The sequence below is a fragment of the Mesoplodon mirus genome, assembly GCF_964341445.2.
Source record: "Mesoplodon mirus genome assembly, chromosome: 7".
NCBI classification, from domain to species: Eukaryota; Metazoa; Chordata; class Mammalia; order Artiodactyla; family Ziphiidae; genus Mesoplodon; species Mesoplodon mirus.
In genome coordinates this window covers 131,854,033-131,971,494 of record NC_138983.1, presented here as the reverse complement: position 1 = coordinate 131,971,494, position 117,462 = coordinate 131,854,033, and the positions used below count along the sequence as shown (strand labels likewise).

Below are 117,462 nucleotides of genomic sequence, written 5' to 3'. Positions count from 1 at the left end.
CATTAAAAAAAAAAAAAAAGTGCCTACTTTGTCTTGGGAACCCATCAGCCACTCCTGAGTTCACACTAGGTCTTCAGAGTCTGGTCCTCCCAAGTGAGGTTGGCAGGTTTAGCCTTTGACAAGGCTCGTTATTTGAAAGGAGGCTAAATAAATGGGTGCTTGTTCCATTGAGGAATGAGGGGACTTTGTGATGTGTGTCGAGGAACGGCTTTGTTTGGTCTGTCTTCGTCATCTTCTTCCTGGCAGCACAGCCTGGAATAGGTGACCAAGGAGAGAGAAGACATTTTTACTTCTTAAGAAAGACACGGTGGGGGCAGGTTTGGGGTGTGGGTGTCAGAGAGGTGAACTGGACCAGAGTAAGATTCCACTTGTGAAGGACCTGGGTGGTAGATTCAACTCCATTTCTCTCGGGTCTTTGTGCCTTTGCACGGGCTGTTCCATCTGATCAGTGTGGTCATCCCATGGTGGACTTTCAATCCCTCTTCAAGAGTCAGCTCCATGACACCGTTCCTGGTGTCTCTGTCTCTGCTTTACCACCACAGCTGCCTCAGGAAACTGGGTGCAATTTTTTTAATATTAATTTAATTTTATCCAATACCTATTATTTGAGAGACAGCATAGTATCTTTTTTTTTTTTAAAGACACCAATTGTACTTGAACACTTGTTAGGTTTTTTTTAAAATTTATTTATTTACTTTTGGCTGTGTTGGGTCTTCGTTTCTGTGCGAGGGCTTTCTCTAGTTGTGGCAAGCGGGGGCCACTCTTCATCGTGGTGCGCGGGCCTCTCACTATCGCGGCCTCTCTTGTTGCGGAGCACAGGCTCCAGACCCGCAGGCTCAGTAGCTGTGGCTCACGGGCCTAGTTTCTCCGCGGCATGTGGGATCTTCCGGACCGGGGCACGAACCCATGTCCCCTGCATCGCCAGACAGATTCTCAACCACTGCGCCACCAGGGAAGCCCGGGATGAACCAATTTTAAAAGGTGTTAATGGGCCTCTATGGTGAGCAAAATATTCTAGAGGTAATAAGGGGATTAAAAAATAAAAATTGCGGGCTTCCCTGGTGGCGCAGTGGTTGAGAGTCCGCCTGCCGATGCAGGGGACACGGGTTCGTGCCCCGGTCCGGGAAGATCCCACATGCCGCGGAGTGGCTGGGCCCGTGAGCCATGGCTGCTGAGCCTGTGCGTCCGGAGCCTGTGCTCCGCAACGGGAGAGGCCACAGCGGTGAGAGGCCCACATACCGCAAAAAAAAAAAAAAATAAATAAATAAATAAAATAAAAATTGCGTGGACACTGGCTTCTAGGAGTCCATAGTCTAGTGGGGGAGACAGAAGAACAGATTACTGATCAAAAGCAAAGGTAATGGTGATACTATGCAGGTATTTTTAGAACAGGGAGGGAGAGATTAGTAGAAGGGAGAGGGATCTGGGAAGGTAACACTGATTTGTGTGAAGCCTTAAGGAAAAATCAAGCCTCCATCTTTAGGGCAGTGGCTGGGAGAGAAGGGGCAAGAAAGAGGAGAAGACATAATCTTTGGAGATCAGGTGTTTTGGCAGGGTTGGAGAATTCCTTTGGGAATCTAGAAGTGTTTCTATTTGTTTGTTTGTTGTAACATGGGGAAACTATGCTCTCTGTATGTTAGGTTGAGTACAAGGCTCGACATTTTTTCTGGAAGGAAACTGTGTTTTGTTCTTGTATAGCTTGAAAGTGCTTGTGAAGGTGTTGGGACTGGGAGATGGTGCTGTTCAGGGAGAGGAGGTGAGAGGCCAGGGTGGGGCTGGGGGCTGGGATGGGTGCCACCTTGGTCTGAGTGTTTTGCAGGCCTTTGGGAAGGAGATCCCATGCTAGGTCCCTCCCTCATCCTTCCTTTTTCTGTCTTTCTTAAAATACCTTGTGTTTCTGCAGCAGTGCGGCTGCTAATCTAAAATAAAAACAGCAGGAAATGCAAATGGTCAGGTTCTCCTAGCAACAGGAGCCAGCCCACGCAGGGCGTGTGGAGCAGAGAAAACTGTCCCGAGGCTGAGAGGCGTGTGGCTGAGGCGAGGAACAAGTCTCCTCTTAGAGCCTCGCTCCTCTAACTGCAGAGAGGGGCTGTCTGGTGGGCAGCCACCTGCTGTGCAAAGAAACCCTCCATGAACTGGACTGAGGCAAAGGATCGTGTACTGGGGAGATGGTGTGAGGGTAGGGAGACAGCGGGAGCTGTGGTTTATTTAAGATGTTGCCTGACGGCAGCGGCTGAAATGGCATCTCAGAACCTGGCTTTAGGGGGTCTAACTAGGTGCGTGATTGGGAAAGGTCTTGATCTGTGGGCATGTTTCCATGTGTCCATTTGAATCAACCCACAAGCCTTGCCATTCCTAAGGTTATGAAATAAAAGGAAGTAGAAGATGCCTCAGATGTGTAGGTAAGGGGACCAAAATCAGGAAACTGCAAAGACTCTTAGAGATACCTGGTTTAATCCCCTTCCGTTACAAATGCAGAAACTGAGGTCCAGAGAGGTAAATGACTTTCCTGGGACATGGATCTAATTAGTGGCAGAGGCAGAACTAGAAGACAGGTAACCAGGCCGAGATTCATTCTATTTTAAGTTGAAGCTGCTGTTGGCCCTCCTCTGCACACAGCTAGACAATTAGAAGCCATGATAACCTTGCTGGGCCCCTGGAGAAGAAATCCAGTCCTCTTAGGCACATCAAATAACTCTAGAGACATTTGAGAGACAAATGAGGACCGCAACCCCCATGGAGTGCCACGGAAGAGTGAGCCCCTGAAGATGAGGGAGGCATCGGCTGGGTGCCACCCAGCGCCTGGTGGCCACCATGCACAGGCATTCTGTGGGGGCGTCACAGTGGGAAAGGGGAGGAAGAGCACCACCTCAGAGTGACGTGGGAGGAAACTGGAGAAGTTAGGGGTGACTTGCTCAAGGGGTCAGATCCAAGAGTGGTAGAACTTGGAACAGAATGCTGGACTCCTGGCTCCCGGGCTCCTGGAGAGGCCCATGTGTCCTAGACAGTGTAGTTTCCTTTTACATAGCTACTCCTTTATTACTCACGCCCCTGGCTTCCTCCTGCAAGTCTCCTGTAGCCTCTCCCCCAGAAAACGCAGTGCAAGCAAAGTGTTCTTATTTCTAGCCAAGTCTTGGCTACTTGAGTACATGGTCAATCATGAGGTTTCCAGGATAGGTAACAGGGTGGACAAGAGCAACAAGCCATGTGGGGGAAATGGCTGGTGTACTCAGAACTTGAACTCAGAGCCATCATCTAGGAATGACCTGTGCATCCGCATACTTCACTTCTCCGTGACCCTGGGGCACCCCTTTCAAAAGCTCAGTCCTCACGTTTCCAAGCTGTCCCACCCTTCTGGGCCAAAGCCCAAACTGAGGCAGTCAGTTGATGAACAGAAGAAAGAATATGGGCTTTGGTGTCTGCATCCTGAGCTAAATTCTAGCTTAGTCACTAACTGTATGACCTTAAGCAACTTACTTAGCTTCTGAGAATTGGATTCTTTCTCTGTAAAATGAGAGCAACTGTGTCTGTCTCACAGGGTCATATGAAATGGGTTTTTACCGATAGATCTGGGAACATAACATCTATGTCGGTTTTTCACCACTGTTTCCCCAGCACCTGGTACTCAATAAACAATTGTTGACTGAATGAACCAAGGTGTTGTTTATGTGAGAAAAAGCATTTTAAATTCAAGATAGACAGCGTACAAAAGAATATTTGAAGCGTAAGGAGTTCATAGCTTTGGTCTGCTTACAGAATCTCTTTGAGGCCAGGCCCAGAGAAGACAGGTCAGGGTCCAGGCAGGGGGACCTGATCTGCTAGTGGGTTTACCAAGCCATGACCTGTAGCCCAGCTCCGGACAGTTTCCTAGCTCAGACAAGACAGCAAACTGCAGTCATTCATATAAATGGTTTATGAGGGGGCGGGTCTTCCCAGGAGATCCCTGATGGGCAGTTGGGGTCAGTAAAGTGGATCGTCAGCCTTGGCCTTGGCTACTCCATCTTCCATCCTCCTCTTCCAGCAGATGAGGGGCATATGCAGCTGAGATCTCCTCCAAGGAGGGGTTTTCTCTTCCCTCTTAGTTGTAAACATCTCTCCCACCCCACACCACTGTCTCAGTCCCTCTGTCTCTCTCCCTCTTTGTTTTTTTCCTCTCTTTTCTCTCTCTCTCTCTCTCTCTCACACACACACACACACACAAGTTTGGATATTGATTCTACCATTTTGACTCCAAATTCTGTTTTTCAAATGTAGATAGTGTCAGCTTATTCATTATTCTCTTGTTGCTGGAGTTGTCATAAAAATCAATTTCCCATCGCCGAGATAGTAGCTCCTTGTGTCTCTTAGGGGATCAACAGGAAACAAGACCCCCCCATTGGACCTCTGGGAAGAGGTCCTCTAACAGAGGCTGTTAGAGCTGTGGGCTCAGCATGTGAGGCCCCGAGGGGATTATCACCCACTCCTCCTGGGAAGTGTGGACCCCCTGAGCTTATCTGCAATCGCCTTAAATTGCAGACTCATAGGAGTGTTCAGATTCTCTTCCTTTTTGCTTCTTCTATCGAACACATTATAGACCTGCAAGAGGACAGAATCCCTAAGTGAGAGACAAAGTCTTTAGCCTCAGCTTTTTTCTTTCTAAAATAAGGGTCTTTGCTCCCAAGAACCAGACCACCTGATATCATTATCCATGAAACTGGTGGAAAGTAAGAAAATCGTCTTTCTCTTCATGAGTAGGAAATCAGGTCATCCTCCCCAAAGGTACAGAATACTCCCCCAGGCTGTGGAAAGCAGGTTCTGGTTTCTACCCAGAAAAGCTATAGACGAAAACTGTGGCTGCCTACTACTGAGTATCAGGGGGAAAAACAGAGATATTTTTAACATATGGAATATCAGTGAACAGAATGCTAAGGAACTAGAAAACTTATTCCAATAAATATGAAGCATATGCTCTGCCTAAAGCAAACCCAGCTTCTGCTATATACAAATTTCATGAAGGAAAAAAAAAAGTTGGAAATTGCAGAAATGTCTGGCCCAGAGTGGGCTACAACCACTTGCTGCAGGAGACCTGGAAGGCTGCAGAGGTGACCTGGGAACAGTGACTGGGCAGCTGGGGGTTCGTGGGGTCCTTGGCCATCTTGTCATGCAGGTTGGGGATTGTCCAGAGCCCCCTGGAGTCCCGGGAGCCCAGCTCCAGACGGACAGCCCTACACACACAACCTCAGTTTGTAATGTCAGGGTGTGCGTCACCAACGATCGGAACATCGGCTCTGCTACCCTGAATCCTCAAACAAGGAAAATGCCTGTCTCAGTGGCAGAGATTCCTGAGATAAAATGACCTTTTGGATTTTATGCGACCGGTTCTTCCTCTTGCAACCAGGAAAGGCAATCTGCATTCATCTCATTAGCGAGGTTCTGGTAACTGGGGATATTAATTTCATTGCTAAACCTGACAAATATTTTACTCTCTCCTTAGTGGGTAATTGCATCCCAACAGTCTCTTCTTTTGTGCTGCCAGATGGAAAGGACGAGTGTTTGCCATTCTCATTGATACAGCTAGTACCTTAGCATTGCGCCTGTCCCCTCCCTAGCCGCACACTTCCCGGGCTGGGGATGCGGAGGGGAGACCGAGCAGAAGGCCCCCGGGTCCTGGGTGGGCTGTGGGAGGGGATGGCGGGAGAGCCCTGGGCACGGTGGAGGGAGGCGAGGCGCCGCCGAGGGCTAAACCACGACAATAAAAACACCGCCGCTAAAACAGTGTGGTGGAGGAGAGACAAATCATTCTGCCGCCTGAAACTCCCCCTGCAGCCTCTCAGCCCCAGAACAGCTCCCCGCACCGAGGGCGCCGCTGCCCGCCCCCCGCGGCCCGACTGCTGACACGCTGCAGCCACTCCCGCCCCGGTCGTCCCCACGCCCGGCGCTGTTGCTCCTGCAGGGCGGCGGCCCCACTGCGAGATGCTGGGAGCGCCGTCAGGGAAGGGGGAGAGCTGACTCTCTGCAGGCAGGTAGCTGAAAGCCTTTCTTTTCCTGGGGAGGAGGAGCAAGAATCGTGCTCAGCTCGCCTGGGCATTCATGTCACTCCCTCCATTCCCCCTTCCCAAGGTTGCTAACTTTGCCAAATCCTCACTACGCTCTCGGCCCCGCCTCCTCAGTCCCCGCTGGACCCTGACTGGCAGACACTGGCTTCTGATACAGTTTCTCTCCTGGAGAGATGGGGGCCAGGGCAGGCGCGGTGCGCGCGGGAGGTACTCCAGCCTGTAGCTCAGGATTCCTTTCTGTACTCACAAATGAGACCCATGACACACTGACCGTTCGCTGGTCTCCTTTGCCCAGCTGTCGGGGAGATGGGTGCAGGATGCCACTAATTTCCAACCTCGCCTAAGTCAAAGGGAAGGCAAAACTAGGCAGGGTACCCTTTGCCACTCTCCCCCTCCCTCTGGCCTCTGAGTGTGGATTTGGGGACCCTTAGGCAAGAGTCCCAGAGGGACACCACCTCAAGGACAACCATGCTCCTAAGAAGGAACCTGTCCTTCAAGGGACTGTGTTTGTTATAGAATGAAAACAATTAGAAAAAATAAATCATCCTTGGATATAGCAGATAAGAGTGGCCATAGCACAACACTGTGCAGATTTGCCCAGGGGTACCACATTCTTTTACCCCATCTTGGATCACCTCCCAATATCATTTTAGCCAGCTATGGCATTGGTGGCAAAGACTATTACATTGGGGTTTGGAGTGGAAGGACCTGGGTAGAAGCAAGCCCATGGTCCCTAATCCCGGTTGTGTCACCATAGGACCCGAAGCTCTGAGCTTCATGTGATCTCTCTAATAAGACTGATACTTCTTCCTGAGCCTGGGGTTTTTGAAACAAAGCTGAATGGAAACGCATGAGTCTTTTAGCGGTTTTCCCTGACTGGAAGGGACTTGTCTTTCCTTTCCAACATATGATCCCATACCTCTTCTTCCAAGAAGCTTTCCTTGACCTGTTATTTTCCTGTGTGAAATAATTCTTATGGAGAATGCACTACCTGACCCACTCACCGTTGATCTGACAGCCTTGTTATGAGTTTCCTGATACACCGGTAGGAGCAACACACTCATATGTGGTATATGTTGCCTCTAAAATCCAAAGAGTCTTGCCAAGCATTGTGCCTCTTTTTTGTTGATAGATGGAACCAACTGTCTTTTACTTTGGAGAGTATATCCTGACATGAACTAGACCACTAGGTCCTTAGGAATGTCACTGATGTGGCAAGTCCTTGAGTTTTCTATCATGATACCAATGTAATGGACTAGTATGATGTTCTTAGTGTATCAAGACAATCAAGGTCTCTCCAGACCATGTTATGACAAAGAGCAGGAGATTTAACAGTGAAGGATACTGTTGTCCCTGCCACCTGAAGTCAAATTGCTTCTGATTATCTTTGGCGACAGGAATGGGGAGTGGGGGGGGGAGAATTTGTTAGGCTAATATCCACATACCAGCTTCCAAGGGCTCTGTTATTTTGCTCCAGCAAAGTTATCACATCCAGAATCAGCTGCAAATGGCATCACTGATTAAGTGTGTGATAATCTACAGCCATTCTCCAAGACCATCTGGTTTTTGAAAGAGCCAGAAAAGGAAGTTAAATGGGGATGTGTTTGGAATCACACCTCTGCCTCTTTCAAGTTTTTAATGGTGACACTAACTGTGATTCTTCTGGGATGGTTTCTAGCTTGCTTTTGGGTTACTAGCTCAGCAGAGGGGACTGGGTTGGGGTAGGGCAGTTCTAGGGCCTTCTACTTGGCCCTCCTTTCTGTCCATAATAGACCTCACTCTGTGGGTCAGGGAATCAATACGAAGATTTTTTCTGTTACTAAGTGTATCTGTTCCAAATATATTTTTCTGAGACTGGGAACCATGAAATAGATCCATGGTCCCACTGAGTGTGAATGGAAGCTTCATCTTTTACCTGACTTCCATAAGCACACTCTGGCTAGTGAACCAAGGTGGGATTTCAGGTTTTAGGATTAGGGTCAGTTCAATTCATTTCTTAATGCCCTGAAGAATGGAGCATCCTCTGGGAACTCTTTTTTTTTTTTTTTGCGGTACGCGGGCCTCTCACTGTTGTGGCCTCTCCCGTTGCGGAGCACAGGCTCCGGATGCGCAGGCTCAGCGGCCATGGCTCACGGGCCCAGCCGCTCCGCGGCATATGGGATCCTCCCGGACCGGGGCACGAACCCGTATCCCCTGCATCGGCAGGCGGACTCTCAACCACTGCGCCACCAGGGAGGCCCCCCTCTGGGAACTCTTGAGGGAATACGGCTGCTGGGTGGTTGAGCAGGCTGCATATAATAGATCCTTTTTAGCATTTTCATGTTCTTTAGCATTTAGACAGATTCCTCTATATCTATAGAATGCCAGGGAAGTCCTGACATTTCAATCTTACTGGCTATAGCCTACTGTCGAGATTGGCCAACCTAGTTGACCCTTAATGCCTCTTCCCAAGTGCTCAAACCATGACGTTAAATCCCAGTTTCCAGTTGCGCACCCATTTCAGAAGATTTTAGCTTATCAAGCCTTAGGTTATGTTCTCCTTTGTCTAACAACCTTAGAATCTAGTTAAATACATGTTCCCCAGACTCCTGTTGGTGTAAGTTAATGAAGTCCTGAAATTGTTTTGGCAAATAGTCTATTTCCTCCAGGCCCAGGTCTTGTACTTTACAATCGGAACTATGCTGCCATTTAACCCTCCTTGAGGATCTGGAAGCAGTGAGCATAATGGATGTGGATCCTGGAGAAAATCAAATTTTCTTGGCGTGGTCCTTGAAAGGTTTTAATTCAACCTTCGGGAAATGGGGTTGCAGGATACTCCGGGAGGTTTAGGAGGATTTGAGCATTCAAGGTCTCAGTCTCATCTGTGTCTGCACAAATGTCTCCATCCCATATCTTAGGGTCTCACTTCTTTCCCATCAGTACCCTCAGCTTACTGTAAGAGACTTAAACTGAAGTGTTTGAGTATTTAATTGGGTTTGCAACTCTGCAACATTAAAATCATTTTCTAGGCTTTATCCTCATCCATATGGTCCAGGGACTACAGGAGGAGGAGTCTTTAGGACAATTCCCAATTTTCCACCTGGCTCTGAGTTGGATATTCAAGGCTCTTTTCCCTGTTAACTCTCTTTGGAGCCATCAGAAGCAGCCAGATGACTCTACGGTCTTTATAATAACTATTGTCACCATGGTGACTAAGTACCACAGTCACTTTGTTTCTATTGCCCACCACCTGAACTTCATTCCTTGTAACCCACTAATGATAAATTGTCACTGTGATGCCACTGAATGCCATGCATTACCAGTATCCCATTTTCTCTTGGGCAGGAGGTTAGCTGTGTGCTTCTTAAATATGAGAGCAATAGAATATTAGAATCCCATTTTAGGGGACTGTTTTCTTGGGCCCTTTCTGATAGCTATTCTTACCTCAGTCTAGAGCCTGGAAGCCAACACATAGCACACTCAAATAATGTAATTGAGGTGGATTTAATAAAGGGGCTATTTATAAACATGAAGATAGTGCTGGCAGATTGAATAACAGACTTCAGTTCTTCAACCCTACCTTTATCCATATCCTTACATGTTCTTGTTATGGGTGGAGTGTACTTCCTTGTCTCACTTCTTTGGGCTTAGTCCTATGACTTTTTGGCCAATGGCATGTGGGTAGAAGTGAGACCACACCAGTTCCAAGCTTAGGCCTTCAGAGTAATCACATGTTTTTGTTTGCTCTTTTGAGGCTCTGCCACGACCATGAAAGAAACATACCTACTGGTCCAAAGAGGGTGAGAGGCATGTGGAGCAGAGTTTCTCCTTCTACGCCATAGACCTCCAGTGAGACGCATAGCTGCTCTAGCTACCAAAGCATGAAGTAAAGATGCCCAACTGAGCCCAGCCTACGTCACCCAAGTTCTAGCTGACCTGCAGATCTGTCAGAACAAATGGTTGCTTTCAGACATTGGACTTTGGAGGAAATGCAGCACTGGTGTAGTAAGAGCTAGCGGATACTTGAGAATAAGTAAAAACAGTAAGAGATGGGGCAGACCCCCAGAGATGCTGATGGTAGGCTTAAAGGATCGAGGGGGGGAAGAAGTTACTGGAACCTAACGAGGGTAGCTGAAGGGGAAAATGTTTGACGAGAGCCGTGGCCTTTGATAGAGGGATGTAGACAACCCATAGAAGCCAAGCAAGGGGCATAAATTTTACCCCTTCACGTTCCTCCTGTCTTCTGACCTCCTGCTGCTGTCTCTTATTACCAAAACTAGAAGGGAAGGGAGCCCACTGGTGCAGGCCATTAAAAATTTTTTCTTAGTGCATAAAGCAGGATGAAGTCCTGGAAGGGACAATGGAAAATATCCAACATACTTTGTATGCCTGAAAACGTCTTTGTTTACCCTCATACTTGTATGATAGTTTGGTGGGTGGAGTATAGAATTCTAGGTTTGAAATGATCTCCTCTAGAAGTTTGAAGAAATTTCCAATGTAGTGTAGCTATTGAGAGGTTTGAAATTCTTCTGATCTCTTATCCTATAAGTGTGACCTGTTGCTTCTCTCTCTCTTGAAATGAGCAGAATCCTCTTGTTGTCCCAAATATTTGCAAATTGTCTCCATGTGCCTTGCAGTGGATTTACTTTCAGTCATTGTTCTAGACACTTATAGGGTCCTTTCAATCTGGAAACCTATGTCCTTCAGTTCTGGAAGTGTTTCTAGAATTATTTCATTGATAATTTGCCCTATTCTGTTTTCTTGCTCTCTCTAAATTTCTAATTTTCTCTCTCCTATTTTCCATCTTTTTCTTTTTACTCTCCTTTCTGGGAGATCTCCTCAACTTTTCCCTTCAATTCTACTCAGGTTTATTTTAATAACATTTTAAAATTGAGATATGCCTCATATAACATACAACTTTAAAGTGTACACTTCAGTGGTTTTGTCTATTCACTGTGTTGTGCAACCATCATCTCTATTAAATTCCAAAACATTTCTAACATCCCCATAAGAAGCTCTGTACCTATTAGCATTTAATCCCAATTCCCTCCACTCCCATCCCTAGAAAGCACTAATCTATTTTCTGTCTCTATGGATTCACATATTCTGGACATTTCATAAAAATGGAATTATACAATATGTGGACTTTTGTGTCTGGCTTCTTTCACTTGACATAGTGTTTTTTTTTTTAATTAATTAATTTATTTATTTTTGGCTGCGTTGGGTCTTCGTTGCTGCATGTGTGCTTTCTCTAGTTGTGGCGAGCAGGGGCCACTCTTTGTTGTGGTGCGCGGGCTTCTCATTGCAGTGGCTTCTCTTGTTGTGGAGCACGGGCTCTAGGAGCACGGGCTTCAGTAGTTGTGGCTCGTGGGCTCTAGAGCTCACGCTCAGGAGTTGTGGCTCACAGGCTTAGTTGCTTTGCGGCAGGTGGGATCTTCCCAGACCAGGGATCGAACCCATGTCCCCTGCATTGGCAGGCGGAGTCTTAACCACTGCACCAGCAGGGAAGTTCTGGCATAGTGTTTTAAAGGTTCATCATGTTCTAGCATTTAACAATATTTCATTCCTTTTTACGGCAGAATAATATTCTGTTGTACACTTGTCCCTCGCCGTCTGTGGGGGATTGGTTCCAGAGGTCCCTGTGTATACCAAAATCCACAAATGTTCAAGTCCCTTATATAAAATGGTGTAGAATACAGTCGACCCTCCATATCTGAAGATGCAAACCCCACAAATACGAAGGGCTGACTGTGTATTTATTGAAAAAGAATCCAGGTGTAAGTGAACCCCTACAATTCAGTCCTCTGGTGTTCAAAGGTCAACTGTATAGGTATACCACATCTTTTTTACCCATTCATCAGTTGATGAACATTTGGGTTATTTCCACATTTTGGCCATTATGAATAATGCTGCTATGAACATTCATGTACCAACTTTGTGTAAACATATGTTTTCAGTTCTCTTGGGTGTACACCTAGAAGTGGAATCGCTGGGTCATATGGCAATTCTATGTTTAACTTTTTGAGGAACTGCCAAACTCCATTGAGTTTTAAAATTCGGCCACCAATTTTGACGTTTCTCAGAGCTCTTCTTTTCATTTCCTGAGTGTTTATCCTTTTAAAAAATTGAATGTAATATCTCTCTGAGGATATCAATGAAATTTTTAAAAAAGATTTCTTCTCTCTGTATAGTCTGTCTCATGAAGCTAATTTAATTTACTTTTAAAAAATCTCTGTTGGGCTTCCCTGGTGGCGCAGTGGTTAAGAATCCACCTGCCAATGTGGGGGACACGGGTTTGAGCCCTGGTCCAGGAAGATCCCTCATGCTTTGAGCAACTGAGCCTGTGTGCCACAACTACTGAAGCCCGTGTGCCTAGAGCCCGTGCTCCACAACAAGAGAAGCCACTGCAATGAGAAGCCCGCGCACCACAACAAAGAGTGGCCCCTGATCACTGCAACTAGGGAAAGCCGTGCACAGCAACAAAGAAACAAAGCAGCCAAAAATAAATAAATAAAATAAATAAATTTATTTTTTTAAAAAAGCTGATAAAAATCTCTGTTTTCATGCAAACATTCATGACACTAAATAAATATCCAGTGTTTTAGATAGCTTCCTTTTGCCCTTACAACTCCATTCCTCACCTGGCTCAGTGCTCCCAGAGGATGATGTGTATGGTCTCCATCATAGGCTTCCTAGCCCTCTGGCTTCCACTTGGGTTCTACCGTTTGGCTAGAGATGAGAGATAGAACAAAGTCTGGGTGTTTATTCTCCCAGCAACCTCTCTGTGAATGTGACCTGATTTGGAAATAGGGTCTTAGCAGATGTAATCAAGTTAAGATGAGGTCATACTGGATGAGGGTGGACCCTTATCTAATGATTGGTGTCCTTATAAGAAGAGGGAGGTTTGGACACAGACACAGGGAAAAGGCCATGTGATGATGCAGTAATGTGTCTACAAGCCAAAGAATGCCAGGGATTGCCAGCAACCACCAGAAGGAGAGCCATATGGAACAGATTCTCCCTCAGAGCCTCCAGAAGGAACCAACCCTGCCAACACCTTGATTTTGGACTTCTAGCCTCCAGAGCTGTGAGAGAATAAATTTCTGTTGTTTTAAACTAAAAAAAAAAAAAATCTCTGTTTTCTATGTTAAAGGCTTTGCCCAAATGTTTATGTCTCAAAATCCTTGACCTATCAAGAGCAATTTTATTCAAGAATAAAGAACCAGAAAACTGATTGGATCACGCTCACTCTCATGTGGGTAGTCTTGTTGACTTTGAGTTTCAAAGTGAGTTGATGGGCTGTTTGTTGAGAACCCCTAATGTCAGTTATTTAGGTCAGATTCTTCAGAGAAGGGCCTTCCAATCTTTCATCTGGAAGGTTAGGATCCTTCTACCTGTGCTCTGGGAGATGAATGGGAAAGAGGGCTGGATGTCTCTGGACTCACGATTCAGTGGCACATGGTCACGTCACATTCTTCTTTGGGCACGGTGGTTCTGTCCTCAAGTGGGCCTGTATCTCTCAGTCTAGGGGCTATTCTATTCTCTCTGGAATGTAAACCTCCAGATTTCTGCTAGGGTGTGGGGCGCAGATTCCCAGTGGCATGGACTGGGAAAAGGAATCTAAGGACCTAACTGCTGTTCAAGCAGCTTTTACCCCATTTTCTTTTATGTCGCCTCCCCCTTTTCACTAACTGGTACTGCCTATTCCTGCCAATGCTACAGTGCAAATTGTGTTGATTCTCAGCCTTCCTCGCATGGGCTTGGGATTTGGCTTTCTCTGTTCAGCTGAATCTAGTTTCCAGCTTCCAAAACTTGTTGATTTTACCTCATTTCGTGTTTGCATGTTAAAAAAAAATCCATTTGCTGTTGTTTTCATGGGGTTTCTGGAGGATACAGAATTAGATGCCTGTGTTCAGTCTTCCCTCTTCATCCAGCAGTCTGCACTCCACCCTTCTAAGTGAAAAAAAATCTGATATTTTGATTCCCATCTGAATTAGACACCATGTAATCAGACAACAAAACCCTCTATAGTTATCTTAATAGATAGAGTATAACATAAAGAATTGTTAATCAGGTGTAAAAATTGTTAACACAGTGACTGAAAAATCTAACAGAGGAATCTCAGCTGTTATGGAGATGGAAATTGCAGGAAGCAGCTACCACCCCTAGGCCTGGAGGAACAAAGAGAAGAAATTGGAGTTATTAGAACTTAGAAACATAGTGAAAGGGCCTCACACAGCTGTAACTCAGACCTCTGAGGAGCAGCACCGCTTGCCTGGGGCTGGTGTCTCCAAGCGTGGCTGAGGCCGGCTGTGGCTGCTGGAAAGCTGGACTCAGCTGCTTTTGGACTGGACACTGCTCTGGGGTGAGGAAGACGCAATGTGACACCGACAGGCAGAGGAAGCCAACAAGAAGTGGAGAGAAATGAGCACATGCCATCCTCCTCCTCCAGCCTGGAAGTGTCTCCCTAATGGCCTATGGTCAATGCCTAAAGGAGGTCCAGCTTGCAAAGGAGAGGTGTGGTGTGCGGTGCCCAATCCCAGCATCACGAAGCCAACCGGAAGGCTGGCTTGAAGCTGAGGGACCTTAGCTTAGTAACTAGTATGATCTATTCTTTCGGGTACTTGGGGATGTATGCATCCCACTAAGCCTACCTGAGCGTGCCTAAAATGACAAAATCCACTCTGTGCTTCCACCTTCTCACAAAAGCATTCTCTCTCTCACTAAATGAGGAGACACGAAGTCCAAATAGCAACTGTATGCATATGTGGGAGATGGTCTCACTATCTATTCCTGAGCTGAATTAATTACTGATCGAATTCAGTCATAGTCCCATCCAAATATTCTGTTTCTAAACACTGTCTTTTTTTTTTTTGGCATATAGTTGCTTTACAATGTTGTGTTAGTTTCAACTGTACTGCATAGTGAACCAGCTATATGTATACATATACCCTCTTTTTTTGGATTTCCTTCCCAGTTAGGTCACCACAGCACATTGAGTAGAGTTCCCTGTGCCATACAGTAGGTTCTCATTAGTTATCTATTTTATACATAGTATCAATAGTGTATGTATGTCAAACCCAATCTCCCAATTCATCCCACCACCACCCCTTTCCCCCTTGGTATCCATACATTTGTTCTCTATGTCGGTGTCTCTATTTCTGCTTTGTAAATAAGATCGTCTATACCATTTTTTTTTCAGATTCCACATATGTGCATTAATGTACGATATTTGTTTTTCTCTTTCTGACTTACCTCACTCTGTATAAACAAGACGAAAAGACAACCCACAGAACGGGAGAATATATTTGCAGATGAAGCAACGGAAAAAGGATTAATCTCCAAAATATACAAAGAGCTCATGCAGCTCAATACCAAAAAAACAAACAACCCAAGCAAAAACTGGGCAGAAGATCTAAATAGACATTTCTCCAAAGAAGACATACAGATGGCCAACAAACACATAAAAAGATGCTCAACATCACTAATTATTAGAGAAATGCAAATCAAAACTACAATGAGGTATCACCCCACATCAGTCAGAATAACCATCATCAAAAAATAAACACTATCTGGGCTTCCCTGGTGGTGCAGTGGTTGAGAGTCCGCCTGCCGATGCAGGGGACACGGGTTCGTGCCCCGGTCCGGGAAGATCCCACATGCCGCCGAACGGCTGGGCCCGTGAGCCATGGCCGCTGAGCCTGTGCGTCCGGAGTCTGTGCTCCGCAACGGGAGAGGCCACAACAGTGAGAGCCCTGCGTACCGAAAAAAATAAAATATAAAAAAAATAAACACTATCTTTTGATCCCAGTTTTCCTCCTTACTTTCCCTCAGTTGGTTCAGAATTTGGGGTGGGAAGAGACAGGTATTATATACTGATCTTCTTAAACACTAATAGGTATGCTTATTGTCAACAAATCTATCAGGTACTGTGGCAATTTACATGCATTCCCAAGAGCAGTATAAGTGAGTTCCAGCTGTTCCACATCATCTGCTTAGTACTGTCAGACTTAAATTTTGCCAATTTATGAATGAGAAATTGTATCTCATTATTGTTTAATTTACATTTTCCTTACTGGGGAGGCTGAACATGTTTTTGCTGTTTGCTTATTGGACTTGGGTTTCCTCTTCTGCTCTTATTTTTTGTCTATTTGTCTAATTTTTTCCTCTTAATGATTTGCAGGAATTCATAAAACTTTTTTGGTAAAACATATTTGAAACACACAAATAAGAATAGAGGATAATATTTAAAAATTCATGTTTCCATCACCCAGCTTCATTAAATTGTCTCATTTGTTTTCATTCATTGCCTTATTTGCTTCAGATTAAAAAAAAGAAAAAGAAACAGAGAAACATCCACAATGGGCACTCTGTATCCATGGGGGAGTCCTGTAACCAACCCCCCATGGATCCCGAGGGACAACAGTATACACTTGAGATCCTTTTGGTTCCCTTCTCCAATCCTACTCCCCTCCATTGCTCCCACAGTAATCACTATCATGAATTTAGTGTTTACCATTCTCATACCTAGTTTTTATACTGAGTAGGAGTTATATTCTGGATACTAATCTTTGTTAATTTTATGCATTTTGAACTACAAATATCTCCTCTCGTTCTGTGCTGTGTTTTTCACTTTGCTTATGTGTTTTTTTTGATATTTGAAAGTTTAAAATTTTAATGTGATCATGTTTATCAGATGTTTCCTTTATGGTTTGTGCTTTTTGTGTTATGTTTTAAAAATTCTTTCTCCATCTTTCCTGTATTCTTTTTGTGGATGTATGTTTTATCTCCTTGATGAATGTCTATGGTCCCTTGAGGAAAGAAAGACTCATGATTTATGTACTTCTTTCATCCTCTACGTTGTTAATTCCAGTAACTCTCAACTGGTAGGTCAGAAACACCTGATTGGTGGACAGTATCTTGTCTTTCTCTGCAGATCAGGCTGTAGCTGCTGCCCTCTTTAGTCACTATCTTGGGTCCTTTCCTTTCTTTTCCTTTTTTTTTTTCATATCTACATTTCTCATTCTCATTCTTTTACACAGGACTCACAAGTTTAGAAAAATATCAGTTTTAGCTGAAAACTATTAAAAATAAAGGGGATTAATTGGCTCATACAAGTGGAAAGTCCTTGGACTTCAGCTTTGATTCAGCAGGTCCTTGACATGATCACTAAAGGAACAGATATGATGTCTTTCCTTTTGCCCTACTTCCTACCAGGTCAGCTTTATTCTAAAGCTTGTTCTCCCTCGCAGGCACATGACATTTTTATGCCTAATTTTGGAGGTGGGGATCTGTCCTGAGCGTTGAGGATGGTAAGACGCATCCCTGGGCTCCACCCATTCGATACGAATAGCATTCCTCCTCCCCACCCTGAGTTGTGACAAGCAAATGGCTCCAGGCATTGTCAGATGTCTCCTGGGGGTGAAATCACCCCTGGTTGAGAGCTTCTACCCTAATTAGATAAGCTTAAATCGCATGTCTGGTCTTGGAATAATGAGAGCCGGCTGAGGGATGAAGGTGCTAATTGGCTTAAGCCGACCTGGATTTATTTCTAGAGCTGGCTCAACTTTCGGTCTGTGTTCATGAAGGGCAGAAACTAAAGGGAAAATCTAGGTACTAGTAGAAAGGGGGACGGTGGAAGTGATACTGGATTGTCAAAAAATGGCCACCCCCAGAAAAATCTGATATGAAGCCCAAAGTGATAGCTAAGTGACCCTTGCGACTCTTTCCCATTTTAATATTCGATAGTCAATCAAAGCTAAGCTCTCACCATTAGCTCTTCCATTATTATAGAAAGGGAAGGAGGGAGGGAGGGAGAGAGCGAGAGAGAGAGATCTGATGGTTTTTTTCATAAGAGCACTAATTTCATCATAAGGAAACCCCCCCATTTCCTCATCTAAACATAATTATCTCCCAAAGGCCCCAAATAAATCACATGGGGGGTTAGGGCCTCAACATATGAATTTTGGAGGGGATGCAGTTCAGTACATAGTATTACTATTTGGAATTTTGGTAATTAGAATTCATTTAGAGAATAAATAGAAATGTATATTCGTCTGTTATAGATTAGCCCCTGATCAGCAGGTATGCCCATCATTGAATTTTTATGCAGGTGACATTAGATGAAGAAAAGAGTTTTTAGTGACTTCTCTGGTAGTCCAGTGGTTAAGACTTTGCCTTCCAATGCAGCAGACAAAGGTTCAATCCCTGATGGGAGACCTAAGATCCCACATGCCTCGTGGCCAAAAAACCAAAACAGAAAACAGAAGCAATATTGTAGCAAATTCAGCAAAGACTTTATAAATGGTCCACATCAAAAAAAAAATCTTTAAAAATGATTAGTGTTAAATTTTTTTTTTAAATAGAAAAAAAAAAAAGACTTTTTAAATGTGCAGATACCTCAGAGATTTTCACCTTACCTATCATAGGTTGGGTCCCCTGGGAATGTTTTTTTGGACCAACAGTTTAGAGAGTTTGAGTAGAAGTGATTGATAGGAGAGTATATTCAGGACCAACACCTGTAGGGATGGTAGGGAAGCAGGACTGGATAGGGGACCAAGCTGAAATGTGATAAAGTTGCAACACAGCCTCAGCCAGTACTATGGCTGGCTGAGAGCTGGGCTGGCCCTTCAGGGTTGCCTCAGTTTGAGGCAAAGAGCCCAGCCCTTGTACCACTGCAGTGGCTAGTCATTAGATGCAAGCTGCCTCTAGGGAGGGTGCAGTCTAGGCTGAAGCAGCTCCCAAACGCTGAAGGCAATTCCTAGAAAGGAAGTAGCCTTCAGTCCTGAAAAAGTGGGGTGGGGTGGAGGCGGGTCTGGGCAGCACACCATAGGCTTACGTTAGCCAAGCAATCTGAAAGCAAGTGACTCTAAACTCATCGTCAGGATTGCACTGTAGTGATCATGTTTCTCTACCAATCGCATGTTAGGTCTTCAGCCAAGCATGCTTTCTATTGTTTCAAAAACAGATTTTTCTGATAGCTTCCAACATCGGTTTAATGCCTGGTTTATCAAACTGAGCCCTACTTCATAGTAATATAATTTCACTGGAATAAAATGCCTTGGTTCTTGGTCAGAAGCCTCTGAGACAGGTGTCTTCAGGGAGAGAATGATGGCCAGTGTTCACACCTTCTACATTATATCTGACCCCCTTGGGGTAGTGTGTTTATATAGTTCCTCTGGTGATTTCTTGGTCTTGGAGTGTTGACCATCCTCTGCCACGGTGTTTGATAATGAGTGTGGTGGCTCTTGAGATTTTAGTCACAGTGACATCATCACCTGGCAGGGGTTTGCCTTTTTGCTCTACACACAGAGACTGGTTACTCCCAAGCACATTTCATTCACGAAAATAATTTCACATTGTGAAATATTGTATTCTGCATGTTCAGTCTCTTCTGAGAGCCTCACAGGCATAAATAACTGTCAATCCCAGTAGCTCTATTTGTCTAAAGCACTTCAGATTGGAAATGAGTTTATTAACATCATAAATTGACACAAAATGGGTTGTCATTATACGCTCCTTAGAGACAGATGGGAGAGGGAAAAGAGGACTAAAAATGAAGAGCCAAAGTGCTAGTCCTATGTTTGTAACCTGCACTTTAGAAATATCCTCAGGCCAAGAGAGCTGCTTATGGGAAATTAGTACCTGGCTCCTGTATAATCTCCCCTCCTTCCCATGAAATAAGATCATGGGAAGAATTTCATAGGAGAAAACTCGCAGTTGAAGAAAATATGGTACCTGCTGAAATGTTTTCAAATGTTAGGAAACTCAAACTCAAGTTGTTTTGAGGTATAGAGAGGAAGTACTAGGTTAATTTTGTTGAGAAATTAGGGAAGTCAGTGTTTCGTTTGCTTTAGAACAACAACAAAAGTGAATGATATTATTAAGTATGGAAAATTATTAAACATTGAAAGAAATGTTTGCTTAATTAGCAAATTTTGACATTGACCCATGTTCTAAAATATTTTTTTAAATGCAGTTCTTTAAGATGAAGATTATTTTAAAATAAACTGTTACGGGGACTTCCTTGATGGTCCAGTGGTTAAGATTCCGTGCTTCCACCACAGGGGTCATGGGTTCGATCCCTGGTTGGGGAACTAAGATCCGACCTGCTGCATGGCAGGGCCAAAAAAAAAAAAAAAAAATTAAAAAAAATTAAAAAAAAATAAAGTGTTCTGGACTAGAATAAATGTATGAAAAGGTAAACATATTTTGTTAAAGAAAATCTACTCTGATTTAAAAAAGAAGTGAATGATATGTGTTTAGAGGTGGAATGACAGCAACAATCAGATACTTATCTGGGCCTCATCTCTCATGCACAGAGACACGGATCGAGCTCCATACACAGTGCAACAGAGAGCATGTCCCTCCAGATTATACTGGACTTATATTTATTAAAGAAGACTGATTGATGATCTTGATAGAAGGTTGCTATCCTCTAGGTACAGTGTTCATATGAACGTTTTATGAAAAATTCATGTTCACGAACTCTCACACGTGGCTGCTCACAGAGCAACATTTTGCATGTATTTTAAAAACGGTTTCCATGTTTTCTCTCTCACACGATTTTCATATTCTCCTAGACTCCAAAGCTCTTTCTTTTGGGAGATTCCCCTGTTTGCATTACACAGCTCCAAGGAACACCGTTCACATTGCAATTTCTATGGCAGGCGACTTAAATCTCTACATGCCTGTGTTTGTTAACCCCTCCTTCACTGTTTTAAATATTTCCTTTTTTCTCGATGCTTCCCTAGCCTTTGGTTTTGACAAAAAAATTAATAAATGGTGCAGTGTAGTGAGAAGCCATGTGGATTAAAGTACTGTGATGGGTATTTGTTGTTTGCTGCCCAGCATCCATTATCCCTTCCTCCTGACATTACTCTGTTTCCTACAAGGAACTTCAAATTGCCTTGACTTTTACCCAGGTGACCCCTTACTCCAGGGATGGGACCTGACGGTGATTGGTGTACTCCAATTAGCATATTCTTTTCCCCAGACCTCAATGATCCATTCAGGGATGGATGTATAACCCAATCAAAGGTAATTTGACAGAAGGGATATTTGTTAGGACTTCTCCCACTTCTGTTTAAGCCACCAGAAATAATTCACCCTTTCTGGCTGCATGTTAAAAAGGCTGTGAACAAAGTAGCAAATCCCTATCCTCCAAGAGCATACGTTCCAGCAGCAGGAAACAGGCAGTAAACAGGTTGGATGGAATGGTCTTCAGAAACAAGGAGAAAAATTAAAAAGATAAGGAAAAGTGGTTAGAGGGGTAATGGGAGTCAAGATCTGCATAGAACTCTGTAGACCGTTATCAAGACTTTAGCTTCCACTCGGAGTGAGATGAGAAACCACTGGGGGGTTTAGGAAGAGCAGTCACATGATATGACGTAAACTATAACAGGACATTCTGGCCTCTGTGTTGAAAGGGGAAAAGAATGGAGGCGGGGAGATCAGTTATGACAGCTACGAGGCTGTAGTTTATTGAAATATTGGTTCCAATTCTTCACTCCTCAATAGAATTAAATCTAGAGAGAGAGGGAAGCATATCTATAAAGAAATTGTGAGTGCAGCTTTTGACACATGGAACTGACTAGAGTCAAACACACAGAAAAGTTTCTTGGAAAAGTTTGTTGGCAAAGCATTGCCAACAACTAAAAGAGAATGAGGGTGTGCAAGATGTAAACATCTTTGTACTCTCAGTTTTCTACAGACAGGAATCAGGTTGAGACATATCCACCCAAAAGGGTAATTTTCCAATGCCCTTTCCAAGGAAAGATGTATGGAAGATGATGGAAAAAGAATGATTGCCTAGATTGTAGAAATAAGAGCTATGGAGACTAGACTGGACAGTCATTCTTAGGGAGCAGAACCAGCGCTTAATCATGAAACATTATCTCCCCTCCCCAAATAGAGGAACCTGAGGACCTTTGCTCAGTGGGATTTTATAATTGATTTGGACCAGTGACTGCTATTTGCTTCCATTATTCTCCTTTATAAATGAGAGTACTTTTTAGTGGTTATGTAATCCCTGTCCATTATTTGTGGTATGTTGGGCGTATGAGAAGACACTTGCTTTTTTTTCTTTTTTTGGCCATGCCACACAGCTTGTAGGATCTTAGTTTCCTGACCAGGGATCGAACCCATGCCGTCGGCAGTGAAACCACTGGACTGCCAGAGAATTCCCAAGACACTTGCTCTTTTAATTCATAGGTCTCTACATCAAGAAGAGCCGTATCAGGACCTGATGTAGATCCTGGACTTCAAGGATTTGATGGATCTTTTAGGGGCCGTGGGATAGGAATGAATGTATTTTGCATGTCAAAAGGATATGAATATTTATAACCAAGAGTGCAGACTGTGGTAGATTGAGTTATTGGTTCCTCACAACTCTTCACTACCTCTTCATATGTACTATGCATACACAAGGCCTTTGCCACGGTTGCATGGTAAGCAGTGTATTTCCTCACCTCTTGACTTTGGGCTCAGTCACATGACTTTGTTTGGTCAATGGGATGTTAGTGGAAATGTTAGGAGCAAAAGCTTGAAATATTCTCCTATGTTGGCTTTTCCTGCTGTGACCACCATGAAAAGAGCACGCCCCGGGTAGCATTTTCAGCGTGGGCTCTGAATAGGACACATGAAGCAAAGGGACTGCAATTGACTCTTGGGCTCACAGCTTGAAGCAGACCTTCCCCAACTAACCCACAGACCCTTAGCTTAGAGCAGACCTGAATCTACTCTCAAGCTTGAAGTCGAGCGCAGCTCAGCTAAAGTCTACATGGATCTACAGGTCCATGCGAAAAAATAATTGTTTTAAATCATTGAATTTGGAATGGGTTGTGCAGCATTAGTGTGGCAATGACCAATATAGAGGTAATTGCAGTAATTCATGAGAGAGATGATGGAAACTAGGACCAGGGTGATAACAATAGAAGCGGTCAGATTCTGGGTATATTTTAGCGACAGAGTCCACAGGTTTTGCTAATAGATTGTAAACGGGATGTGAGAGAAAGAGACGAGTTGGGGATGAATTCTAGGTTTTTGGCTTGAGCAAGCAGAAGACTGGAATAGCCATTTTTCAGAGATGGGAAAAACTGAGAGAATGAAGATTTGAGGGGTATTATCAGGAGCACAAACATGCTACTGGACATGTTGTTTGAGTTGCATATAAACATCCAAATAGGGATGTGCAGTAGGCAGTTGATTATACAAGTTTGGAGCTGGAGTGGAGAAAGGTCCAATATATGCAGGTACACATCTGGGAGTGATCAGTATGTAGGTAGCTTTTAAAGCTGAGACTGGATGAGATTCACAGGTAAGTATGATCACTTGAAAAGGGGTCCAAGGACTGAGCCTCAGGGCATTTTAGTATTTGGTGGTTGAGGAGTTGAAGAATTAGCAGCAAAGGAGATTGAGAAGGAGCAGCCAGAGAGATAAGAGGAAAATCAGACACATGCAAATAAAGTATTAATTCATATGTATGGTCCTAACACACCACACACATTCCTCTTCTACCTTCTCCTCTTTCTTTTCCTCCTTCACCAAAAATATCACCATCCCTAGATTTGTGTGTGTGTGTGTGTGTGTGTGTGTGTATACTGACTATATGGAAGGTACAGTTTTAATCACTTCACATGTATATTAGAATTATTGAAAAAGTTAACTGGTATCTTTTTTTGCCCCACTATATATTCACTGGGAAAGAAACTTTTTCTCTTCTGGTCTTCTCTCCAGGACAGGGAAGTCAAGTCTTTGCCTAATTTGGAGTTCCCTTGATAATCTCCCAAGCAGGATGACTTTGTTTGGGGTGGAAAGGGGTTGGATTGGAATAGGTGCTTTGAATGGAATGAGGGAATGAACAGCTGGAATCCTGGAAGCCAGTTGATTTTTTTCTCTCTAAGCCTGGGAGAAGGGGGTTAAGGATGGGTGGAAGGGGTCCATTGGGTATTAGAGACTTGTGTTTAGCTAGCACATAGCTCTCTATTGGCAGTAAGACCTTGGAAGAGGGATGGCTGCCTGGAGGCGAGTGGAGATCAGAGGATGAATGTCACAACCTGGAAATCATTGGCATAAGTCGTCTGTTTTTGGGTGAAGAAGATCACTTGGGTGAACTTCTGTTGTACAGCCTAATAAAAGCTCTGATAGGAAAGGGCAATCGGGTAACTCAAATGGGGTACCTTTCTGCTTTGCAAGAAGAGAATGTCTGAGCTTAAGACAAGGATCTCAGTGTATGCAGTTGATGTGCATAACATATGGCTGTTTTTAGAAGCTCTTCAAGTCTGAGCCACCCAAGCATGTTACTGAGCTTTGGGGAATAATGGCTGTGTGACTGTGAACTAAGAGAGGTGTCACCCTAGAACCAAAGCCTGGGACATCCATTGTGGTGCAGACAGGAATATAAACCAGCCAGGACATTACCTCAGTCTGTTGCTCGTAGATGGCAACAACATTAATTAAATGTTAAGACTCCACTTTCTCTCCATTTTGTTTTGGGAAGGGAACTGCATCTTTTGGTCTAAGACATGAACCCTGCAGTTTCTTGGATATTCTAGGGTGGGGAAGCCTCAAAAAGGGAAAACTGAACTTTCTAAAAATAAGGCACTGGCAGCTTGAATGGTTCACTGAAAAAAAAAAAAAAAAGACATAGGCTCCTGAGTTTGTGAAATAGGTATTATCATTTACACATTAAAGAAACTTGGGAAGTTTTAGCTAAAGAAGAGAGCATTTATGATGTTATGATAACTTTTGTTTTTTGCAAATGTTATGCATTAGTCTTATTCTGTGTGGTTCTGGAGAGCAAGACAATAAAAAAAAGAAAACTGTCAGCTGCATGAGTGTAAGAGCAGATATTTACTACTAAATCCCAGCACATGAATTGTGCGCAATACATTTTTTTCAATAAAAGATTGCATACATGACAAATGAAAACCAATGGGTGAAACTTACAGGGAGACAGATTTTTGACTCAACTTATCTTCTAATAATTTGAGTTATTCAAAAACTAAATGGACTATCCTTGAAAAGCAGTGGAATTCTCTACTACTGGGAGTGAAAGAGGAGCCAAAGGACTATTTTTCAGGGATGTGATAGAGAGGAGTTATTCATGAGATAATGGTTAAATCACACAGCCTCTGAGATCTCTGAAAACTCAGATACTCCAGCTTTGTAATTCTAAATCCAAGGGTCTCTAGACGTGGACTTGGGAGAAGTATAAATAAGACTCATGATCTCAGAGAAGTCTTCAAGAGGCATGTGTTCAATGGCACGTTTATTAAACAAATGCTCACGACAGGTTTTCACAACAGCAACAAATGTTATTTCACTACATCAAATCTCACTTATTAAGAAAAAAAAGACAGTCACAACAAGGTTGATGGATTTGGATTTTTTCGTGTTTTCTGGGGGTAAAGCCAGTCTCCTCACTCATTTTCCTCTGTTTTTTCTTGAAGATCACTCGATTTCATTTTCTTTACCTCCTTTCTGGCTAAGTGTCCCCGGAAGGCTGCTTGGATTTTGAGAGCAGCATTTTCCTCCACGTCCTTGTCTTCTTCAGAAGATTCATTCTCAGAAAGGAGAAAAAGTAAGAGGGTTCTTAAGCATCTCGTATTTTGATGCTATAAAAATAAGTGCATAAACTTAATCAACTTAGGGATGTAACAATCGAGATGGGTTGATTCCTGAAGGAATTTTATATATCATCACGTTGTATATGTACCAAATAGTGAATGCCAAAATATCAGACATCTTGCTTTGTCACTCTTTGATATGTCTCTGCAATAAAGGATCGTTGCCAACTTCTTCCCTGCAAAACAGCTACTATTCAACAGCTTCCTATTTAACATTTTTTGGGGGAAATAAGTAAGAATCCTTGAAGCAGGGTAAAAATGCCAAGAAGAATAGTAAATGTGCTGTTTCAAAATAATCATGATTACACAAAATGGATTATTTTTAATTTCTCAATGATTAGCTAATTAAAATCATACATTTAAAGTGAAATGCCAAAGCGGAATCCATTTAGTCCAATAAAATCAGTTTTAACATGGTTGGTTGAATTTTTGTACACAGCTTCCTTTTTAAAAAAAATTTAGGTATAATTTACAGATAGTGAAATGCACAGATCTTAAGTGTACAGGTCAATAGATATATAGCTTTTAATATATTTTTTTAATTATGAAAGTGATACATATACATTTAAAAACTTAAATACCACTGGTAGTGAAAGCTTTCTCCATCTTCCCAAATCCTATACCTAAAAGGTAACCCATCATTATGCATTGAGTATATATATCCTTCTAAAATTTCTCTATATACAAATGTATTCATATGGGTATATATTTGCCTTTTTATTAAAAAAATGAGATCATGCTAATCACAATGTTCTGCAGCTACTTTTCCCATGTAATAATGTATCTTGGTTCCCTTTTTCCCTTTTTCTATGTTATTCAGTATATAATTCTGCCCATTCCTATTTTTTTTATGATACCATTGTAGTCCATTGTACTGATATACTTTGATTTATTTACTCATTCTCCTACTAATGGACCTTTGGATTGTTCAAACCCCCCCTCCCCCCATGACAAAGAGGCAAATCTAGCTCTTAAACTTTAATATGCAAACAGATTGGTATAAAATCCTCTGAGATGATGCCCTAATGTGGGCAAATGAATTATGCTGAAGTTGGAAATCAATGGGCTCTCAATTCAAAGTCATAAAAACCTGTGTAAGGGCACCTATTAAAGATGTAAGGAAATGACACTACCTTCCTTCTTTCCTGACCTCCCACTGTATCTTATGCTAATGTTAGGCTGACTGAATTGCACTGATATAATTCTGAGATGACTTATAAAGGTTATAAGGTAAACTTATGACCCACTGGGTAGGAAGTAAGGTATTCCTGTAGGGGGATTTCCCATTTTGGGTGTCAATTATTGGGTAACTAACTGGGACATTAATACATGAAAAGAAACTCAGAAGTTTGGCCTTCAACACCGTAGACTGTGAGTTCTTCTTTCTCACTAGGCTTGGTCCTCTTGAATCTGGACTATGAAGCATATAGGCAGTGACATGCTGGTAAATGTTTAACAACTGGCTCTCCAGAAAAAAAAATTGGTCCTGATTTGTAGTATTTATCATGATCTTAATACTCCCACTGTGGCTGATTTCAAGCTATCAAAGTGATATTATTGAACATGGGGTTGTGTACATATGTGCACGATTGTCTCTTAAGAGCTGGCTTTAGCACACCACTGAATAGAGGCATCTTTGATAGTGGACTGAGCCTAACCCATTGTTGCTTGGATGTAGGCTGTCAGGCAGGAAGTCATTTTTGTAGAGCGAAATGCATGGAAGATGAGTAGGACTCATTGTGTAAAGCCATTTTATTTGGCTGTACGCAATTCCCCATGAGCTTCCTTTTGTTATATCTGAACCTTTACCACTGTGTGGTGATGACAGCATCAATTAGTGAAAAGTTCCTGAAGTGGAAGGTGAATCCGAAGGGTCAAGACTGAGGCTGTATACCCTGAGAAAACCATAATTCAAAAAGACACATGCACCCCCAATGTTCACTGCAGCACTATTTACAATAGCCAGGACATGGAAGCAACCTAACTGTCCATCGACAGATGAATGGATAAAGAAGATGTGGCACATATATACAATGGAATATTGCTCAGCCATAAAAAGGAACAAAATTGGGTCATTTGTAGAGACATGGATGTACCTAGAGATTGTCATACAGACTGAAGTAAGACAGAAAGAGAAAAACCAATATCGTATATTAACACATATGTGTGGAATGAAGAAAAATGGTACAGATGAACCTATTTGCAAAGCAGAAATAGAGACACAGACGTGGAGAATGAATGTATGGACACCAGTGGGGGGAAGGGGTGGGATGAATTGGGAGATTGGGATTGACATATATACACCACTGTGTATAAAATAGATAACTAATGAGAACCTGCTGTATAGCACAGGGAACTCTACTCCGTGCTCTGTGGTGACCTAAATGGGATGGAAATCCAAAAAAGAGGGGATATATGTATACATATAGCTGATTCACTTCACTGTACAGCAGAAACTAACACAACATTATAAAGCAACTATGCCTCAATAAAAAAATTTTTAAAAAAGACTGAGGCTGTGATTTTTGTCTGTTCTTCCCCTTGGGGAGATTTTCCCATCCATAATCTTCTTCCATAATCTTGGAAAATAAGATTTTATTTTTAAGGGGAAGAATGAGTTTTCCTTTATAAGAGGCATGGCTAAAACTCATCCACCAGTTAGTATATCACTGATGCTAGTTATCTAAAAAGCAAAATCATGATTTTAGCAATATGGATAACAGACTGGATTCATATTTGGAGGATAATTTTAAATTGAGGGATGTCATTCTTTGTAGGAATCCAATAGTACATGGAAAATATAACTTACTAAGGCTATCACCTCTTTCATAGATGTCTGAGACTTTTCTTTTCCAGGCTCACATTTCTCCAGTGGTTCTTGCTCCTAGAGGGGAGAGGGCCAAATAGACAATGTTTCCAAAACAGTAAAGTCTTGGATCAAACTGCTTAAAGGTAATTAAATATTACTTTAAGTTATTGATAAGTGGTGGGAATTAAACACATATTTTTTAACAAGGAGTGTAGGTTGCGAAAAGGGATAAAAGAAAACTCTCAAGGGAATATGCATAAACAAATATTAAAGACTAAGGAATTGGTTAAAAAAAGTTTGATCTTTTGCTTTTGGAATGTGTATAATATTGTTTTATATTAAAAACAAACCATTGTCTTATACTAAAAGTTTATATGATGCTGTAATGAATCCTGAACAAGGAATAAAAAAGAGGTGCCAATAGTTTCTCAAACAGGAATGAAATAAATGCTATTGTGTTCCATAGTATGAGGTCAAGTTGACTTTTTAATGATGTTTGTAGATTAAAAACTGAGTCAAAGAAGTAAGTTTTGCTGTAGGGAGGGATTTAAATAGAAAAAAGGGAAACCAGCTCCATCTATTTTGACATGGTTACTGAAATATTACTCCAGAATAGAAGCATGGTTAACTCACAACCTTATGGGAAGAGCTTCTTTAATTCATAAAACGTAAATTTAAGGACATATAAGCTAATCAAATAAAGCCTTTAGAATTCAAAAGAGAAGAAAAACCACTCTAAAATTGCTATGTGAATAAGATTTAAAATTTTTCAACATTATTCCTTTTATTTCAATAAAACATGAACACAGAGAATCTAGTTAAATGGAAATAAACAGAACACCCCCATATCTGGCAGGCACAGATGGATGGAACTTCACTTGAATTCATGGAATAAGTGACAGGGGGATTTCCTCAGGAAATCCCCCAAATCTACTGTGCAACACCATCAAAATTTGACCTTTGTTAACTCCTTTTAATTCTAATATCTGCTGCTGCTTCATGGCTAGAGTACTGCTTCTCAGACTTTAATGTACCTACAAGTTACTTTGTGGATCTTGTTAAAATTTAACCTCTGATTTGTAGACCTGGGGTAGAGCCGGAGATTGAATTTCCACCAAGTTGCCAGTTGGAGGCAATGACGCTGGATCACACACAGCCTTTCTCAACCGGTGTTCCTCATTGGGATCATAGAACACAGAATTCTTGAAGTGATTATTTTTCTCAATTTTCCAAAGGATGGTACATAAATAGAATCATTCTAGATACAAAGAAGAGATATTGATTCCTTACGTGCAATGGATGCCTTTGGCTTAGGGCTTAATTATTTTGAGATGTCTTGGTTGAGAAAGATTGGCTCTGAGAATGCTGCTAAAGAGAAGATGGATGTTTTCTCTGAACAGATTGGCTTAATAGAGAAGACTCTACACCATTATCATCTTTAATTCTAATCAGTCTTTTGTAAGACGTCAATGATAATGAACTAATTGGACAAACAGCGTTTTATTTTATGAAATATCATTCATTAATTCAACCAATATTTATTGTGTATCTGCTATTGATAAGCACTGTGATACTCAATAACATTGGAACAACAAATGAAAGTAATTATACTATCACTTTCAAGTACATACTTCCTGTTGATCATCTTTAAATTTAAGCTAAGTACTGTACACGATTCAGATACCTTAGAAAAGAATTTCTTGCCAGAAAGAACAGCACAATCAAAAAGGTTTCATAAGATATTTGTGATGCCTCTCACAATATTCATGATTTTGGGAGATCCCAATAATCTCTGTATTGGAGACAAGGAGAAGAATTAACCAAATCCAATAGCTTCACGGGACTATACCTTGAATGCATGGTTGTTATAGAAGCGGTCATCTACCTTAGTCCCCCATTCTGCTGGATCAAAGTTGGTTTCTAAATAACAAAAATATAATAATTTCAGACTTACTTTGAGTTCATTAAAGTAAATGTAGACTAGTAATGTAAAATGTTTTCTTTTTCAAATTATAGGTCCTTTACTGCCAGTCGAAAATTTTATTGACGTTGTACACAGCCTACTGCTGTAGATATAACCAGTGATTATTAAATATATGATGATGAATTAAACATTAGATGAACCCTTGAGGATATTTATAAAGGCAGTTAAAAAACCTAATTGCTGCTTTCAGAGTTTACAGTAAAATGGGAGAGACAGAGAACAAATGTTAATACTTAAATATAAGTATAGAAATTTATCATTATATAATTATGGAAACTTATTATGTATTAGCAAACATGGGGGAAAATGTAAAAAAAATAAATGTTAAACAGTAAGGAAGTTTGGAAAAGTGAAGGATGGGAGAAGTTTTAAAAAATTAGGTATATTATGCAGTCAGTTGACATAGAAGTATTTAAGCAGAATTTTTCTTTAACTTTTCATTATGAAGAATTTCAGACTTAGAAAGGAGAATAATAACAAATTTCCATGAGCACATTACTCAGATTCAACAATTATAATCTCATGATTGATCTTATTTTATTTGTAACTTCACTCACTTTCCTGCCCTTTCTTCTGATTATTTTCAAGCCAATCCCAGGCATCCTACTATCTTATCTACAAATACTTGCTTCAGTATGCGTCTCTAAGATATAAAGCCACAATACGATTATCACACCTAAAACTACTAACAATAATTCCTTAATATCATCAACTATCCAAATTTCTCCCATTGTCTAATATATTTTTGTTTATTTTTTTACTGCTGATTTGTTCAAACCAGGACCCAAACAATGGGCACACACAGCCTTTTGTTATGTCTTTTAAATCTCTTATAATTGAAACCTCCCTACCTCCCACCCCACATTTTTTTCCTTGCAATTTATTTGTTGAGGAAATTGAGTCATTTTTCCTTTGGAGCTTTCCACAGTTTAGATATTTCTGATTTCATTCCCACTATGATTTTTTTTACCAAGTTCCTCTGCCTTTGAATTTCCTGTAGATTGCTAGTTAGATCTATAGGTCTTATCTGATTCAGGTTTGAGGTTTTTTTTCTTCAAGAATACTTCATAAGTAGTGCGGTATAATTCTGCCAGGAGATATATAATATCTGGTTGTTTCTCTTTATACAATTTTTATGGGCCCATTGATGATGACTGCTTAGATCATTTCTTTAGGGTTGCAAAATGGCAATGTTCTAATTTGATCATTACTTCTTTATTTCTGGAGTACTCAATAAAAAATACTTTCCCTGTTTGGTTACCCTGAAATACAGTTCTTACATAAAAGGCAGGTTAAAGGTGTGATTCTTTTCCTTTATTTACCAGTTTTCAGATTAATCAGTTGGTTCCTTAGGATCCTCTCAATGAGATTTCTTGGTTTTTTTTTTTTTAGTAAATAATTATGAACTAATGAATATTTAACAAATTGAATGAATTTCAATCCACTGCATTTATTAATCTTCTTGATGCTCTAATTGTCCAAAATTGGCCAGTAGGAGCTTATTCAGGTGCTCAGATGTTCCTGAGTCCTTTGGAAGCAACTCATAATCTTTGATAGTTTTCTTATTTTCTGGTATGGCAAGGTGTTGAGGCTCAGTTTGTGTATTTCCTGCTCAGTTTATGGGATTGGTTAGTTCTCCAAGAAGCTCTGGTTCCTGGAAGATGGTAGCTGGAGGCCAAAGGCTAGGGACTAGGTGCTCACTGGTACTGGGTTGGTCATTGTTTTGAGGCCTTTAAAAAATACAGAGAGCTAGAAAATATACTTTCACTTTTCAAAGAGAAAATATATTATGAAGTCTGATGATATTTTTCAATTCAAATTTAGAATGATGGGATTTTATTAACTTCTTTCATTTTTATATTTGTATGTCATTTTTCTTACACTAAAAATCCTATTCCTAATAACAGTAGGATAGTTACTTATTTGCTATGTTCTACAATATATAAAAAATTACAGAAAAACTGCACTATAATATTATTAAATGTTATTATTTTCAGTGATAACTGAAAACAATTTAAGATTTTTTTTAAAACTTCATTTTGTTTTTAGGCTATATCCACCAGGAATGCACAAAGTACTGTGTTATAAAGTCTCTTGAAATAATTCTTTTTTGTGCGGTTATGTTACCCATTTAATACTAGTTAGGTTCATTTGTTTCACTTTGCTTCTAAATTTAGAAATTGCTTAACAATTTAAAATTTTAATTCTATTTTATAACTATGTGAAACATATATGATTTTGAATTTAAGATGTATTCAGACAAGTCTAGCTTCTATCCTGTTCCCTCTGCTCTCTGTTCCTTCTTCTGCTAGAGGTAAATGTTTTTTTGCTTTTTTTTTTTAGAGGTAAATGTTAATTTTTTAAAGATTTATTCTTCCATTTAAAAAATATAAATGAACGGTTATGTATTCATATCAACACCTCTTTGTTAGATAATTGGTAGTATACTAAAAACATTTTTTTCCACCTTACTTTTTTCACTTAATATATCTTGAGGGTCACTGCATAACATCATAGAGATCTTCCTTGTTCCAGTTTTGTTTGTTTACAGCTATACATTAATCAGTAGTGTAGATGTACTCAAGTTTATTCAAAAAATCCTCTATGATGAATATTTGGGTTGCTTCCTCAAGTAACAATAAATTGTAAAATGATTAAAAATGGAATGTTTATTTGCTTGTGACTATTTCTAGTCAACTTTACTACTCTGTTGAAATACTGTAATCAAAAGTAATGATGACAGCTTAAACAAAATGGTTGTTCTAGTCAGGGTTTTTAAGAGAAACTTATAGCTGTAATAATTCTCATTTTGACCAGTGGGTCAGGTCTTGATTGTCATGAACCTTCAAGGCTGGGAATTTGGAAATTTTATTTATGGAAGTGAAGAAACTCTGCTTTGGCTCTCAACCAAAGAGTCACTGTTGGCAGGAATCTTAGTCTCTGGACAGGATGGGACCTTGGAAATATAGAAAAAGAATATAAATTACCTTCCCAAGCTGGAAGTTCACTTTTCAAAGCAGTTTTTCTCTGTACCTTTATTGAGGAACAGTTTCATATACCCCTGTGAATACCAACTTATTGAATCTAAGGAGTATAGAATTATTTTTTTACAACACTTAATAATACTTTCAAGTAAAAAGAGTCAAAATGTAAAGAAAACCATAAACTCTCCTCCCAGGAAGAATAGACAGTCAACTGCCTGTGAGGCATAGGAACAGCATGCTGGAAAACAGACAGCTAGAGTGGGTGCTCTCCTGAGGTCCCCTTCCACCCCACGTGTCCCTGAGAAATACAAAGAAGAAGGTCTGAGTGATAAACAGTAATCTTCAATAATGTGAATTAAGAGAGCCTGTCAAAAAGGCACATGCTGTTTCAAATAGCAAGAACTGTTAGTTGAAGATACCTGCCCCATAAAGGCTTTCTGTGGAATAGAAATGGTCTTAAGCAGGTCTCACCATAATCAAATGCTTAGTCTCTTATTTTTTAAAAAAATGCCGATTTTAAAAAAGCTTACTCTCTCTTTTCTCTAGAAGATTATCAAAATATGCTGCTGCAAAAGCTGGTATATTGTCTGGTTGCTCCCTCAGAATCTCGCGTGTGAGCCCTTCAAGAAGATTCCGAAATCCTTGTGGAATTCGGTAGTGGGTGCTGGAGAATGGAATCGACATCTCCTTGGGAAGAACTGCCTATTGTACCTAGAGATTCATTAAAGAATACTGTCTTTAAATTTGTCTGATTTTACTTATATAATCACAACTATGACAACAAATTACTTCTGAGACTCCAAATTTCTGGACTTCAGTCCTTTTTTTCCCTAACACAGCCCAAGTCCATCCATTTCTTCCCAAGAGTTTTGAATTTTTCCATTATTAGAATATTAAAAATATTTAATAGGTGAAATTATTTTTTAAAAATTACAAAAATCAGAGATTTTCACTGTAATACAAAGTACTTTTTCCTCTCCCTCCCTCTTTGTCTTTAAAATGGCAATTTTTCCTATCCCACAGGAATTTAGAGAGAATGATTGTTAAAAATTCATCTTAAATTGCCAAAAAGACCCTGTTTAAGGCCTAAAATTAAAAAAAGAGAGAAAAAAAACTAGTCCTTGTTATAGAAATTAATTTGTCGAGTGAATAAGTTTCACACTTAGTCGTTCCCTTAGCTTCCACTTCTGAAGCATGACCTACAATGCCTCTTTGAAGCATCTATATACTCTGGAAGGGGCAGTGGGGGCAGAGCGGCTGGGGGCAAGGTCATGATTCTGCAGTTCCAGCCTGCAAAGTTTGGGGATGCTTACATTTTCTGGTTTTGTCTTGACCTGGTCTTCTCTTCCTGTCTTGGAATACAAGGGTCAGATAAGGATAGCTGCTAAGCAGCGGGTTGGGCTACTGAGTCTGCAAACAACACTCAGGGACCTGGCCTGTTTGTGAGTGTCAATGCCGAATAAGGCCGGAAGCCGTGGTAGGGGTCTAGGTGGGGGACTAGTCGGTTTAATGAGGCCGAATCTATAGAGTTTTTCCTTCTTTTTTTGAGGGAACAGGAAATGAGGCATTGAGTCATTCTAGGGTTGTGAAAAGGAAAAGACTCTGAACTAACGTGGGGAGTGAAGGGCGGTCGGAGGGGGAACACAGGTCTAGTCGGGGGCGGCACGGCGAGGATCTGGGATTTCGGACTCGCTGCTAGGCTCCCAGTCTGCCGAAGGCTTCCCGAAATGCGGCGGGGATCCTGAGAGAATACGAGAGGCGAAGGGAAAAGGCGAGGTCTCGATTTCGGAAAGGAAATGGGGTAAACCGCCTCACCTCTTAGGTCTCTCAGAGCTGGAGCCGATGGTTCAGGTTGTGTTTTCTTGTTGCCGGGAAACCGTGTTTTGTTCGTTTTTTTCCATTCAACTACGGCGGCCGAGGAGAGGCACGAGCCCTCCCGAAGGCCGCGGACAGCTTCGCGGACTGAACCGCCTGGGAAGGGCGGAGTCAGGCCTTTCCCGCCCTGAGCAGGCCCCGCCCCCACGGCCCCGTCCATGATGGCGGCCCCGTCCCTGACGGCGTCCCCGCCCCGAGGCCTGCGCTAGGCTGAGGGCTCCTCACAAACATGGTCGCGCCGGGATTTCTGTTTGGGCTCGTGCTGCCGTTACTCCTGCGGGCCGACGCAAGTGCAGGTGAGGCGGCCGGGCTCGGCCCGACCCCTGCCCGTCCGTCAGCCTGCGCGGGCTCCGAGATCCCGTGTCCTCCGCAGGACCGCCCCCCCGCGCCCTTCTCTCTAGCTCCGGGAAGGAACCCCGGGTAGGAGCCGGGTTCCACCACCCAGGCCTCTGTTGCGGGTGTCCGCTGGGCAGGGGCCCCGGCATGTCCGCTTCCTCCACTCCCTTCCACCGCCCCTATGATGCAGCATGTGGGGCAGCGGGAGAGTTGGGTTTATCTAAGGAGGGGAGGCCCAAATGTGCCCAGACCGAGGCCCTCAGTGTCTGAATAATTGCAGGGGAGCTCGAAGGGGAGGGGGCGAAGCTAGTTAGATAATATTTGGAAACTGGTGACTGAGTCATCCAAAACATTTCAGTGCTGCCCCCTCAGTGGTGCCCCTGGGGAGGGTTTGCTTCAGGCTGGGTTGCTTGGGGGAATTAAATTTTCCTAGTTTAAGTGGTGGTTAGGGCTAAGACATACAAGCCCCTCACTAGCTCAGAGTATGTAAGACTCAGCTTTGATTCCTGCTGCAGCTCGCAGACACTGGTGGTGGGATAATATGCATGGCACTGGGGAGGAGGATGACCCACTTTGACTATTGTCCAGGTCATATCGTTTCTTTTGAATACCCCAGACTGGATGCTGGGTCACAGAAAAGAAATGAAAGTTGAGGTGGGAGAACAGAGTGCAGAAAAATGACTGCACTACCTAAGAACCTGCAAAGTACCCAGATGCAGACAAACTGCAGCCCTTAAGTGGTTTTTCAGGGTTTAACAAAAGTGTAAACTAGCAGCTCTTTATGTCAGTTCCTGACTCATCCCCACTCAGTGACCTTTGAGTCCAGTATATGAGGTGGGGAGAAGGGAAAGAGGAGAATAGGGCCCTTATTCTATTAATTTTTCCGTTAAAGGCTGTTAACTTTAACATCACTATTTTATCTTTGCCTTTGGGTCACACTGTTACATCACCTTCATTAACAATGACTTAATTTTTTAATTTATTTATTTATTTATTTATTTTTTTTTTTTTTTTTTTTGCCTTCCGCCCCTGCGCTGTCGCGTCGTCGCCCGCCCTTCCCTCCATTTTTTAATTTATTAATGCTCTAAATTTTCTTCCCTTATTTGCTTGCATATCCTGACTTCTTTCCTTCAAATCATTTCCCCTGTGCTCATGTTTATCACGTAATAGTTGAAATGTGCAAACATGTATGTAGCAATGATAAAATGAACACTCAGAGGCGCTTCACCCAACTTAAGAACTAGAACGTTGCCAGTTTTATTGAGATTCCGTGGATATTCCTCCCTAGTGCATCCACCAGTTCCTCACCAGAGGTAACCACTGTCCTAATTTTGTCAGTCTACTTTTAACTTCCCAGAACACTAATTCCTGTTTTTCTACTCCAACACCCAAAGAAAACATTGAAGACCTAAAAAAAATATCAAATGTTGTGTCTTTTATTTGACAAAAACAATTACCAGGCCCACCTCATTTCTTGTTCTCCTGTTTGGTCCATTGCTCAATTCCTTGGTAATGTTCCACTGTCTATTCTTATCAGCTTGGAATGTGAGCTTTATAAGAACAGGGAATATGACTTGTCTTTGATTTACCACCAGTATCTAACTGTGGCAGAGTGGAAATTGCAGTGACCTTGGAATCAGGTGGCTTGATTTCTTGTCCTGTCTTAAACTACCTATGTGATTTGAGGCCAAAGAAGTTTAACATCTGTACTGTGTTTAGCTTTCTGCCCGACACAGTTACTCTTCCCAGTAGAATGTAAGCTCCCTGCTGGCAAGGATTTTTGCCTGCTTTTTTTTTTTCTTTCTTTCCCTGTTACATCCTCAATGCTTAAAATCGTGCCTGGCACACAGTAGGCATCTTTAAGTATTTGTTGAATGAATTAATGTGCAAACTATTTTAAAAAATTACCTAATCTACTTGGGTCTCAGTTTGTTGATCAGTAAATAACGGGATTATACCCCAGGGTGTAAAAGATTCTTTCCACCGCTAAAATTCTTTAACTCAGAATAGGGCCATGCACAAAGAGGTTCAGTGAATGTGTGTTGTTGAAAACAGAGTGACTGGGAAAAGTATTTTCCCCAACATTTGAGAAGGTGGCTGCACACCTCCAGAGCCCCTTATTCGCCTGGGCTCATGCCTGTGGCAGCCAGTTTTCTTCAATCCCTTCCTCACCCCATGCTCTTTCTGCTCAGCTCTTAGGCCTTTGGTTTTCAGGTTTTGTTCCATATAAAACTCTTACCCAAGACAGGGCCTTCCCACACATGCGCCTCTTCCCTTCCCTCCAACGTGCTTATGCAATTCTGGGCTGTTGTAGTCTCTTCTTAGAGCGTTTTGCTCCTGGTAGCTGTGCATCTCCAGCCCAGTGGGTCTTCTGGATGATCTTTGGTTGTCATGTAGGTTTTATGATGGAACAAACTCCTAAGAGAGAGCTGAGGATGTCTAGGGACTGGGTTGTTATTCGAAGTGCAGGAAAAATAGGCCACCAAGTCTGTGTAGGAGACCCCATTAGCTGTGCTGCCCTGTTAAGTATAGCCTAAGGGGCTGTCATCATTGTAGCTTCCAGGGGGGAAAATGTCAACTTTGTTAGTTCTGATTCTCTTTCCTGCCAATCATTTTTGTTTAAAACCCTTTTTAAAAATCTTTTTTGTTAATTATTTTCTTCTAGGGAGTTTTGTCTGTTTTGTTCAGACAAATTGGGATGTAACTTAAAAAAGTTTTTTTTCCCCCTTACGAAGTTTTGATGAGGAACCCACTGAGATAATTTGGATAGATGCTTGTTATTAATAAAATACTTCGATATAGGCTGGATGTTAAAAATAGGAATGATATCGTTAAAGTGAATTCTTATTCAGTCTTGTTAGTGACTGTCTAGAATAGAATCCACAGTTTCAAGTGCTCGTTCTCTTTGTATAATTTAGCTTGTGAAATGGGCGAATTGCAACAAAAGACCTTTTGTTCAGACACTTTGACCTTCTGTCTCTCACTGACCTTATTTTTTGCATCTGAATTTACCTTAGAAGGAAGCAGACTTGTTGCAGATATTCATAAATGTTTATTTAGAATTTTCAGTGGGTTGTCAAAAAACACGATAAGGAGAATTATTGAGGGAAATTGACACTGAGAGGATGGAAAGGGGGAGAGAGTGGGGAAAAAGTTTAGAAAAGGCTGTGTTGAAGAGAGGCAGCCTTCTTTATTCCCAGCTATGAGGAGCGGGAGTGGTAATGGGAAGGAGGGAAAGGAAGTGGTTTATTTTTCTCATAAATACCATCTGTGAGGTGCATAAAAAGAGCATTTTGGTGATTTTCGGAGGAGGGAGTCAAGCGTTTGGGCCAAGACTGAGAGCAAAGGAAGATGAAGAGCTTTGAAGGGGAGGAGGCTTGTGGTAAATGGGTTGCCCTAGGCTTTTTGAATTTTCCTTATTGGTCATCTTGTACTGTGATGCATATTGCTGGAAACTGTTCTTGTTATGTTGCTTAGCTAATTAGGAGGAATAAGCTCTCATTTTAGAAAATTAAAAGGACTGGTTATCTTCAAATTCTCATGTATTAAGACTGTATGTTCCTTGCCATTTAACCAGATTCAATCTGGTGATGAATCTCTCCAACGATGCTCTCCTAAGTGTTTGCTAAATTTTTTAGATGTTGGTTTTCGCTTTGCCTCCTACATCGATAATTACATGGTGCTGCAGAAGGAGCCTGCAGGGGCAGTGATTTGGGGCTATGGAGTATCCGGAGCCACAGTGACAGTGACTCTGTGCCGAGATCAGGAAACCATCATGAAGAAAGTGACCAGTGTGAAAGGTAAGACAGGCCATCCTCCGCTCAGCTTTTGTCTTCTTCTGCCACCTGCTGGATGATCTGAAAATGAATGCTAATAGTCCAGCTCAGGTTATCCATCCATCATCCATCGATCCATCGATCCATCCATCCATAAAAGTTCTTTGAGTATTTACCATGTACACTCAGGATACAAAGAAAAATAAGACCAAGTCAAAGCCCCTGTCCTCAAGGAGCTCATGGAATAATGGGAATAGACACCAAGCCATGTAGTGCAGTGTGATAGGTGCTCTGGTGGAGGTGGATATGGGGTATCATGGGATACAGAAGAGAAACATCTAACTCAGATTGAATGGTAAGGGAAGGTTTCCACTGAAGGTGACATTTGAACTGAATCATATATAAAAGAGCGGTAGTATTGAGGAGGGGTTAAGAACCTAGGCTCTGGAACTCACCATCCCCATTCAGACCCTGACTCTGTCGCTTAATGGCTATATAACCTTGGACATGTAATTTAACGTCTCTGTGTCACAATTTCTTTATTTGTATAGCAGTGATAATATTTAGGATTATTGTGAGGGTTAAATGAATTAACATATCTAACGTGCTTAAAACGGTGCCTGGCACACAAAAAGTACTGACGAAGGGTTAGCTGTTGTTAGTTTTGTTACTATTATTATTATAGTATTTAGTCAGTCACTCAAATATTTACTGAGTGCCTACTAAGTGCCAGATACCGTGCCAGGTACTGGTCATGCAGTGATGAGCAAAACAGATGTGGTCTCTCCCCTAATGAAGCTTATGGACTTGGGGAGAGGCAGAAAAATAAGAAGCAATTACAGTTAAGTGTAGTACGTGCCACAGTTGGGAAGTATAGAGTGCTATGGGAGTGCTTAAGAGGGAAAATTAACTTAGTCTAAGGCTTATTTTGAAAGGTGAGCAGGGCAAGCCAGGTAGAGGGAATAGCCTGGGCAAAGGCATGGAGGCGTGAGTGAGCCTGGGTCACTGGAGGAATGACAGGCAGGTTGGTTTGTCTGGACCACTGGGGTGTGTGACCGGTGGTGGATGGCAGGAGATAAGGTTGGAAACGTAGGGAGGCTAGTTTGTCGTTGCTATGGAGCGTACACTGTACTTTGGATAGATGGATTTTAAGCAGCAAAATAACACAGTCCAATCTGTGTTTTAGAAAGATTACTCTGGCACCGCTGTGGAAGAAGGATTGGAGATGCATGAGACTAGAGGCGGTGGGACCTGTTAGCAGGCTGCTATGATATTTAGGCAATAGACATTGAAGGCTTGACCCCAAATAGTGGCTAATTCTCAAATAGGTGAGAATTAGCAATTAGCAGGCTTCACCGAGCAGAGACGTCCTAAAAGGAGTCTCTGTCTAGAAGAGATAAAGATGTAAAAAAAAAAAAAAAAAAAAAAAAGAGATGTATAAGAGAGCGTGGGGAGGAGTTCAGAGTTACTGGATGCAGGAAGGTGTGTTCAGGGCTGGGTCAAGTGGAGACCTGGTTGTGTCTTAGTTAGAGGTAACTAGGGAGCTATGGGATGTTGAGGTGAGAGTCAGGTGAGGAGGTTTCTCTGGGGGGGTGGAGTTAATGTGGAGGCTGGTGGTTTGACAGGGACTTGAATATATATGTGACAGCGAAGCTTGTGGAAATTTTACTGGCCCCTGAAAACAAGGATTGCCTGATTCGTTTTGTCAATATACGGGACTGATACCCGATCCAGAGCGATCCAGATGCTGGTGCAGACTTTTAATAATTCATTTCCATTCAGCAAACATTAAGAACTACTAAGTACCAGGCATAGATGCAAGGTAAGTGCTTCTAGTTCTTGGGTTTTAAGACTTTTTAAGGTAAGAAGCTTATTGGGTGAAATGCAGAGACCTGAAAGGGAAGCTTAAGCTGATTGAGAAGTTGTTCTCTGTTAGATTTAAATGCTATTGGCGACTTGTAGGAGGCACCAAAAATGAAGAATTCAGGAGACTGGCAGTGCTTCCTTTCTGTGTTGTGTCCATCTCAGAAATGAGCAGTACGGAGTACAGGCAGTGGTGCTCTCAGTAAAAAGACATTGATTTAGAGATCTAAATAATTGATGTAATTGTTTAAAAACAATCAATAGGATTTCCTTAGCGCTAAAAAATAGCATTACCAGCAAATATTTAGGAGACAGAGACTGTATAGTGTCGTAGAAATAGAGAAAGCACATAATACATAGCATTTCAGTTTTTAAAAATTTCTTATGCATTATTTTTAGTTTATTCCCTTTCATGGCTGTTGCAGGGCCAATAGTTGGAGTGTCCAGAGACGAGACAAGAGGGTAGGTGGTGACGAGAAGGAATAAAAGGTAATAATTAGGGGACGAGCCCCTCTTATTTTGAGTTCAATTCTATAAACATCAACCGGAGGCTTATTATGTATAAAACACTGAGCTAGCAAGCCTAGAAAATACAAGGGAGAATGTGCCCACCCTCCAAGAACTCACTGTCTCATGCTGTCCTTTCACATTTAGCAATTTAGGTTCAAGTAATGCTTCAGTTGCTTCACTGCAAAGTGATGCTTCGTTTGGAGTTAAAATATCCAGCAGCAACTTAAGGGAGCCAAGTGATTCGTGGACTCTTGAGGTAATTTTACAGGAAAAGAGATTGTTATTGGTGGGGTGGCGGGTAGATCTATTTGTTAGGCTCTCCACACTGGCTTGGGAGAGAAGAAAGGCACTGTGGTTTATACAGATCCACAAACCTACTTCAGTGGACAGCATGCTCTGTCCTGCCCATGAAGCAAAATGGTTAAAATGTTATTTGGAATAAAAGAGATAGACATGTAGGAAATTTCACAGGACAGCAAAGAAAATGTTTCTCAAAGGAGATACTATAGGGCATATTGAAGGGTTGACTTCTCTTTAAATTTTGATGATGACTCTGGGACTTTCAGCCAGACTCTCTATCTCTGTTAATATTTAACTTATTACCTATAATCCCCTAGGTGCCCACAGCAAAGTGGAATTTAACAATGTAAAGGTTTTAGTCCAGCAGACTGACACTTAAGCATTGGGAAAATTAAAACCTGAGGGATGACTTGGAATATGGTCAGGTTCTGGGCCTGTTCAAGCCATGTTGTCAAGTGATGCATGATGATTCTCTCAGACACAAGGAGTAAAATTGGGGCAAATAGTCTATATCCTCTCACTTTGACACACATGGGGGATGCATATGTAGGTGATAAACTGAAGGTGTATCTGTCTGAATTTGTCACGATTGAGGTAAATAGAAGATACAAAAGGCCTAAACCTCTTACCAAATTAAAAATCTCCTGGTTGCAGTGTTAACGCACGTGCCAGTTTTCTATGCCACATAATAAGTTACCACAAACATAGGTGCTTAAAACAACACACTTTTACTATCTCACAATTTCTGTAGATCTGAAGCCTGGCCATCATTTATCTGGGTTCTCTACTCAGAGTTCCAGAAGGCTGAAATCAAGGTGTTGGCTGGGCTACATTCTCATCCAGAGGCTCGACTAGGGAATGATTCGCTTCCAAGCGCCCTTAGGTTGCTTGCAGATTCATTTCCTTGTGCCTGTAGAATTCATAGCATCATTTCTGCTGCTTCAAATCTCTGACTGCTAGACCCTATTTAAAGGGCTCACCTTATTTAGGTCGGGCCCACCCAGGATAATCTCCCTTTGGATTAATTTAAAGTCAACTGATTAGGGATTTTAATTATACCTGCAAGACCCCTTCATCTTTTCCATGTAATGTAACTTAATCATGAGAATGGCATCTTATCCCGTTTGCCATTTTCTGTTGATTGGAAGCAAATCATATATTCTGCCTGCACTTGAGGGGAGGGACTATACAAGGGTGTGACTAACTGGGGGTCACCTTAGGGTGTGTCTGCCATAGCAAGCTATAGTTTAAGTAACTTGCATCAACAGTTTTATTGATAGAAAAATAGTTAAGCTTTTTTTTCTTTTACATTCATATTTGGTGGTGGTGGAGTTGAACTTTATACAGAATAATGCAGGTCAGGCAGGGGCGGTTTGGGCAGTAAGGCCTTCTTTAGCTCCAGGTCACTTCCACAAACCAGTGGACCCGTTTGCAGCTGGTGAAGTGCCAGGCTTCTGTGGGGGAAGAGGTGATTAGGGCTGCTTCTAGCTCTAGGTTTTCCCTCTTGGGAAGGGAAAGGTTGTGGGATAATTTTCCTTTTTCTCTTCTTGGTTTCTGAGATTTGGCACAATAATCTGAAAAACAATTAACATCTGATGTGAATAGCAAAGAGAAAAAAATAGCAAGATGCAGATCGTGACTAATCATGTCTTTAGACAAATTCTTTTAATTTTTTGGCTTTGATTGTTTATTATTCCCATTTTGAGGTGGGGTTGGTCAGGGAGATGGAGAGAACATGGAGAGAGTTCTTTACTTATGCTCTTGGCTGGAAGAGGAAGAGAAGAGGGACAGTGAGAAATAGGCCACTAAATACGCTAACCATTGGGCCGGAAAACACAAAGCCCCAGTCAATTTGCGTGGCTTTCTTGTCAGTATAACCCAGGAGGACTGGGGTTTACTCTCTGCCATGTACTTGATGGAGTGCCTGGCACTTGGTAAACGCTCTCAGTAGCTGTACAATGAAGGAAGGGCATGAATCTTCCTAGATACAAGAAGAAAGAACGGGAGGAAGCAGAGGTTTGAATGCAACCAAAATGAGCATTTACAGAAACCTGAGCCCGGATTGGTAAGAGATGTCACAAGATAGCAAGTGATTGGGGCCCAGAGGAAGGAACCAGAGCAACTGTTGCTCAGAAGGCCCATCAAGCTCAGCAAAAGCCAGCTGGATGGTGAACTTTAACTCTTTGTGGTTTGTCACTCAATTTTTTAAAAAATATTTATTTATTTATTTATCTATGTATGTATGTATGTCTGGCTGCATTGGGTCTTTGTTGCTGCACGCGGGCTTTCTCTAGTTGTGGTGAGCGGGGGCTACTCTTTGTTGCGGTGCACAGGCTTCTCATTGCGGTGGCTTTTCTTGTTGTGGAGCACGGGCTCTAGGCACACACGCTTCAGTAGTTGTAGCACGCAGGCTCAGTAGTTGTGGCTCGAGGGCTCTAGAGCGTAGGCTCAGTAGTTGTGGTGCACAGGCTTAGTTGCTCCGCGGCATGTGGGATCTTCCTGGACCAGGGCTCGAACCCGTGTCCCCTGCATGGGCAGGCGGATTCTTAACCACTGCGCCACCAGGGAAGCCCCGTCACTCAATTTTATTGCTTGGACTCAACCTAATGGACTTGGTGGGTCAACACAGTTTCTGAAATCTATAACTGGACTTCACTGGCCTGTGGTCAGCTCCACTTTCACCAGCCGGTCCTTAACGGACAGGCCAAGGCCTAATCAGTTCTCCTTGTGAAATGTCCCACCCTTGCCTTGAGTCTAAGAAAACAGTCTTCACAAGGGCCGCTCTCCTTTGTATATATCGATACTTACATGGCAGTAAATCCACACTGTTTTATACAAATCATTTCTGAGTTAATTTGACCATTAATAACCCCTCTGTAGTGGAGCTGGTTTCCCCTGCCTTGCGTGGCAGTTAACTTTACTTAACACTCATTCTTGTGTCAGAGTTTTTCTCTTATGAAGTGGGAGAGGAAAAGAGCTAGAAACTAAAAGAACTCGAGGACTAGAACAGAAGGAAGTTCTCCAAGGTCTTTGTGGAAGTCGAGCCGTTTCCTGTGGGGGAGCAGTCCTGGGGAACAAGGCTCAGATCTCGATGCCTAGTTCTCTTCAGACGCTTTAGTCTCTAGAGGGAGCTCATCCTCCGGGTGTAGGATGGTGTTGCCCTGTTTTGCCCCAACATCCCCCCACCCCCTCCTTCTTTGTCTTTTTATTGCTGGGCAGCAAAGCTTTTCAGAAGCTCTGGTGAAGGCGCTTTTCCACACCAGCCATATTGCCTGGATGGAGACTAAATGTAAATACCTAATTAACAGCAGTGACTAGGAATAGCTTGCACCGTAGTAGAAGGCTCAAAAATAGTCCTGTCCTGGGTTTTCTAGGGATTGACCTCATCATCACAAATGAGTAATGTTGGTGGCAGGAGGACAGAGCTCCAGTAAGCAGCGTCAGTGCAAGAAGTCTGGAAAGACATTGGCAAGGCTGCGGTTGGGACAGATTGGAGAGTCTGCCTGCTCAGACGAGAGAGCCATACGGAGCCCATCACACCTGTGCGACACAATCTGTACTAGCTGCCCACTGTTTCCAAAACAGTGATTTTTCTGCTTTAGGTGAATTCTGCATTTAATATGTTGACGTCTGTGACTATTGGTGGTGTTAAAAGCAGTAGCGAACGTTTAGTCCTGGGCTTACTTGACCTCGCAGGGGTGGGAGTAGCAGGCTCAGTCAGTTGTGCTTCTGAGAGGAGCGACCTGTGCCCTTTCACTGATGCCTGAGGGTTTTGGATGTTTCCCACAGGACTCTGAGCAATCCTTTATGGTTTGAGCCTTTAGCAATCTCCTGCCGTGAGGCTGGACTTCTCTTCTTAGCTGTTACTGATTAAGAGGAATTTAGCACAGTGTCTGGCACGAGTAGGCACTTGGCTAGTTTTTTTATAATTAATTTTTTCCGGTTGGTGTAATAACCTTAGGATGCCTCGTTTCCAGCTCTTGCGATTCTTTCCCTTTGAATTTACATTGATCCGATGGACACAAATTATAAGTCAGTCCATATTCTTCAGCGTTATGGCAAGAATATTTATTTTTTTAATAAATCTCTTTTCTTAAACATTTATTTATTTTATTTATTTTTGGCTGCGTTGGGTCTTCGTTGCTGCGTGTGGGCTTTCTCTAGTTGTGGCGAGCAGGGGCTACTCTTCGTTGCGGTGCGTGGGCTTCTCATTGTGGTGGCTTCTTGTTGTGGAGCACGGGCTCTAGGGCGCATGGGCTTCAGTAGTTGTGGCTTGCAGGCTCAGCAGTTGTGGCTCGCAGGCTCTAGAGCGCAGGCTCAGTAGTTGTGGCGCACGGGCTTAGTTGCTCCGCAGCATGTGTTACCTTCCCGGACCAGGGCTCGAACCCGTGTTTCCTGCATTGGCAGGCGGATTCTTAACCACTGCGCCACCAGGGAAGTCCAAGAATATTTATTTTAAAACAATCATCTCTCTATTTTGTCTATTTTCTCCCTCTCGTTTCTTCAACTTTGTTCCTGTTGTTTGGTTCTCCTAGGCATAATTTTGCCACTTGGAAGATATTTTTCTTAAGTTTCCGAGTATGATGTTGGCAGCGGTGGTGGTGTGCGTGGGTGAGAGGTGGGAAGGTGGTAGGGGGGTGGTTCCTAAGGAATATGCCATGAATTTCTGAAATAGGGTCTTGGATAGCTTTTCATCTCCCAAACTGCGTTCACAAACCTTAAATCTGGTAGATAACTCTGTGAAAATAATTAATTGGGCAAGTCTTAATATCTTCTTCAAAGAGAGATTAATTTATGTGCCTCCTACTACTTCTTTATGTGTCACCTGTTTAACTGTTGATAGGAGAGCCCAGAACCACTGGTGGTATTTATCCCTGAGAGCAACAGGGGGAGGAGTTGGGGGGTTGATGACAAGGATGATACCATCAAGTCAGTTTCAGATGATAAGTGATTTTCTCTAACCTGTGCTCACATTTGATTGGATACTTACAAGTTAGTTTGGGGCACTGGGTAAATCTGTTAGATTAGGATTATGTTAATATTGATAGTTGGATGGTACAGGAAGAATTTCTATTTTATGTTTTTGTATTAAACTCCCTTGAATTTTAATCTCTGTGTATTTTTGTCTGTCCTCGCTTAGGATTATAACTGGGTGATTTATTTTTCTTGTAAATGCTTTGATTAAAAGTAAGGAGGGATTGGTACAGATTAAAGATAGCTACGCTGCTGCTTTTGTTATTTCTGTTGACCTGTCTGAAATTTGGCCAATCTTCAGAGCTTTGAATCCAGTTCATCACAGAAGCTGGGAATTGCCACAGATGAGTCTGATGCATGATAGGACTGGGTTTTAATTTCACTTTAGTTGATTGATTGATTAATTCTTGGAGCCTTATTATTATTTCAGCACACTCTAATAGCTGGATGGTGGTACTGGATCCTGTGAAGCCTGGTGGACCTTATGAATTGATGGCACAGCAGATTCTTGGGAGGAAGAACTTCACCCTGAGAATTCATGATGTCTTATTTGGAGATGTCTGGCTTTGCAGTGGGCAAAGTAACATGCAAATGACTGTTTCACAGGTAATTTGCAGAGTCTCAGTGTTAATAATGTTGATACGAAGAAGAGAAAGGAGGAAGAGGAAAGGGGCAAGGAGGAGAAGGAGGTAGAAGCCTTCTTTTTCTACCATGTGCCAAGATCTGTTCTAAGTGCTTTCTTTGCATATGTTAATTAATTTGATTAACAACTTTATGCGGTAAGTACTTATATGATATTCCTGTCTCACAGATGAGGAAACTGGCCCATCTGAGGTTAAGCTTCCTGCCTAAGGTCACAGTGTAATTGTGGAGCCAGGATATGAATGCGACCCCAGAGCCTGCTTTCTTAGTCACGGCTAGTGTGTCAGTGTGTGGGGCACTATTTTCTCACCTTCCTGGGCTAAAGGCAGAAGCTAGAGAGTATCTGATGGTAATGATTTCATATCAAATTGAAGGCAAAGTAGATTACTCTTCTTTTTGATTGGTCTTAGAAGATGAGCTTCTGGAGAGAGCCTAGGGAATCAAAACAATTAGATTTTGTTTGGATGCTGGGCAGCTAACATACTCTGTCTTTTGTTGTCATGGAGATTTAAAAATTGAGAGTGAATGTTGGCTTTGCCTCTTACTAGTTGTATGGCTTGGAGCAAATCACTTGGTGTTTGTGAAACTTTGTAAAACATGCTTTTAAAAAATTGTGGTTAAAATGAATATAACATAATATGTATCATTGTTGGTAAGTGTACAGTTCAGTGGCATTAAATATATTCACAGTGCTGTGTGTACCCATCACCACTAGCTATCCTCAGAACTTTTTCATCATCCCCAATGTATACTCTGTACCCATTAAACAATAAATCCCCCCTTCCCCTTCCTCCTGCCTCCTGGTAACCTCTATTCTGCTTTCTCTCTATGAATTTGCCTCTTCTAGGTACCTCATATAAGTGGAACCCTACAATACGTGTTCTTCCTTGTCTGACTTATCTTGCTAAGGATCATGCTTTCAAGGTCCATCCATGTAGCATATATCAAACTTTTATCCCTTTTTATGGTTGAATTGTATTCCATTGTATATGCCACATTTTGCTTATCCATTCATTTATTGATGAACACCTGGGTTGTTTCCACCTTTTGGCTATTGTGCGTAATGCTGCTATGAACATTGATGTACAGATATCTGTTCCAGTTCCTGCTTTCAGTTCTTTTGGATATATGCCTGTGAGTGGAATTGCTGGGTTAGTTCTATATTTAACTTTTGAGGAACCACCAAACCATTTCCACAATGGCTGTACCATTTTGCATTCCTACCGGCACTATACAAAGTTTCTAACTTCACTGTATTCTAACACGTGTTACTTTCCGTTTTCTTGATTATAGCCACACAAGTAGGTGTGCAGTGGTATCTTAATGTGGTTTTGATTTGCATTCTCTAATGACTAGTGAGGTTGAGTATTATCTCATGTATTTATTGGCCATTTGTATGTCTTATTTGGAAAATGGTTTACTTAGGCCCTTTGCCCATTTTTGAATTGGGTTGCTTGTTGTTAAATTGTAGGACTTATTTGTATCTTCTAGGTATTAATCCCTTGTCAGATACATGATCTGTAAATATTTTGTCTCATTCTTAGTTTGTCATTTCACTTTTTTGAGAGTGTCCCTTGATACATAAAAGTTTTTAATTTTTATGAAGTTCAGTTTATCTGTTTTTTCTTTTGTTGTCTATGCTTTTAGTATCATCTTCTTGAAACTGTTGCCAAGTCCAATGACATGAAGATTTTCCCAATGTTTCTTCTAAGAGTTTTTTGGTTTTATCTCTTAAGTTTAGGTCTTTGATTCGTTTTAATCACTTTTTTGTATATAGTGTAAGGTGAGGGTCTAACTTCATTCTTTTGCATGTGGATATCCAGTTCTCCCAGCATCAATTGTTGAAAACACTGTCCTCCCTCTATTGAATGGTTTTGGCACTTTTTTCAAAAATCCATTGGCCATATATATGAGGGTTTATTTCTCAGCTTTCTAGTCTATTCCATTGGTCTGTATGTCTCTTCTTATGGCAGTACCATACTGTTTTAATTACTGTAGCTTTGTAGTAAGTTTCAAAGTTGAGACATGTGAGTGCTCCAACTTTATTCTTCTTTTTCAGGATTGTTTTGGCTATTCAAGATCCCTTGTAATTCCACATAAATGTGAGGATATGATTTTCCATTTCCGCAAAAAAGGTTGTTGAAATTTTGATAGGTATTGTGTTGAATTTGTAGATTGCTTTGGGTAGTACTGACATTTTAACAATGTTAAGTCTTCCTATCCATGAACATAGAACGTCTTTCCATTAGTTTAGATCTTCCTTATTTTTTTTTCAGTAATATTTTATAGTTTTTCAGTGTACAAGTCTTTTACCTACTTGGGTAGATTTATTCTGAAGTATTTTTCTTTTACATACTATTATAAATAGAACTTTCTTAATTTCCTTTTAGGATTGTTCATTGCTCATGTTTAGAAACGAATGATTTTTGCATTTTGATGTTGTACCCTGAAACTTTGCTGAATTTGTTTATTAGCTCTAGTGGCTTTCTTGTAGGTTCTTTGGGATTTTCTATGTATAGGAGCGTATTATCTGCAGTTAGAAATAGTTTTACCTTTTTTTTTTTTGCAATATGGATGCCTTTTATTTCTTTTATCTTGTCTAACAGCTCTGGCTAGAACTTCCAGTACAATGTTGAATAGCAGTGGTGAAAACAGACATCCTTGTCTTGTTCTTGGTCTTAGGGAGAAAGCTTTCAGTCTTTCTATGATGTGACCTGTGGGTTTTTCATAAACACCTTTTATCATATTGAGAAAATTTCCCTCTATTCCTACTTGTGTTAGAGTTTTTATCATGAAAGTTTGTTGAATTTTGTTAAATGTCTGAGGCTTAGTTTTAATGACTATACTACAACTATATCTGACCTAACTAACAGAGCCATTATGAAGATAAAACTATTTTGTTTGTCTCTAAAAGGCCCTTATAAATTGAAAAGTGATGTCTAAATGTAAGATGTCATTATTTTAAAAAGCTTTTTATTGTAAAAACATCAAACACACACAAAAGTTAAGAGACTTATAAAGACCTATATATCCATCACCTAGATTGACAGTTGTAAGTATTTTGCCATATTTGATTTATCTGTTTGTTGTTGTTATTGTTGAACCATCCCAAGGTAAGCCGCATGCAGACACCTTGATACTTCAGTTAGGGGTCATGTGTCAAATTGATATATATATTCATATATCAAATTAATATATATATATTTTTTACACAGAAATAAGAGCCATTGATGACTCTTTTTGCTCAACTTTTTCATAGCCTAGGATTTCTTTTGTTAGTGTCAGTTTTTTTCTCTGTTTCAGTCATGGCCTTTGAAGATTAATTGTTCTTAAATTTTGAGAACTAGCATTTTTTCTCCCTTATTGCAGCTATAGAGAGACTTCACTGGGCTCTTGTTTACCCTGATAGAATGTCGAGAGGAAGAGCACTACATGAGCTCCCAGGTAGGGGATGGGGCGTATACAGTACCCAGAGAATCAAGCGGGACAGAACACGGGGATGCCGACCTGCCAGTACGTTGTCAGTGATGAAACTCATCTTGAAGTGTGCCTGTCCCCATTGCTATTAGAGGATAGGGCCCCTCTGACACACGATGAGCGAGGTCTCTTAAGTAAAGCTGGATAAAATGGACACTGAAAGAGTTATCAAGGGAGAAAGTTTCTTAATTGTTCATTGGTATCCTAGCAAGACAACGGTGGTAGCACAAAAGCCTGGATGCTAAATGTCTTTAGCACTGAGATTTCTTTTTACAAAAACTCCACTTTCTAATTGAACACAAAACCAGTCTAGAATAAAGAGAGTGGATTTCTAGGTACTGTGTGATGGGGTTATTGCTTTTGGGCCTCAGAATTGTCATTGCTTTGTTTGTTTAGTGGAAGCTATCTGATTTAAAAATAAAAGTAAGCGAGATCATTGCTGTTTCATTTATATTAGGATCAGGGCTGGACAGTAGCAAGTTCATAGACATATTTAAAGATTATCAGCTTAAAATATTGCTGAAAGATGAGTAAATATTTTTTACTCAGTATCAGACATCCAGAGAAGTTAGTGTGAGTTAAATTCTTTGGCACATTTGAAATTGGGATTAGTTTTCTTTGCTTGTCTGTATTTTTTGATTTTTCTATAATGAGCATGAAATAACTAGAATTTTTAAGAGCAAGTTAAAAAATCAAGAAATTGATATTCACCTAACTGATATCTTAAATATCTGTCAAAGGCTCAGTTTACAGTAAAGAGGCACATTATGTAAATAAGAATCTTAGGAATAAATGATTTAATTTGCATTATTCATCAGAACTAATACATTTATATACTTTGATGTGTACTTTCATTTGTTTCCTTTAATAGGTTAAGGTCTTGAAAAGATTATCATCTTCCCTAGCTCTTTCTCTAAAACTCAATTCCTCCTCAAGTTGATTTTTATTTCCTTGCCTTTTTTCCATTATCTACTTCTCCATCTTTGAGAAATATTTAAATTTGAGATTTAAAAATCTCTACAGCTGGACCATGATCTCAATTAATCTTTTTAAAAAAATTTATAAAATTGAGTCCTTGCACATACTTATGATTTCTTGTTTTGCTTCTATAGCTTCTACCCCTTATGGGTTCTTCCTTTTTTTTTTTTTTTTTTTTTCCTTTTTTTAACCAATTAATAAATAATGCTCCTAAAAAGATTCTACTCTGGACATATCTACTTCCTTTCATTATTAGTTTTCTAATTTAAAAATCTAAATTCTTGCATTTATGTCTTCCTAACCAATATTTTACTTAGTCTTTCTTCCTGCCCTACTTAAGTATACAGAAACCTTTTGAATTTAAATGTTTATTAAACTGGACTTTAACTGGGCTCCCTTTTAACATAAGTGAATAGAAGCAAAATTGAAGTTTTATCTCTTGATAGAAAGCATGGTTTTATATAGAAGTGGGATTGCTGTTAACTCATTAAGGAAAACAGTATTTTCCTTAATGCTTTAATTACAGTTCTCTGTTTGCACAGAAAGGCATGGACCAGATCTATTTGTATCTGTACAGTCAGGTTTTCAGCCGCAGTCTGTGCCAGGGGATTTCATCCCATTTTCTGTCAAGCTTAATCAGATTTTGATTGTTAAGACAGAACACATTCTTTCTGCCTGGAATTTACTCTTAAGCATATTCTGTATTAAACTAGGGCTACAAGCTCCGAGATACAGGGAAATAGAAAAGAGATTCCATCTGAAAAAGACAAGTGCTAATTTTTTTATTTGTTTGTTTTAAATCACGCACTTAGTCTGCAAGACTGAATTTTAGGTGCTGACAGTACCGAAAGCCAAGTTTTCTAGTCTCTAAACACTCGGTAGAACTTTGTTTTTCATCAAAAGGATGCTTCACATGACTCCTCCTTGATTCCACTTGCTCCTTTCCCCCTGAAGACTCCCAGCACACATGCGCGTGTACACACATAGAGTCTCTGTCTTTCTCCTTCTCTCCCTCCTTGTGACTTTTCTGAGGAGATAAGATTTCCACTATAACCAACCACTCTTCACAGTCAAATGAGGGAAATGGCAGATTGTGTGCCCATCTTGTTGTTAGGGTAAAGTGGAATTTTAAAATCAAGTGTTATTTATAACACTGAGTGAGATGTTTATAAATGGAGGAAAGTCTAAATGTTCATCTGTCACCTCCTAAGTCAGGCTATGTCTTAAGACTGGGATATTTCTAGTTAGCTTGGAAGAAGATGGCCAACATTAGATAGAAAGCCCATTTTTCAATATCTCAGCAATCCCCACGTTCCTGCTTTACAAATAGGGGAATTAAAATCCAGAAGAGAAGGGCTGGTGCCACATTACAATACCAGATTCATAGGAGTTGTGATGACTGGCTTATTTGTAGTTATTTTCTCAACTAAATCTGCTATATTGTACTGTGGTAGAAGGTAAAGTAACATACAGGATCCAAATTCTTTAAAGTTTCCTTGTGTCCTTCCGTGCGTGCACTTGGCGCACATACACACACACATTCACACGCGTGCCTTGCTCCCCTGTGCAGACCTCATGCAAGATTCTCTGAGGAAATAGATTCTTGTCGTTTCTTCATTAATTCAAGAGTGTAGCATAAAGGTTACAAAATGAACACCAGTGAGCAGCTGCTGTGATGGTGAACTGCGGGTCCCCAGAGAGGTGGTAAGGCTCTCCCAGTCGCTGCAGCCTTAATGACTTCAAATACCTTGGTATTCATTTACATCCTCATTTCAATACTTGGTAGAAAAATAATTACACTGAGGTGTTTGATGAGATGAAATTTGATCTCAGCAGATGGAGTAAGGCTTCTCCTCTCATCAGCAGGGAAACCAAGTGTCATTTAAATGAAAATCTTCCTGAAACCTCTTTATTCCTAAGTTTGCTGCCAATATCCCCAAGGAAATCCTTCCATCAGAAAGGCTTGGTGATAAAAAGGCTTGGTGATGTTGGGACAGGGTACCAATTTCAGAAGTAATTGTCATCAGATGCAGCAAGAATTTCCCCCCACCCCCATTTTTGCTAACACTTTCTGTGGCTTTCGAGCTTTGGCTTGAAATAATACACAAATGTGAGTTTGAAAATGGAAGTTTTCCAGCCAATGCTTTGGATCCAGTTCTGTGTGCTGGTAACGATAGAGGAGGATGCCAACCACCCCCCCCGCCCCGCTCCCCCCAGTTCTGTTGGCCTTGCGGTACTCTACAGTGTTAGCAGCGGGTCGAAAAGACAAGACGCATGTTCCCTGCGCTGCCCCCCGCCCCCCCAAACTAGCGTGTCATTGCGAGGAGGCACTGGAGTTCCCAGTCGGTGCAGAAGCTGGTGTGGGTGGAGAGAAGCAGTTTCATCCCGTTTCCATGGAAGCAACATACGATCCTTAGTGCTTGGTGCAGAACTGAATTTCAAGGGAGGCGACTTTTTACAGGTACTTGCTGCTGAAAAATAACTTCCCTGCCAAAATATACTGTGAGTGCATTAGTCTCTTCTTAGTCTTTAATGTTTATTTTACATGAAACTTGCCAGGGAAGATCCTGAACAAGCAGGTCTGGATTTCCTGTGCAATTTTCCTGAGACCATGTGTGGAAGACCAGTAACCCTGACAGCCTAGAGCTGCCATTACCCAGGGAGCATTTCAGGCTGCGGCTCCCACTGGGACCAAAAGAGCCATTTCTTTTGCATCTGGCCATCTTATTGGCCACAGCAGGCTCAGCGGCAAGTCAAAAGGCGATTCAAGGGGCAGCGCATTTCAATGAAATGCTCTATGGAGGCACTCTGGCTGCTCCTACGCTGCAGCAGCGAGGCCAGCTGTATTCTCTGTGGCGGGTGGGAGGGAAAGCCAGCCAGCTGCACACTCTGTGGCCAGCAGCCAGTGGAAAGCGGCCCAGCCTCCTGTGCCTCTGGCTGTGGCAGTCCTGTCTCAGCTGGAGCTCTTGTTCCCAGAGGCCAGTGATAACTGGCCTTCTGGAGGCTCCTGTTAGGCCTTTGTTTTGGAAAGACCAGACTGTCCAGGGGGATGGAGAGAAGACCAGAAAAAACAAACACTAATTAAAAAGCAAAACAATATATTTATGATACATTCTTTTTAAAATAAAGAGAAACATAACTACTGAAAAATCAGGATTGAAGGAGATAGCACTTACATGTAAGCCCAGAGAGGAATGGTGCTTCATAGGACTAACAATGAAACCAGTCGGTGTAGCACACATTCGTGTCCAGAGGAACCCCAAGCCAGTCCTGTCACTCTCTTGGCAACTGGTGAGGTTTCATAAAGTGCTTTGGAAAAAAGTGCTGTGTCTTTGGACGGACCCTTTTCTTTGTCTGGTTTCCTGGGACTGTTGTCAGCGATCACTCTGAACACCCCCTTTCACTCTGCCAGGCCTCCCGTGCTTTTCTTGGGTGATTTTCTAGGACTGAGATGAGAAGATAAGCATCTTGAGGCTGATTTCAGGATGTTTCAGGAGTTCAAAAAATCGTTTCTCGGGTGTGTTTCTTTTGAATATACATCTCGAGTGGGCTATGGGTTACATAAACTTACCTCCCCACGGCCTTTCTGGCTCCATTTAAGAAAAAAAAGTTAATGCTATGGCTTTATGTTAACAGCTACTTTTTCTGAATAGAAGTATTTTCGTTTCAAGATATCGGCCTTCTTTAGCCTAAACCCATCCACAGCTCTTCTCATCTAACACAGACTTGTCCTTGAGATCTCAGATTTCATTGTGTTCCCACCTTCTCTGGGGACATGATTTATCATGGTCTCTGTGGATCAAGGCGATCCGGACCAGCCCATCGTTGGTTTTGATTGTTCATTTTGGTTTTGGTCTCCTGAAGGCTCAGAAGGAGCTCGGAGGCTTGGCGGTATTTACCAGCAGGCAGTAGCATCACTGACCATCCACTAGGTTGGTGTGAGAAATGACGTTCTTGCTTCTTTTCCAGATATTTAATGCCACAAACGAGCTGTCGAACACAGCTGCCTATCAGTCTGTCCACATCCTCTCCGTGTCTCTCAACCGGGCTCAGCAGGAGCTGGAGGACCTTGCCAAGGTTGATTTGCAGTGGTCCAAGCCCACCTTGGGTAAGTGATTGCCGGAACATGTGCCATCTCTTCTGTGAGGGGCTGGTGCCCTGCTTGCAATCTGTGATCGTGAATTTGGTTCTGATCTCTTTCATCCTTTTATTCATTTCTTACTGACACCTCCCCCATTCCTGATGGTACCCGTTTCATACATTTCTTCCCAAGACTCCACAGTGAATCTTGCCCCCTTGCTCTGAGGAGATGGCTCTTCCTCCATCTTCGTCGGTCCCATTGAGGCCACTCAGCACAAGCTCCGCCAGCATCTCTTCAGTGCCTGACGCTCTCTTCTCCTCTTCTCTTTCTTGCTTTGTTTCTGTGTCTGAACACAGCTGACTCTTTCCTTTCAGGCCTGCCTCTGATGCGGGCTCTTACCTTCTCCAGGGCCTTCTCTTATCCCTCAGGCTCTGTCCTTTTACCCCACTGTCCAGTCTGCACGAAATCTTTAGTTCAGGCTGCTCTGCGTCAGGCTCTGATCTAGGCCCCAAGGGTGCAGCTGTGATAGGGGCAGACACAGTCCCCGCCCTCAGAGCTCTGCTTTTCTTTTATTCTAACAAAACCAAGCGAAACAAAGTGTAACACACACCCTTCTCCTGGTACCTCACCTCTCTCCTTTGCTCTGTTAAACCTTTTTAGAACACCTTTTCATTCTTTTCATTACCTTCCAACGTGTTCACTCTTTAACCCTTTATAATCTGGCTTCTGCGTCCAGGTCAACAACCGCTTCCCCCAAGGTTACGGCTGTTCTTCTACAGTGCACTCTGGACACCCCGTAGCATCGGCCCTGCTGACTGCTGCTTTTGGAAGCTGCGCCTCCCTCTGAGCTTGCTTGGCGCTTCCTTTCCTTCCTTCTCCCTCTCTGTCCTCTCCTTGCCTGTTTCTTTGCTTGCTTCAGTCCCTTCCTCCAGACGTGGTCCCTTGTCCTCTTTCTGGTCCGTTTTCTCTTTCACCTGTACATGCTTTACCTTGGTAACCTCAATTGCTCCCACATTTTCAAGTATTAATTCATTCAGCCAATGTTTGGATGCCCACTATGAGCTAGGCGCTATTCTGAATGCTGGGGGTATAGCAGAGAATAAAGCAGGCAGGCACGCCTGGTCTCCTGGATGGAGCTTAACAGTCTAGTGAGGGAATACAGAAAATGAATAATAAAATTTGTAAATTCTATACAAAGTATTGATACTATTCAGTATCACACTGTCAGAACTTTCCCTTTAAGAACTCAGAAACTGAATAGATTTGGGTAGATTTTTAATGAATCCTTTGGTCTGTGAACTCTTAATGCATGTCATCCAAAACTCAGGAATCAATTAGATTTGGATAAGGTATTATACCTTGCTGTCGGCTCCATTTCACTCTCTGAACTCAGAGACTCAAATTTTTGAGCATCAAGGGATAGGTTAGATGGTGGTGCTTGCTGAGACAGAAATAAGTACATAAAATACATCAGGGAAGGGGGCCAGTACTGCTGGGGCTGGAATGGGGTGGTGGTTTCCCACTTAGAGTGGCCACGGAGGTCCCAGCTGAGGAAGGCAGCATTTCTGTAATAACCTGACAGAGGTGAGGCCATGCAGGTGTATGGGGAAGAGCCTAGTAGGTCAAGCCCCTCTCACATTTCCAGTCTCTGCAACCTCTTCTACTGCCCTCATATCTCTGATTGCAGCTGGGAGGGGTCTCTGATTTTAAAGACTCCCGTGATTAGCTTGGCCCTATCTGGACCAAGCTAACTGTAGAGAGGAGGCAAACTGTACCCCAACCTGTACCCTTCTCCTAACCTGTACCCTAACACTAACCCATACCCTAACCCATACCCTAACACTAACCCGTACCCTAACGCATACCCTAACCCTAACCCTTACCCTAACCCATAAAAAAACCCACAAAAAAACAAAACAAAACCTGTCCAGTTTTACGTGCCTTTGTACATACTGTTTCTTCTGCCTAGAATGCTAGCTCTACTTCCTGGACTCCTGTCTTTCAAGGCCGCCCGACCTCCCTCCCCTTCCCGCTTAACTACGTCTTCCCTCTACCTGCCCATCAGTGAGTCACCTTTATTCCAGCTGCCCACAGCTACCCAGCACCAGCCAACAAACATTCACTGACTCTGCACTGGGTGCCAGACATGGAGAATATAGAAGTCCTGATGGTTTAGTGGGGTGAGGGAAACACCAGGCACAGAGTATGCCCGGAGAACAGGGAAGGAGGTCCGCCCTCACCTGGCATTTAATGGTCTGCCTTTCATTTCATATTCTTTCTCTTGCTGTTAAAACCCCTTAACACTTGTTTATACCTCTTAAAGCACTAAACCATATTTTGCCATCTTTTGTACTCAGCTGAATATTTGTCTTATTCTGTAGAATATAAGACCTCTGAGGAGAGGTTCCATGTCTCTCCGTATCCCTTTAATTACAGTACCCCTATCATCTAGAAGCGCCTGGCACCTGGCGGGTGCTCAATCCATTTTAACTGATTTGAAACTGATTTCAATTCCTACTGTTATGCTATCCACATTTTGAGAGCCGAACTGTATTGAGTTTTGATCTTTCACGTGCCAGGCCAGTGATTTACACAAAGTGGTTCTTTAACAGCTGTTGGATTGGACTGATCCCATCAGCTGCGTGTGTTCACGTTCCCCTCTTCACCAGCCTTCTTCTAACATGGAAATTGCCTCTTCTGGTCTGTCTTGGTTACAGGGCTGTATGGATGAATGAGCTATGATGCTGAACATTTATTTATTTTAAAAAGATTTACTTATTTATTTGTTGGGTCTTAGTTGTGGCATGCGGGATCTTTCATTGTGGCATGTGGGCTTCTCTCTGGTTGTGGCGTGTGGGTTTTCTCTCTCTAGTTGTGGCACGCGGGCTCCAGGGCACGTGGGCTCCGTAGTCTGCGGCACACAGCCTCTCTAGTTGAGGCACACAAGCTCAGTAGTTGTGGCACGTGGGCTTAGTTGCCCCGCTGCATGTGGGATCTTAGTTCCCTGACCAGGGATCAAACCTCTGTCCCCTGCATTGGAAGGCAGATTCTTTACCACTGGACTACCGGGTAAGTCCTGATGCTGAACATTTAAACACTGGTTTTGGTTTCTGTTACTTTCCCTTTTGGCCAAACTCCCCATCACTTGTTTGTTCTTGTTTTCATTACCATAGCTATAAAATTGGGTATAAAACTACCCAGAAAAAATATACCTTTCTTCTCGACATTGCCCCATGCTTGCTTGTTCCCTTCCACAGAGCTAAGTGGGGATGGATGCTGGGAAAGAGGAACACGTAGGTGAGGGTGGAATGGGGGCCAGTGGCCTTTCTGCCCCTCACCTATTGCAGAGGAGTATTAATCTTCCTAGATTCTCAGGGCCCTGCACACGGTGGGGAAGCAGGGGGATGCCTGCTTGCCTGGCCAGAGAGCCTTTGGCTTTCTGCTAGCGAGGCAGCTGCCTCTCAATCTTATCCTACTCTTGGAGAGTCTCAGAAAGAAATGCAAGGCCTGACCCACACCCATTCTTCTCACCTGGACCCACCTAGGAGCTGCAGTCCCTATCCATCTGCTTTTTCCATGACTGTTTAACTGTTTCTCCGAACAGAAAACTTGGGCCATGGCAACTTCACGTACATGTCAGCAGTGTGCTGGCTCTTTGGGCGTTACCTGCATGACACTCTGCGGTATCCCGTGGGGCTGCTCTCCTCCTCGTGGGCCGGGACGCCCATTGAAGCCTGGTCATCTGGAAGGTCGCTGAAAGCCTGTGGGGTCCCGAGGCAAGGGTAAGAAAGCGTCCTCTGGTCTGGGAGAAAGCCAGCCAGGAAATTTTGTAGAGAGGAAGATCATGGTCTCCTTTGGGGAGTCAAGAATGTGTTGAATGTACAAATATGTATTAAATGTTTGTAACTTATTCAAGTATTATTTTCACTGTCATCAGCACCACAATCATCTGAGAATAGGTCAGGAAGGAATTATGACCCTTTTCCTTAATAACAGTGATAGCTAATACTTAATGGAAGCTTTCTAAATGCTGGATACTGCTGTAAGCACTTTATATATATTAACTCACTCAATACAACACTCTCTTGAAGTGGATACTATTAACATATGATGGAAAAAGGTACTAAGTCCAAGAGAGGTTTAGTGACTTGCTTGTGGACACGACTAGGAAATGATAAAGTCTGGTGTCAGTGTCTGTGCTCTTAACCACGGTGCTGTGTTGCCTGTGAGAATAAACACAGTCTAACAGTTTGGAAGAACAAGTACCCATGTAATCAGAGAAGTGTATTAGAGGACTGATGGTGAAAGCACGCTCAGGAAGGGCTGGATCACGAAGAATATTTGGAGGTGGGGGAAGGGAGAGAAGAGGCTGGTTAATAACATCTTGACACTAATGTTAAAACAGAGATGAACAATATGTGAACTGCTCTCACCGACCTTGTCTCATCAGTTCTGGGAAGAGCATGGACTTGAGCTGTTGGTATATCTTGGGTAAAGGCCTGCCTGTTGGGAAGTGAAGTTTTCCAGTTTTGGAACAGAAGGACTTGCCTTCGCTAGAGCTGGAGGACTCTAAAGCCAGGCTTCCCAGATCTCCGGGGACATGGCAGGGACAATAGCAAGGGGAAGTGGCCATTCTCATACGCAGCTGCTGCAACTGTAAATTCATACAAGCATTGCACAGAGGCAATTTAGGGACATGTTCAAAGTCTGAAGAAAATGTGCCTTTCGACCTGGCAGTCTCATTTCTGGGAAGTGATCTTAAGGAAATAATTAAGACTGTATGCAATGATTTAGCTCTAAGGAAGATAATCATGGCATTGCTTATAAAAGCAAAGAGCTTAACGCAGTCTCAAGTGTCCACCCATTGAGTACTAGTTAAATAGACGTATTGCCTGTGCAATAGACTCATTGAAACGCTCCTCCTCCCTGGTCTTAATCACTAGATGGAAACCGGGATGGCCCCGTCTGAGCTCACAGAAAGCTGACTGATGACAGTTATTCTGGGAAGAACCGGGAGTGAAATTTGGAGACTGTCCTCATGCTTTCATGGGAACAGAGTGGTTGAATTGAGCTCTGTGTTGCTTTCATCAGGAGTTTGCCCCTAGTGAAGCTGGATAGATGCCCAGCTCCGGGATCATCATGTGATCAGTCATTGGCTCTCTCTTGACACTTGTGCGTCTTACTGATTTCAGGTTCATGCCATCTGATCTTGAAACTGGTCCCAGTGACTACTCTGTTCTCTGGAATGCCATGATCCATCCGCTCCGTAATATGACTCTGAAAGGGGTGATATGGTACCAGGGTGAGTGTTCAGTTTGCTGGTTTTCCATTGTATCAGTTAGCTGTTGCTGCATAAGAAACCACCCCAGAACTTAGTGGCTTCCAGCAGTAATAATGTTAGTGAGCTCACTATTCTCTGGCTTAGCAGGGTAGTTTTTCTGTCTGAGCCGCTTTGGCTAATTTCTGCTGGGATCTCTTATGTGCCTTTGGCCACCTGGCAGGTTGTCTGGTGGCTGGATGACCTAGCCTGGCCTCTCCCTCATGTCTTTTGACTGGGGCTGTCTGTCTGCCGGGGCCTCCCGGTTCTCACGTGGCCTCTCATCCTTCAGCAAGCTAGTTCAGATATCATTTACATGGCAGTGTCAGGGTTCCAAGTGTATCAGGAGAGAACAAACCACAGAGCTGAATTGCTTTTCAAGCCTCTGCTTGCATCGTGTTTGCTGATGCCCCATTGGCCAGAGCAAGCACAAGGCCAGTCCAGGGAGACCTCAGGAAGGCCCGCTACCTAAAGGCATGCATAGAGGTTGGGGAGCAGTGTGTGGCTGCCTTTGCATCTACCCCAAACTCTTCTCACAGTTTGGACTGTTTTTAGGGGAGTCCAATGTAAACTTTAACAGGGACCTGTACAATTGTACATTCCCTGCACTCATTGAAGACTGGCGCCAAACCTTCCACGATGGCTCCCAGGGGCAGACGGAGCGCTTCTTCCCATTTGGATTTGTCCAGGTATGTGCTGAGAGGAAGAGGGTTCATGGGCTTTGGTGTGGGGAGGTGCTGTTGAGGTCTCTTCCCTGGAATCCGTCTTCCTTTTTTTTGCCCTCCTAGCTTGCCTGCTGGTCAAGAACTGAACATAACTTAATTCATCTCAGTTTACTGATGGGACAATTACATCTTAAAAAAAGTTAATAAGTAACCAATATTTCTTCTTATTGAAAAGCATTACATGTTCATTAAAGAAATATTAAAGAGAAAGGCAAAAAAAAGAAGCTAAAAACACTTATAATTCCACAATCCAGAAATAAGCAGACCTTTTCTGCTCATATATTTTTGAAATAGGATCCATACCATAATACTGTATCATATCTTGCTTTTTCTCTTAAGGTCATATTGTGAACATTCTTCATGCCAATAAATATTAATCTCCAGCACAATTTATAACAATTGGAGGGTGCTCAGAAATATGGTTGTATTGTAATTTAACTAGTCTTCCATAGATAGGCTCTTAGGTTGCTTTAAACGTTTTGCCTTTATAAGCAGTGGCATGTTTATTTTCCTTGTAGCTAAATCATTGCACACATGCTTAATTATTTCCATAAGATAAATTCCCAGAAATGAAATTACTAGGTTAAATTGCACACTTTTTAAGGCTTTGAACATGTCCTTAAATTTTTCTGTGGAAATGTATCAATTTGTATACATTTATACTCTTAGCAACCATGTGTGACAGTGTCCACCTCCCCACACCCTCCCGAACTTGCTGTTATCCCTCCCACCCCTGAGAATGAACCGCGCTCTTTCACTCACTCCCAGCCCACTGCGCATGCTCTCTGCCTGGAACAATCTTTCTCTCCCACACTTTCCTACCTAACTTTTATCATCCGTTAGCCTGGATATCAGTTAGGAAGCTTCTGCGACTACCCAGAGTCTGTCCCCATATGGGTGATTGCTTAGTACCCTTCACTTCCCCTTTTTACTTGTATGTACGTTGTGCACATGACCACATTTTCCTGGATCACATTTATAGCCCCAGTATGACCTAATTGGTTGGCACTCATTAAATATGGCCCAACACACAAATGGAAAAGTATATCAAGAGAAACCATACTTTCAGTTAGCGGTACCTCGTCAGAAAGATTCTGCTTCAGCCTTGTCTAAAAGGAATAAACATATTTTACCAAGTTCATAATTGCCTTGCCTCACCTGTTCACGTGACCCCTCCGAGACCTAGATGTCTTAGCAGGGTAGTAGTTCTGACTTGTCTAGAACATAGGAATTAAACAAGTAAGGTGTTATAAAAACAAGGCCCAGGTTCGTGCCCCGGTCTGGGAAGATCCCACATGCCGCGGAGCGGCTGGGCCCGTGAGCCATGGCCGCTGAGCCTATGCATCCAGAGCCTGTGCTCCACATCGGGAGAGGCCACAACAGTGAGAGGCCCGCGTACCGCAAAAAAAAAAAACCCAAAAAAACCCCGAGGCCCACCTCACAGCATAAACACAAAATAGGCTTTAATGTTTGAGTTGGATGCACCTACTTCGAGGCGTCCGCCTCTGAGTGTCCCCGAGATGCTTTCCTCTCACCATCCTCCTGTTCCTCTACCTCATCCCATTTCATGTACCTTTTTTTGGATAAAGATTTTTATAGACCTTCTTTCCACTTATAATTACTTCACAATCATTTTCTTTCTTCTTTCTAACATTTGTTTTGACTTTGAACAAGAATATTCTGCTCATTATTTTCAAAATAGCAACTCCTGTCACCAGTTCTGTATTACTGTTGGTGGAAACTATTTTTTTCTGTCTCTCAGCCTGTGTACGTGGTGATTTGAATGTGACTTCAACCAGTTCAAGCCAACAATATGTTTAAGTGCTTATTACATGCCACGAACTGTGTGAGGTACTAGAAATATATAGCATGAAGCAGAGGGACCTGGTCCTTGCACTTGTGCATGCGGTTTGGTGGAAGTCCCTTAGCCTTGGGTGTCAACTTTATCATCATCAACAACAGTATGTTGGTTGGTTGGTTGTGGAAAACTGGGAATATAAATGTTTAACTTCAAAGGGGAATGGCACATTCGGCAACATAATGGCTCAGAGCATGGTCTGGGGATTCGAATCCCAGCTCTGGCACTTCTTTAGCTATGTGATTTTGAACAAGATATTGAACCTTTTTGTTATTTTAAGTATTAAATGAGTTAGTCCATGTAAAGCCTGGCACAAGCTAGAAAATGTCAGTGTTTGTTTTTTTTTTTTGCTGTACGCGGGCCTCCCACTGCCGCGGCCTCTCCCGCTGCAGAGCACAGGCTCTGGACGCGCAGGCTCAGCGGCCATGGCTCACGGGCCCAGCCGCTCCACGCCATGTGGGTTCCTCCTGGACCAGGGCACGAACCCGCATCCCCTGCATCGGCAGGCGGACTTCTGAACCACTACGCCACCAGGGAAGCCCAGTGTTTATTATTATTAATGAGAGAAGTCAGAAAATCTGGAGGGACAGTTGGTGTGTAAAGGAAGATGAATTGACTTGATGGAAGGGCCGAGTGTGAAACGGTGGTGGCAGTAACTAGAGCACAGTTAGAGGCAGGACACGAACTCCGTGGAGAGAGCAGGGCTAGACGCCTGTGTCTGAGTAGAGAGGTGAGCGGAGGCCCGGGGAGAGAGTAGAAGGAGCCGGAGTTGAGGGACTGGAGACCCTAGGAGTGTGCTTTTCTTTTGCGGTACGCGGGCCTCTCACTGTTGTGGCCTCTCCCGTTGCGGAGCACAGGCTCCGGACGCGCAGGCTTAGCGGCCATGGCTCACGGGCCCAGCCGCTCCGCGGCATGTGGGATCCTCCCGGACCGGGGCACAAACCTGCGTGCCCTGCACAGGCAGGCGGACTCTCAACCACTACGCCACCAGGGAAGCCCAGGAGTGTGCTTTTTAAAAGGTTTTGGAGGAACAGTGGAACACACTGCAGACTGCAGATGCTATTGTCAAGTCCTCCAAATGTGCCCACTTTTATATTCTTTGGCTATTATATGCCTTCTTTAGCAGTGATTAGTATTTCTACTAATCACTGCAGGAGACTGAGCAAGTGTCCTGCTTTATCTCAGGAAAAACAGGAATTTCATGCGAATGTGGAGTCTGCTGGTGCCCCCATGAGGCCAGTGTGTAGTAGTGCAGCCGATGAAATAGTGGAGAATTACTGCAGGAATTCTCAGCAAACTGCCATTTTGAGACCACTTCCTAGGCTTGAGCGGCTGTTGGTAGCATTTCCCCTCAGCGCTTCAGGTTAGTAACTCACCCTAGACTTTGTTGCCATGATCCTCATCATGGCGCTGGTTGGTGAACATGGCTCCACTTTCACTCTTCTTCTGGCTGTTGTGTGGGAAGTAGTAGGGTCACTTACTGGATCTTTTTTTTTGCCATTTTCTAGTTTTCATGACATTTCATTGTGCAGCTTCAGCGCCTTTTATCATTTCGTATGTTAAAGCCAATTTGCATAAGAGATTTTAATAAGAATCAAGTGGTGGGGAAATGTACACCTTCTCTTAGTGGGAGAAACCACAGAGCCATATGGCAGGAGGGTGTGGCTCTCGGAAGGTGTGAAGAACTGCGGTCCTTGGTGCAATGTGCCGCGCGCTCAAGGGCAGATTCCTCCCTGCTTCCCCACAGGGCTTTGCCCTGTGTTGTACACAGAGTTGTCAGTGGCCGACCTACTGCTTTGTAACAAGCTACCTCAGAAGTTCGGGGCTTACCGCCTCAGCCACTGTGTTTGCCCCTGATTCCATGGGTTGGCCAGGCAGGGAGGGCTCAGCTGGGGTGGCTCATCTCTGCTCTGTAACTTCAGCCAGGCTTGCTCATGTGGCTGCAGTTTGAACCGAAGGATCTAGAATTCACATGATTGGCCCCTCAGCTGGGACGGCTGGGATATTAACACCTCTCTCCTCATGACCTTCCAGTTTCCAAGGCTGCTCTCTCCACATTTCTCCAGCAGGGTAGCTGGACTTTGGTTACATGGCCATCTCAGGGTTCCAAGAAAGTGAAATCTGAAGGCAAGGGCTCTTGAGGCAAAGCCTCAGAAGCTGCACACCATCACCTCTGCCGCATTGTTTGTCAGAGCAAATCACAGGCTTAGCCCAGGTTCAGCAAGAGGAGAAATAGACCCCACCTCTTGCTGAGAGGGGTGGCAGAGTTCCATTGCGGCGAGGGGGATGAGAGGTTCAGCCACGAGGGTGAGAGGCTCCGTAAGTACGTGTTGGATGAGCACGGGAGTCAGTGAAGCAGAAGCAGGGTCTTCTTGTGAAAGACTCTAGTGTAGGTTTCTTTTTAAAAATTTTTAATGTTTTTCCAGCTTTATTGCAGTGTAGGTTTCTGATGAAATAAAATGCTGATGCACAATGTCTACTTTCTAGTTATCTTCATATTTGTCTGGTGCAACCCCGAATGATGGACTTCCCCAGATCCGCTGGCATCAAACAGCGGACTTCGGCTATGTCCCTAACCTAAGGATGCCCAACACTTTCATGGCTGTAGCTATGGATCTCTGTGATAGGAATTCGCCTTTTGGCAGGTGGGTGCTTCTTGGGCTTTGTTTGAACAATAATACATGTTCTTTGTCTGTGGCCTTCACTCTGATGTTCACTTGTGAGGGGGCCTGGGGATTGGACATTAGAAGCATGATTTATCAGTCATTCACACTGGATGTGCTGCAGTAACCAAAAACCCTCACCATCCCAGTGCCTTGATGCCATGGAACCTTATTTCATGTTCACACTCCACGTCCAAATAAGGTCAACAGAGAGGCTTTGCTCTCATCGTCATTCACAGATCCAGAGCGACAGAGGCTCCAGGGTGATCTGTGCTTCCACATGCACCTACGGTCTCACGTTGGTAATTAAATGCTTCCACCCAAAGCAACGTAAGTCACTTCTGCTCACATTGCACTGGCCAAAGCAAATCCCATGGCCATGCCTGTCTTCAGCGAGAGCAGGAAATGGAATTCTACTGTGGACTCAGAGGGGGACTATCTGGATGACTACCCTGATGTAAACAGCCCCTATGATTACCACCCGCTAGCTGTAGGATACCAGGGGATTTCAGTGTGAAATGGAGCCCAACACAGAGTGTCTGGATTATAGCAGGAGCCTGAATGAACATTTCTTTCTTTCTTTCTAAATCTTTCTTTCTTTCTTTCAGCTGCGCTGGGTCTTTGTTGCGGCGTGCGGGCTTCTCTAGTTGTGGTGCATAGACTCTAGAGTGCGCGTGGGCTCGGTAGTTGCAGCATGCGGGCTTAGCTGCAGTATGTGAGATCTTAGTTCCCTGACCAGGGATCGAACCCGGGCCCCCTGCATTGGGAGTGTGGAGTCTTAACCACTGGACCACTAGGGATATTTATTTAGTTTTGAAAGAATGAATGTTTATTGAATGAACAAATAAAACCTAGAGGGGACCAAGTAATGAACAGCTGATTCAGATGAAACACAGGACTTTCAGTGGTTGCAGCAGTCTTACGAGAGCTCTCCTAGGTTAGTTCCAGTACCTGCCCTCCCTCCCTCCCTCTCTCCCTTTATTCCTTCCTTCCGAGTCCTCGGTTATTTCAAGGTTTCCGACCCATAGAAGGCCCAGAGCCCCATCTGTGGTTACAACTCACCATTTCTCTTAGGCTGACTCGCCACAGGTCACTGGCTATTAGATTCAGTCAACTTTATTCTCACCTTCTTAAAGGGTGCTTTGTATAAGATTTCCTTTTTTAAAAAATGTGATTATTGTTGAGCCCAAACCCAAAGTTCTCTACCTCTTCTTTATCCTGTAGCACACACCCTCGAGATAAGCAGACGGTGGCCTACAGGCTTCACTTGGGGGCCCGTGCCGTGGCCTATGGGGAGAAGTTGACCTTTCAAGGACCACTGCCTCAGAAGATAGAACTCCTGGGCGACATGGGGCTGCTCAACCTCACGTATTCCCAGCCAATCCAGGTGCAGAGGCACAACAAGATATTTGAGGTGAGAACTGCAGAAACAGTAGGGGTTCATCCTGTGGGGGGGGGGTCGGGATTTCCTCCACACCGAGGCCCACCTCTAATTATAACATGACTACGAGGCAGGTTTTGGTTGGTCAGGTGCTGAGTTTATCTCAGAGCAACAAAAAAGCAGCTACTGATTCATTCACTTAGAGGCAATTTTGATGAGACCACCAAGGAAGGGAAGACGTGCCCACATTGAAATGATACTCCTTTTGCGTTTTCCCTCCCAGAGCAGCCATCTTTGTGTGGGAAAGGGCCCGTGGCTTTATCTGTGGGCACCTATTGAAAGGACCCTCGCTCCAGAACGTTTCCTTCATCCGTAGACATCTTTTCTTTGTTGCACTATCCTAAATTCTGATTTTCTTTTGAGTTGAGTCTCTCCTTTAAGAGGTTGAAGCTTGGTGATTTGCAACTTAGTATGAATTACTGTAACGGAGCTCTGTACTTGCTTCTAATACCTGGTGAGGATCATTCCACTGTGGAACTGGGGCTATTGATTAAACAGCTTATTTAGGAGTCTTCTAAGGTCGGGGTTGGTGGTGGAGGCATTCCCAGGTGGAGCATTTAAATGTCTTTGGGAGCCCCGAAGTTGTTAGGCTGTGGTGGGCGGTGAGTGAAAAGAGGGCATTGGAGGGGGGATGAAAGAATGTAGAAGACAAACTTTAATTACACAGGAGTTTATCTAGGACTGTTCCTCCTCTGGAATCCTAACCAGAGCATCCACCTGCCTCAGGTGCTTCCTCAGCACCTACTCCACCTAGCTTCTCTGCATGCTGGGTTTTAGGTGAATCCTAGCTCCAAGGAGTCTGTGTTCTGAGTTCTCCTCTCTAGTCAACAGCTGGCAGGCTGCCCATCGTCTGGACCTGGAATCTTAGCTGGGACCAGGACAGAACTGAACCTTGGGAACTGGGTATTTCATGCTCCCTTCACCAGATGGATTGTTTTCTGACTTGAGACCAGCTCACCATCCCCAGTTCCTTTGTGCCCCTTCTTCATTCCCCAGCTCCTTTGGGAGCCAGAGAGCAGCACAGCGGTGGCTCACTTCACCCAAATTCCTGCCTGCTTTGCTGTTTGGCTGGAGGATCACAGGAAGGTTGTTCAGGGGAGCTTTCCCTGAATGTTTCATGGCTATGCTGCCTTGTCTCCCTCAGTAATTTCATGTTTTACTTATTGATTTAAGCTATTTATTTTAGCACGTGAACTTTTATTATGGATCTGTGGCTGTGCTGGCCAGACCCAACCTGGACTCAGGTTTGTTCTGGTCACTGTAGGAAATGTGTCTGTGGCTGCGAGTGGCCGCTTCTCCTCTTTCAGTATGTCTGAAGAGTAGTCCCACCTCTTGGCATATCCTCCTGACTGTCCTAACTGTTCCTGTTTATGACTCTCCTGTTAGATCTCCTGTTGCAGTGACCATCAGTGCAAGTGGCTTCCAGCTCCTATGGACACTTTCTCCGCCCAGACGCTGGCCCTGAATGTCAAGTCTTGTCATGACAGCCTGGTTGCTGTTCGCTATGCATGGACCCCATGGCCTTGTGAATATAAGCAGTGTCCCCTGTACCACCCCACCAGTGCCCTGCCAGCTCCTCCCTTCACTGCTTTCATTACAAACCAGATTCCTGGGTATCGCAAGGTTGCTAAATCATTCTGTTGCAGTATGATCATATCTTAGACGTAAGTGTGGATCCTTTAGATTTGGGCATTTAGGAGTTTAAACGACAGCTATTGCTTTTTAATGGAAATGAACAGAACTGCCTCAATGACAGCGCCCGGCTAGCACATGGCTGTTTCCATATTCTGAGATGCCAGAGCTGGTAGGCAAATGAAACGCTTGTCTTTTGTCCTCCAGTTGGGCCAGGTATCCATATTAGACTAATTCCAAACTACAAACAACTTGAATCTCAATGTCATTCACTTCCCTTATTACTGAGAGTGAAATGTCTTTAACACTTTTGTCCCCTTACCTCCAGACTGTGGAAACTCAGGGTTGGAAGAGATTTTAAGGCCATGCAGGCCAGCTAGCATTTATGTTTTTTTCTATAAAATACGAGAGGTGGTTATCAAATTTCTGTATAAAGTTTCCCTTCTAAACTTCCCAACAGTTTTTCCGCATGTGGAACTGAAATGTTTCTTCCACTACACAACAATCTTTCAGAGAACTGATTTCAGCCCTATTTTGTTCCAAGCTGAAAACAATTCTGTTCCTTTAGTCTAAATAATGATAATGTGAATATTTAACAGAAAGAAACCAGAATCATGTGAAGGCATTTTGGGAGGCGCTAAGGGACGGCCTCAAGGAGGGAAGAGAAAGGCGAGGTGGAGCAGCCCATGGGGAGGCCATGTGACCGCAGAGGTCACTGAGAAGCAAACAGAGATATCAGGCTCTTTAAAGGTAAGAGGTTTAACTATGAAAAGGACAATCCAGATGGAAGAACAACGTGAGGCTGAAAGTAAAGCTACACGATAAGCATTTAGAAAAATAGATGGGGCAAATGTGAAAGAGGGCTTTTGTGTATACTATTAAGAATCATAGTGCTGTTTATTGGTTGATTAAGAACAGTTAAAGGTACTTGACAATTGTCTGTAATCTCTAAGAAGCTGGAAATAAAAGTATAATCATTAGTCACGTGTACACGTTCCTCTCTAGTCAAAACTGGGTTATGAATGGGCTTGCAAATTGTCCTCTGAAGTGGAGAAATGAGTGAGACTTATCTGTGGGTAGTTTCCATTCCCTTAATGTGAAAAATGAGAACGAAAGCATAAGCATCTCTCTCTCCATACGTGTCCCCAAGGGGCCCTGGTGTAACTGAAGAGCAGGAATGCTTCGTCAGCACCAGGATCTTCGTAAAAAGCGAAACAGCTACGCAGCTTGCGAGGAACTGTGCTCCTTCGAGGACTTCCCAGCGCACAGTTGGCTCCTAACAAACACCCAAACCTTGGCCTCTTACTCATCCGGCCTAACGGGAACCACGGACCCGGTAACAGACTCCTGCAGAAAAGCCAATCTGCTGTCCACTCCTCCTCACCACAACACTCACGCGCGTGGCGGCTGTTCTAACTTGGAAGAAGCTAGAAACAGTTAAGCGCTCCAGGCCCAGGTTCCCTTCACCCCCAGTAAGCTAGGGCACACAGTGTAAAAAGTTAGGTTTAGGTGGTGGATATCTTAATGAAAAGTCATATGAAAGTTTATTTTTAATGGTTGAATAATTTAAAACATGCTGTGGGAATTCAGTTTCTTTCCCAAATGAAAATAACTTTTTACTGTTTGAAAAAAATCGAATTCATAATCACTATAGAAGACTTGGATGCTAAAGAAAAGTATAAGTTAGTAAAAATCACCACAAAATTCATCATTTGGAGACACAACATCTTGGTGAACATCACTTGATTTGTTTAGGTCACATTTTACATACTACTACATGGTATATTATTTTTTAATCTGTGTTTTGACTTATTCTAGCAAAATAATTTTCCTATGTAAAGTGAAAACAGATTTAGTTTGTTTCAGTTTGTGGGAGCTCCATATTTTCTTTAACCAATTTGCCATTAGTGGACGCAGAGGGTTTTAAACAAATACTGTGATAACTGTTACGTGCAAACACCATACTGCACTTAATTCCTTAGGGTCCTTAATATGGAATAATGGGTTTAAGGATAAATATGTTTAACATTTTGATACCTGCAGCTTAACCCTCCCAAAGGGTTCAACAGTTTACATTTCCACCAAGGCATAGTCCCATTTTCTCCCTCATTTTCACTGACATTGGATGTTGTCAAACTTAAGAAATCTTTAACAATCTAATAGATGAAAAGATTTTTTAAGTATGCTAGCTAGGGCAGTGTTTTTCAAGTTACTTAAAATGATGATCCATAGTAAAAACATTTTACATCATTCCATGTATCCCCATGTGTATTGTGTGAATGGTAATATAAAGGCCTATATACACACTATAGTTGAAACCAGTTTCAACCTTTGACATGTGATGCATTCCAATACGTTCTAATTGTCTTCTAATTTAATTTTAAAAGATGTGGGTCTTGATTGCCTAAGTTTAACAACTAGTGTGTTGAGATTTGTAGTTTGAAAAACACTGTTCTAGGAAAGCTACAAAATGAATACTTAGTAAAGTAAACCGTGCACTAACTTACATAAATTTTTTTTAATGTCCTTCTTAGAATGACGCTTACTTTGAATCTGTGATTAACTCAGGCTATAACAGAATGGAAAGATATTGGTTATGTGATAAAAGCAGCATATACCATTTCTGTGTAAGTGCAAATGGCTTCAGGCACCTTATGCAGAGAAAAAAGAAAAACATTAACAGTTTTGAGTAATCTCCTTTCTATCCCTGATTTGCTATTATCCAAATTTTACTATTTTTTTGCACTGTAAAAGCTATACAAACTTGTAAGACTATAATTAAGAATCATAAAATTAATGTTAGTTACTTCAGTTTCTGATACTTTGCAGTGGCCAGTGTGATATGCTCTAAATGCTGCATCTGATCCCTCCCTCTGCCATCCAGATATAGTCCTGTAAGATGCTAGGCCCATTTGTTTCCTCCCCCATTAGCAGCTATGGACGGTAGCACAGTGACAATCCAGTTCTCACCACCTTCCCCATTCTTCTACTTCCGGGGTCCTTTTGTTCCTTCCCATTCCAGCCAGCCCTGGTACCGGGCTGGGTGGGCAGCAAAGCATCCCACAAGGCACCGTGGAGTTGTACTGGCTGGAATTAGGTGTTGTGGTATGCCTCTACCTGAATGCTGTAAGTAGAGTCCAAAAAATTCAGTTATACAGAATGCGGAATTACATCATTACACGACTAACGAACTGTTGGGGTGAGTCTGTTACGGAGGATGGGAACCAATCACGTTCTATCTAAATGTGTGTTATCATGTGGTTTAGCTAAAAGCACATTCTCCAATAAGGAGCCACAAAGGGAATGTAGGAAGGGTTAGAGAGGATTTTTTGATCCCCTTGTGAAATGTGAAAAAGATGAACATGGGCCTGGGACTGGACCTTGCAGCTTGGGGATAAGCAGGATTTGATTGTGGTGACGCTGACATGAAAACAAAGCAGCAGCTGGTTGCAGGGGCTGCGACTTAATATTCACTGACCTAGATCAGAATCAAGGGTGCAAGGTAGTCAGAATCTTACTACCTTCCTCATGAGTCAGCAGCCATCTCTCCCTCTGGTTTACAAAGGACTTAAGTTTACCTCAGGCAGAGCTAAGCCAAAAGATTATATCCTGATTACAAGATGAAAATAAGCAGAACTGTCAAGAAAAATTTATTACTAAAAATAAAGCAGCTGAAGCTTTTCCCAGGAAAGCTGTCACCATGGGAACCTCCGCGACAAAATGTTAATTTACTACCTTCTTCACTTGAGTCGCTGCCTTCTTCCATATAGTCTTAAGTTTTAGTTTAAGTTAAAAAATCCATCCTGATGAAAATGATGTGGTTATCGATCCCTTCTTGTTCAATCTGAAGACTGAGTTGGGCTACACTGCGATGGAGACTTCAAGTGCTGTAGGTGAGTATCTACCAAGGGTTCATGTGTCAGCAACATGCGTTGATAAGAAGACACAAAGGCTGTAGGCTGAAGCTCTGGGAGGTCCAAGGATCCTGGAGAAAAAAAATTCCTTAAGTTCCACTGCTGCCTGGGAATCTCAGGAGACTGGCTTGATCAGACACATACATGTCCTTTTAATTCTTTCAACTCTTTTGCATCTGTCAGCCCAGTTCTGCCCTTGTTTGGTAAGACAGGACAGATATTTACTTTTACAATGAAGAAAACTGTGGCTGAAATACAGCAAGTGGTACTGGAAAAATTGGACAGCCATATGTAAGTCAGTGAAGTTACAACACACCCTCACACCACATACAAAAATAAACTCAAAATGGCTTTAAGACTTATTATAAGACATGACACCATAAAACTCCTAGAAGAGAACATAGGCAAAACATTCTCGGACATAAATCATACCAATGTTTTCTTAGGTCAGTCTCCCAAGGCAATAGAAATGAAAGCAAAAATAAACAAATGGGACCTAATCAAACAAATTTTTGCACAGCAAAGGAAACCATAAACAAAATGAAAAGACAACCTATGGACTGGGAGAAAATATTTGCAAATGATGCGACTGACAAGGGCTTAGGTTCCGAAATATACAAACAGCTCATACAACTCAAAAACAAAAAAACAACCCAATCAAACAATGGGCCAAAGACCTAAATAGACATTTCTCCAAAGAAGACATACAGGTGGCCAAGAGGCACATGAAAAGATGCTCAACATCTCTAATCATTAGAGAAATTCAAATCAAAACTACAATGAGGTATCACCTCACACCAGTCAGAATGGATCATCAAAAAACAAACAATAAATAATGGAGAGGATATGGAAAAAAGGGAACCCTCTTGCACTGTTGGGGGAATGTAAATTGATATAGCCACTATGGAGAACAGTATGGAGGTTCCTTAAAAAACTAAAAATAGAATTATCATATGACCCAGCAATCCCACTCCTGGGCATTTACCCAGACAAAACTATAATCCGAAAAGATACATGCACCCCTATGTTCACAGCAGCACTATTTACAATAGCCAAGCCATTGACAGATGAATTAATAAAGAAGATGTGGCATATACACATACACACATGCACAGGAATATTAGCCATAAAAAAGAATGAAATAATGCCATTTGCAGCAACATGGATGGACAGAGATTATCACACTAAGCAAAGTAAGAAAGAAAGAAATACCATGTGATATCACTTATATGTGGAATATAAAATATGACACAAATGAACATATCTATGAAACAAAGACTCACGGACATAGAGAAAAGACCTGTGGTTGCCAAGGGGGAGGGAAGGATTGGGAGTTTGGGACTAGCAGATGCAAACTAGTATATACAGGATGGATGAACAACAAGGTCCTACTGTACAGCACAGGGAACTATATTCAATATCCTGTGATAAACCAGAATGAAAAAGAATATGAAAAAGTATATATGTGTATAACTGAATCGCTGCTGTACAGCAGAAATTAACACAACATTGTTAATCAGCTATACTTCAATAAAATATTAAAAAAGAAGAACAAAACTGGCTGAAATAGATCAAGTGACTTGCCTGGGGTTACACAGCATAGCAGGCAGAGACAGAGAAGTTAATTCTATCTTCTTATTTCTAGTCCAGAGCTTTTCCTATATGACTCCTATGCCGGATCCCCTGATCACTCCACTCATTTGTGGGAGGGAATCCATGGAACACAGGCAGGACCAAGGCCATGACCTGATCCCCTTTACTACATCTGAAATTTCAGTCCCACAGTAAACTTTCCCTTGTATTCTGCTTAGGTCTTATTTAGGTTAGAAAATGAGATGCCCTAGTTTCTCGGTGAGCCCCGCCTCACCATGATCTCAGCCACGCCCTGTGACTTCTGCGAGGGCTGCCCATGGCCGGAGCAGGGAAAGCTTCTATCACTCACTGCCCAGATATGGGATACTCAGCAATGAATGAAGAGGGGAGGGTTGCCTAAAAATGGCCAATTTTCAAACCAGAAGGGAAAAAATAAAAGATACCTTGTAGAATGGGATCATTATGATCTTTATGGAAGGTCTGTCTCTGAAAGGCCTCAAAGCTTGTAGCTGCATCATTCTCTAGCTGTCCTTGGGGCGGCAGACTGTCTCCAGGTTTGCACACGTCGAACTTCACCCACTGGTAACTGCAGGACCAAAGGGATCATTACTGAGTTGTCTGTTGGCCATACAACCCATTCTTCCCTCCAAAGGGATCAGGTATTTTTTTCTTTAGGTCTCTCCCATATATATCTGAAAAATGTATTAACTAACCAAAAATGAACAGCACCCAGACAGCCTTCTTTAGTGACACTTATTCTGCAGGACTTCCCAATCCATTTGCTGTCATGGTGCACACAGGTGATAACAACTTCAGTGCAGTGGGGTACTGGCTCCTGCTCGCCATCCAGGGGCCGCAGAGGACCAATACTGTGCCTTGTGCACAGAAGCAGCTCATTAAATAGATGAATGAGCAGAGCAGTGACCGCCAGCTTAGGTCCCTGGCCCACTGATCATGGGGCTTCTTTCAAGGGAATGGATTTGACCCCACTTACTTGACGCATTTTCGAGCTCCTGGACAACTCTGGATCAGGTTGTGGATGGTTGGATGAGAAAACCCAAAAAAGTCAGCTCCAGATGGATGCATGTTGGGCATTAGTTTCCCCCTAAATAGGAGAGGGAGAATTTTAGCTTGAGAGCTGAGAGGGAGATGAGAATGTGGGCATGAACACACGGAATAAGCTTTCCTCACTTGCATACTCTGAAGACTAGCTGCTAAGACATTCAAAGGACACAGGATAGCTTTCTATAAAATAAGGGATCTCTACTCATTAAAAGCAAGAGAGAAGGCCTCAGTGTACCCAAAGTGATCTTTTTAGCCTGTCTCCAAGCTGTTGGTCAACTTACATAGCAGCACTTATGGTCTTGAGCAGTTCTGCGTGACAGGCGTCTGCAGAAGAGCTGACAATGGCATTCTGGGGATCATCTTCAGGAACAATTTCAAACTGAGAAATACAAAGGAGCAATGAGGTCAGTCTTCGAGGAGAAGGTGGTAGAGAGAGCCATGCTACTCCTATTACTCTTTCTTCACTCTGGAACCTGAAGCTGAGTATATCAGGTAGGAGTATACCAGGTAGGAGGTGGGTACCATCTAGAGGGCTGTTAGAAATTCCAAGCCAAGAAAACAGAGAAAGGCTTTTGACTGTTTAATTTTATACCCTTTGCTTGACTCCTCTCCAAAGGCCAACACTTAATTTCTTATATATCTTTCCAGATGCTTTCTTATCCACTTACTTACATTTGTAAATATAAATACAAATGGTATTTTAAAAACAAATGAAATCATTCTCATATAATCTTAGATTTACTTTATAATGCCTAGGAAGAGCATAGGCCATATTGACTGCAAATCGCCATTTCACTTTACTTTTTGAGTTGTAAAATATCCTATTTATAAAAAGAAACTGTTAAATCAAAATTATACTAATACTGAGGAATTTCTGCCAAGAAAGCATTTTTGTTAACAAGTGCTATCTACCCAACTTAATTCCTTGACCAGTTTTCTATAAAGTTCACGACTTTTTGCAAAAAAAAAAAAAAAAAAAAATTCCTTTAACAGGTTCTATTTAGTCAGTTAAATTCCCTAATCAGTCTTCTATAAAGTTCAGTTAAGCAGTTTCCAGTTTTTCAATGTTTAATAAAATTATTCCACACAGAATTTATTTTCTGTATATATATATATATTTTTTTTCTTTTTCCCCCCAGTGATGTGCATTATTGGTCATTTTTTTAGAATGCAAAAGCAAACCTTACTGAGTACAGTTTCTACTGCTGTTAGTTTTCTTCTGTGGTTATTTCATTTGATTCAATCTTCCTGTGTCAATTTTAGAGCTCTTTCAATTTTGTCAATAATAAATTATCTTGAGAGTAGTTTTAGTCAATGGTTTTGTTACTTCAGTGACATGCTGCAAGTTTAACATTGTGATGGTTTATACTGATTTCTCAGCTAAATCATGAAAAAACCGTAAACAATTATCTTTAAATATTTCAGGGTTGCTCTTCTATTTGGTATTGATCATGCCAACTCCAATTTTTTATATTGTGTGTAAACTATATATTCTGTTTGAGCAAAGAGCAATTAAAAGGCCAAAATGTAGTATTTTGGTTTGGGGATCTTTCCCTACTTCATTCTTTTAACTGCCGTATAATATTACACAAGGTGGATATATCTTAATTTTTAACCATTCTCCTATTGGTGGGTATTTAGGCTACTTTTAACTTCTTGCTATTGCAAACAATGCCACAATTACATTGTTGTACATAACTCTTTTGTTCACATTTGCACATTTCTCTAAGACATACTAGAATATCTAGAAGTATTCTGGATCAAAAGAGTCACACATTAAAATTGATATTGCCCAGCTGCCTTCCAAAAAAGGAACTTTACAAATTTTCCCTCCTACTAATGCCATTTGTACTTATTTTCCTACATGCTGGCCAACATTTGCTATTATCTATCTTATATTTGCCTATGAGAAAAAATAAGATCTTTGTTTTATTTGCATCTCCCTTAACTACTAGTAAGGTCTGCTCTCATCGACCATCTGCACTGTTTCTGTGAAATGCCTGTTTTATCTGACTGCTTTTTTATCTTAGACCACAAGAGCACTTTATCTGGATATTAATCCACTGTTACATATTTTCTTGTTTGTCGCTTTTAACTTTGATTATGGTGATTTTTGTCATTCAGAAGTGTTTAAAATTTTAATAGTCAAATCTGTTACTACTTTCCATTATGGCTTCTACTTTTCACATCTTGCTAAGGAAAACCTTTTCACCTCACCCTAGGATTATAAATATATTGTTCAATTTTTTTTTTTTTTTTTTTTGCGGTACACGGGCCTCTCACTGTTGTGGCCTCTCCCGTTGCGGAGCACAGGCTCCGGACGCGCAGGCTCAGCGGCCATGGCTCACGGGCCCAGCCGCTCTGCGGCATGTGGGATCTTCCCAGACCGGGGCACGAACCCGTGTCCCCTGCATCGGCAGGCGGACTCTCAGCCACTGCGCCACCAGGGAAGCCCTGTTCAATATTTTTTAACATATTTATAGTATAAAACATTTTATAAAGCTAAATCAATTAAAAGTCATACTGGCATTTATAGACAAATAGATGAAATAGAATCGTCTGGAAACATACTCAAGTATTATATGTATTTATTATATACTAAATGTGTCACTTGATGTTAGGGGAAAAAAATTAAAGCTCACAATGTAACTGAAAATAATGTCTGGGTGGGTTAGTGGCTTAATAAAGGAAACAAAAAACCCCCCAAAGACTGTTTTGTTTTTTTTTTTTAATATTTTAGCAATTTGTCTTTCAGAGGAAATTAAGGATCAGCTTGTCAATTACCATTTACATTCTATTAGGATTTTGATTAGATCTTCCTTGAACATATAGATTTGTTATAATTATTGCTACAATATTGAGCCTGTTAGAGCACTTTCTAAAGAGAAATGCTGCATGGCCAAGGTCATCCGAACTCTCAGTGGCATCCGACAGTGTTCTAACCAGGACAGGAGTGATGCAATACTGTCCACGTGTGTCAGGCAGGCTCTCAGCTTCTGCTCAAAGGTTCCTTCCCTTGCTTCTATCTCCTTCCACCCCATTTTCTAGCGATCTGTAACATCATCAGACAGTGAATACTGGAACTCTGAAAATGGTTTATTTCCCCCCAATGATCAGAGGAGACTGGGAAAGTGAACTGTCTTGAACAACAGCACTGAGAAGGATGAACAAAGATACTTAATACGACTAGGATTCAGGTCTCCCAGGTCCTCAAGATTACGTGCAGTCAGAAACTAATATGCAGTTTCTCTGCTATCTCCATCTTGGTCCCACCCGAGTTGGCAGAGTGTCAAACTAATCTTCCCTGAATGTAGGCCTGCACTTTACAAACAAGCAGCTTGATCAGGCCTCATGTGGTCACCATATTGACATTAGCACCAGCATGGTTCAAGGGAATGGGTGTCAGTAGGACAATCATACAAATGCAGATTCACATCCCAGCTCAAATCACTTATTAGCAGAGGTGTGACGCAGGGCCAATCACTTTCTGCATCTTACACACTATCTACCTTGTAAAGTGTCTGAATAGGTAATATATATTAAGTGCGTGTCACAGAGAAGGTCCTCAAAAAAAAAAAAGAAAACCAGCAGTTATTCTTAAGAGTGGGTACCTGAGGCTGTGTGCCACCATCCTTGATCTGACAGGTGTACAGACACTCCTGGTCTGGGCTCTTCATGCTGGCATATACCCGAGTACTGCAGTAGCCCACAGGGTAGATGGCACCCTCGTCATGGAAGCCAGGTCGGTCGGTGATGATCTATAAAAAAAGATTCCCCCAACCTGCCACTGAGGTCACCAGAGAATGCAGAAGTCCAGGGTACTGTGGTAGCCTTTAGAACCACCTTGGGGCTGCAAAGAGTGACTCAAATCAGAGAGAGAAAGAGCATAGGATGTGTAGCAGACAAAACTGACCTGGTTTCCTAGGGACTGGAGATTTTCTGGGGTTGGTTTGGATCAGCACGGGGCTGCTGCTAACGGGAACAGGGAGGGAAGGCTCAACCCCACTCCCGTATTTCTGATTCTCCTCTCTCTTTATCGCTGGTCTCACTCACCTCCCCCAGGCTATATACTGTTAGACCCCCCAGTCCGATGGGGAACACAGGCCGTCCTGAGGGATCCAGGGCAATGGGCTGAACCAGCTTGCGAGCACCTGTCTCCATTTTCTTTTTCTTGGATGTTTTCTTCAGAACTGAAACGCAAATCTGGGGTCACCCACTTTAGGCCCTTCCCAGTGTTGAGGGGAAGGGAAAACTCTGCACGATGCTAAGAGCAATAAGCCAATCCTGGTTCTACACACGCCCTGAATGGGCACATGGGACTTTTCCCCAAAGCCCCGAGTATCCTTCTAACCCACCCACCTGGCAATAACCAATTTTGGTATCAGTGCTTAGCATCTAAAAGCCTTATACTTTTTAAAGCCTCTGACTTCATTTATAAGGTCAGCAATTTCCCAAGTCATCTGTGTGCTCAAAAGGCCACCAAGCCCATTTCCCTGCCTCTAGGAAAGACTGAACTGAAGGCACTCAGAGAGTCGGGTGTGTAGGAGAAGGGGGAGGCCTTGGCCTGCTCCCATCACGTTTAACCAGGTCTAACTGCAATTCCTCCACCTGGAGTGGCTTTAAGACACTTGGTTTTCAAGGGCTACCAGGGCTGCTTAAGGACCAGGTGAGAGTTTAAGTCATCTCTGTGGCCGAGTGTCTACCAGTTAGTACCAGGTCTTCGTCATTAGTCGTTGAGCCACTGGGGCAACTGATATCCTCTCCCCAAGGTACCTTCCAGTTTGTTGTTCTCTTTGCCTTTTTCTTTTTTCTCCTTCTTGGATTTCTTCCCAAATGGTTCCTCAGCTCCAGTGCTAGGCCCAGAAAGCGGCCCAGCTCCCTGGATAGTTCCCACAGAGCTGGCCACACCGTAAGTCAGGGGCAAGCTGGAGCTGTGGGAAGGAGCTGCAACCTGTGCTTCCCCTTCAGTTAGAGCCTGGAGCTGAAGGAGCTTCTTTAGCAAGTACCTGAGGTCGGGAAGGAAAGGGAGCAGAGGTATGAGCTTCTGTGTTATCACAATTCCATACTTTATTCAAGTACTGGGAAAAGCCAGAACCATATACAAAGATTATTGCATTCACAAAAATAAGGTTCGTATTGGACCCCGGGAAAAACGAAGCTCCAGAGAATAATACTTCAAGAAGCTAAGGATAAAGGATTATAGCGTATCTCTTTTGCATCTGGAGAGCTCTTCTAACTGGATGTTGGAAGGTGTTAGGCTTCTGAAGGGCACATACCATGAACTGCACATGTACATATACTCACGGAGTACTATATATGGAATAAAGATATGTAGAATGAAATGCAGTTTCTTTTATCCCTTGGCTTTTATAACTGCAGAGTTATAATAAAATTACTTATAAGATGTGGCAAGAGGGTTTTGTCAGAGAGATGAATAGAGCTGTTTCATCATCATGGTCCAACACGACCTGGGTAAACAGGAACCAATACCATAGGTTGTGACTTTCTCTGTACCAGATTAGTGGCCAGTGGGCTGTGCAAAGCACAAAAATCCCGATGGAGGAAAATTCTTAGGAGCAGAAACACCATATCAATAACCAAAAAATGTAATTCTGAACACAAAATGAACCAGCTCACCGTCTTTCTTCTTTAGCTTTAAGAAATTTTTCCTCAAGACGAGCAATTTCATCACAAATAGCAGCATTTTCCTTGAAGAAAATTTTGAATATAGTCACACAAAATGAATAAAAGATCAAAGTATTATACTAAGAAGAGGAGCTATATTCCAAACCAAAGAAGTCTGTGTTGCTGGGTGAGAAGGAAGTGCTAGTCTACCTTGCAGAGAAACTGTAAACAAACCTATAAGTAAAGGTAGGGTCAAGTTCTAATGTGGGCAGAGTAATTAGATAATTTATAGAAACTGGGGCACCTTCACATGAAAAGGGGGAGCTATTGATGATTTTGCCAGAACAATATGGCAAAGTAGGGCTGTCCTAGGCAAACCAAGACATATGGTCACCTTAATTAGGGTAGCCTTTAGCAAAGAAAAGGGCATACTGCTCAAATCATAGATGCTTAAACTCAACCCCTGTAAATATGGGGAAGGTCCATTCCCAAGTGCCTTGACTCTTGGGGAGCTTACAAAGTGAACCTAACCCAAAACATCCCATGCAGTATGAATCTTAAAGAGAAAATATAGATGGTACAAAATCAAGTCTAGTCTATAAAATTCTTAAATTTCATAACCTATTTATGTGTATTCAAGCATCAGCTTTCTTTACTGACGATTCAATCTAGTTCCCAAGCATGAGTCCTGAGGGGACTGCTCCAATCTGGATGCTCCATAGTTGGGACCTCAAACTTTGAATGATCAAAACAATATCCTTTTTCTTCACAAAACCTTCTGCATAGACGTGGTGGAACCAGTATCCTAACAACATAGGTGCCAAGCTTTAGGTACCTTTGACATTTAGGGAATAAAAGAAGGGTAACATAATTAGATACTAAATCCTCTTAATTCTGCTTTTCTTATTTCTCTCCAGTGTACATGGCAAGTGCCAAATAAATGTTTTCGGAATGAATGCTCTGATTTCCAAACCTTCCCTTATGCTTCCAAAAAAGCTGAGGGATGTTCTAGCTTTTGGTAGAAGAATTAAGGTAGTGGTGATTCAGATGTGGGAAGATATTTGAGACACTTGCTATTTCCAAGCATTGAGGTGAGCTTGAGCAAGCCAGAATATTATAACACTTAGTTGTGGCTGGAAAACCATTTCATTCATTCAGTAAACCCAGTGCCTCTACAATAAAAGATCGGGAAGACTCAAAATAGGTTAGAAGGGGGGATATTGAAAGCTTCATGTGCCTGTTCATGGAAGGGGTCAGTTATGGGTATGCGGGGTGCTTGGGAAACAGGCTGCGTAATGGAAGTACTAAAGAAACTAGAATCAGGTGTTTGCATTGGAGCCAGGGCTCTGACATAGTGCCCTCGAGCAAATCATCTCTGGGGCTTAAGTGCTGCTACTTTAAAAATAGCGCCTCATTCTCAGGGTTCTCTGGAGGCTCAAAGGCATTTCCAAGAATTCTGCGGTAATAACGATAATGACTAAAACTTATTAGCACAACTTCTAGGTACCGAGCGCTTAACTTTCCTCATTTAATCTTCATTAAGTCTGCAAGGCAGTTATTAGCTCTCATTTGCAGATGAGGAAACAGGATTACAGGAATTACGTAATTTGTCCAAGGCACGAGGCTAACAAGAAGTAATGTACAATGTAAAACCTAACACTATATTAATACTGTCACTCTGGGAAGGGGAACAGTTCGGGGAAAGATTTCGCGAGTTAGGAGAGGCTCGAGGCTGAGAAGGGCTGAGCGCCGGTCACACTCACAAACACCGTGGCTTTGGCCGCTTTGCGCAGCCGCAGGTACTTGAGCCGGTATTTCTCGTTCTGGCTCTTCTTCGGGAGCTTTTTCATCCTGGCCTTGCTGGACTGCAGCGGGGCCCGCGGCGAGGAGGCCAGGCCGCCCAACAGGCTCATGGTCCAGCCCCGCTACGGGGGCTCCAAGGAGCGGCCGGCATCAGCTCCTCGGCCGAGGAGTGGCCCCTAGCGCCGGCTACGTCTGGTCTGGGCTGGTGGAAGCGGGCCGCTAGGAATCGACCTCTCTAGAACATTCACGAGGCGCAGGGCCGGCCACAAATCCTGCAACCGAACCCGGCTCCCGGCACCTCCCTGCACTTCCGCGTCTGCCTCGTTAGTTAGCCGTGACCGGAACTTACATCACGGCGCCGGCTGCGCGTAACTTCCGGGGCTGGGAGCTGGGTCCTCCGGGTCCGGCGGATCCTCAGCTCCGGAAGAGGGGAGGAGAAGGGGAGAGGGAAGGGGGAGGAGGGGGAGGGAGGGAGAGGGAAGGGGAGGGGAGGGGAAAGGGGGGGGGGAAAGAAGGGGAGGGGAAAGAGAAGAGGAGGGGAAGGGGGAGGGGAAAGGGGAGGGAAAGGGAATGGGAGGGGGAAGGGGAATGGGAGGGAAAGGGGAGGGGAAGGGGAAAGGGAAGGGGAGGGAAGGGGAGGGGAAAGGGGAGGGGAAAGGGGAGGGGAAAGGGGAGGGAAGGGAAGGGGAAGGGAAGGGGGAGGGGGAAGGGGAAAGGGGTGGGGAGGGAAGGGGAGGGGAAGGGAAGGGGAAGGGAAGGGGGGAAGGGGAAAAGGGGAGGGAAGGGAAGGGGAGGGGAAGGGGAAGGGAAGGGGGGAAGGGGAAAAGGGGAGGGAAGGGAAGGGGAGGGGAAAGGGGAGGGGAAAGGGGAGGGAAGGGAAGGGGAAGGGAAGGGGGAAGGGGGAAAGGGGAGGGAAGGGAAGGGGGAAAGGGGAGGGAAGGGAAGGGGGAAAAGGGAGGGAAGGGAAGGGGAAGGGAAGGGGGAAGGGGGGAAGGGGGAAAGGGGAGGGAAGGGAAGGGGGAAAGGGGAGGGAAGGGAAGGGGGAAAAGGGAGGGAAGGGAAGGGGAAGGGAAGGGGGAGGGGGAAGGGGAAGGGGAAGGGGAGAACCCGGTGAGGAGGAGGGCGGCTGGAAAGGACTCCTTGAGACTCGCGTGTGTGTGTTTAGCTGAGGCGTGTTATTGTTGAGCTAAAGACGCACAAAAATCTTCCCGAAGCCAATCTCATACACGCTTCCGAAGCCTACCCACTGCGTTTCAGCACCACTTTTCCACACTTTATACAGACTGGCCTTCCGGACTGTAGGATGCACTCCAACGCATTGCTGGGACTGCTGCTTTCCCTACTTCCTTTCTTTATACAGCTCGCATAGATGTTTCTTGAGGGCCCGTTACACTGTCCTTTTACTGGGAGCTGGGATTACAGTGGTGAATAGAAAAAAGTCCTCTGCTCTCAGATTAGGACTTAGTAGGGAAGATGGAAGATTTAACCGGCACTTTTAATAATATGCTTGCACTAAGTAGGCACTGAGTAAATATTTGCCTAATGAAACCAAAAATATGTTTCTGTACCTAAACTTATATGTATATAGCTCTAACTTTATAACCAAGTTCTGTCTAATCATCAAATAAATAGACAGTTCTTTAGAATGCAGTATTGGTAAATGAGCTGGGCTGGAAGGCAGAAGGCTTGTAGTATTCATTTTTCTCCCAGCAATGCCACTAACTAGTTGAGTGAGCCTCTGGGTCACAGGTTTTTCCTCTCAAAACTGAATATAGTCTTTAGAATAATGAGGTGGATAGTTATAAACTGAAAGGTACTCTACTGATACATAATTACCATTGTATATACTCAAAATTTAGACTTCTAGAATTGTATACGGAAATTAAGGAAAATATGTACAGAGTTAAAACACTAAGTTCAGTAAGTTACTGGAGAAAAAACTAACGCCAAAATAAGTAACTTACAATCAGTTCAAAAAAAGAGGTTTAGAATCGATAACCCAGGTACTTCATTTCTGGAATTGTAAGAACAGTGACAAGAGTCTTGACAAAATGGTTTTAACACAGAGAGAAAGACTACGAGAGTCCTTTTTGTCCATTCATATTGAAAGCTGTCCTTTTGGAACTCACGGTTCCAGTATGCTTTTGCAAGCATACTCAAGGCAACCATGTAGATTCATTTTTGGAAATTGCCAGGAATACTTTCAGTTTACAAAATATCCATAATCATGCCTTTCATACTATAGACTGGCACTTTACCTTGGAACCTGAATATAGGTAGTTCTGATTGACAGATTTTCTTTCTTTCTTCTTCTTTTTTTAACCCTTATTTGCTGACTGCCTGATTTATTTGCTGTTCAGCTGTATTTTGTCCTTGCAGGCTTTATTTCATTAGAAACATTTCCTTACAATTTCTAAAACATTTCATGCAAAATTTAGAAAATACAGTGCAAAGAAGATTTTTTAAAATTCATAATTCTGCCATACAAAGTGAATCACTTTTAACATGTATGTTTAATTTTTTATTGAACTATGGTTGATTTACAATATTAGTTTCAGGTGTAGAGCATAGCGATTCAGTATTTTTGCAGATTATACTCCATTGAAAGTTATTACAAGATAATGGCTGTGATTCCCTGTGCTAGACAATATATCCTTGTTGCTTATCTATTTTATATGTAGTAGTTTGTATGTTTAATATTTTAACGCATTTTATATAGGTTAGATCATACCGAACATGTTTCCTCTTTTGTTCACTTACCATTATCATAGTCATTTTGTAGTGCCATTGTAAGTTCTTTATAAATGTTATTTTAGATGGCTGCTTAATATTCCAGTTACGGCATAATAATTTTACATAATTATTTACTTCCATGATTGACTTTTTGGTCATTAATTGCTGTGAAGTGCATGTTTGTGCACAAAGCTTTTTCAATACAGGGTATTTTAGTGGCTGGTTCTGTGTTCTCCAGACAATGTAATATTCCTGAGCAACTCATTCACTATGTATTCAGAAGAATATTTATTTATTAGTGCCTATGATGACACAGCCTTTAGGAAACTTATTTAAGAGGAAAAGACAAATACATGGGCTATATTAATATTATCATTATTATTACGTGTAATAAGTTTTATCTCAGAGGTAGGTATTGGATGATATGGCAGCACCTAGTTAGGGAAGGAGGGAGGAGATTGGGAAGGCTTCTTGAAGGAAATATGCCTGGGCAGAAGGAGAGCTAGCAATCGGCCCAGTGAAGAACAGAGGAGGGCCTCCTGGGCAGTGGGGACAGCATATTCACAGGCTCAGCATCGTGAGAAGTGTGGGAACTGCAAGTTGTTGATCAGAGTGGAAGATGTATGTGGACAGAGGCAAGAGGAGAGACTGAAGGAGCAGGCAGGATTTGGATTGTGAAGGTTTTGTGTACCAACTGAAGAGTGAGACTCTTACCGAGCGACAACAGGAAGCCATTGATGAATGTCGGTATATTGACCCCTTTGCTTGTTTTAGGTAAACTTATCTGATTTTGCCTAACTTTTCTACTTATCTATATGAAGGGGGTCTAAATGACTTATGCAAAAATTTTCTGAAGAAATACATAATGTGCAGCTCTACAAATAGCAAATGAGAGACAGCATGGTACTGTGGTCCGAGCATGGCCTTTGGAGTCAGATCAAGGTTCCAAATATAGCAATAGGAGTTAGAAGCTAAGATGGGTAAGAGAGAGTTGGAGTCCAACAGCACTTTACTGTTTATCCTGGTTAGTTCTAAATGGTTGCTATCAGTGATTGGCTGTAAGTGGAGGTAGCGCATCCCCTGGGGTATTAGAAGCATATCTGGGCCCATCAAGAATTACGGAGTCTGCAGCCCATAATCCCAGCCCTTGGTGAAGTGAGTCCCTGGTTTACACAATGAAAAAGCGTATCTGTACACCTCAAGGCTCCACCCACAGCTGATGCATGGCCCTGGCCTTGTTCTATGCTGTCCTTAAGCCCCAAGAGCACACGGCAAATTCCTGCCATCAGCATCTCTTGGCCCATCTTGCAGGCCACAGGATCCCTGGGCAAGGTTGGTGACTTCCACAAGACAAGCTGGGCGAATTCCTAAGGTTTGAGACCACACCACAGAGTTCCCAGGGATTTCATATCTTTATTTTCTTACCAGATTACCCCACTTGCTCTAAACTGAGTGTGTATCCTACAAAGGCCATGGCATAAATACAGTGAGAAGAAACTGCCTCCATTTAATAGCCTGTAGAGACCTCTCCCTTTGTGCAATGTCTAGACTTTAATTTTTTTTTGAATTTTTTAAAATAATGGTAACTTTTATTTTTAAATTTTTTATTTTTTATTTTTTGGCCATGCTGTGCAGCATTAAGGGATCTTAGTTCCCCGACCAGGGATCAAACCCATGCCGCCTGCATTGGGAGCACAGAGTCTTAACCACTGGACCACCAGGGAAGTCCCTAGATTTTAATTTTAGTCTTAATTTTTCTTCATATTTTGTCTTCATATTAAGCTCTAGATCTAATTTTTTTTAGCTTTTGGACTCATCAGCTCCAACTTTCAGATTTGTTTCCATGTATTGATTATATCTTCTCACCTTTGGGATAGCATAATACAGGATGTTCGATTCAGCTAAATGCAAGTTTAGCAATCCTAAAGTGGGTGTTTTTGTATATTAGTGTGTGAGACTTGTGAAGAAGGGGAGAGATTTTTACTTTCCATAAAACTTCTTGCTTCATGTTTTCTTAATTATGGATTTTCATCACACATCCCGTGGGTGAGATGTTTAGGTTTTGAGGGTTCTAAGCCAGCCAATAAAGTCATAAAATCAACCACTGTGTCAATGTTGTGCTTCTGGGTGGTCGTGTCCTTCAGCGCACGTAGGACACTCAACCAGCTAAAAGAGATGAGCTCAGAGATGTTGGCTCGGAGGAAAAGAAGGATCACATTGAGATCATTGATGGGACATCCCAGCATCTTTCTGCTGAGGAGGTCAAAAGCCGGGAGCATCTCATAGATGGATAGGAGCCGTTTGTCCCACCGACACAGCCGCATGAGGTTGTATATTACCACTGGAACCAACAGGGTGTATATTGCTACACTGGAGAGACTAACAATCTGGAAGACAGACAAAGAGGTCAGCCTGCATGTGATCGGATCGGGGATGTGGGTCTCATCATGTAGCAGCCCTGTCTTGATGGAACAGCTGAATTCCTCTTGGAAGAAGACATCTAGGTGGAAGTGGCCAAGGTATAGGTAGGTGGCTGAGGTGAAGAAGAGCAAGAGGGAGTTCCTCAGGAGGTAGGCGGCCACTAGGGAGTGTGAGCGCTGCTTACAGGCCAGGTACCGCTCGAGCAAGGGGAATTCAAAGTATCGCTCTTTCCGAGCCCTGGGCAGGGGAAGAAAGGAGGCAAGATTAGGAGGGACCATTTATTTTTATTTTTTCTTTTTTTTCTTTTTTTTTTAATTAGTTTCTGCTTTATAACAAAGTGAATCAGTCATACATATACATCTGTTCCCACATCCCTTCCCTCATGCACCTCCCTCCCTCCCACCCTCCCCATCCCACCCCTCTGGGCGGTCACAAAGCACCGAGCTGATCTCCCTGTGCTCTGCGGCTGCTTCCCACTATCTATCTACCTTATGTTTGGCAGTGTATATATGTCCATGCCTCTCTTTCGCTTTGTCACAGCTTACCCTTCCCCCTCCCCATATCCTCAAGTCCATTCTCAAGTAGGTCTGTGTCTTTATTCCTGTTTTACCCCTAGGTTCTTCATGACATTTTTTTTTAATTCCGTATATATGTGTTAGCATACGGTATTTGTCTTTCTCTTTCTGACTTACTTCACTCTGTATGACAGACTCTAGGTCTATCCACCTCATTACAAATAGCTCAGTTTCGTTTCTTTTTATGGCTGAGTAATATTCTATTGTATATATGTGCCACATCTTCTTTATCCATTCATCCGATGATGGACACTTAGGTTGTTTCCAGCTCCGGGCTATTGTGAATAGAGCTGCAATGAACATTTTGGTACATGTCTCTTTTTGAATTATGGTTTTCTCAGGGTATATGCCTAGTAGTGGGATTGCTGGGTCATATGGTAATTCTATTTGTAGTTTTTTAAGGAACCTCCATACTGTTCTCCATAGTGGCTGTACCAATTCACATTCCCACCAGCAGTGCAAGAGTGTTCCCTTTTCTCCACACCCTCTCCAGCATTTATTGTTTCTAGATTTCTTGATGATGGCCATTCTGACTGGTGTGAGAAGAAATGGAAATAAAAACAAAGATAAACAAATGGGACCTAATGAAACTTCAAAGCTTTTGCACAGCAAAGGAAACCATAAACAAGACAAAAAGACAACCCTCAGAATGGGAGAAAATATTTGCAAATGAAGCAACTGACAAAGGATTAATCTCCAAAATTTATAAACAGCTCATGCAGCTCAATAGCAAAAAAACAAACAACCCAATCCAAAAATGGGCAGAAGACTTAAATAGGCATTTCTCCAAAGAAGATATACAGACTGCCAACAAACACATGAAAGAATGCTCAACATCATTAATCATTAGAGAAATGCAAATCGGGACCATTTAGAACTGTATCCTGAGAGAGCCCCGTGGGGAAGTAACAGCATCTGTGTATGCAACACGGCGTTATTGGCTCACGGGAATATCTGCCTTCTTTGAGCATAACCCCTCCTTTCCCCGAAAAGAGGTGTGTGAGTGTATCTTAATTCTCCAAGACATGAGTGCAATGCAGTAAACCCAGTGAATGATCAGGGAATAATGAAGGATCACTCTAGATTTCTGCCTGGGAAGGCAGACTAAATCTCTAAGCTGAAGTACGATCCTTAAGAAGCATTAAGACTTATTAACTTAGCACTGGACTGGGATTCTAAATAACCACGTTCTGGTTCTTGGTCTGTTTCCTTTGTGTATGATTTTTTTTAGGCCAGTTCATTCATTTTATAGAAATAAATCTGCTAACAAGTGTTTGTTGAGAGCTGTGGTGTTCAGGTAGATGTAGTCCAGTCTCTGCCCTGAAGAAGCTTGCAGTCCGGCTTGTAGGGAAGGGCAGATGAAACATGCAAATAGGGAATAAAAATAATGCTCATTCTGTTGCTAAAATGATGGATACAAACCATGGTAGTTGTAAAAGTTAGGAGAGAGACATACAGTGTGAGCTGGAGTGTTCAGAAACCTCTACGGAGAATAATGTCTTAGATTGGCCTTCCAAAGGTAGATGGGGTTCAGAAAGGTAGACAGGAGAGGAGCTTTTCTCAGAGGATAGAGACGTACACAAAGGTTTCCAACCTTAGCTCAGCTGTGCTCTGAGGGGGCCTGCCCTGGCCACCCTATTTAAAACTGCACCCCCCTCCACCTCCCAGCTTTCCTGAGCCCCTTCCCCTGTCTTAGTTTTCTTTGTATCACTTATCCTCTACCATATAACTTTCTTATGTGTTATGCTAATTCACTGTTTGTTTTCCCTCCATACAATATAAGCTCCCGCCCCCAGCACACACACACACACACACACACACACACACACACACACACGTATGCACAGCACCCAGAGCTGTGTCTGGTGCTCCTAAATGACAGATGAATGCTTAAATGAATGAATGGCTTGTTCAGGAGGAAAGCAGGAGACTGCCTAGGTGGAGTGGAAGGTTTCTGTCATTTAGTTGTTCGACAGAAGTCTGAGGAAGTAGTTGATGACAGTGGTGGAGGGCCTAGGAAAAGTATTTGGGAGAATTGGGATGTTTTTTCTGTAGGCCTGGGAGGAGCTATTCAGGGTTCTGAAAAAGTGGTCTTTCAGAGGCTAACCCCTTTGTGACTCAGTGGAGTCACCTATAAACTGGAGGCAGAGTCCCTTCCCTCTCCCTGTACAGAGATGATAGAAAGTCAATGCGGTGACATGTTAAGAACGCTGAATTCTCGATGGCGCACAGGATAGTTTAAAGATTACTCTGCAAGATCCCATTTTAGGGCTCGACCGCATCTTTCAGAAAGCAGTGGAGGAGACAACTCACTTCTCCAGCTCATCCCAGAACGCGTGCGGGTCCGAGCCCTCCTGCCGGATCTTCAGCATGTGCTGCACCAGGCGGATGGCGCGATTGTAGGATTTGTCCAGCTCGCTGATGATGAACAGCAGATCTGAGCTGAGGGCCGGCACGGCTGCATACTGCCACAGCAGAACTGGCAGGTACATGGCCACGGCCAGGGCCAGCAGGGAGTAGGGGAGGGCCTGCAGGGTGAGAGCGAGCTGAGGAGGGAGGCCCAGGGTGCCCAGGCCTTGCAACCTTGCAGACAGAGTGCTGAGTGAGGGGCTCTCATTCCCCGGTTCCTGCCTCAGAAGGGGAGGACAGAGAGAGAGAGAGAGAGACAGACAGACAGACAGAGACAGGAGGGAAGGAAGGAAGGAAGGAAGGAAAAGAGAGCAAGAGGGAGCGCTAGCTTCCTGTCCCCATTCTCCATGCATGTTAGCCTGGGTAGCTAACTAGAGATCATGGCCAATGGTGGTCATGGCATCCTAGGGGAGAGCATCTTCATTCTCAGTCTTCCACTTTTCTTGCTCTGACTGCTCCAGACATCCAGAGTCCATTAGCTTTCCAAGTCCTGCCAGGGGCCCCGGCATGGCTGACTTTTACTGCGACCCTCCAGAGAGGAGGTCAGGTCCCATTTCCTCCACGTAGCCTGCCCTGCCTTCTCTCATGGGCAATGGCCTTTTCTCATCTTTGGATTCTTGGTAAGACCAAACTACGCCATCAGGCACTGTCTTAGAATCCTTGGGGGCTGTTTCTGGTCTGTATTTGTATAAACTGACATTGGGTATGCATAAAGCTGGCGTCCCCCGCTACACTATTTGCTACCTTAGATAAAGGACTTTTCCTTATGTTTCTTATCATACTCACCACACCTAACAGGTTGGACCCACTGTTTTGCCCACAGCAAAAACCCTACTCGTAGAGGCTCAGTTAAGCGACATTTTTGCTCGGTACTGAACATGCATTATTCATTCTTCGTCAGGTACTATCAGTATCTCTATTTTATAGACCAAGAAACTGAAGCATGAAAATGTTAAGTGCCCGATACAGGGTTACATGTCTAGCAGGTGAGTGAACAGGATTTGGAACCAGGCAGTCCAATTTTGGAGCTTACTCCCTTAAGAAATACTGGACTATAACTTCTCCTGAACCATAGATGCTTTTTTTTTTAGAGGAGAGTTTGAAGAAAAAGAGAGAGCGAGGCTATTTGATTTGTGTGTGTGTGTGTGTGCGTGTAGGTTTCTGAACTAAACAAGAGAGGCAGGCTAGGAAAGGTATACTAGACCACGAGAGCAAATGAGAACCTTTTCACTCCTGTCTAAGAAATGATGTTTCTTGAAAATGAGCTTTTCACCCTCGAGCTTCTGTTTCAGTAGGCTTGAAGTGGAGCCAGAGAATCTGGGCTTAAAGAGCACTCCGGCCATCTGATGATCGACAATTTGACTCTTTTCTGACATATGAATCCCCTCTGCAGTACTCTGAACTTGTTACCATCTAGATCCTGCTTGAACACTTCCAGGGACAGACACCTCATGAACTCCTTCCATTAAGTCTCTGGTTTTGTCTGGGTCCTAGAACTGTGGCATTTTGAGGCCCTGTAAATTGTCAGAACTAGAAAACATTATGAGTGACTTCTGATTAAAACTGTGCCTTGCACATACATATTACTTCTGCTCCCTCATGAAACCCCACTAGAATGACAATAAAGGGACCCAAAAGACATAATCCTATAAGGACAAAGAAAATAGAAGAGGAGACAAGAGTAACAAAGTGTTGAAACCTGGGAAGCAGCTGCATGACAGAAGGTACCAGCCCGCGGAGAGGATGAGGAGTTGAGGTGGGCACAGTCAGGCTGTTTTCACCACAGAACCAGGAAGACTCAGGGATGGGAGATACCGGGTGTGTCTGAAAATGGGGGTGCAGGTGGGGCTGGAAACAGGGATATTGAGAAAACAGACCCGCAGATCCCTTCTGAAACATGGTGCACTCAGCCGACCGCCCTTGTGGTTTATTCTTTGGAAACGTTAAACCAGACAGATTCTGCACTTGGGTCCATTGAGGGCAGGGGAACATACCGAGAAGGGGGGTGAGCTGAATGAGTAGTGAATGCTGACGCCCACGGCTGAGTTCCCAGAGGGTTGGCAGACGAGCTTGATACCAACTGCATGCTGCCGCCTCCACCCAAATTAGGGATTGAATGATTCTTCTTGGGAAAACTGACCAGCCCAGAATATCAGATTGCAGATACTGATATCTGGGGTTTTCCCAATGAAATGGCCCAAAGGGATTACTTTGAACTGACAGCCTCAGCCCTAGGCACAAAACTTCCAATCAGATAAAAGTGGGTGAGCAAATATGACCAGATATTTGAAGAATGCCTGAGACACGAAAGTCAATGACCAAAATAAAAAAGCAGAGGCAGGCAGGTGAGAACCTATCGATGCAGTTCTGTCGCCCTCCACCCAGCCGTGAGGCAGGCTTGACAGAGCCCCTGCCACTTTACCTTGTGAGGCCAGAGGGATTTCGTCTTGTGCTGGCCAGACACATCCTGTTCGTGGTGAACCAGTGAGTCCCAACAGGAACTGTCCACGTAGGCAGTCTGCCGGATGCTGAAGTTACTGGGACAGAAGCAGCTGATGGGAGACCCTGGAACAGGAACACAGCTTTGAGGCAGCCCTGAGTTGGGGTGGAGGAATGGAGATCCAGGGGACAATCAGCTAAGAGCTTTCTGGCCATTTCTGAATCTGGCAGGCACTGTCTTCTTCCCAGGCCCTAGGTTTCTGGGTCTGCACTGTGGGTGAATGAAGAGGCAGTGGGAGGCTGACACACCTCCCTGGGAAAGGTGGTGAACTCAGCACACAGCCAGAAAAGAAAGCCAGCAATCCCAGTTCTCGGGAAAGTCTACGTTGTCTTTAATAGAGGTGGCAGATTTGCTGTGTTAATCTAGCACCTAGAACACTGGGTATACGTGTTTGTTAGTGCTCTTGCATGGGGCTGGGGCTCTTGGAGAGGAAGGAGTGGATTTATTCAGCACCTATGATGCGCCAGACTCTGTCAGGTGCTTAATATGTTCTCAAGTCAATAATCCTGGAGGTGGGGAGTAGGAAGAAGACTCCAAGAAGATAGGAGAGTTATCTGAAGCTTGGCTAATTAAGACCTTTAGAGGTCATAAGTCCTGGAGAGATTATAGGATCCTAATCTCTTTCATCCACATGAAAATCAAAATAAAAGTTTAGTCATTGCAATGACACAGAACATACAAATACTGAAATTAAGACAAATATATATATATATATATATATATATATATATATATATATATATTTTTTTTTTTTTTTTTGTCAGTACACAGGCCTCTCACTGTTGTGGCCTCTCCCGTTGTGGAGCACAGGCTCTGGACGTGCAGGCTCAGCGGCCATGGCTCACGGGCCTAGCTGCTCCACGGCATGTGGGATCTTCCCGGACTAGGGCACAAACCCGTGTCCCCTGCATCGGCAGACAGACTCTCAACCACTGCACCACCAGGGAAGCCCAAGACAAATATATTTTATGGGAAAATTTTAGAAATTACTTTCAAAGTTTTTTTAACACCTCTGCTTTGCTGGTGCCCAAAACGGATGGATAGTCTGCCTTTTGGGTGATGCCCGGCCCGAGTCATGTGATCTAGACAGTGGGGGCTGACTCACTTCAGGGTCTTGGAAGCCACTTACCAGAGGAGAACTCCTGGGCAAATGCCAGCGACATCAGCAACAAGGGGAAGCCCACGGCTATGAACTTGACCATGCGGTCCAGGGGCAGTTCCAGGCGCAGTCCTTTGAGGCGGGGGCCCCTGCGGTCGGGCAGCAGGGCATCCGAGAGCATGTACTCTGCAGCTGTGTGTGCAAGCGACATGATGCCCCGAGCTTGGGCACGGGGGTGGCAGGAGGGGTCCCAGGAGAGTGGAGTCAGGAGGTGGCAGCTTCAGGCAGCAGGCTTTCAGCAGACGGTGCCTGCAGCCCTGGCCTCATGGATATCTGTGCGAGGCATGGGCACTGGTTCTCTAAATAACTGGCCAGGCCCTGAGCCAGGCACCTGGTAATTAGAGGGAGGCATAGCTTAGTGGGTCCTCGCTGGAGGAGGGTCGGGTGTCAGCTGGGGCTGGTGCCAGGCTGCCCTCTGGATTGTCCCCGAGCAGATGCAGTCCCGTGGCTTTATGCTGCCCTCTCATTAATAAAGTATTTTTGGTGGGGTGGTGGAGAGGAGGAGGGCTGTGGAGCAGGTCCCCCATGTAATTGGTGTGGAATTTGGGTGGAGATTGCTTAAATGTGTTGAAGGCCCTCATTTTGTGGTTTGGGGTGGGAATGGAGCCCCCAAGACTCAGATACGGTTGCTGCTCCTACATAGTGTTCTTTGTCCCAGTGATGATTTTTGCTTTGGGCCCAGGCTCTCTCCCAGAAACCGATCTGTGTTTGGTGTTACATTCCCTTCCCCGCCTCTGGTCTTTTTCTAAAATATTTCAACCATGTATTTACAGTTTCCATATATTTACTAAATTTCTTTTTTTTTTTAAGCTCCCGTCAGTTCTCTAGAAAGCTGAGGAATGGGTGGCAGTGCTGAGTAGTAGAAAGAACATGACTTTTGAAATCTGGAGGGAAAAGTCTCCCACTGGAGACCTAGCAGTACTTGTGTTTTATCGCGTGACTGCAGGGAGTCACTCTGGGCTCTGTATTCTCATCTGTCAAATGGTATTATATTGATTGTACAAAACTGTGAAGATTGATGAAGAGCATTTGTATGGGAAGATGCACTGTAAACTGTAAAGTGTAGGGTAAATGTCAACTCTTACTTTAATTTGGTGGCTTTGGTCGGTGGAAAAGCAAACACTGGGGCATATGGTAATCTTCTCTCTAGTACTGCCCTTAGACTTGGCAAGAGAGGCCCTGACCTTGGCTTTCACGCTGGTCCCCTTTGCCTGTGGCCTTCCCACAAGGCAAGGAGTGCATGGGGCCAAGGGGATGTGCTCCTTCAGAGCCCATGTGCCTAGACCACTCTTCCAGCACCAGGGATGCTGTAATTCCCTGCCCAGATGGCCCCAGCCTGCTTCCAGGGCCTGTGCAGGCCTTTTCCTCAGGTACATTCTCCCATCGGCAGATCATGCTGCTGATGTGCACCCTTGGGCTTCTTAAGGCTTCAATGGCCCATTGTTGGGGTCTGGATGGAATTTAGAAGTCCTGGGTGTCCACACATGAAATTGTGAGACTTCTTGCAATGTGGGACTTAGCTGGGTTGGGAAGAAGGGATCTGGGCAGTTCGAGTATTCTAAATTTGAACATGGCATTCCTGATCATTATGAAGGGGTGTGTGTGTGTGTGTCTATATGTGTCAAGGTAGGCAGATATAGAGCATATTTTATTTAACAGTTTGCTTCCTTGATTTATAACTTCTAATTTTTTAGATATATGGTATGTGGGCTGGCACTGCCTCTCTCCCCATCCCCAGGCTAGAGGCCAACTCTGAATCAGAGTTGTCCTGTGTGTACTAATTGAAGTGATCCAGGCCTGGCAGCGGGAGAAGGGATCCTTTATTTCTATTCCCCATCAGCCTCTCCACACTCCCCTTTCTGTATCTTTTTATTATATGTGTTTTTGCCAAATGTATTTTGCCAAATATTATTGGTTCATATGCATGTATTTTCTTTTGCCTTTTAAAAATAATTTACATTTTAATGATGTATAATATACCTACATTAATATACACATGTTCCATAAATTTTCATCTGATCAAGAAACAGAACTTTAGTTTACACCCCAGAAGCCACCTTCGTGCTCCTTTCTAATAACCATCATTTCCCAAAGGATAATCATTATCCTAACTTCTAATAGCATAGATTAATTTTGCCTTCCTTATGCTTTATAGAAATGGAATCGTATGTGTATACTCTTTTGTGTTTGGCTTCTATTGCTCTACATTATATCTATGAGAATCCATTTTATTTCCTGTTTTTGTGCTCTATATAAGTGGAGTCATATGTATATATTTTTTTGTGTCTGGATTCTCTGCTCAACATATTTCTGAGATTCATCCATGCTGCTGTGTATGTCAGATTTCCATTGCTTTTTATTGCACAGAAATACAACAACTTGTTTGTCCATTCACCAGCTGATGGACATTTGAGTTCTAGTTTCTGGCTATTATAAAATAATTCTACTGTGAACATTCTAACTTGTGTCTTATGGTGAAACTATGTATGCATTTCTGTTGGTTATATACCCATGAAAATTGGTGTACTGGAATTTCTGGGTCATAATGCTTTGCATATGTTCATCTTTATTCGTTTTCCAAGTGGTTATATTTATTTGCATTTTTATCCACAGTTTGTGAGAGTCCTATTTTCTCCACTTCCTTATGCTTTTGCAATTAAAAACAATCTGGCCATTTTGGAAGGTGTATAATGACATTGGATTGGGGTTTTCTCTGATGATGAATGCAGTTGGCCACTTTGACCATTTGGAAATCTTCTTTTGTGAAGTGTATGTTTAACTCTTTTGCCTGCTTTCCTCTTGGGCTGTATATCTTTTGAATATTGATATGCAGAATTTATTTTTATAGTCTGCATATGAGACCATCACCAGATATATGTTTTATTTATATCTTCTAGGAGTCTCAGTTCCTTGTTGGGTGTTGGCAGGAGGCCTCAGCTCCTCAGCAGGTGGGTCTCTCCCTACCTCCCCACCTCTCACCGGGTGATCTGAGCAAAGCGGGAGCCGCTGTGCTTTAATGACCTAACCTCTGAAGTTTCAACTGCTACTTCTATTTTTTTCCTATTCAATAGAAGGAAGTCACAAAATCCAGCCTATATTCAAGGGGATGGGAATTGGGCTCCAGATTTTAAAGGGAGTGTCAAAGAATTTGTGGAATATTTTAAACCACAATTTTTGAGGAAATTGTCCATTTTCATTCAAATTGTCAAATTTATTTGCATACCATTATTCATAATATTCTCTCATCATATTGTATTACTATCTTATTATGAAAAAATCTTAAAAATACAGCAAAGTTGAAAGAATTTTACAGTGAACATCTATGACAGTTAGTTCTATGACATTTTACTTGGCTTGCTTTGTTACGTATCTATTTTTCTATCCACCCCTCTATCCACACATAAACCATTCCATTTTTTTTTGGATATACTTCAAAGTACATTGTAAATATTGATATACTTCTTCCTAAATACTTCAGCACGCACATCACTAACTATATTTCAATATTTGTTTACAGTTTTTTTTAAGGTAAAATTTATGTACAATGAAATGCACAAAGCTTAAATAGGCATACACAGATTTTGACAAATGCATACACCTGTGTAATACACACCTCATCAGGACTAGGACGTCTTCACTCTAGAAAATTCCATTTTATTCTTTTTTAGAGATCCTAGTTTTCTGATGAAATCTCCATACTTTCATCTAATTTATCCATCTTCTATTTTTTCATCATATTAATCAGGGTTATTTTTAAATCCTTATTGCTAACTCCAGGATTGGGGTAATCTATAGATCTGCTCCTATTGTCTACTTTTTGCAAAAATTACTGTTTGGAACTTGCACTGTATGCTGAACACCGTGGATAAAGGACCATAGGAACCAGAGGCGCTCTGGATGATCCTTTTACCAAAGATGGTTCCCCTTTCTTCTATTAGTCATATAGGGTGAGGAACTGACCACTGAATCCAATCAGGGTCTGAGCTGACATAGGTCTGCGCCGGAGTTTTAGTAAGAGTCAGTGTACATTTAGTTTTTCCTATTGCTAGAGCCTGATCTTTCCAGGATTTTGATTGAGCCTGTTGGGTCTTTGTCTCTAAAGCTCTGAAAGACTGTGAGAGGGTCTATTTTCCTCTTCAGAGGATTTCAGTGTAGCTCGTTAGCCTCCTGCTGCATTTAGCTTCTCAACCTGGCAAATGCTTTGAAGGAGAGACTGCCTCAGTGAGTCTGGTCAGTGACTTTAAAGCAGGACCCTTCCCTTTGTAGTGTATTTGTTTCTTAATTAGCACAGGGTGTAGGAGATTTCACTTTGCATTTTAGAGGCTTTTAGTCTAGTCCACACAGCCCCAGTGCTCAGGAAATGTCCTGTGGGGAAGACTGGGCATGCATTTGAAGTCTCTCAAATTTCCTGTTGTCACTCCACCTTGTAACTACCACTAAGAGCTTTGATGGTTCATCTTTCCCTGGCAGAAGCCCTCTGCTTGGACCAAGAACAAAGTGAGGTTGGCACCCAGAAGCAGGAACTTCCTCCAGGGGAAAACTTCCTGAAGATTGTCTTCTTACCTCAAAATGGTTCTATCTCCTGTGGAATTCTAATTCATCTTGTCTTCATTTCTTCCACAACTTCCTGATATCCACAAAACATAGTTTTTGTAATTAATACAGCCTTTTCTGCTATGGCTACAGGAACAGTTGCCTGTTACAACATACTGAACTTTGCCTGAAAGTCTGTGCATTATAATTTTAATACACATAAAGTGATTTTATGTTTTATATTTTATGGTTTCTTACTTTAAAAAAACTTGTCTCTGTACCCCTAAAAGTCCATCAATGTGGCTATGTACACAGATAATATATTGTTTCCATTGCTGCAAAACATTGCATTTTATCTACTTGCTTGCCTGTTGATGAGTATTCATTTTGCCTGTACTCCTTATACCACAGTAACGCACATTTCCCCCTGTGGTTCTATGACAGAATTCAATTGGGATATACATCAAAGACTGGAATTTCTAGATCATAGGGCAGCATATACTTAACTTGTCTTAGGTGATATCATATTGCTCCTAGAACGGCTGTAATGCATAGTTTCTTATATTTCCACATCTTCACCAACAGTTAGAACCATCTAACTTAAAAATTTTTGTCACTCTGCTGGATGTTAAGCAGGGCTTCTCACGGTGCGGTCCAGGAACCCCTGAGAGTCCCTGAAGCCCTTTTAGGAGGCCTGCAAGGTCAAAACTCTTTTCACACTAATATTGGCATATTTGGTCTTTAACTCTCATCCTTGCATGAATGTAAACTTTTCTGGAGGCAACATGATATGTGATTTTTCAATGGGTTGAATGTAGAGGCAGATATGAGATTCCATCTGTTTTTTATTAAGCCAGGTATTAAAGAGATTTGCAAAACTATAAAGCAGTGTCACTCTTCTCACTAAATTTTTGTTTTATTTTGGAAAATATAGTTACTTTTCACAAAAATATTTATGTAATAGGTTTGTTGTTCTTATTTTAAAATGAATCTTTAAAGATTTTCAGTTTTGATTTCTAACATGGTAAATATAAGTTGATATATCTCACATATATAAAAGTTCTTTGGTCCTTGGTTTTGTTTTTTTTTTTTAAAGAAGATGTTGCAGGTAGGATTTTATTTATTTATTTATTTATTTATTTTTGCTGTGTTGGGTCTTCGTTTCTGTGAGAAGGCTTTCTCTAGTTGTGGCAAGTGGGGGCCACTCTTCATCGCGGTGCATGGGCCTCTCATTATTGCGGCCTCTCTTGTTGCGGAGCACAGGCTCCAGACGTGCAGACTCAGTAGTTGTGGCTCACGGGCCTAGTTGCTCCGCAGCATGTGGGATCCTCCCAGACCAGGGCTCGAACCCGTGTCCCCTGCATTAGCAGGCAGATTCTCAACCACTGCGCCACCAGGGGAGCCCTGATATTTTTTAAGAGTGCAAAGGGGTCCTGAGATTAAATGTTTGAGAGCTGTTGGTATAAAGTGATATCACGTTATTTTAATTTGCATTGCTCTTGATAATTCATGCGTTGAATATCTCTTCATATGTGCATTAATTATTTCTGTGTAACATATTACTTCAAAGCTTATCAGCTTAAAACAATAAACATTATCATCTCCCAGTTTCTGTAGGTCAGGAGTTTGGTAGCAGCTTAGCTGGGTTGCTCTGGCTCAGGGTCTCTTATCAGGTTAAAGTCAAGAGATTGGCTGGGGCTACAGTCATCTGAAGGCTTGGTTGGTGCTGGAGGACTCATGTCCCAGAGGCTCACTCACACGGCTCCTGGCAGAAGCCCTCCGTGTGGCAGGCAGCCTCATTTCCTCATCACGTGACCCTTTCCATAGGTCAACTACAAGAAGAACTCCATGTTCTCACTACATGGCAGCTGGCTTCTCCCAGAGTAAGAAATCTGAGAGAGAACCAGGAAGAAGCATGAATGCATCAAACCCAGAGAAAAATCCCAGAGCTTCTGCTAAAGGCTTTGGACTTGCCCTCTATGAAGCTGATGTGAGGATGCTGAAGAGAAAATGCATAGGAAACAAGGACTGTTAATCTAGTGACTGCAAAGTTGAATCAAGTCAAAGAGAAAATTGTCATATCAATATTATACAAGATAATGGATGAGAGAGGTAATGACTTATGAATAACTCACAAAGGACAATTTTTTTTTTTTTTTGGCGGTACGCGGGCCTCTCACTGTTGTGGCCTCTCCCGCTGCGGAGCACAGGCTCTGGACGCACAGGCTCAGCGTCCATGGCTCACGGGACCAGCCACTCCACGGCATGTGGGATCTTCCCAGACTAGGGCACGAACCCGCATCCCCTGCATCGGCAGGCGGACTCTCAACCACTGCGCCACCAGGGAAGCCCACAAAGGACAATTTTAATACAAGGCACAATGTCTATGGTTGAACCAACCAACCCCATTACAAATACTGCAACTACCAGCAGGAGCTGATGAGATATGACGACACAGAGGTCATGGGTCAGCATGTAACCCTCAGCCATGACAAATACAAGCAAGAAGTGGAGCTGTGACAAGCTGACCTCAAAGGAGATGATCTTCTTCTTTGATACAAAGTTCATCAGTATTTTAGGGGTAATAACAGAGCAGTTGCAGAGATCCACAAATGATGAATTTCTGACGAAAGTACTATATGGGAGTGTCAAGTTGAGAATTAAGAAAAGTTAGAGCAATCAAGACTGGGCACCCCACTATGGCGCTCCCTGAAAGAGAGGGAGCTGGAGCCCTGGCTGCCTTGTTGATTCCCTGAGAATGAACTCTGTCCCTGTAGAATGCTTTGCTGCAGCCATTCTCTTCCAGGTGGGAGTCCTGTGGTTAGGCCAGGTATGAGCATCTCCCCGCACCTAACTGTTTCTTGTGTTTTATTCATCTCACTACTGCTAATGTTTGTTAGGAGTCAGACCAGGTGGGCAGTGTTTCAGAGACCAGCAGGGTTAGAGGAAATGGGCAAGGCCTGGAGTTTTTACTGCCTACAACTTCATACATTTAGAGTTAAAAATCTCTGTTTCTTGGACATGCATTTCGCTTCAGAATTTTAATCTCTCTTTTTCGTATAGTCAATTCCAAAATAGTCACCAGAACATGATAATATAAAGCTGACATTATCCCAAATCCAGGGAGTATAGTGTGGTATGCTTATACTACTTACTGAATGACAAGTCATGTCCTTACCTATAAAGTAAGAAATAAAAATATCAACTCCAAAGGTTCATTGTAAGCACAAAATGGGATAATGCATATGGAAATATTTTTTCAAATGCTCAGTTGCTATAGAAATGTGAATTGTCACTAGGCATCTGGAAATTGACCTTAGTTTTCCCCTGGACTTGAAGCTCTGTGATTTAATTCAACAGGTATCTTTCTACTTTGGGGAGGTTGATTACCAGCTAAATTGGAGGGCAGTAGTTGGGGTGAGAGCATCACGTGGTGGTTCCTGAGAAACCATTCCAAAAAGGAGTATAATCTGCACCCCGATAGGCCATGCATATCAGTGTTAATGGAGCTTGACTAATTGAATTTTAATGCACCAGATGTAAAAGAAGACCATGAAGAAACTGTGTTTTAGGTGCCTGTATGTAGCCTGTGTGTGGCATGGCCCAATGTAGCCAAAGAAGAAGGAAAAGAATAAATAACAAGGGATTATACACACCCACGAAACACATGCATGTTATCACAGTTATGTATTTGTGAAAAATTGTATATATGCTTGTGGGCATATGTATGGAAAATAAAAGATGAAGTAGGATATAGCACTTTATGTATTTATGCCAACAACTAGGTTTGCTTTGCATATGAAATTGAATCCAACAAATTGGTAATTGGGCTTAAGTTCTATGATTGCTGAAAAGCCAGCATCTCTGACTCTAGACTGAAGGCACTGTTCTACTAAAGACAGATTAAATTATAGCAACTGAGAGTTTTGTAGCTTGAAAAATTGGGGAATCAGAAAAATTTTGTAGTTTAACAAATTGGGCAAATTAGGCTTGAATAAAATAAGGGAATTAAGAAAAAAAGATGTGATCTATTGCTCTTGTGCTCAGAGGAGCTCAGGAAAATTCAGGTTAGGTCAGGTTAGAAGTAGGTGGAACTAGAAATAGAATATGACATTCACAGATCAAAAGAGAATGATTTAAGTGGGGAACCAGACTCCCCTCTGCTCTGTGCCCTTTATATTGGGGTCCCAAGAAGTCTGTCTGTCCTTGAATTCCTTTTCTCATGTCACATTCTATCCCTGAAATTGGAGTATGTGGAAATATTAAGAAGAGGCATATAGAAAACCATGGGGACAATATCTACTCTGGGAAAAAGTAAAATGGAGCAAGTAAGGAAACATAATCATAGTACAGTAAACATTAAATGTTGAGAAATGAAAATTGTGATGTACCCATATTGGGAGGAAAGGAGAGGAGAAGTGAGGATGGGGAATGTAAGAGACCTAAATCCCAATCAAATTGAATTGGCAGTAATTCCCTAAGCAAATAATGGTAAAATAACTATTATGAGTTAGCTATTATTCTAGGCCATAAATCAATGAATTATGTTTAAATTAGATGAATCAACAAATAGCATTATAAGCATATTATTTAGAAACCCTGATTCTAATCTTTGCTGTGTAACCCTGAGCAAATTTTTTGACTATTTGAAGCCCAAACTTTTTCAGCTACAAGTTGGGAATTATTACACAGCTACTTCATAGGGTTGTGAATTTTAAATTACTACAGTACCTGAAAAAATACTAAGTTTCAGTAAATTTAGACTGTTGTGTTATTATTATTATTTACATGTTTCTATAATGGTACTTAAGCAAGGCACTATTATCTCCATCTGCAGTGGCAAAGGACTCAAATTTCAGACATGCTTGCTAGAAGCATGGATCTTTACCACTGGGAATCTAAACTGACAGACATCTCTGCGTCTGAGATGTACTTCCTAAAATAAAAATAATTTAAATTCTAGCTACTTTAGTTGCCTAACTTATATAATTAATGCTATTTGCATAATTCAGTAGAGTTTATGCATTCTTTTCACAAGTTTAAATCTTTTAATCTTCATAAAAATCTTGGAGGCAGATTGTATTTATTAGCAAGAACTATAATATATATATATTTTTAATTGGTGAAGAAACTCATGTGTAGATAGATGAAGAGATTTGTTCAAAGTCACAGAACTAAAAGAGGTGACTTGGAACTTGAACCTGAAGAGTCTGTGCTTTTTTTCTTTGCCTCTAGTTAATGATTCTCAATGTGTGGTCCCCAGACCAGCATCATCAGCACTGCCCAGGAACTTACAAATCCTTGGGGCCCACCCCAGACCTATTGGAAACTCTGGAGATGAGGCCTGATAATCTGAGTCTTAACAGCTTTTCTAGGTGACTCTGATGTACATTAATATTTGAGAACCACTGCTCTAGTTTGTAGCCTTTTAAATCTGTACACCTGTGTCTCTCAGGCATGTTGTTTACTCTTGATGTCTTATTATCAGTATGGCATAGGGAAAAAGAGGAATGCTGCATTATTGTTTTCATTTTCTAGGAAACAGAAGCTCGAGAAGTTACTCAAGTTACCCAAGGTCACATAGCTAGCAAGAGGCAGACCTGGGCATGACCTTGAACCCAGGACTTCTGACACCAGCCCATCCTGTCCTCTCGGTAACATGCTGTTTTGCTATAACATACTTTTGTGTAGGACTTTATTTTTTCAAAGTAAAATAGGTTTATTGAATTTCTGGGGATAAATGGGATCTCATTGCTGTATTTCATAAGCATTTTTTAAGATTTCAAAAGCAATATATGTGCATGAAGAAATGAGAAAATATAAGTAAATAAGAAAAAATGAGAAATTAAAAACACTGTATTTCCTCTACGTTCTTAATTACTTAATGTCTATCCTTCCTGATATTTTGTATGGATACATATACCTTTCTTTTTCTGAAATGAGATCATATTACATATACTGTTTATAGCTTGCTTTATTAGGCTGCCTTTTAAAATACATGGTTTTATATGATTCCCCTCCCATCTCACACACACACACACACACACACACACACACACACACACACCCTCCGCTAGCAATACCTGTCCCAACCATGCTCCTGTAGGCTTCAGATTACAGTGGTAAAGACAGGGAAATCCACACTGCACCATAAGCTTTATACCTTAAATTGTGGTGCCCAAAATGGCACCATTTATTCAAAACTACAGTTCTGAGTTGTGTTTCTTATCCACGTTTTAAGACAAAGGATTTGAAGTTCAGTGAGAGGTTAAACAAGTTTACCACCGTCATCCAGCTAGGAAGTGGCAGAGCCCGGATTTGTACTGAGATCAGACTGATTCCAAAGTTTATTTTCTGAACACTTAGCAGGGCCATATAATTTGTAATTCAAGTGGGATGCATCAGATTTGAAAGGGGTTGAGTCTAAAGTGCTGTCAGCCAAAATAGCACAGTAGGGAACTTCCAAAGTCCTTTCATCGACAAAAGCAATAAATAAACTGGCAAAAACTTTCCAAATAAACTTTCTTGGAACTCTGGATACTAACCAGAAGCTTGTAGCAACCAGGAGAACACAATCAAGAAAAAAAGCTTAATCTTGGTAAGACAGTTTTGTGGCATTTTAACTTATCCTTGCTGCAGCCCAGCATTGGCCTTGAAGACAGCAGCTTGCATTCCTGGTATAAGTGCCAGTACTGGAAGAAGCGTAACAGATCTTATTCTCCAAGAACTGTGGTTGTTTGTTTTGACCTATCTGGTGGCTCTCTGAAGGATCATGAAAGGGCTTGCCTCTATTTTGCCTAACCTGGACTCCTCCCACCCACTGATGGGGCTACAGGGGGAGGAGGCCACGTGTAGGCAAATGTATTAGTCAGTGTGACCTGGGGCAAGGGATAACAGTTGGGGCAAACTATAGATTAACCAAAGATCTTGGGAGGAAAGACTAGGGAATGAGATGTTTTTGAAAATAAGGGCTTTGAAAAGAGCCCATGTATTCCTGGGAACCTAGAAGGCCACACATATGGCTAGGGTTGGGCACATGCTCAGAAAAGACCTGAGAAGACCCTAAGCTCTCACCTCTGGCCGACCTTCGTGCAGCATTATTTATAATAGCCCCCAAGTGGAAACAACCCAAATGTCTACCAACTGATGTATGGATAAATAAAATGTAGTATATCCATTCAATGGAATATTATTCAGCCCTAAAAAATGATGTTTACAACACGGACAAACCTTGAAAACATTAAGCTGAGTGAAAGAAGCCAGACATGAAAGGCTGCATATTATATCATTCTATTTATGTGAAATGATCAGAAGAGGCAAATCAATAGAGACAGAAAGCAGATTAGTGACTGCCCGGGACTGGGGGCAGAGGGAATAGGAAGTGACCGGGTTTCTTTTTGAGTCAATAGGATGTTCTGGAATTAGATAGTGCTGATGGTTGCACATTATTATGAATATACTAAAAACCACGGTATGTATACCTTAAAATGGTGTGTTTTATGTTACATGAATTGTACCTCAAAAAAAGTAAAAATAACGTTAAAAAAACCCAAAAGCACAAACACATAAAAAGTGGTTGCTCTAATAGCTTTGAAATGCATTTGAAACGATGCTTCTATGGCAACAGTTTCTGAAGTGACATCAACTCAGAGGAACTTTCCCTGATGTTGCATCATCCAGACAAGAGCCCTCAAAAGTTTGTAGAGAAAAGTCAACTTTTAATGAGCCCCTGAAGTCTTATTTGCTCTTGAATCCCAGGGAGAGTCTGCCTTCTGGGGCTTATTTGAAGTTTGTGATAATAAATTGTTTTTCCTCTATTTGTAGCGTATGTGTTGCTGAAGCAAGCACTGTTTTTCTCTAATGTAAATTTTGTGCAGTAGGATGGAGGACAGGGATTGGGATTTATTAATGATATTGAAGGATGTAGCAAAATTCTAAGTGAAAATCTATAAATAAGGCACCATTACTTCTGAGTTTTTGTCGAATATTGGCCACAGAGAAATATAATCAATTATTGATAAGTCCTCATAAACACAAACAGGCCTTGAAGAAGATGGGTTTTGGTCCTTATATTATGATTTCATAACTTCTCCAAGGGGACTCCAGCACTTAACTCTGATCAGAAATATATCTAACCCACCCACTCTCTGAGGCTTTAATTTCCCCAAACTGAGATTTATTGCTTTGGCTGAAAGGTCTGTCTTCATTAAAATAAAAGTGTCCTTAATAAGGAATGTGGATCACAGGTGGTCAAATACCAGCTTTATTAGTCCTTGAAGAAATAAATTTATCATATCCCTTCCTGAAGTCAGTTATATAATGTATGGAATTTAGAGATGCCAGGGCTGGGTGTTTGGAGAACAGAATTAGGTGTACATAGATACCTTCATGAAATGACATATGATTTCTTAAAATGTTCAGAAAGGATTTTTGCTCCTCTAAACTCTCAATATATCTCAATTTTTCTTTGCTTTGGGTTAAGGCATGGTTACTGAAGTGCACGATAGAAGTGTATTGCCTAGGAGGGATGTTTCATTGAGCCATGTTTACCCAGACAGACATTAGAATAGCTGACATTACCAAGCACAACTCTGGCTGTGTCTTTTCCAAGTATTTGTACAAATACTACCTTCACAATGAGGCCTAACCTCACCACTACCTAAATTTGCAGCCCATGCCCCTCCTCCCTTTTTTTCTTGAATTATTTATTCTGGAAGTTTTTGTTGAGCACCTGCCCTATGCCATGAGCTATTTTAGGTACTAGCAATACAGTGCTAAGCAAAAGAAACAAAATCCTTGCCCTCAAGGAGCTTACATTCTCTAGTGGACAGCAATATATTGAGAATCCACGATATCATGCCCCTCCCTTTCTACCATCTTTCCTTGCTTTATTTCTGAGCATATTAAAAATTGAGAAAAATGTCTTTTATATTTATCCACACATTTTACAACTTTAGGTGCTCTCCAAGTTTATATCTATGTTGTATCTCCAAGGTTAATTTTTACACTTTTAGGGGCTCCTCAGTTTTCCATCTGGTATCTTTTGTCCTTCTGCCTAGAGAACTTCTCTTAATGTTTTGTGTAGCACAGTCAGTTGGCAGCAGATTCTCTAAGGTTTTGTTTATATGAAAACTTTATTTCACCTTCAATTCTTTTTTATCTTTATTGGAGTATAATTGCTTTACAATATTGTGTAAGTTTCTGCTGTACAACAAAGTAAATCAGTTATATGTATACATATATCCCCATATTCACCTTCAATTCTGAAAGATGGTTCCACTGAATACAGAATTCAAGATTGACAATTTTTTTTCTTTCTGTACTTTCAAGATGCCATTCCATTATCTTTTTGCTTTCATCTTTTGCATTTCTGATGAGAAGTCTGTAGTCATTCTTATTTTGTTCCTCTGTATATAATGTGCTATTTTTCCTCTGGTTGCTTTTAAAATGTTCTCTTTATGACTGATATTCATCAATTTGACTATGATGTAGCTTTGTGTGGTTTTATTTTTGTTTATTCTGCTTGTAGATGCATTGGGCTCCTTGGATGTGTGGGTATATAGTTTTCATCTAATCTGGAAAATTTTAGCCATTATATGTATAAATATTTTTCTCTTTCCCTCCTTTCTCTTGCTAGGACTCAAATTACACCTACCTTAGACTGCTTGATATTGTTCCATAGGTTACTGAGGCTCTATTCATTTTTATACTAGTCTTTTTCCTGTGTTTCAGTTTAGATAGATTCTACTGCTATGTTTTCAAGTGCATTGATATTTTCTCCTGCAGTGTTGAATCTGATGTTAATACAATCAAGTGATTTTTTTTGCTTCAGATATTATATATTTTTAAGCATCTAGATGTTCCATTTAAAAATATCTTCCATTTATTGGGCAGAAGACCTAAATAAACATTTCTCCGAAGAAGACATACAGATAGCCAAGAGGCACATGAAAAGATGCTCAACATCACTACTTATTAGAGAAATGCAAATCAAAACTACAATGAGGTATCACTTCACACCAGTCAGAATGGCCATCGTCAGAAAATCTACAAACAACAAATGCTGGAGAGGGTGTGGAGAAAAGGGAACCCTCTTGCACTGTTGGTGGGAATGTAAATTGATACAGCCACTAGGGAGAACAGTATGGAAGTTCCTTAAAAAACTAAAAATAGAATTACCATATGACCCAGCAATCCCACTATTGAGCATATACCCATAGAAAACCATAATTCAAAAAGACACATGCACCCCAATGTTCATTGCAGCACTATTTACAATTGCCAGGTCATGGAAGCAACCTAAATGCCCACTGACAGATGAATGGATAAAGAAGATGTGGTACATATATACAATGGAATATTGCTCAGCCATAAAAAGGAACAAACTTGGGTCATTTGTAGAGACGTGGATGGACCCAGAGACTGTCATACAGAGTGAAGTAAGTCAGAAAGAGAAAAACAAACATCGTATATTAACACATATATGTGGAATCTAGAAAAATGGTGCAGATGAACCAGTTTGCAAGGCAGAACTAGAGACACAGATGTAGAGAACAAACGTATGGACACCAAGGGGGGAAAGTGGCCGGGGGGTGGTGGTGGTGGGATGAATTGGGAGATTGGGATTGACATATATACACTAATATGTATAAAATAGATAACTAATAAGAACTTGCTGTATAAAAAGTTAAATTAAATTAAATTTAAAAAACATTAAAAAAATAAATAAATAAGCTATAAGGATATATTGTACAGCACTGGGAATATAGCCTATATTTTATAATAACTATAAATAGAATATAATGTTTATAAATTGTGAGTTGCTATGTTGTACACCTGTAACTTATATAATGTTGTGAAACAACTATACCTCAATAAAAAATAAAATAAAAATTTAAAAACTCTTCCATTTCTTTTAGCATGCTTATTTATTCCTTTAAATTATTGAGCATATTGAGTATATTTATCACAGCTAATTGTAAAGTTCTTGTCTGCCAATTCCATCATCTCTGTCATTCCTGGGCTTTTTCTGTTGGCTTATTTTCCTGCTGTTTACAGGCCACATTTTTCTACTTCTTCCATATCTAGTAATTTTTGATTGGATGTGGACATTATAGATTTTATGCTGTTGAATGCTGGATTTTATTGTATTCCTTTAAAGTGTGCTGGGCTTTCTTCTGGCAGGTTTTACTTATCTTTAGAATCAGTTCAACCCTTTGAAGTTTATTTTTGAGCTTTTCTAGGGTACATCTAGAATAGCCTAGGGTATGCTCCATGCATTTATTGAAATCTTTTCTCTCTGGCTGGTAGTAATTTGAATGATGACAGGCTGTGTGAGCTCTGGGGGTTGTTCTGCTTATTGCTCTCTGGTAATTGGTTTTGTCCAAGAAGCTCTTTTTAAAAAAAAAAAACAAACCTGTCCACATGGACTTTAACTATACTCAGATTTGGTATTGAGCCAAAGTCTCATCTAGAAGGTTTGTGGAGTTCTTGTTTGCATAGCTCCCTTGGCTTCAGTATTCAGCTCTAGGGATTCTAGCTGCTTGGGCTGGTTGAACTCCAGCATCTGTCTCCTCAGTTCAGTGAGACTACCGAGCTTGGTTTGCTTCCCTTTCCTGACACCCCTGTTTGAAAATTGCCTCTAGGAAGAAAATCAGAGTGATCACATTTGTTTTTCTTTTTTCCCCTGAATTAAATTCTTCTGCTGCCTTTTGTCAATGTCTGGAAACAGTTGTTTCATATATTCTATTTGTCTAGCTGTTTAAGGCATAAGGAAAGTCTGAAGCTTGTTGCTCCATCATGGTTGGAAAAGGTAGTCTCAACCCCAGTTTTTCTTGAAGTATCTTTTCTGTAGCTGTAATGTGCATTTCTTGTATGAGAAAAGTTGAGCATCTTTTCATATGTTTAAAAACCATTAATATTTCTATTTTCTCTGAAATCTCTTCATATCTTTTGCCTAATTTCTCTTGGGTTGTAGGTGTTTAGATTCTCAGTTTTTAGAAGCTCTTTATATTAAAGACATTAGCTTTTTGTCTGAGATACAAGTATATACATTTGGATACATTTGAAATTTATACTGGTTATGGTGTGAAAAATGAATCTAATTTTATTACTTTTCATATGGCTATCCAGTTGTATCATTGCTATTATAAAAAATGGGAACCCATTTTTTCCCTGATGATTTGAGATGCTACCATCATCATATATTACATTTCTATTCTCAGGTCTATATGTGAACTTTATGTTCTATTTCAACATTCTATCAATACCATTCTATTCATGTGCTAACTAACACCAACCTGTTTTAATTATAGAAGCTTTATATTGTTTGCATACCTGTTAGGGTTAGCTTCTAAACAATGTGTGTGTTCAGGATTTTTCATGCTACTTTTGCTTGTTTATTCTTTCATATAAACTCTATAATCAGTGTGCATTCCTCCTGAAACAAAAACCTGATGCTATTTTTATTTCAATCCAAGGACATGAAATGTCTATTTTTCTTTGTGTTTTTTAGGTGTGTTTATACCTTTAGTCATATAGGTTTTGTAAAATTCTTGTTAGATTTTTGCTTAGGAATTTATTTTACTTTTCTACTGAAATGAGATCTATTTTTACACGTTCTAACAGGTTACTGTTTGTATGAAGTATATTAATTTCTAATTTTATTCCTGCAATTTTACTGGTATTATTTTTAGTGTATTTTCATTGATTCTTTTGGCGTTTCCAGATATATAATAATATCATCTGCACATAGAGGTAGTTTTACCATTTCCTTTCTGATTCTTCTGCCTCTAAATCCTTTCTCTTGTCTAATGGCATTTTCTTTTCCCTTCTATACAATATTAAGTAATAGAAGAGATGATGGGCATTCTGTTCTTGGTTCAGGTTTTAATAGGAATGCATCTGTATTAGTTTGCTAGGGCTGCCATAACATAATGCTACAGACAGGGTGGCTTAAACAACAGAGATTTATTTTATTACAGTGTTGGAGGCTAAAAGTCCGAGATCAAGGTGTCCATATGATGGTTTCTCCTGAGGACCCCCTGCCTGGTTTGCAGATGGCCGCCTTCTCCCTGTGTCCTCACATGGATTTCCCTCCTTGTGCACACACCCCTGGTGTCTCTCATTGTGTCCAAATGTCCTCCTTTTATAACGACAACAGTCAGCTTGGATTAGGCCACCCTAGTGGCCTCATTGTAACTTAATTACCTCTTTAAGGGCCTTATCTCCAAATACTGTCACATCCTGAGATACTGAGGGTTAGGCCTTCAATATATAAATTTTGAAGGGGACACAATTCAGCTCATAAGAACAATGAATATTTTTACATTAAGAATGTTCTTGGGACTTCCCTGGTGGTGCAGTGGTTAAGAATCCTCCTGCCAGTGCAGGGGACGCAGGTTCGAGCCCTGGTCCGGGAAGATCCCACATGCCGCGGAGCAACTAAGCCCGTGTGCCACAACTACTGAGCCTGCGTGCCACAACTACTGAAGCCCGCACACCTAGAGCCCATGCTCCGCAACAAGAGAAGCCACCGCAATGAGAAGCCCACGCACTGCAACGAAGAGTAGCCCCCGCTCACCACAACTAGAGAAAGCCTGCACACAGCAACGAAGACCCAATGCAGCCAAAAATAAATAAATTAATTAAAAAAAATGTCCTCAATTCATCTTACAAACTATCAATTTCTATTTCATTTAGTATTTATAATAATGAGTGAGTATTGAATTTGGTCAAATGTTCCTGGTCCCACTCCTTCCCCCATCCCCTCAGGTACTGCAAATCCTCAAAGTTCCATTTTCTTCCTTGTACCTTCAATATTCTTTTCTCTACTAATTCTTTTCTTCAGTGTACAGACATAAGCATACCTTTATTACCTTAAAAATATTCCTACCAATGCCCTTTCTCTCTCTTTTGCTTTAATTGTAAAAAATTTAAAAATAGTGATGCATGCCTTCCTGTCTACCTTGAAGGGCTGGTGTTCATTTCTAAATGTTATACCATTCCTTGTCCATCTCTCTCCTCATACCCACTGCAACTCCTATACAGATGTACTTATAAATCAAAATCTGGGCATTCTCTGTGTTTTAGAACTTGCTGTGTAATGACCAAGTGTTTCCTGAACTAGAAGATGATCCTGAGCACCTTTTTGGATTCTTAATTTTAGGCATGTTGCCACCAGGTGGCAGTAAGAGTCATCCTCTGAGCTGACATTTAAGATGTTTAGGCCATTGCTGATTTTTAAACACTGCCTTCTACTTTTCAAAATGGAAATGTACGTACATATATATACACTCATATATACATATATATTAATATATATGTATATATGCACATATATAACGTATACATACATATTTATATTTTATATACACGTATATACACATATAATTTATTTAATGGAATATATATACATTCATACATATATATAGCATTCAAATATTTATATATAATATATATGCATATTTATTTTCAAAAGTAAAATAAAAGCAAGCACTAGAATTTGTCATGTAGACACTACAAAAGCCCTGCCTAATTTCCAGGTTCACAAATTGTGTTACTGAATTTTGGTCATCTTTGTAGAGATCTAGTGTACAGATTCCCACTAGCATCAACCCTGGGCCCCAGGGCCAAATGGGGGAGGGGGACAGAGTAGGCCCCTCCTTCCATTGTTCTGGGGTAAACAGTGCCAGGGTTGAAATGAAGTTGTGCATGGCAGTGGTTAAAGGGTCCTTCATGTGTGAACTCGAAGGCCACAATTTCTTGTTTTCTCTGGGGAAAAGGGAGCTACCTCTTGATTACTACTTAGACCTCTGATACATTTACATGTGAAATAAAACTCTTTAAAAAATATCATCCTATGGCCACAGTGACATGGACATATGATACTTCCCTCCTTTATTTGGCGAGGAGCCTCAGGCATAGCCTTAATCAGAAATCATGGTCTTTAGTTCAGAATTCCTGCCAGGATAATGTAGAAACAAAGGGACTAGGTTTTTCTTTTCCTAGCGTAACACAGAAAAGAAGGATCTAGGTTCAGGACTTTCCCCCTCTCCCTTATCTGAGTCTTTTCCCTCCCAGGAGCCCGAGAGAAGGGACTACAGGACCCTCTATGATGACACCAGTGGGAGAGTGGCCTCATCCCTTGTCTCTTCAAGTCTGTCTTAACCTACAGTTGTGCACTGGAATGTTTTGGATTTGGATTTTGGTTTGGTTTGTCCCCTCCCCTTGTTTGATCTGGGTGAGAGGAGAGATTGTGATGTCTCTAGGTCTCATCTTGGGTCTCAGTCTTTGGACCTGGTTCAAGACCAAGCTCTGAGTAGCCTAGACAACTACTGAATCTCTCTGAGATGCTGTGTGGACTGGATTCTGGTGCACAGTCTAGAGCAGCCCAGCCTGGACTGGTGATATGCCCTGGGTGGGGTGGCAGGGGATGAGGACCTATAGACACTTGACACCTGCAGATGAATTTATAGGGGAAGGGCACACTTAAGTGTGGAAGGGGGCAAGAAGAGACAGCCATTGCTACCTCGCTCCTCTTCCTTTGCATGAAGATTAGCCATTCTCCTGATATGGAGAAAGAAATTCTCATTCTGGAGGTGAGGAACTGGCACTACCTCTAATAAGGTTCTTCTTTTCTAAACCTAGAGATCACTACCCAGAAGAGGGTGGCTCAGCCGTGATCACAGATCCCTGCTGAGTTCACACACAGACCAGAGCTGCCGCCATTCACTTCTTCCTGATCTTAGGGATGCCAGGGCTTCACCACTCTGTCGAGTCACTCAACTCCCCACGTTCTTCTTTTTTCTTATCCTTTAGCTTCTCCTTCACAGATCTCTTCTATTCATCTTTCAGTTCACCCAAAATGATAAAAGGGCTTAGGTGTTTTATTCATTTCTTTGTCATTGGTGGTCACTGGGCTTTGATACTAGTGGCCTGTGGTCACTATTGAGGCTATGTTCTCGAAGGATTCCTTCCTGCTCATGCTTGGTTCCGATGTTGCCGTGTTTTCTAGGGCCGTGACTTGACCAGGGACCAGGAGATGTGGACTGAACACGTCTGAGATCACAAGAGCAACAGTTTTCACAGGTGTGCCATGCAGCTCCCCTCCTGCAGCTTTCCTGAGTTAGCACCTATGTCACAGCTGGTGGATTTCCTGTCATGGGCATTAACTTCGTGGTTCCCAGTCTCAGCGTCATTATCTCATGTTTTCATTCACTTCAACACCTTAGTCATCATTTTTTTTTTTTTGGCATCATCTTAGATGAGGACTTGTCCAAAGTTTCAGTACCTGCAGAGTCTACTCAATCCTGGTCACTTTCTCTTCTTCCTTCTTGTCTCCTATTCATCCGCCACCCCCCGCCCTTCAGCATTCATGTACTTCAGAGATCTCTTGGCACTGTAGTCTAAGGTAAACCATCCAGTTTGAGTGCTGCTGTTTTCTACAGGACTCTGAGGGATATTGTCTTGATTTTCTGGGCAAGCGCTCAATTTCCTTGACCTGGACTCCAACCTTACCTCTTACTAGCCCCCTCCCTGGGAACTAAATCCGATTGTGGCCTTATTTTGCATGGAAGGAGCACCAGGAAGCAGGAGAATGATTCCTTCCTAACTTCAAGTATTTCTTCTTGCCTTTACTTTTCTAGCTCCTGTGCCTCATTCACCCATGACTAGAACTCCTTATTCTCCCTGCCTCACCAAACACACAGATTTTCTCTTCTCCAAGGAGCCTGTGCACTAAACCCTCATCTGGTCAGGTCAGGTGTACTTGTCTGTCCCAGCGGCACAGGGCAGGGAAGGACAGGACACAGGGAAGCTAAGATTAAGATTGGCAGGGAAACGTCTCTCTGCTCCCCCCGCCATATATATATCTGTAGAGAGGTTTGTTTTAATCAACTGGCTCATGTAGTTGTGGGGGGCCTGGCACGTCCGAAATTTGTCAGGCAAGCTGGCATCTTGGAAATTCAGTTAAGAGTTGATGCTTGTTTTGAATTTCAAACGCATCAGGCAGGCAGGCACGCTGAAAACTCAGGCAGGATTCTATGTTACAGTCTTGGGCAAAATTCCTTCCTTTCTGGGAAATTTCTTTGCTTTTAAGGCCTTCAGTTGTTTCAATCAGGCCTACTCACATTATGGAGAATAAGCTGCTCTACTTAAAGTCAGCTGGTCATGATGTTAATCCCACCTACAAAATCCATTCACAGCAACATCTAGGCTAGTGGTTGAACAAACAACTAGACCCCTAGCCTAGCCAAGCTGACACAT

At 42.2% G+C, this 117,462-nt stretch overlaps 4 protein-coding genes across 6 annotated transcripts; 1 reads left to right on the top strand and 3 right to left on the bottom strand.

Moving 5' to 3' along the window:
- Window positions 1-25,256: 25,256 nt before the first annotated feature.
- On the bottom strand, window positions 25,257-35,369 carry SPA17 (sperm autoantigenic protein 17). The gene is made up of 5 exons (XM_082626892.1): window positions 35,235-35,369; window positions 33,950-34,130; window positions 30,301-30,371; window positions 28,452-28,526; window positions 25,257-25,579 (listed from the first exon to the last, which is right to left on the bottom strand). The coding sequence occupies exons 2-5, from the start codon at window positions 34,101-34,103 to the stop codon at window positions 25,436-25,438; spliced, it is 444 nt and encodes a 147-aa protein (XP_082483018.1). The 5' UTR covers window positions 34,104-34,130; window positions 35,235-35,369; the 3' UTR covers window positions 25,257-25,435.
- A 76-nt stretch (window positions 35,370-35,445) lies between these two features.
- Window positions 35,446-70,847, top strand: SIAE (sialic acid acetylesterase). Of its 3 annotated transcripts, XM_082627379.1 has the most exons (10): window positions 35,446-35,590; window positions 39,269-39,430; window positions 47,484-47,659; window positions 56,120-56,258; window positions 59,836-60,013; window positions 61,424-61,533; window positions 62,104-62,237; window positions 66,619-66,776; window positions 68,019-68,208; window positions 69,622-70,847. In XM_082627379.1, exons 1-10 carry the CDS (start codon window positions 35,524-35,526, stop codon window positions 69,895-69,897), a joined length of 1,590 nt encoding a protein of 529 aa, XP_082483505.1. In that variant the 5' UTR covers window positions 35,446-35,523; the 3' UTR covers window positions 69,898-70,847. The 3 variants fall into 3 exon arrangements, with proteins under 3 accessions (XP_082483505.1, XP_082483506.1, XP_082483507.1); XM_082627380.1 differs by lacking the exons at window positions 35,446-35,590; window positions 39,269-39,430 and adding an exon at window positions 41,693-41,758; XM_082627381.1 differs by lacking the exons at window positions 35,446-35,590; window positions 39,269-39,430 and adding an exon at window positions 41,940-42,035.
- Window positions 70,848-73,488: 2,641 nt separating this feature from the next.
- Window positions 73,489-84,221, bottom strand: TBRG1 (transforming growth factor beta regulator 1). The gene is made up of 9 exons (XM_082627382.1): window positions 83,828-84,221; window positions 82,077-82,147; window positions 81,213-81,445; window positions 80,493-80,629; window positions 80,051-80,197; window positions 76,721-76,818; window positions 76,369-76,479; window positions 75,818-75,960; window positions 73,489-73,852 (listed from the first exon to the last, which is right to left on the bottom strand). Exons 1-9 carry the CDS (start codon window positions 83,975-83,977, stop codon window positions 73,707-73,709), a joined length of 1,236 nt encoding a protein of 411 aa, XP_082483508.1. The 5' UTR covers window positions 83,978-84,221; the 3' UTR covers window positions 73,489-73,706.
- Window positions 84,222-88,618: 4,397 nt separating this feature from the next.
- Window positions 88,619-95,815, bottom strand: PANX3 (pannexin 3; the record flags this gene model as incomplete). Its single annotated transcript, XM_082627770.1, has 4 exons — window positions 88,619-89,258; window positions 91,910-92,124; window positions 94,428-94,570; window positions 95,635-95,815. The coding sequence occupies 4 exons, from the start codon at window positions 95,813-95,815 to the stop codon at window positions 88,619-88,621; spliced, it is 1,179 nt and encodes a 392-aa protein (XP_082483896.1).
- Between the last annotated feature and the right edge of the window lie 21,647 nt (window positions 95,816-117,462).

What these genes read in the sequence shown, in the direction of transcription:
- SPA17 (XM_082626892.1), bottom strand. Translation starts at nt 34,103, where the DNA reads ATGTCGATTCCATTCTCCAGCACCCACTACCGAATTCCACAAGGATTT. An exon ending in TCTTCTAGAGAAAAGAGAGA is followed by an intron (nt 30,372 to 33,949) that starts GTAAGCTTTTTT and finishes TTTGTTATTTAG; the next exon opens with AAACCAACTTTGATCCAGCA. An exon ending in TGAAAGAGGTGATAGCCTTA is followed by an intron (nt 25,580 to 28,451) that starts GTAAGTTATATT and finishes CTCCTTTCTGAG; the next exon opens with AATGAATCTTCTGAAGAAGA.
- SIAE (XM_082627379.1), top strand. Translation starts at nt 35,524, where the DNA reads ATGGTCGCGCCGGGATTTCTGTTTGGGCTCGTGCTGCCGTTACTCCTG. An exon ending in AGGGGTGATATGGTACCAGG is followed by an intron (nt 61,534 to 62,103) that starts GTGAGTGTTCAG and finishes GACTGTTTTTAG; the next exon opens with GGGAGTCCAATGTAAACTTT. An exon ending in AGGAATTCGCCTTTTGGCAG is followed by an intron (nt 66,777 to 68,018) that starts GTGGGTGCTTCT and finishes TTTATCCTGTAG; the next exon opens with CACACACCCTCGAGATAAGC.
- TBRG1 (XM_082627382.1), bottom strand. Translation starts at nt 83,977, where the DNA reads ATGAGCCTGTTGGGCGGCCTGGCCTCCTCGCCGCGGGCCCCGCTGCAG. An exon ending in CAGTATATAGCCTGGGGGAG is followed by an intron (nt 80,198 to 80,492) that starts GTGAGTGAGACC and finishes CTTTTTTTATAG; the next exon opens with ATCATCACCGACCGACCTGG. An exon ending in TAATGATCCCATTCTACAAG is followed by an intron (nt 73,853 to 75,817) that starts GTATCTTTTATT and finishes TTTTTTCTCCAG; the next exon opens with GATCCTTGGACCTCCCAGAG.